The sequence below is a fragment of the Symphalangus syndactylus genome, chromosome 7 (genome assembly GCF_028878055.3).
Source record: "Symphalangus syndactylus isolate Jambi chromosome 7, NHGRI_mSymSyn1-v2.1_pri, whole genome shotgun sequence".
Taxonomy (NCBI): Eukaryota; Metazoa; Chordata; class Mammalia; order Primates; family Hylobatidae; genus Symphalangus; species Symphalangus syndactylus.
The window spans coordinates 47,590,400-47,734,578 of NC_072429.2; the positions used below are offsets into that span (position 1 = coordinate 47,590,400).

Consider the following 144,179-nt stretch of genomic DNA (forward strand, 5'->3'; position numbering starts at 1 on the left):
ACTGGGATGCTCAACCTGTCATAAACAGTAATTTTTCACTTTATGCTTTCAGTATTCATTTGAAAATTTTTGTACAGCGGGGTCCAAAATTTAGGATCAATTTTGTTAGGAAAGCAAGCATTGAAGTGTAGGCCGATGCGGGAGGATCACTTGGGGTCAGGAATTCAAGATCAGTGTGGGAAACATACCAAGACCCCATCTATACAAAAAACATTTTTAATCAGCTGGGCCTGGTGGTGTTCACCTGTAGACAAAGCTGAGACAGGAGGATTACTTGAACCATGATTGCAAGACTGCACTCCAGCCTGGGTGATAGAGCAAGATCCCATCTCTCAAAAAAAGAGTGACAGGGATGAATGTAAAAAGTACACACTACTTACAAAAAAAAAGAAAAAAGGTATGCAAATGTCTAAAGTGTATATATTTTTTCCCTCTCCGATCCTATCATAGAGGTAATTCATCAATGTTAACAGCTTAATATGTATCCTTTCATAATTCTTTGTTTATATAAACATGCATAAAACATTTCTGTATTTTAACAGAATTATATTAAATATATTACAGAAAATCCTCCCTAGTCAACAGGTATTGGTATACTTCATTTAATGGATACACCACCACTTATTCAACCACCCCCCCCTTCTGATGTACATTTATGTTTCCACTTTTTGCCATTACACACAATCTTGCTATGATCACTCTTTTTTTTTTTTTTAGTAGAGACAAGGTAGTAGTGCTTCCTATAGGATATATTCCTTTAAGTGGGAATAACTGTGTCAAGGGCCATGTGCATTTTAACTGTAAGAGATGACAGATTATTTATAAAAATGTGGCAATATGCATTCCTATTATACTGTTTGGGTGCATCCATTTTGCTGCATCTTCAACAATCCCAGATATTATATATGTATTGTATTTTATTTTTGCAATCAGACGAGCTAAAAATGACATATGTTTTCCTTTACAGGTTCTGGGAAGTCTTTTCCCACATTGAGATTATATTTCCTGTATTTTCTCTCAATATTTTTATAGTTTCAAGTTTTTATATTTAAATCTTTACTTCATGTGAACATTTGAGTGTGTGAAGGATCTATATTTTTCCATATAAATTACGTCATCCCCCACTAATGAAAGCTTATTCCTCATGTTTATCATAATTGAATTCCCATTTGTCTGAATCTATTCTGAGATTCTTTATTCTGTAATTGTGTATTTCTATACCAATATCAAAAACTGAAAGAGGACAAGGAACACAAACTTTTCATCTAGATTCAAACAGTCTTTTGCTTGTTTTCTCTCTTTTTTTTTTGCTTAACCATTTGATAAGTTGCAGGTATGATCTTTCAACCTCAACTATTTCAATTTTTTAATTTTTTTTTTTTTTTGAGACAGAGTCTCACTCTGTCACCCAGGCTGGAGTGCAGAGGCACAATCTCGGCTCACTGCAACTTCCACCTCCCGAGTTTAAGTGCTTCTCCTGTCTCAGCCTCCCGAGTAGCTGGGACTACAGGCGCATGCCACCATGACACACTAATTTTTGCATTTTTAGTAGACATGGGTTTTTTTTTTTTTTTTTTTTGAGACGGAGTCTTGCTCTGTCCCCCAGGCTGGAGTGCAGTGGAGCAGTCTCGGCTCACTGCAAGCTCTGCCTGCCAGGTTCACGCCATTCTCCTGCCTCAGCCTCTCTGAGTAGCTGGGACTACAGGCGCCCGCCACCACGCCCGGCTAATTTTTTTGTATTTTTAGTAGAGACGGGGTTTCACCGTGGTCTCGATCTCCTGACCTCGTGATCCGCCCGCCTCGGCCTCCCAAAGTGCTGTGATTACAAGAGTGAGCCACCGTGCCCAGCCAGACATGGGGTTTCGTCATGTTGGCCAGGCTGGTCTCGAACTCCTGACCTCATGATCCGCCCACCTCGGCCTCCCAAAGTGCTGGGATTACAGGCATGAGCCACCGTGCCTGGCCTGTGATTTCTATTTCTAAAGTATAAGAATGATGTATATATATTACACTCATCTTTTTTACTTAATCTGTTCAATTCTGAAAGTGGTTTATCCAAGTCCTCTACTATAGTAGATAGAATATGTGACCCAGTCTGAGAATTTTTGTCTCATAAGGAATTAACCTTTTTTTTTTTTTTTTAGACAGTATTGCTTTGCTGCCCAGGCTGGAGTGCAGTGGTGCGATCTCAGCTCACTGCAATTTCTGCCTCCTGGGTTCAAGCAATTCTCCTGCCTCAGCCTCCAGAGTAGCTGGGATTACAGGCGCCTGCCACCACACCTGGCTAACTTTTCTTATTTTTATTATTATTTTTTGAGACGGAGTCTCACTCTGTCGCCAGGCTGGAGTGTAGTGGCACAATCTCAGATCACTGCAACCTCTGCCTCCCGCGTTCAAGTGATTCTCCTGCCTCAGCCTCCCGAGTAGCTGGGATCACAGGTGCACGCCACCAGGTCCAGCTAACTTTTCCATTTTTAGTAGAAACAGGGTTTCACCATGTTGGCCAGGATGGTCTCAATCTCTTGACTTTGTGATCCGCCTGTCTCAGCTTCCCAAAGTGCTAGGATTACAGGCGTGAGCGACTGTGCCTGGCCTTTTCCGCCTGCCTCAGCCTCCCAAAGTGCTGGAATTACAGGCGTGAGACACTGTGCCCAGCCAGGAATTAACATTTTTGATAACTGATGTTTCGTTTTATGTCTTTCATAATAATTTCATGTTTACTTTTCTTATGCTTTTTCAAATGTTCTATTAACTATTTCTTTCCTATAGCGTTTATTTTCCTACACTTAATAACTTTAACTATTTTCCTATCAATTAAAAATGTACTCCAAGGGCAGGAGGCAGTGGCTCATGCCTGTAATCCCAGCACTTTGGGAGGCTGAGGTGGGTGGATCACAGGGTCAGGAAATCAAGACCATCCTGGCCAACACGGTGAAACCCGGTCTCTACTAAAAATACAAAAATTAGCCAGGCGTGGTGGTGTGAGCTTGTAGTCCTAGCTACTCAGGAGGCTGAGGCAGGAGAATTGCTTGAACCTGGGAGGCAGAGGTTGCAGTGAGCTAAGATCACACCACTGTACTCTACCCTGGGCGACAGAGCGAGACTCCATCTCAGAGAAAAAAAACAAACAAACAACAACAAAAAACAACTCTATACACCCATTTAGAATGCCTTTCCTTCTCCAATATACCCAACCCAATGCCTGCTCTGAGTCAAGGCAAACCCTTTAAAATTATTTTACTTCCACACTTCTTCCCTCCCCAGTCTTCAGTTTTGTGGAAGTTAGCACTGGTAGATGCCTACTATTAGGTTTTCTCTTACTATGTTTTAAAATAATTTTTGAGTTGAATACTTGACAATTCACATTATCATCCATTTATATTTTACTAAATTCATCACTCAGGCCAGGCACGGTGGCTCACGCTTGTAATCCCAGCACTTTGGGAGGCCGAGGCAGGCAGACCACCTGAGGTCAGGAGTTCAAGACCAACCTGGCCAACATGGCAAAACCCTGTCTCTACTAAAAATACAAAATTAGCTGGGTGTGGTAGCGGTCACCTGTAATCCCAGCTACTGGGGAGGCTGGGGCAGGAGAATTGCTTGAACCTGGGAGGCGGAGGTTGCAGTGAGCCAAGATTGTGCCCTGCACTTCAGCCTAAGCAGTAAGAGTGAAACTCCGACTCAAAAAAAAAAAAAAAAGATACAAAGATTAGCCAGGTGTGGCCAGGCGCAGTGGCTCACGCCTGTAATCCCAGCACTTCGGGAGGCTGAGGTGGGCGGATCATGGGGTCAGGAGATCTAGACCATCTTGGCTAACACAGTGAAACCCCATCTCTACTAAAAAATACAAAAAAAAATTAGCCAAGCATGGTGGCAGGCACCTGTAGTCCCAGCTATTGGGGAGGCTGAGGCAGGAAATTGGCGTGAATCCGGGAGGCGGAGCTTGCAGTCAGCTGAGACCACACCACTGCACTCCAACTTGGGCGACAGAGCAAGACTCCGTCTCAAAAAAAAAAAAAAAAAAATTAGCCAGGCTTGGTGGTGCTCCCCTGTAGTCCCAGCAAATCAGAAGGCTGAGGCAGGAGAATTGCTTGAGCCTGGGAGGCAGAGTCCGCAGTGAGCCAAGATCACGCCACTGCACTCCAGCCTGGGTGACACAGCAAGACCCAGTCTCAAAAAATAAAAATAAATAAATAAATAAATTCACTCTTAGTTTTTTTTTTTTTTTCACATGGAGTCTCACTCTGTTGCCCAGGCTAAAGTGTAGCTGCACGATCTCAGGTCACTGCAACCTCTGCCTCCTGAGTAGCTGGAATTACAAGTGTGCAACACCATGCCTGTGCCTGGCTAATTTCTGTATTTTTAGTAGAGATGGCGTTTCACTGTGTTGGCCAGGCTCGTCTCGAACTCCTGAAGTCAGGTGATCCGGCCACCTCAGCCTCCCGAAGTGCTGGGATTACAGATATGAGCCACCACACCGGCCACTCATAATTGTTTCTTATATTCATCATCTTCCCCTAACTTCCTATCTTTGTAAAATAGTTCAAAAGGCTACCTGAGGATTTATCATTCTAAGCCAGTGTCCAAAATATCTTTTGCCTTCAAGTTTGAATAAAAATGTTGTATGGCCTGGCGTGGTGTCTCAGGTCTGTAATCCCACCACTTTGGGAGGCCGAGGTGGGTGGATCATTTGAGGTGAGGAGTTCTAGAAAAGGCTGGCCAATATGGTGAAACCTTGCCTCTACTAAAAATACAAAAATTAGCCAGGCATGGTGGTGGGCAACTGTAGTGTCAGCTACTCAGGAGGTTGAGGCAGGAGAATCGCTTGAACCCGGGAGGTGGAGGTAGCAGTAAGCCAAGATCGCGCCACTGCACTCCAGCCTGGGCAACAGAGCGAAACTGTGTCTCGAAAAAAAAAAAAAAGTTGTAACATCAGTATTTCCATGTAAATGTGCTACAAAAAATTAGTTGTAACAGAATTGAGATGTCTGTGCTTCCTGTTGATAATCTATTGTCAATAATTCCAACTTACAATGTTGTAGAAAATCAATTTTCTTTCCTTTTAAAAATCCTGTTCTAGGCTGGGTGCAGTGGCTCACGCCTATAATCCTAGCACTTTGGGAGGCCAAGGGAGGTGGATCACTTGAGGTGAGGAGTTTGAGACCGGCCCTGGCCAACATGGTGAAACCCCATCTCTACTAATACAAAAAATAAGCCAGGCAGGGTGGCGCACAGCTGTAGTCCCAGCTACTAGGGAGGCTGAGGCAGGAGCACTGCTTGAACCTGGGAGGCAGAGGTTGCAGTGAGCTGAGATGGTGCATTCCAGCCTGAGCAACAGAGTGAGACTGCATCTCAAAAAATAAAAATAGGCCGGGCGCAGCGGCTCACACCTGTAATCCCAGCACTTTGGGAGGCCGAAGGGGGTGGATCACGAGTTCAAGAGATTGAGACCATCCTGGCCAACTCGGGTGAAACCCCGTCTCTAAAAATACAAAACTTAGCTGGACATGGTGGTGCACGCTTGTAGTCCCAGCTACTCGGGAGGCTGAGGCAGGAGAATTGCTTGAACCTGGGAGGCAGAGGTTGCAGTGAGCTGAGATGGTGCCACTGCATTCCAACCTGAGCAACAGAGACTGCATCTCAAAAAATAAAAATAGGCCAGGTGCAGTGGCTCATGCCTGTAATCCCAACACTTTGGGAGGCCGAGGGGGTGGATCATGAGGTCAAGAGATTGAGACCATCCTGGCCAAAATGGTGAAACCCCATCTCTAAAAATACAAAAATTAGCTGGGCGTGGTGGCGCATGCTTGTAGTCCCAGCTACTGGGGAGGCTGAGGCAGGAGAATCACTGGAACCTGGGAGGCGGAGGTTACAGTGAGCCGAGATTGCGCCACCGCACTCCAGCCTGGCGACGGCGAATCTCCGTCTCAAAAAAATAAATAAAAATTTAAAAATCCTGTTCTAGACGACAGCTTAAGATGTTTTAACAAATTCATATATTTCACCAGATTTTGATTAGGTAAGAGCAATTTTTTCCCAGTACTACTGCCTGGAAGTCAGCAAACCCTTTCAATTTATCAACTTAGGGCTTTATTGTGTCTTCAGCTGTTTTTTCCCTCCTGAAATGCCTCTTAGACATATTGGTTTCCAGCAGTGTCCTTTTATATTGTCTATGGAATTTTAAAATACAGAAATCTTTTAGGTTTTACAATCTTTCCCCACTAGTTTCACCTTTTAAGAATTCTCATTAAAGCTGGGCGCGGTGGCTCACGCTTGTAATCTCAGCACTTTGGGAGGCCGAGGCGGGCGGATCACGAGGTCAGGAGATCGAGACCACGGTGAAACCCCGTCTCTACTAAAAATACAAAAAAATTAGCCAGGCGTGGTGGCGGGCGCCTGTAGTCCCAGCTACTAGGGAGGCTGAGGCAGGAGAATGGCGTGAACCCGGGAGGCGGAGCTAGCAGTGAGCCGAGATTGCGCCACTGCACTCCAGCCTGGGCGACAGAGCAAGACTCCGTCTCAAAAAAAAAAAAAAAAAAAGAATTCTCATTAAAATTCAAATATAGGCCTGGCGTGGTGGCTCACGCCTGTAATCCCAACACTTTGGGAGGCCGAGGTGGGCGATCACAAGGTCAGGAGATTGAGACCATCCTGGCCAACACGGTGAAACCCTGTCTCTCCTAAAAATACAAAAAATTAGCCGGGCGTGGTGGTAGGCGCCTGTAGTCCCAGCTACTCGGGAGGCCAAGGCAGGAGAATAGCATGAACCCGGGAGGCAGAGCTTGCAGTGAGCCGAGATCGCGCCACTGCACTCAGGCCTGGGCAACAGAGCAAAACTACGTCTCAAAAAAAAAAACAACAAAAACAACAAAATTCAAGTATAGTTCTCTTCTGTTTCTTTCATTAATCTACCTCCATAGGCACCATCTTTTCTCATTCCCTTGACTCTGTTTTGAACTACTGTGATCCTTACCTTATTTGCATATTTTTTAAATCGTATTTTATGCATATATACGTTTAAGCATACTTCCTTTGGCAGTTAAAGAGGATCGCAACATTTTTCAATTGGTCTGTTTTCCACTCTGAAGTCTGTGAAAAGCACCGAATTTTTTGTTTTACTATTTGGTGCAATAAGGTAACGATTAAAAAACATGGGCTCTGGGCTGGGCATGGTGGCTCACGCCTGTAATCCCAGCACTTTGGGAGGCCAAGGCCGTTGGATCACGAGGTCTGCAGGAAATTGAGACCCATCCTGGCTAACACGGTGAAACCCCGTCTCTACTAAAAATACAAAAACAAAATTAGCCAGGCGTGGTGGCGGGCACAGCTACTTGGGAGGCTGGGGCAGAAGAATGGCGTGAACCCTCGAGGCGGAGTGTGCAGTGAGCTGAGATCGCGCCACTGCACTCCAGCCTGGGCAACAGAGCAAGACTCCGTCTCAAAAACAACAACAACAACAACAACAAAAAAAACCATGGGCTCTGGAACCAGGCTGCTTTACTGTGTGACCATGGCAAGTTATTTAACCTGAGTTTCGGTTTCCTCATCTGTTACATGGAAATTAAAAATAGTACCTAGTTAGAGAACCTGGCATATAACAATTGGCATTAACTATCTCGGTGATTAAATATTTAGGGCAGTTAAAGGTCTCTAGACCAAGGGACAAGGTAAAAATTAGAGATCTTAAACCTACAGAGGTGAAACAATGTCACAGGAAAATCCCAAAGTCTACCCTAACCTCAACTGTAGTGTAACAAGGGTAATTAGGTGAGAGCAAGAATGGGTCATCCTTACTGATAAAAGCTCAAGCACATTAGAAATGCCAGCCAAATTTATACAAACTGATATAAGCAGCAGAGGCTATTCAAATCCTCCAAACGTGTGCCCATTCAATATGGCGGCCATCGGCTACATATATCTATTTAATTAAAATTTAGTTCTTCATTTACACTAGCCACATCTCAAGTGCTCATAACCACACACAGTACCTACATCATTGGACAGCACCACTCTAAACAATGACAAAATTTAGAAAAAAGGGAGTTTTGTGGAACTGAACCTTAGCCTATATCGAATGCAAACTATTCATGCACCTGTGCAACAGGTGGTCTAGATCACAAAGGCAATGACTTGGACAACTTTAATCCCAGACCACGCTCAGAAGATATAGGTTCAAATCCCAGCTATGCTACATAGCCATCTTAAAGTACCCTAGACCTGTCACTAAATCACACAGCACCACATAATGGTTAAGAGCATAGAATCTCTGGATTATCTGGATTTGAATTCCGACTATCACTAGCTATGTGACATTGGGCAAGTTACTTCACATCTCATTTGTTATCTTCATTTTATAGTAGGGCCTACCTTCTAGCTATGTTGTGGATCAAATTAGTTAATATTTGTAAAGGCAATGAGAACAATGCCTGGCATTATTGTTATATAAATATTTGCTAAATAAAAATAATCTTTCAGGCTTCTGTTTCCTTAATTCCCAGGGGGCAAGATAAAATTTGCTCTGTTGGGAGGCCGAGGGGGGCGGATCACAAAGTCAGGAGATCAAGACCATCCTGGCTAACACGGTGAAACCCCGTCTCTACTAAAAATACAAAATTAGCCAGGCGTGGTGGCAAGCGCCTGTAGTCCCAGCTACTAGGGAGGCAGAGGCAGGAGAATCGCTTGAACCCGGGGAGGTGGAGGTTGCAGTGAACCGATTGTGCCACTGCACTCCAGCACTCTAGCCTGGCGACAGAGTGAGACTCCATCTCAAAAAAAAAAAAAAAAAAAAAAAAAAAGAACTTGCTCTGCCCATTTCACATGTTTCATGATAATGAATGACAATAGGATGTAAATTACAAGAAAATGTTTTAAAAGCACAAAAGGTTACTAGATTACAAGGGGGCAGAGGTCTTGCCTGCCACATTCTTTAATCTCCCACAGTATCAAATTGCTGTGCTAAGTGTTAAATTTTTCACTAAAACTGGAGCATCACACTCGAGTCATAAAGTGATAAACCTGAATAAGGTGCAGAGTGCTTATTTAAGGAAAAGCCTGCTATAAACTCATTCTGACCCAAAGAGGGTGAAATTAACTACCTCAATTTGAGTTCCTAAGGAGCAACATGCACAGCCTTGAATCATTAGAGGAAATCTCCATTCCCTAACCTCCATCCCTTAAAGAAACACAAGTGGGCTCCATAGTTCTTGTCAAGTTACCTAACCTGTGATTTTTTTTTTTTTTTTTTTTTTTTGTGAAAAAGTTTTCAAGTTCACAACTGACAAGCAGTATAAACAGACTAATTTTCCCCAAATATCCTGTCTTTCACTAAGTGGAAACAGAATCACAAAAGCAAACAGTGGAGTCTCATTAAAAATTATTGTAGAGAACTTTTACTTATTGCAAACATAACCTACGTCAGAAGAAATTTCAAAAGCGACTTAATGAAAATATAAACCAACACCTGATCTAACTGCTCTAATGAAATCTGTGAAAAAACAATGCCACCACGTTCCAACATTAGCCAGCTCACTCAACATGAGCATCTGCTTTCCGTTGAAATAAACGTCAAAGGCTGTCAGCTGCTACACCTTCCAAGGCAAATTGGAAGCCAAATTCTTTCTAGAGTTTGGGGTTTTTATAAGTTGATACGGGTGCCAAGTCAGAGAAAAGAGAAACAAAAGGAAGCAGGTAAGACCCCTTTCAGGAGTCACTAAAAAATATCACTGCTGGCTGCTGCAACAAATGTTTTGAAGACCTAAGTTCATCACAAGCCTTACTTATTTTGGTGGCGGAGGTGCGGAAGGAGAGTAAGCACAGAAAATTATTAAAAGGTAAGAGGACCTTAAAGTTCATCTAACTCAATGCCCTCCTAGGATAAGGGTTCCCAGTACCCCAAAGGTTTTTTCCGGGGCATGAGCTACAATACAACCAAAAATAAGGGGTAGCGATGGCGAAGAAACGGGAGAAAGACGATCTTCTGATCAGGCCCGTCGACGGTTGCAGCGTTCCCCCAGGACGCCAAGAGCCCGCCAGTCCCTCCGCCCCTCTCTCCCCAAACCCCAGCCTCGGCTGAGGCGCGCAAGCGCAGCAAGTAGGGGCTGCGCGTGGCGACGCGCAGGCGTAAAGTCGGTAGAAACAATGAGCTTTGTTGCCGAGGCGGTGGTGGGGGGCAGGGCAAAGGGTACCCGGCGGAGGGAGAAAGGACCGGGAGAATGGGGTACAGGAGAAAGTGCTATCCCGGCAACCCTCGCGCCACTGAGGACCCGGATAGAGAGCTGCGAGATCCAAACCATTAATAATGACAATGGAAAAAAAAAAAAGCGACGGCCATGTCTCGGAGAAGACAGAGACGAAGTCGGCCCAAGCTCATCCCTCAGACTTGGTGAAAAGAGGCAATGAACAACGGAGGCCGCAAGGGACTCGGTGGCCAACCACCCAGGGAGCCCTTTAGGCCCCTCTGCCGTCGCCGACGTGCTGTCCCTCGACCTCCGCACCCCTGTCGCCACTCTGCCCGAGGGGACCCCTCACCCAATGCACAGCAGCGGGGACGGCAGCCAACGAATCCTGTCGGCCTCCGCGGATCTCCACAGGCAGCGCCGCTCCCCCGCTCGACGTGCGCTTCGCCCGCCGCCTCCCTTCTCCAGTCCAAACAAACACCCCAGCCCGGAAGTGACTTCACTTCCGTCGCCGCCAGCCCCGCCCTCTTGTTCTGTCAGCTCTGCCCTCCGAAGCCACTAGAGAGCGCGCGCGAGAACGCGCGACCCCGAAGGCTGTCTCCAAGGCTGCACACGTGTGCACGCGCAACAGCCTTTCCAGCGCGCCCCTGCGGCGGGCTGCGGGGTGTACCAGGAACGCTGTCGCACGTTTTCTCTGGGAGGCAGGAATGGGGGCGTACCACTGTTCCGACACCCGCCCATCTTCCGAGAATGATGATATGCAATGAGTGAGGCAGCTGGGGACTGAAGAGCACCCTGACAAGATACACAGGCGTGGACTTTTACAGACATCACACACACACACACCCCCCAAAAGTAATATTTAGATAATGACATAGCACACACACACACCCATACACACCCCAAGAATGATACACAATGTCACACAAACAGCGACATGCACCGAGTCACGTCAAGATCCCGACAGAAAAATAATAAACTAAGGGAAATTACAGAGGCGTACTAAATGATATGCAAACACCTGCACTCAGACACGTGCAGGCACAAAAACACACCTTTTGAAGCTAGATGCAAACGCAAAATATAAATACATGTGCAACTTCTCTGTGGCTAAAGGAGGAAATGCCCTGTCCACACAGGATAGAAGAGTGTGACCTCCGGGTTCAAGAATTTCCTAGTCCGTGATCCTGGGTGCACTGGCCCCATAGTTATTCTTACCCATGCTTCCTTCCTGTCATCGTTCACAAGACCAAAGATATATTTCTAGTGACACTAAGCAATGTAAAGAAGAGAGTATGTTTTTGTTTTTTTGTTTTGTTTTTTGAGATGGAGTCTGGCTCTCTTGCCCAGGCTGGAGTGAGAGTGGCACCATCTCGGCTCACTGCAACCTCCGCCTCCGGAGTTCAAGCGATTCTCCTGCCACAGCCTCCCAAGTAGCTAGGACTACAGGCGCACGCCACCACACCCGGCCAATTTTTGTACTTTTAGTAGAGATAGGGGTTTCACCATGTTGGCCAGGATGGTCTCGATCTCCTGACCTCGTGATCCACCCACCTCCGCCTCTCAAAGTGCTAGGATTACAGGTGTGAGCCACCGCACCCGGCCGAGAGTATGTGTTTTACAAATCTAGATGTTCAAATGTGTAGATACTATCTTTGAAAGAGGGACACAAACTAATTTCTTCCCTTTGGAGAGGGAAAATGAGCGACTAGGAAATGGGTGCAAATAACTATCTTTTTCTCCTGAAAAATTTGAATCTTTTAAAAACTATATGCTTGTAGTATTTACTAAGACAAAAAATTCCCTCCATGGGAAGACTTGAATTTAGAAACAGGTTGTTCCTCTTCAGAGCTGTTTCATTCACTGAATATTGTTCTGAGCCAGTCCAAAGCCCCAAAGAAATGAATGCAGATGGTTCTGCCCTAGCTCCTGGGTCAACCACCTTGGCAACACTTACAGATCTATATTCTAAACTGCAAAGATAAGCTATCAATCTGAGGCTGGAGGAAGTCTGAACAGAACAAAATAGGTATTTATATAGTCTGAGATGACTCAGACGCTCTTTTTAAAACACAGTCTTCCATCACCTAGGCTGGAGTGCAGTGGCATGATCACGGCTCACTAAAGCCTCAACCTCCCTGGCTCAAGCAATCCTCACACTTCAGCTTGTGAAGTAGCTGAGACCACAGGTGTGTACCACCATGCCTGGCTAATTTTTGAATTTTTTGTAGAAATGAGGTTTTGCCACATTGCCCAGGCTGGTCTTGAACTCCTGGGCTCAAATGATCTGCCCACTTCAGCCTCCCAAGGTGCTGGGATTACAGCCGTGAGCCACAGGGCCTGGCCTAACCCAGACTTTCTTAAAAGGTAAACATGAGGCCGGGCACAGTGGCTCACACCTGTAATCTCAGCACTTTGGGAGGCTGAGGCGGGCAGATCATGAGGTCAGGAGTTTGAGACCAGCCTGGCCAACATGGTGAAACCCTGTCTCTAATAAAAATACAAAAATTAGCCGGGTGTGGTGGCACACACCTGTAGTCTCAGCTACCCGAGAGGCTGAGGCAGGAGAATCGCTTGAACCCGGGAGGAGGAGGTTGCGGTGAGCTGAGACCATGCCATTGCATTCCAGCCTGGGTAACAGAGTGAGACTCTGTCTTAAAACAAACAAATAAACAAAAAGGTAAACATGAGATAACTGAATTTGTTATTTAGTAACACAAGCCACTTAACTGGTTATAATGGTAATAAAAAATATTTGATAAATCATGTGAAACGCTCAAAGGCCAATGCTGTTTTTCCCACACAAAGGGGTTAAGATCTCAATTTCCAGATTGCACTGAGAGTTCACCACAGTGGCTAAGCATCAGGGGCCCAGTATTTCCTTGGCATTCTCTAGACATAAGGACACTCTGCTCACATGCAAAATAAATTTCAATGTAGCAATATTATACTTGGATAGTGATGGTGATGATCTATAAATGGAAAACAAAATAATGAAGGCTAACAAGTTTGCTAATGGTAAGGAGAGACACTGCAATGGGACCAACAGAGAGATCCAGTTTTAAAACACTGCAAAAATTTACCTATCTGGTTCACATAGTAACCATCTTAAGATGGATGTTGAGGCCGGGCGCGGTGGCTCACGCTTGTAATCCCAGCACTTTGGGAGGCCGAGGCGGGCGGATCACGAGGTCAGGAGATCGAGACCACGGTGAAACCCCGTCTCTACTAAAAAAATACAAAAAAATTAGCCGGGCGTGGTGGCGGGCGCCTGTAGTCCCAGCTACTCGGAGAGGCTGAGGCAGGAGAATGGCGTGAACCCGGGAGGCGGAGCTTGCAGTGAGCTGAGATTGCGCCACTGCACTCCAGCCTGGGCGAGAGAGCAAGACTCCGTCTCAAAAACAAAACAAAGCAAAACAAAACAAGACAAAACAAGATGGAGGTTGAAGCAGAAATCAGAAGGCCCAGGATGGCTATGAGTAGGCCCCCACTGTAAATTACCACCTTCTTACAGACCCCTCATTTCTCATCAATAATGTAAAAAGTTTGTACCTTCTTACCCAAACATTCCAAATATAGGAATCTACCCAAATGGACAGATGTAAAGAGAGACGTGTAAGAATATTTATAACCTGGTTATAAAACCCAAAAGATCAAAATGCCTATCAACAGGAAATTGGTTAAATGAATAATGATGCATTAAAATAGTTATTTAAAATATGTATATTCATTGACATAGAATATATCAATGCTTTTTAAAAGAGCAGGTTGCAAAACAGCATGTTTGTAAAATCTTTCAAAATTTTATATGTAAACAGGCACGAGTAGGTATAAATGCCAAGTATCCAATAGAACGGTCATCAAAATGTTAATAGCGGTATTTCCAGGTGGTCAAATTTCGTGTTTTTTTTTTTTTTTTTTTTTTGAGACGGAGTCTTGCTCTGTAGCCCAGGCCGGGGTGCAGTGGCACGATCTCGGCTCACTGCAACCTCTGCTTCCTGGGTCTCGGTTCAAGTGATTCTCCTGCCTCAGCTTCCTAAGTAGCTGAGATTACAGGTGCGTGCCACCAGGCCCAGCCAATTTTTGTATTTTTAGTAGAGACGGGGTTTCACCACGTTGGCAAGGCTTGAACTCCTGAACTTGTGATCCGCCCACCTTGGCCTCCCGAAGTGCTGGGATTACATGTGTGAGCCACCGCGCCCGGCCTTCCAGGTGGTCAGATTTCAAAGGAGTCAATATTTTCTGAATTTTAAAAATATTGTCTAAATTATCCAGGAAACCTTGAATTGCATATTGCCATTTATAAACAGGAAAACACACACCCCCAAAATGAACTCTAACATAGGTTCCTATAGTGCTTCGGTAATGGTCTTGGCCCTATGCTCCTTTGTATCAAGGTAGGCAGAGAATGTAGCTAGCTAGGGTAGGTAGGGTGGAGTAAGGGCCTAACACTGCAGGGTAAGCAAAGGTCCCTGCTCTGAATGAGAAGGTGAGGGGATCAAGTATTCAACTTTTAAAATGCCTACTTATGCCTGCACTGACCTAGGCACTAAGGATACACAGACAGTAAGTGGTAGGTTTTCCTAAAAAAGTTGTTTAGTGCAGTTTAAAACTCACCTGGCCTACAAGAGCCAAACTTGGCCGGGCGCGGTGGCTCACGCTTGTAATACCAGCACTTTGGGAGGCCGAGGCAGGCAGATCACGAGGTCAAGAAATCGAGACCATCCTGGCTAATATGGTGAAACCCTGTCTCTACTAAAAATACAAAAAATTAGCCGAGTGTGGTGGCATGCACCTGTTGCCTCAGCTACTCAGGAGGCTGAGGCAGGAGAATCGCTTGAACCTAGGAGGCAGAGGTTGCAGTGAGCTGAGATTTCGCCACTGCACTCCAGCCTGGGTGACAGAGCGAGACTCAGTCTCGAAAAAAAAAAAAAATTAAATATTCTTCGGCCGGGCGCGGTGACTCACGCCTCTAATCCCAGCATTTTGGGAGGCCAAGGGGGGTAGATCACGAGGTCAGGAGATCGAGACCATCCTGGCTAACATGGTGAAACCCCGTCTCTACTAAAAAATACAAAAAATTAGCCAGACATGGTGGCGGGCGCCTGTAGTCCCAGCTACTAGGGAGGCTGAGGCAGGAGAATGGCGTGAACCTGGGAGGTGGAGCTTGCAGTGAGCCGAGATCGTGCCACTGCACTCCAGCCTGGGCGACAGAGCAAGACTCCGTCTCAAAAAAAAAAAAAGAGCCAAACTTGTGTAGGTTGAATAGGCAGCATGAGCAGGATTTGGAAAATGTGTAGGTGTAGAATAGGTAAACGTTTTTGCAGAATCATCATGTGTGCCTACAGATGTGCTGAATAACTGGAAAGGCAGAAGCAATTCCTTTTTTCCAGCTGGGAAAACCCTTCTCTGCTGACTTTGTGCAGCTCAGCTTTTTTTTTTTTTTTTTGAGACGGAGTCTGGCTCTGTCACCCAGGCTGGAGTGCAGTGGCACGATCTCAGCTCACTGCAAACTCCGCCTCCTGGGTTCACACCATTCTCCTGCCTCAGCCTCCCGAGTAGTTGGGACTACAGGCGCCCACCACTACGCCCGGCTAATTTTTTTGTGTTTTTAGTAGAGACGGGGTTTCACCATGTTAGCCAGGAGCAGCTCAGCTTTTTGTTGTTGTTGTTTCCATGTTCTCCCCATGTTCAGCTCTAGAAGCTTGCCTTTTAAAATAAGATGGGCCAGAGATACACTTGGAGTTTCAGCAGAAGCAGCCAAAATCAGGAAAATGAACTAGGAGTTATCATGAAAGTCTCACTATCCTTTACACCAATCATCACTTAAACTGCAATCCCTTTCCACAGGCTCTCACACCATAAAGCAGGTTTCCCTATTCAAACAGGGCATAGGCTGGGTTCTGTGGCTCACATCTATAATCCCAGCACTTTGGAAGGCCGAGGCAGAAGGAATGCTTGAGGCCAGGAGTTCAAAAGTAGCCTGGAAAACTTACCAAAACCCTGTGTTCAGAAAAAATGTAAAAAAATAGCTAAGTGTGGTGGCACATTCCTGTAAGTCTCAGTTACTCGTAGGCTGAGGCAAGAGGCTTGCTTGAGCCCAGGAGTTCGAGGCTGCCGTGAGCTACTACTGTGCCACTGCACCCCAACCTGGTAAGGCAGTGAGGCTGTCTCTAAAAAAGAAGGTGGGGGTGGGCCAGGTACAGTGGCTCATGCCTGTAATCCTAGCACTTTGGGAGGCCGAGGTGGGCAAATCACTTGAGGTCAGAGTTTGAGACCAGCCTGGCCAACATGATGAGACCCGTCTCTTCTAATAGTACAAAAACAAAAATTAGCCAGATGTGGTTGCACACCTGTAGGCACAGCTACTGGGGAGGCTGAGGCAGGAGAGTCACTCAAAACTGGGAGGCAGACGTGGCAGTGGGCTATCACGGCATTGCACCCCAGCCTGGGTGTCAGAGCGAGAACCCCTCTCAAAAAAAAAAAAAAAAAAAAACCAACAATAAACTAGGGTTTATGCAAGTGTAGGAAAAAAAGTAAAAGGTGCCAGGCATGGTGACTTATGCCTATAATCCCAGCACATTGGGAGGCCAAGGTAGGGAGGATCTCTTGAGCCCATGGATTTGAGACCAGCCTGAGCAACATAGCAAGACCGCATCTTCTACACACACACACACACACCCTACAAAAATTAGCTGGGCATGGCAGTGCATGGCTCTAGCCCTAGCTACTTGAGAGGTGGAGGCAGGTGGATCACTTGAGTCCAGGAGTTCGAGGCTGCGGTGAACTATGATTGTGTCATTCATTGCCTGGATGAGAGAGACAGACCCCGTCTCAAAAAAAAAAAAAAAAAAAAAAAAAGGGCAGGAAGTCAATGTAAGTAGAGTTGGTAGTTGTTAAGAAAGTAGCTGGGATCTAATTGCTCTGTGATGTTTCGAATTTTCCTATTATGTAGGAAAACAAACTCTTCCATTTAAATCTCAAAAGCCAAATGGCCAATGAGAAGCCACTACTTCTGATTTAACAACCCTGTCAAAGTTGAGCCAACTGAAATTGGTCCTGTTTTTGACAGGCAGGGGCAAGGAGTGAAACTTGAAAAGCATTTCGTCCTAATCAAAGATAGGACTCCTGTGCTCTTTGTGTATACCCTTTTGGATCAGGTCCTTAGAAGAAACTCCTCATAGGCTGGGCGTGGTGGCTCACGCCTGTAATCCCAGCACTTTGGTAGGCCGAGGGGGGTGGATCACGAGGTCAGGAGATCGAGACCATCCTGGCTAACAGGGTGAAATCCTGTCTCTACTAAAAATACAAAAAATTAGCCGGGTGAGGTGGCACGCGCCTGTAGTCCCAGCTACTCGGGAGGCTGAGGCAGGAGAATGGTGTGAACCCGGGAGGCGGAGTTTGCAATGAGCCAAGATCACGCCACTGCACTCCAGCCTGGGCGACAGAGCAAGACTCCGTCTCAAGAAAAAAAAAAAAAAAAAAAAGAAACTTTTCATAAATATTACCATGTATGAAGCATGATATCATTGTTCAAAGAAAGGTCTTTAATCCTGTACCTAATACCAGGTACTTTCAACCCAAGTATACAAATCCTGCTGAAGTGAGATGTTTATTGACTTTTGTCTACTACATTCAATAGACTACCTCCTCCCTTAAAAGCGTCTACTCTTTTCACCACTTTTCATATCTCCAATCATATATTTGACTTTACAGAGTTCTTAAAATTGTATGGAAATTTCAATTTTTTTTTTTGAGCTGGAGTCTCAGTCTGTTGCCCAGGATGGAGTGCAATGGCGCTATCTCCACTCACTACAACCTCTGCCTCTGGGGTTCAAGCGATTCTCCTGCCTCAGCCTCCTAAGTAGCTGGGATTATAGTCCCCTGAGACCACGCCCGACTAATTTTTGTATTTTTAGTAAAGACGGGGTTTCGCCATGTTGGCCAGGCTGGTCTCAAACTCCTGACCTCGGTGATCCGCCCGCCTCAGCCTCCCAAAAGTGCTGGGATTACAGGGCTGAGCCACTGTGCTGGGTGTGAAATTACAACTTTCTAAGGCTAGAATTCAGAGGCCAGGAGTGGTGGCTCACACCTGTTATCCCAACACTTTGGGAAACCAAGGTGGCTGGATTACTTGAGTCCAGGAGTTTGAAAGACTAGCCTGGGCAATATGGCAAAACCCCTCTACAAAAAATACAAAAATTAGCTGGGCGTGGTGGCATGCACTTGTAGCCCCAGCTACTGTGGAGGCTGAGATGTGGCAATCACCTGAGCCTGGGGAGGTGGAGGCTGCAGTGAGCCATGATCGCACCACAGCACTGCAACCTGGGTGACAGACTGAGACGCTGTCTCAACAACAAAAAACAAGAAAACTTCAAAGGCAGGACACAACCAAACACTCTGACAAATCCTTTAAAATTAACATAATTGTGCTGGGCACAGTAGCTCACATCTGTAATCCCAGCACTTTGGGAGGCTGAGGTGGATGGATCGCCTGAGGTCAGGAGTTCAAGACCAGCCTGGCCAACAGTGAAGCCCTGTCTCTACCTGTAATCCCAGCTACTCGGGAGGCTGAGAATAGCTTGAACCCGGGAGACAGAGGTTGTAGTGAGCGGAGATGGCACCATTAAGCATTCCAGCCTGGGCGACAACAGCAAAACCATGTCTCAAAAAAATAAAAAATATAATTGATTCTCTTCAAAATTAATCATGTTACTTCTCGACTGTTCTCATCAAGAATTTTTTCAACTAACCTCCATAGGGACTTATTTTGACAAAAATTCTCTCAAGTTTCAGACTGTTATTACCCAATTACTAGTGCTTTAACTGAGATCCATCAGCAAGTTAGATCTGCCAGTGACAGAGAATTAACCATTTCCATTTTTCCATTCACATTAAATTTCAACAAACTAGCTGTTACCAAGCATCATCATTAGTTCCTATGTAGCGCTTGAGGGGTGCAAAATTAAGGAAAAACAAAGATAAAAACCACTTGGCCAGGCAAAATGGCAAATTCCTGTTGTAGTTATATTCCACTAACATTCCTTGCAACTTCGTAACACATCCCCAACAAAATTACAAAACTTTATGTTTGGCAAAAAAAAATAAAGGATAACAGTATCTACAGCTCTGAAAGAGGTTGTCTCCCATAAATGATTTTTAAAACAAAAGGTGACTTTAATTTTTCCTTTAGTTTTAGCTTTGAAAGGGTAGCAAAATCAGTACCTCAGGCAATAGTAACCAAGCCAGGTAGGATCTGGTTACAAACACCTACCACCAACACATCTTCAATTATAGGTAAAGTTCTCAAAGCTTGATCTCACTAACATTCAATCACCTGGGAACTTGTTAAAAATGCAAATCAGGCCGGGTGCGGTGGCTTACCTGGGAGCCGAGTGGGAGGCCAAAGAGGGAGGATTGAGGTCAGGAGTTCGAGACCAGCCTGGCCAACGTGGTGAAATCCTCTCTACTAAAAATACAAAAATTGATTTGGCTGATCTGGCTGGCTAGACGGGTGTCCCCTTACTCCCTCAATGCTCCAAGTGTGTCCGTCCCGACCCTCCTGAAGCTGCGCAGTGTGTCGAAGAGGACAACCATCAACGATAGAGGACCAGTCTTCCTTTAACGGTATATGTGTAGCTGGTTTTCCATTAAAACCTCCAAACAATCTCTCAAAAATGCAAATTATCAGTACTCATCCCAAACTTAGGAAATTAGAAAACCTGGCAAGGAGCCAGCAATGCTTTAACCTGTAGGTAATTTTGATGCATGCAAACATTTGAAAACAATTTTGTTTTTCTGAGTGTCTCACTCTGTCACCCAGGCTGGAGTGCAGTGGCACCATCTAGGCTCACTGCAAGCTCCACCTCCTGGGTTCATACCATTCTCCTGCCTCAGCCTCCTGAGTAGCTGGGACTACAGGCACCCGCCACCATGCCGGTCTAATTTTTTGTATTTTTATTAGAGACGGGGTTTCACCGTGTTAGCTAGGATGGTCTCGATCTCCTGACCTCGTGATCTGCCCGCCTCGGCCTCCCAAAGTGCTGGGATTACAGGCGTGAGCCACCGCGCCCGGCTGAAAACAATTCATTTTAAAGGAAAATAATTCCTGTAACTGTTTGTGTACCAGTGTTGATTTTCAGAATCTTGACCTTATTATCTAATGGCCAAAGTGGGAGAGTAATTCAAACCGAGCTAGCTCAACAATGAGGTTGGTGTTGTCAGGGTATAAAACAACCTCAAACTCATTAAACACTGAATATCCAGGCTTTCAGCTACACTAAACTTTAGCTATGATGGAAGGCAACCAACAGACTATACTCAGAGCTGCTTCTGTCCTAGTGCAAGTTATCTTAAAACAGCCCATATGCTGCTCTGCAGTGTCCCAGTAGATTTCTATTACATACCATGAGCTGCTTTTGTCACAATCTTTAGGCTGAAAAAAAATCCACTGTGGACAAAGCTAAAGTAAAAAATTTAAGTACTCTCTTCTCCCTGTATAACCTTACTACATGCCACAACATTCAATAGTTTTACTATTTACTTTTCCAGTCCCCAATTGCCTTAAAAAAAAAGGTGGCAGGGGAACCTGTCCTTAGGGAATTCAAATAATGGCTATTCCTAAAAAGCTCCTAAGGATGTTACCACTTAAAATCACTGGAGGGTCTGGGTGCAGTGGCTCACGCCTGTAATCCCAGCACTTTGGGAGGCCAGGCAGATCACTTGAGGTCAGGAGTTTGAGATCAGCCTGGTCAACATGGTGAAACCCCGCCTCTACTAAGAAAAACAGAAAAATTAGCTGGGCATGGCAGTTATGCATCTGTAGTCCCAGCTACCAGGGAGGCTGAGGCAGGAGAATTCAGCCAAGATCATCCCATTGCACTCCAGCCTGGGCAAGACAGTCTCAAAAAATAAATAAATAAATAAATAAATAAAAATAAATCTCTAGAGGTACTGATGTACACACATTATGGTTGGAAATTCATATTCTTGAATAACAACATTTCAAATGAACTTATTTTTGGAATACTCAAGGCAATACTACAGCTATCCAGTTAGTCTCTTTTTTTTTTTTTTTTTGAGACAGAGTCTTGCTCTGTCGCCCAGGCTGGAGTGCAGTGGCGCGATCTTGGCTCACTGCAAGCTCCGTCTCCCGGGTTCACGCCATTCTCCTGCCTCAGCCTCTCCGAGTAGCTGGGACTACAGGCGCCCGCCACCATGCCCGGCTAATTTTTTTGGTATTTTTTTAGTAGAGACGGGGTTTCACCGTGGTCTCGATCTCCTGACCTCATGATCTGCCTGCCTCGGCCTCCCAAAGTGCTGGGATTACAAGCGTGAGCCATCGCGCTCGGCCCCAATTAAAGTCTTAAAGGACACTCTCAGATCCCAAATTTACTAGCAAAGGGTCAATAAAAAAGAACTGTAAAACTCAAGGTACTTCTAAAAGTTCCATTCACTTTTGTAGGATAAGATTAAACTAGGGGCTGACATAGCTGTAGGAAAAATGTTCTTAAACTTTACAGCAAACTTGAGTGGAAACATTCCTATTAAAAAGAGGTTTTCTCGTAATCTAAGGGCTGTTACAGCTTTATCACTAACAGCTTATTATAATTTCTGATTTCTAAATGCTCTCAAATGTAGATATTAAAGTAAACAAAGCATTCTTTCCTTCAACTTGCTAAATCCAACAAAGTAGAAGCCATGAAAAAGCCATCACTGACAGGAAACACCGAAGAACTCCATTGTGCACATAATGCTTTATGTACCTGCTGTTAGTTAAAAATTGGAATTAAACAGAAGTGGGTAATTAGTAAAGGCTAAAATTAAATTGCAGAAGTAAACTGGCAAGGATTTTTTGTGCATGTCACATTAAAATCATCACCTACTTTTCAACGGGAGAGATCATAAAATTTATCCAACTATTTGAAGTATCCTTTAATACATTTGGGTCTGAACATTTGAAAGACAATGCCTATCCTGTTCTTGTAGATTTTTTTGAAATTAAAACTTTGTTTCTTGGCCAAGGATGGTGGCTCATGCCTACAGTCCCAGCACTTTGGGAGGCTGAAGCAAGCAGATCACTTGGGCCCAGGAATTCAAGACCAGCCTGGGCAACATGGCAAAGCCCCATCTATACAAAAAAACCCAAAAACTAGCCAGGTATAGTGGCACGAGTCTATAGTCCCAGCTACTCAGGAGACTGAGGTAGGAGGGTCATTTGAGCCCGGAGTCTGAGGTTGCAGAGAGCTGTGACTGTGCCACTGCACTCCAGTCGGGGTGACAGAGCGAGACCCTGTGTTAGGGAAGAAAAAAAAATTTGTTTACAACAGATAATCCAATATACCAAGAGTCTCTACATAATTATTTTGAAAAGCTGGCAGAACTAATTCTTGCTCATCCATATTACTTCCAATTGTACTGTCAAGTCATCAATATGTCTAAACACAAGCTTCTGCTGTTTGTTCACCTGTAGCATTTTTAATTCATAAGGTTTTTAAAAACCACAAATGGCCTCGCTTTTAGTTATGTAACAGGAACAAGAAATCCACCAGCAACAAAATTTTTAAAACTCAGATCTTTAGCGGCAGTCTTTAGAATTCACTCTAGATTTAAAAGTAATAAATTGTTAAAGCATGCACAAAGTTTAAGAGCGAATAAAAACTACAACTGACAAATACGTTGGTTATCATTCCAAACATGTATAACCAATTAACATGGCCTAGGGTTTTCTTTTTATTGGTATTCACTTCAGTAACTTGAATCCACAGATATAAGCAGTATATAACCAGAAAGTTACAAGTAAACACAAATTATACATGCAAATTTCTGTTCACAAAGGTCACATGTGCAGGTACATGAATTAGAAGCGTGCATCTAGGATTATGGCCAAACTGTTTTAAAAATGCAGAAATGTAAAATTACATCTTGAAAATGTGAAGAGATGGTCTACACACTTCAAAAATCAAATGTTGCTTATACCAGAGATGTATGACAATTACGGGATTCAAGTGACAAGCAGTAAGATCTCAAAAATTAATACTGGTCAAAGAGAACGGGAATATTTTTACATTTCACTGAAAATACATTGACTACTAGAATACGAAATCTAGCAGGAACTCAGGGAAAAAATTACAAAATCTAAAGCCAATTACTTAATATTTCTTATTACCTAAACAACAGCATGATATTAACAGAAAACTGCACCTGCATTTCAATTGCCAATCTCACGTTAATGAAGTTCTCCAAAAATGAAATGCAACCAAAACGGGTTCAAACTCCAAATGAAAGTCTGCAAGGCTCAGATTAAAACATGGAATGTTTCAGATGAAAGTAATAAAAATACTATTGGTTTTGTTCTTTATTGAATGGAATAAAATGTTGACATTTCTTTGAAACTTGGAACTACTAAATTTCATTTTTCCAAATGGTTCTACATTTTTTTCTTAGTGGTGCAAGTTGTCTTAAGTAGCTTAGGAAGTCAATCTCTACAAAGTACTTCTGTCCGTTGCCATTCTGATAAAACAAAAACTATTCATTAACTTAACCATATGTGTATTTTTTTTTTGCTATAACACTTAACACATGAACAGACATCTATTATTTCTCCACTAAAACAAAAGAGTACAATAGTTTTCTTCTAACTATCAGTATTGTATTTAAAAAAGGTTAACATTAAAAACAAAGAACCATTATTTTCTTCGAAATCATTAAATCTCCTTGCACATCTTAAGTTTCCTTCTTCTGTCTGCGTTCTTCTGCCAATTTATTCAGAAATTTCTATAAAGAAAGAGAATTACAGCCATTAAGTCAACTAAGAGAAACACAGCAAAATGGATTAATTCCAAAATCAAACAACCTATATCCAAGTTTAGGGACTTAAACTATAATTTTGTCAATATTTTCAACAATTAGTTAATCCTTATTAGCACACAAAAACTTTCAGGACATTACAATAAGGCATGGGGAAAAAATGGTAAAAGGTAAAAAATGGGATTTCAAATGTTATAATTAACCCTAATTTTTAGAGATGAGAAAACAAAGACCAGTCACACTGAACTGACACTACTCCAAGAACTATGGGTCTAAATAACATGCATTTTTATTTTTTTTTTTTTTTGAGGGAGAGTTTTGCTCTGTTGCTCAGGCTGGAGTGCAGTGGTGTGATCTCGGCTTACTGCAACCTCCACCTCCCAGGTTCAAGTGATTCTCCTGCCTCAGCCTCCCAAGTAGCTGGGATTACAGGCACCTGGCCACCAAGCCCAGCTAATTTTTTTGTACTTTTGGTAGAGACGGGGTTTTCACCGTGTTGGCCAGGCTGGTCTCAAACTCCTGATCTCAGGTGATCTGCCCGTCCCCGCCTCCCAAAGTGCTGGGATTACAGGCATGAGCTATCACATCTGGCCTCAATGCGCTATTCATTAAATCACCTCAACAAACGTTCTCTTGCAAGCCCAGCAGTAAATATTTTAGACTCATTGAGCCATTCGGTCTTTGTTACAACTACTCAATCCTGCACTGAATTATAAACTAAAACAACCATAGATGACACTTAAGTGATTATGGCTGTGGGTTCTAATAAAACCTTACAAAAACAGATGACTGAGCCACAAGTGTAGCTTGCTGACCCCCGCTATTAAACCTGTGACTGCTAGAGTCTCTAGACACCAGAGCTCCATTAAGACACTAATGGAAGTACAAAATACATATTCAAAAATCTAATCTAAAATGTCCAAAGTTTCTTTCCATCTCATTGGAATTTCAACTTTATATAGTTAATGCAAAATAGTAAGAATTAAAAGCCATTATATCCTTTAAAGAAAAACAACAACAACAAAAATCACCCCACAAACATCCAGTTAGGAAAGTATCAATTTACCATTAGCAAGTTACTGTATTGCTTAATAGTTTCTTGATGAAGGTGACAAAGCTTTTTTTAAAATAAAAGGAAATAATAGGCCGGGCATGATGGCTCACGCCTGTAATCCCAGCACTTTGGGAGGCTGAGGCAGGCGGATCACCTGAGGTCAGGAGTTCAAGACCAGACTGGCTAACATGGTGAAACCCCGTTTCTACTAAAAATACAAAAAATTAGCTGGGCGAAGTGGCATGCGCCTGTAATCCCAGCTACTCCAGAGCCTGAGGCAGGAGAATCGCTTAAACCCGGGAGGCGGAGGTTGCAGTGAGCTGAGATTGTGCCATTGCACTTCCAGCTTGGGCAACAAGAGTGAAACTGTCTCAAATAAAAAAATAAATAAATAAATAAAATATGAGGAAATAATAAAAAGAGCCACAGGAAGCACCTAGCAATCTTTTATATTATTTCCATATTCTTCTCGACAATACATGTAGTTTTTGACCCCAAACAGCTTAAAATCAAAGCTGATAAAAGTATTTGTACCAGGGCGGGCACTATGGCTCAGGCCTGTAATCCCAGCACTTTGGGAGGGTGAGGTGGGAGGATCATCTGAAGCCGGGAGTTCAAGACCAGCCTGACCAACATGGAAAAACCCCATTTCTACTAAAAATACAAAATTAGCTGGGCATGGTGGCGCATGCCTGTAATCCCAGATACTCAGGAGGCTGAGGCAAGAGAATGGCTTGAACCTGGGAGGCGGGGGTTGGGGTGAGCCAAAATCGCGCCATTGCACTCCAGCCCTGGGCAACAAGAGCAAAACTGTCTCAAAAAAATAAAATAAAATAAAATAAAATAATTTGTACTACATTGCTGCTACCATTGCAAATAGCCACGATTCTTTCTTCATATACAGGATGGTAAAAGACATATAGGTGGCAAAGAGCAGTTACATTAAAAAAAACAACAAAAACAGAAGTGATACACAGCCAAGAACTTGAATTATTTCCAAAATTAAAGATTACATTCATCCATTTAGTCAACAGAGAACATATCTAATGATTGAATAACTATAGTTAACTTATTATAAAGCAGTGTGAAAAACCAAGGTATCTATAATTGAGTTGTTTAGCAACTACTTTTAAGTTTCAGTCACTACTTTCAATAGGTAGTCCAAAGAGGCTGATAATTACAAAAACAAATTTCAATATATCTCAACAGGAATTATTCTTTAGTGATGTTGTGATTTATGTATTTATGCTTTTGATCTTCATATACTTTTGGTCATAAAAATAACTGAATTGTCAATAATGTCAATATTAAAAATTATTTTAATATGAATGGTCATGCCACTTTTAGTATTCAGACTCCCAGCATCTTCCAAATTAGAGAAAGTACAGCCCAACAACAATTTGAGAATACTTGAATAAGTTTAATTCTATCACAGAATTTATAATATGGTTAGAAAACACTAAATTGTTACGTAACAAGGGTAAACTATTACAAGAGGTTCAATAGATGTTTTGGTAATCCATCAATAAAGAAAGAAAAGGCCAGGCGTGGTGGCTCATGCCTGTAATCCCAGCACTTTGGGAGGCTGAGGTGGGCGGATCACCTGAGGTCAGGAATTCAAGACCAGCCAGTCTAGCCAACATGGTGAAACCCCATTTCTACTAAAAACACAAAAATCAGCTGGGTGTGGTGGTGCATGCCTGTAATCTCAGCTACTTGGGAGGCTGAGCCAGGAGAATTGCTTGAACGCAGGAGGTAGAGGTTGCAGTGAGCCAAGATTGCACCATTGCAATCCAACCTGGGCAGCAAGAGTGAAACTGTCCTTAAAAAAAAAAAAAAAAAAAAAAAAAAAAAAAAAAGCCGGGCACGGTGGCTCACGCTTGTAATCCCAGCACTTTGGGAGGCCGAGGTGGGCGGATCACGAGGTCAGGAGATCGAGACCACAGTGAAACCCCGTCTCTACTAAAAATACAAAAAATTAGCTAGGGGTGGTGGCGGGCGCCTGTAGTCCCAGCTACTCGGAGAGGCCGAGGCAGGAGAATGGCGTGAACCTGGCAGGCAGAGCTTGCAGTGAGCCGAGACTGCGCCACTGCACTCCAGCCTGGGGGACAGAGCAAGACTCCGTCTCAAAAAAAAAAAAAAAAAAAAAAAAAAAAAAAAAAAAAAAAAAAAAAAAAAAAAAAAGTAAATAAAAAGTTATCTTCAGGAGAAAGCACTGCACTGAGTCTAGAGAGAACACTATACACATTTTACTTATATATCCCACTTATTTCCATAACTTAAGTTTTCACAAAAGAACTCTCCTGTTTTACATTCAACCTTACCTTTAATTTCTGATAATGAGGAAGGCTGCTGCAATGAGTATTCTTTGCAACTTCTTCATTTGTATAAAAGAGTGAACACAGCTTACAGTAAAACCCTGTTTTAGGTATCACATAGTCTATACCTAGAAACACAAACATACATTCTTACAAATTAAACTGAAGATTTTATTTAGTATTCACAATTTTACCTGTCAACATAATTTAAATGAAACAACATGTTTTTGAGAAGTCCAATACAGCCTAAGATGAAAAACAAAAACCGAACCATATTTTGCTTTTACCTAATTGATATTTGAGGTCTCACCTAACTGTATTCTTAAAAAAAGAAATATAATACAGAAAAACAACACAGAAAAGCAAAACAAAAGCATGTGTAATTTGCAAGAAATTTTATGAAAAAAGGGAACACACTGTGGAATGACAACAGAAAATAATACAAAATCAGAGACATGCATAAGAGCAAAATACATCAATTAAGATTTATAAATTGTTCCCCATAGAAACAAAACAAATTTAAAATGCTATCACAGCTTATATAAGACCAACTTTAAAATCTTATTTTAAAACCTAAGAGTTTGTTTTGAGGAGAGTGAGGAAGGTGAAGAACAAAGACTTAAATCTCACCAACAGGAACATTGGGCTGATATGGTCCAATTCTATACTCATCTGGGATTGTATAGTCCTCCTTGTTCTCATCACTTTGACCATCTGCGTTTTCACTTGTATCTTTGTTGGGATCATCAGCGTTCTCAGCAGATTCAGCACCTGGTTCTGTGTTTTCCTCATTTTTAATTCCATTTTCCAACGCTGCTTCGTTTTCTTGATCAAGTTCCTCGATCTTGTCCACCTTAATTTCAACCAAACCATCATCATTTTTGTCACCAGATTTAAATGCCATGCCCGATTTACGAAGTTTCTGAAGTTCCGAATCTTCCTCATCACCAACCTCATCTAGAGTGACAAAACCTTCCATACTCCCTGGGAAACGACGCTGTTAAGAAAGACAAATTTACTCTGCAACAATTATCCTGCAGCATCCCTTCCATCTGCTTTACTTGAAGGGAAACGGAGAGCGTCTTTGCCTTTTTGTTTTTGTTTGTTTGTTTGTTTTGAGACGGAGTCTTGGTCTGTTGCCCAGGCTGAAGTGCAGCGGCGCGATCTCGGCTCACTGCAACCTCCGCCTTGCTGGTTCAACGCCATTCTCCTGCCTCAGCCTCCCCAGTAGCTGGGACTACAGGCGCCCGCCACCACGCCCGGCTAATTTTTTTTGTAATTTTAGTAGAGACGGGGTTTCACAGTGTTAGCCAAGATGGTCTCAATCTCCTGACCTCGTGATCCACCTGCCTCGGCCTCCCGAAGTGCTGGGATTACAGGCGTGAGCCACCATGCCCGGCCACATCTTTGTCTTTATTCATTGGCTCAAAATAGTAACTTCTTCCTTTCTCCCAAAAAATTACTGATAATTTGAAAAATAATTTAGCTTATTTTAAAACTAAAAAATGGAAGGTCTGCCTCATACAAAGAGCAGAAGTTAAATGAGATAAGAATATTCATATTTTATCTTTTCTGAGACTACAATGCTGCTAGGGAATGTGTAAAAAACTTGATTTGGTAAAAGTTGAGCAATGTCCTTTGTAAGGCAGTATATTGCAAATACCTACTCTTAGAGCAAACGCTCAAATAGTGTAATGGCTAAAAAAACCAAGCTCTGGGCCAGGCATGGTGGCTCACACCTGTAATTCCAGCACTTTGGGAGGCTGAGGTGGGCGGATCACCCTGAGATCTCAGGAGTTCAAGACCAGCCAGGCCAACATGGCAAAACCCCGTCTCTACTAAAAATACAAAAATTAGCCTGGTGTGGTGGTGGGTACCTGTAATCCCAGCTACTTGGGAGGCTGAGGCAGCAGAACTTGAACCTGGGAGGTGGAGGTTGCAGTGAGCCGAGATCACAGCACTGCACTCCAGTCTGGGCGACAGAGTGAGACTCCGTCTCCAAAAAAAAAAAAAAAATCATGCTCTGAAGAATGACTGCCTAGGTTTAAATTTTGGCTCTGTGTCTTATAAGCAGTATGGTTATTTAACTTCTCCATACTTCAATTTTCCTCATTTATGGATTGGAGATCACAGTATGAGATGCATATGGTTATAGTGAGGATCAAATTAATAAATTTAAACTTAGAAAAATGTATGGCATTAAATGCCATAAACATCAGTAATTATTAGCATTTACAAATGTAAACATAATGATTAGCTCTAGTTACAAAAATAAATGAAGTTATTTGACCAAGCCATCAAATAAAAACCGAGGTAAATATTGGTTTTGAGTTGAATGTTGCATAAAAGGAACCAATGGAATATGGAATAGGATGGCAAAAATCTCATTTCACTCTACTTCTTTTTTTTTCCTTGAGACAGAGTCTCGCTCTTGTCACCCAGGCTAGAGTACAGTGATGGGATCTTGGCTAACTGCAACTTCTGCCTCCCAGATTCAAGCAATTCTCCTGCCTCAGCCTTCCAAGTAGCTGCTACAGGTTATGTGCCACCATGCCCGACTAATTTTTGTATTTTTAGTAGAGACGGGGTTTCACCATGTTGGTCTTGAACTCCTGGCCTCAAGTGATCTGCCGGGCCTCCCAAAGTGCTGGGATTACAGGCGTGAGCCACTGGGCCCAACCGACTCCGACATTTTATGAGCCATTTAACATAAAAAGTTTGCCTCAAAGGCATTTTAATGCCCTACCCCTTAAGCTAGGCAGTCAGCACAATGTGGGTGTTTTGTTTTACTCTTCTTTATAGCATGTGTGTATTTTTATATTTATATTCACTTTATATGTGGCTTCTAAATGACTTACATGTTCAAATAAAATTGTTTTAAAAGATACTAAAGTATCTGACCAGGCCAATATTTCTCAAATAGGAAAAATTATTCAATAATTTTTGAATGAGTGGCAAAAGGTTTTAACTATCTTGGGTCAGTTAACTTACTGCAAACTCATGTCCTGTATTTTTTTTCAAAGCTACATTATAAGGCTGCCTACCTACATGCTACCACAACTATTTTTTCTTAAAGCTACACTATAAGGCTGCCTACCTATATGCTACCACTACAATACAGAAGCATATATATGAGTCTTTCTCCCTCATTTTTACTAAAAAGTTTCCTCTTTTGAGCTGATGTTTTTTGCCAACTATAACAACATGTCTTATTTAATTATTTATTGCAGAGTTTAGATTTAAATGTTTATATTCTGGTTCATATCCGATTTATTTTCTGATTTAAATCATGTAATTCTCTATCTGATCCTGCTTAGGTAAATAACTTGAAATACTGATCTGATCTAATGTTCTATTAAAACAAATCAATGTATCTTTCTTTACCTTTTTAAGCTTTTTCTTTGCTGCTGCTGAAGCACTTGCATCTTTTTTCACAGCTTTATCTGAAGGTTCCTTTTTCCCATCAGAAGCCACATCACCTAAATTAGCAAGATCAGTCTCGTCTCCCACTGAACTGCCACTTTCTAGCAGTGCTGCTGCTTCTTCTTCATCTACAAGTAGCTCATCTTCAGATTCAAGAAGCATATTAGGTTCCTGCTCTGTCTGGTCATCCTTTGTGTCTTTCTCACCATCTTCACCGGACTTCTCTTCTTGTTCTTTACCTTCGGTTGAACTTTCAGTCTTCTGGGAACCATCAGTTTTGGATTTCTTATCACTTGGAGATTCTTTGCCATCTGGAGAGTAAGATCTTTTTCTGAAATCAAAAGAAAACACCACAATTAATTTGTTGTCTGAAAAAGTAAAGCTGAATATACTCACACATATGAAAAACAAAATGAAATTACCGGGATTTATCTTTTTTCAGTAAATCAATGCCTCTGTTTGGAATCTAAAAGACAAAAGTTTTGCAGAAGTTAACATTTGCAGAATACACAATTATCCAGTGAATTAATAATTGGAGACAATCCCTATAATCAACTCAGCTTATTCAATTCCCGTAACCTTATTTGAGAACCTAAGCTGCCTACAGTCATTCATTCATCATGACCATACCAACGGAGAAGTGGAAAATAAAACATTCTGGTAGCAGAACGCTATTAAAAACAAACAGATAAGAGCAATGAAGGTGTCCTTTAGGGAAGACTAGTTTAAAAACTTCTGCCATTAAAGACCAGAAAAAAAGGTTGTTTTTTTTTCAATAACTTATTTCAATAGGTTTCCCTCTTTCAATAAACTTACATTTCAATAATCCTGTATTTTTAGCATACAAAAATGTTTAAAAGAATGTTGTGGCTTTAAATATGTAAAAACAGGCTGTTAAATGATGACAAATCAAATACTACATACCCTCAGAACCAGTTTTTTATATTTCTCAGACAGGTCAACCTTCACACATCTTCCCTGAAACCAAAGGGCTTTTTTCAAACAATGGTCAACCATTGCCATTGCATCTTCTCTTGTCTCCATCTCAATAAAAGCCTTAAAAAGAAAGAAAAGAAACCACAAAGCACATTATATTTTACAAAATTGTATAAAACCTTATTATGTATTCTACCTACTGGTTAGAAAATTTTCATTACTTTTCTTTTTTGACACAGGGTCTCACTGTGTCACCCAGGCTGGAATGCAGTGGCACAATTTTGGCTTGCTGAAGCCTTGATATACTGGGCCCAAGTGATCCTCCCACCTTAGCCCCCCAGTAGCTAGGTCTACAGGCATGCACCACCATGCCTGGCTAATCTTTGTATTTTTTGTAGAGATGCAGTTTCGCCATGTTGCCTAGACTGGTCTCGAGCTCCTGGACTCAGGTGATCCTCCTGCTTTGGCCTCACGAATTGCTGGGATTACAGGTGAAAGCAATCACATCCGGCTAAAAATTTTAATTTTTAGCACAGAGTTAAAAAAAGTCACTGAATATCAGGGCTGGGCGCAGTGGCTCACACCTGTAATCCCAACACTTTGGAAGGCCAAGGTGGGTGGCTTACCTGAGGTCAGGAATTCCAAGAACAGCCTGACCAGTATGGTGAAACCCCATCTTTACTACAAATGCAAAAATTAGCTGGGCCTGGTGGAGTGTGCCTACTGTAGTCCCAGCTACTTGGAAGGCTGACACAGGAGAATTGCTTGAACCCAGGAGGCGGACGGAGTTTATAGTGAGCCAAGACGGCATCACTGCACTCTAGACTGGGAGACAGAGCAAGACTCCGTCTCAGAAAAAAACCAAAACCAAAAAACCAACCTGTCAGATTTACAAAATCCCCAACAATCACTGTAGTGCCAAATACTAAACCATCTATATACACTCTTTCTGCAAAAAAGTAATAAACTTAAGATATTAAAATAGTGTTAAGAAAAATAAAAGTCTGGAAAGACACAAACTTGCGATGTTGAATTACAGAATTGTTTAAAACAAAAAAAGAAAAATAAAAAAAATGTTCTCCTCATCCTTATTTCCTTTTTGAGACAGGGTCTCACTCCACTGCCTATGCTGAAGTACAGTAGCACAATCATAGCTCACTACAACCTTGGACTCTTGGGTTAAGTGTTCTACCTGACCTCAGACTCCCGGAGTAGCTAAAATTGTATGAACATGCCACTTTGCCTGGTTAAAAAAATTTTTTCTGTACAGATGTGGCCTCAATATGTTGTCAGGGTGGTCTCAAACTCCTGGGCAACTCCGGCCTCAGCCTCCCAACGTCTAGGGATTTACAGGCATTAGCCAATGCACCTGGCATAACTCTAAATTTTGTTTTTTTGTGATGAAGTCTTGCTCTGTCACCCAAGATGGAGTGCAGTGGCGCGATCTCGAGTCATTGCAAGCTCTGCCCCCCGGGTTCATGCCATTCTCCTGCCTCAGCCTCCCCAGCAGCTGGGACAACAGGCGCACGCCGCCACGCCCAGCTAATTTTTTTGTATTTTTAGTAGAGACAGGGTTTCACTGTGTTAGCCAGGATGATCTCGATCTCCTGACCTCGTGATCTGCCTGCCTCCGCCTCCCAAAGTGCTGGGATTACAGACGTGAGCCACTGCGACTGGCTAACTCTAAATTTTTTAAATATAAGAAAAAAAGTATGAAACATTAATTTTTTGAGACCCTGTCTCAAAAAAAAAAAAAAAAAAAAACAAAAAACAAACTAGTCCTCCAGATTTCATCACTAAAAATAGAGATATACTAAAAAAAAAAAAAGAAAAAAAATTTTTTTTTTTTTTTTTCCTTGAATTGGGAGTCAGTCTCGCTCTGCTGCCCAGGCTGGAGTGCAGTGGTACAATCTCAGCTCACTGCAACCTCCGCCCCCCCCATGGTTAAGCAATTCTCCTGCCTCAGCCTCCCAAGTAGCTGGGATTACAGGCACATGCCATCACGCCCAGATAATTTTTGTATTTTTAGTAGAGACAGGTTTTCACCATGCTGGCCAGGCTGGTCTCGAACTCCTGACCTCAGGTGATTTGCCCTCCTTGACCTCCGAAAGTGCTGGGATTACAGGTGTGAGGAACCACGCCCGGCCCCATATTGAAAAATCTTAAAGGATTTTAATAAATTATCTTCTCTAAAACTTCCTTATGTATATTACCTGACTTTTCATCCTCATCAATATGTAATTCTTTATTTTCCCGTAAGGCTCAGCAAGCTTGAGAACAGCACTATCCGAATAGCCAGAATGGGGCAAATTGCTGAGATGTATCACACGTCCAAGCTCTTGCTTTTGATCAAACTTCTGATCTGGCTTTCCTTCAGGTTTCTTTAATAAATAACAACAACAAAAGGACAAATGTGCAATAATTATTAGTTAACAGTTAAAAACATCCTAGTCTTTACCAATTATTTTATTTTTATGGAGACGAGGTCTTGCTATGTTGCCTAGGCTTGCCTCGAACTCCTGGGCCTCACATAATCCTTCTGACCTTGGCCTCCCAAGGTGCTGGGATTACAGGCGTGAGCCACCACGCCTGACCTTAGCAATAATTTTAAATAACCGAAGTTAAATATTAAAATGATTTGTTAAACTGATATACAGCTTGAAAAAATAAACATTACCTTTATTCTTTTATACTTCTGGGATAAATGAACTCTCACTGGCTTGCCAAATACTAACGCTGGTGTGGTTGTGTAATAATCCACTGCAGCCTGAGCATCCTCTGTGGTTGCCATTTCAATAAATGCCTGAAATTATACAAAAAGTTATTTCTCTGTTTTTTCCAATCAGCTTTCTCACAGTGAACTAAAGATTTTTTTTCCTAAAAAATAACAATGCTCCACATCTTTCCAGATACATTTAATCATTAAGTAGAAAATACTTTCAAGAATTAAAATACAAAACAAAAAACAGGCTGGGCCCAGTAGCTCACGCCTGTAATCCCAACATTTCGGGAGGCTGAGGCAGGCGGATCACGAGGTTGAAAGATCGAGACCATCCTGGCCAACCAACATGGTGAAACCCCGTCTCTACTAAAAATACAAAAATTAGCTGGGTGTAATGGTGGATGCCTGTAGTCCCAGCTACTTGGGAGGAGGCTGAGGCAAGAGAATGGCTTGAACCTGGGAGATGGAGGCTGCAGTGATCCTCACTGCACTCCAGCCCAGGTGACAGAGTGACACTCAAAAACAAAACAAAACAAAAACAAACAAAAAATGTTGGCTGGGTGTAATAGCCGACGCCTGTAATCCCAGCACTTTGGGAGGCCAAGGTGGGTAGATCACCTGAGGTCAGGAGTTCGAGACCAGCCTGGCCAACGTGGTGAAACCCCATCTCTATTAAAAATACAAAAATTAGCCGAGCATGATAGTGGGCGGCTGTAATCCCAGCTACTTGGGAGGCTGAGGTAGGAGAATCGCTTGAACACAGGAGGCGGAGGTTGCAGTGAGGCGAGATCGCGCCACTGCACTCCAGCCTGGGTGACAGAGTGAGACTCCATCTCCCAAAACAAAGAAACAAAAAAACCCCCCAAAAAAATGGTGCCAATTTGCTATTTTATTACAAAGGCCACCTCAAATTAATTCATTCTACTGCATTACTTTATCATTTACGATGCCTATTGGACTAAAAATAATGACTTGAAACCATCATTGTGGTATAGATCTGAAATGGCTTTCCACAGAATTTTCCTTTTACAACTTTTATAGTACTATAGTGACAAATAACTACCTAAGGATCATAATCTATAGTTACTAATAATCCATTAGTACTCTATTATACTCATCAACTACTGGCCTTTTCCTCTACTACATTCTGCATTTGATAAACTTAAGATTACCTTGAGTTTTATTTTTCTAATACAAAATCATTTAATTCTTACAGAACATATATTAGTGGCATGAATAAATGAATAATACCATTACTTCAATTCATACCTCATTAATTTTATTTAGAATCAGATGATTTGAAATGACTCCAAATGGTTCTACCAGCTGTAATAGCTGGTATCTCAAGTTTTTCCCTCGTTGAAAATCCATGATGTGAACAACTCTGCTAGTTTCCTATCCATTAGGGGAAAAAAACCAAGCAATTAAGTCTCTTCAAAGCAATATGAAACCAATTATGCATTAGGACTTTTTATAATCTATAATTAACCAGTAGAGTGTAAGTAAAACAACTCATAACATTCTAGAGAATTTTAAAACTACACATCAAACGTCACTGGGTAAGTTCTGACCATAACCAAATGGTTAAACTACTTCAAAGTGTCAAAACATACTCTCTGTAGTGATTTTTAAATTAAATATTGTACATATAACTGGACAGCAAAGTTTCCAAGATGCTGAATCAAGGTGAGCTCACTGGACTATGGGCATATAAAATTTAAAGTTTTAACTATTATCAAAGCCATATAAAAACGTGATTGTTTTCAAATTATAGCAATGTTCCCATAAGGACCAGGATACATATTCAACTAGTAAAGATTTAGGTCAAATCATATTCCCGAAAATCGTAAATACAGTAAAAGCAAAAGCTTCATTACTGACCACTCTGCCTTTTTGCATATGTCTAGGTCCTTGTAGGTTTCCATTTCCAGCACCTTTACGGGAAGAGAAAGTTTTCAGTCTTGTAATCAATATACTTGCTTAAAAAAGCAATTTTACTGAAAAATGCGCATCTTCCAAACACAAATGAAAAGCTCTTACAACCATCACTTTTCATGCAATGTTTTTTTCCGTGTAATATTTGAATGAACCTTCTTTCACCTATAATCATTGCCTTTAATTTTCAGAATGGGGCCGGGTGTGGTGACTCACGCCTGTAATCCCAGCACTTTGGGAGGCTGAGGTGAGCAGATCATTTGAGGCCAGGTGTTTGAGACCAGCCTGGGCAACACGGCGAAACCCCTGCCTCTACCAAAAATACAAAAATTAGCCGGGTGTGGTGGCACATGCTTGTAATTGCAGTTACTCAGGAGAGGCTGAAGCATGAGAGTCGCTTTAACCTGCGAGGCAGAGGTTGCAGTGAGCAGAGATTGCATCATTACACTATAGCCTGAGTGACGGAGTGAGACTCTGTCTAAAATAAATAAGTAAAATTTGCGGCCTGGCACAGTGGCTCGCGCCTGCAATCCTAGCACTTTGGAGGCTGAGGTGGGTAGATCACCTGAGGCCAAGAGTTCCAGACTAGTCTAGCCAACGTGGTGAAACCCCATCTCTACTAAAAATACGAAAATTAGCTGGGCATGGTGGTGGGCACCTGTAATCCCAGCTGCTCGGTAGGCTGAGGCAGGAGAATTGCTTGCACCCAGGAGGCGGAGGTTGCAGTGAGCCAAGATCGCGCCATTGCACTCCAGCCTGGGCAATAAGAGCGAAACTCTGTCTCAAATAAATAAATAAAAATAAAAATTTTCAGTAAGGGCTCTGTAGGGAAAAGTAACATGAATTTTATATAATTACCCAGATTTCCTCTTGGTCCAACTGCTGGTCCCCCAAGATGAAACGAGGGAGGCGGAGGTCCCAGAATTCCTGGTGCTGGATTTGTAGACTGCTGCAACATGAATGGATCACCCCTGGTAGAGTGAAGACATAAAATATAAATCATAATAAAGAGGTCCATTGGAAAGAATTAAGATTTAATGTTAAAGCACCCCAATATATGACCACAACCACTTCAATCTTTCAGGGTATCTGTGAAGTAACTAGGTCAAAGTCTACATTAACAATGAATACAAATTACTACATAATATATATTCTAAAAATTGTTAACCAAAGTGAGTTTTATCAAAGTCTCATTTTCAGTAAAGAAATTCTGAAAATACTTTGTTTATGAAATGTTGAAAGTTAAACCTGAATTCCTTACATTGATCTCCTTTACAAATGGTAGCTTAAAAAATTTAACTTACATTGTGTGTCCTGTATCATTGTCAGGATTCCATTCTGGGTAGCTTTAAAAAGACCAGAAAATTAACTTTAAAATAAAACTGTCCTTTTCACAAAACAGCCTTGTTTGGCCTCTAAAATAGAGATCATTTATTAGTAAAGTTATCTGAGAGTCTAAGTGTTAGAGACATAGTTTTAAAGCATTTCCTATAGATATTTCAAAAGAAAAATTTCAGAACTTCAAAATAATCCACGAGAATAAACTGTTTTGTATTGCTTGCAAATGCAGATAATGTTGAAATTAAGTTTTTCCTCTATTTGTTAAATTGTAAGGAGGAAGTGCTGCACAAAGAATTAGAAATGTGGGTTACATAGAAACAAGAACAGAGCACAGATTTTCCTTCTCCAATATTAATACCAAGAGCACAGTTGAGTTGTGACATTAGAAAGAAAGAATAGCCCCAACAGAGTTAGGCATATGTGAAAATTCCAACTCCAGTGAACAATGGGCACTGTGTGCTGCTTAAGCAAGGAGTTTCTTTAGGAATTCCATTTCATGGTAGCAGCCTGAACTCAAAACCAAAGATCTCAAAAGCAAAATAAAAATACATCACCAAGGATCTTGCTGGACAACGAATTAAGAGTATTTTAATAACCTACCCTCTTTTCTGTATCTTTTACATTTTTAGAGCATGTATTATTAAAAATGCTACTGTTTAATCCACTCTACATATCAAATACTATCTTTCACTATGTCTAGTAAAAATCATCAATTTGTATAATGACCAATGTGTATCCTAGAAATGATGTTAAATAACAAAATATCATTATTATTGCATCTAATATTCAATATGAAATTTCCAGATCTAAACATTTTACTTCTAAATAGTATTGCCCATACAGTAACACTATGTGATATTAACACTGTGGATATTACAAGTAAATGATGAACTCCCAAAAACCAATAATGGCTGATTCTGATTCACGATAAGGATGTTTTAAAGGTATTTCAAACTCCTACATTTCAAGAAGAAGCTGGCATCGACGACTGTGACTTGCTCCATTGATATGTTGACTCCACTCCTGCAGCAAAGTAAATTAGTAGAATTAACAAAAATAAAGCTAAAATATTTTCATCTGAACCATTCAAACTCTATATTAATGTCTATGCAGTATCACAGGCTGTACAAACACTTGCCCATTCACTAAATCACATTGATTTAATTTAAAACCATTTCTCTGAATCCTTGAGGCTTGATCCTGCCCTCAAATACGCTATGCACATTCTTGGAAAAACTGGATTAACTTGTCAACATACTTAAGAGATCTGACAGGGAAAAGATATAGAGTTAATAAAGATCAAGAGGAGTAACTAACCTTGAGATCAGCAAGGCTTATTAATTTTTACTGTGGACCAAACTGAAGTATTCATTGTATGCTATAGCACTCTGAATAAAACATCCATGTTTGTATCTACTTTTCTAGAAACTATATACTATAAATGTGAACAATTAGTTAAAATAGAATCTTTTAGGCCGAGCACGGTGGCTCATGCCTATAATCCCAACACTTTGGGAGGCTGAGGTGGGTGGATCACTTGAGACCAGGAGTTTGAAACCAGCCTAGCCAACATGGTGAAACCCCATTTCTACAAAAAATACAAAATTTGGCCGGGCGTGGTGGCACACGCCTGTAGTCCCAGCTACTTGGAAGGCTGAGGCAGCAGAATCTCTTGAACCCAGCAGGCAGAGATTCCAGTGAGCTGAGACTGCGCCACCACACTCCAGCCTGAGTGACAAAGACTCTGTCTCAAAAAAACAAAACAAAACAAACAAAAACTTTAATCACATCCAGCTTTTGAGGATGTTCCAGGTTTACTACCTACTAAATACACAGTGAATGAAAAATGCACCATGATTAGCATTACCATAAAATGCTAACATGATTCAACAGGAACTGCTTTTCTAGAAAACGAATCCCATTTATCAAAATACTAAGCTCCCTTTTTATTTCCCCAAAATAAGCAAATTTAAGGAATGCCTCTTTCCAGATTTAGGGAGGGAAACATGACATTTTATCACTATAACTTTTTAGGCAATGTAAGAAAGAGGAGTTACGAAAAGTGGGCTCTGCTATTAGACTGCCTAGGTTCATTCCCAAATTACAAAGATTCATTCCCAAATGAATCTTTGGTCTGTGTTATTTAAATTCACTGGGACAATAGTCTCATAGGGTTGTTGTGAAAAGCAAATGAGTCAATAAAGGTAAAATGCTTATCAGACCCTTGCCAGGCACATGGAACGTGCTAAAAAAAAAAAAAAGAAAAGAAAAAAAGAAAAGAACTATTATTACACTGATTATAAAGCAGTCTTGTTTTACAATTCCTGCTTTACAACTATTATTGATGTTTCACAAACTCCCACAAATTGAGGTAATTTCTGTAACACCCACACTATCCAATACAATTATATTTGGAATATAAAACGTGGTCAGGCAATGTGTTTTTAAAGGGAGATGTCTCACTGAGAGCTGAACTAAATTAGAGTAAGGTACCAAATTACAAGATACATGCTTTCAAAAAGCTGCGGATTGGTATTTTAATAAATGGGATCCTTAAAAAAACAAACAAACAAAAAAAAACTGGTTTATATTTACCTGACAACAGTTTAGGTACATTCCTATGCTCTAGTAAAATTATCTAAAATCCTGTGAAAGGCCAGGTGCGGTGGCTCAGGCCTGTAGTACCAGCACTTTGGGAGGCCAAGGTGGGAGGATCAACTGAGGTCAGGAGTTCAAGACCAGACTGGCCAACATGGTGAAACCCTGTCTTTATTAAAAATACAAAAATTAGCCGGGCATGGTGGCAGGTGCCTGTAATTCCAGCTACTTGGAAGGCTAAGGCAGAACAGCTTGAACCTGGAAGGCAGAGGTTGCAGTAAGCCAAGATCACGCCATTGCACTCCAGTCTGGGTGAGAGTGAAACTGTCTCAAAAAATAAATAAATAAAAATAAAATCCTGTGAACTAAAATGGAACTCATCCAAATAGTATGGTACCTTCCTTAAAATGTTGGAAGCTACAAACTACTATTTCCAGGTCTCTCAAAGCTAGATTATCTTTTTAAAATAATGGCTAATAGCAGGGCGCAGTGGCTTACGCCTGTAATCCCAGCACTTTGGGAGGCTGAGACAGGCAGATCACAAGGTCAGGAGATCGAAACCATCCTGGCTAACATGATGAAACCCTGTCTCTACTAAAAATACAAAAAAATTAGCCGGGTGTGGTGGTGGGCACCTGTAATCCCAGCTACTTGGGAGGCTGAGGCAAGAGAATGGCGTGAACCTGGGAGGCGGAGCTTGCAGTGAGTGGAGATCGTGCCACCGCACTCCAGCCTGGGCGACAGAACGAGACTCCGTCTCAAAAATAAATAAATAAAAATAAAATAATGGCTAATAGCTAAAACTCAAGATCTCTCCAGCTGGCTCTATAATCATCAGCTATTTGGGATATCTAAAGTTTCAACTGGAAAGTAATGGACCACTGCCTTCTTGGAGATCAGTTTTAAAATGGCTTGTAAGGGCCAGGCGCAGTGGCTCACACATACGATCCCAGCACTCTGGGAGGCCAAAGCAGGCAGATTACTTGAGCCCAGGAGTTTGAGACCAGCCTGGGCAACATAGTGAAACCTGATCTCTATCAAGAAAAAAATGCCAGATGTGGTGGTACACGCCTTACTTGAGCCTGGGTGGTGGAGAGTGCAATGAGCTGCAATCACGTAAGTGCACTTCAGCGTGGGCTACAAAGCGAGAGACCCTTTCTCAAAAATATAAAACAAAATAAAATGAAATAAAAATGGCTGTAAGCCAGAGGAGCCACAGGTAAGTTCACAAAATTTAGAAGCCTTGGCTGGGCGTGGTGGCTCATACCTGGAATCCCAGCACTTTGGGAGGCCGGGGCAGGCGGATTACCTGAGGTCAGGAGTTACAGACCAGCCTGGCTAACATGGTGAAACCTGTCTCTACTAAAAATACAAAAAAATTAGCTGGGCACGGTGATGTACGCCTGTAATCCCAGCTACCTGGGAGGCCGAGGCAGGAAAATTGCTTGAACCCGAAAGGCGGAGGATGCAGTGAGCCAAGATCACGCCACTGTACTCCAGCCTGGGACACAGAGCGAGACATCTTCTCAAAAAAAAAAAAAAAAAAAAAAAAAGAAGGATTAATTAAACAAATACCAATTAACGACTTAGAATTCTCTGAACTAAAAATATTCAGATTTTCCTTAAAATATCCTTAAGTTGTGGGAGAGGAATAAATGTTATCCTACTACATATGCTTCTATTTCATAGGAGCTAGAAAGGGTACATAGCTGAACAGAAATTATATCCAATCCTCCACGTTCTTTAAAGGTTCAAACTTAGGGGAAAAGTGTGTCTGGTCTTTCAAAGTGATATAAAAGGAAGGCCAAGATCAAAAAATCAATCACATACCTCCCAAACTCACCCATGACTAATCTGTACTACTGATCTATTACTGGTTAGTTTACGGTGAGGACTAAGTGAAAGAGTTTTATAAAAATCTATATCCTTGGACTCTACACTGAGGTAACTCCTGCAAAATCAGATTAATAAAGGATTCGTGCACTTTTTAAATTCAGACATTTCTGTAGGAAAACTACATTCACCTTGATGTATCTGAGATACCTTAAATTATAGAAAGAAAAAAAGAATTGGGGAAGCACTTACAGAACGGCAGAAAGAAGTTTAACTTAATATAAACTCAAATGACAAGACAGCCAAAGTGCTGGAGTGGGTAATTTTCTTTAAGTGAAAGGAAGCTGAGAAAGCTTGAGATTGCACAGAAAGGCAATCTGATGACTGGGCGTGATGGCTCACGCCTGTAATCCCAGGACTTTGGGAGGCTAAGGCGGTGAATTACCTGAGGTCAGGAGTTCAAGACCAGCCTGACCAACATGGAGAAACCCTGTCTCTAAAAATACAAAATTAGCCGGGCATGGTGGCGCATGCCTGTAATCCCAGCTACTCGGAAGGCTGAGGCAGGAGAATTGCTTGAACCTGGGAGGCGGAGGTTGCGGTGAGCCGAGATCGTGCCATTGCACTCATTCCAGCCCGGGCAACAAAAGTGAAACTCCATCTCAAAAAAAAAAAAAAAGAAAGAAAACAAAAGCAATTTGATGATCTAAAATGACCTATAAAGAAATAAAAGCATCACCATCACTTTAAGTCACCTAAAAATAATGACACTCCATGACAAATTATTTTCAACTTAAGTTTCTTACTTCACAATAAGAATTTTTGATCATGTAGACTATTTAACAATACCACTAAGTAAAAAGAACAGATTTTCCAAGTTATGCAGCAATACCAGAGAGCAGGATTAAATGTTTAAAAATTTTTCATTATCTACTTCCATCACAGAAATTTTCTCTAAGGTCATTTCTATAGCGGTTATAGAGGGTCCACTGCTAAAGTGAATATTTAAATATTTTTTCAATATAATGCACATACGTAAAAAACATAGTAAAGCAACTAGAAAACTAGAAATTCAGATAATCCGTCTGTTTAAACTTCTTAAAGTTGGTCCAATTTACACATTTAAACCACAGAATTAAAAAAAGGGCCTCTAAAATAGTTCTCAAATGTACTCAGTATTTTGACAGAATACCAAAACTAGCTAAGATCTTAGCATTTTTACAGGCTAAAAGTACCTCTTGCACTAGGGTAGTGTTATCTTACTCTTGAATCCATAGCTTCATCAAAATATGTAAAAACTGCTCTTTGTTAATTTAGATCCATTTAAGTTATTAGCCTTCTTCAGGAACTAGAAAGTAGCAAAATTTGGAGAAAAAAGCATAATCACACATAAAAACAGAAACTTTTCTCTAAGTCCTCTCATGGTTCCGTTGTGTTCCTTTATGATGTCCCAACAGCTTAATGACTCCAGTAGCAAAGACTTTTTAAGTCCCTTCACATCACTCTCATTTGAGACACTGTAACTATCTATTTTCCTCAGAATTTAGAGACCCTTTCTGAGAATATTGGTCATACTGACATTTCTGCTATTATTTCCTTATAAACAGGCAAGAAATAACATAGAAAAAATTGGAGTCACCAATGTTTAATAGACCTTCTCATTCTATGAATTCACACGGGACCTAAAATTTAAAGTTTAGTGCTTATCAGAAACTAAAATGAATTCCATGATATATTTAGTACAGCCAACAAATTTAGGAAAAGGTAACACCCAAAACATATACCAATTAAAATTTGCTGGCTTTTGTGAGTTTGGGGTTGTATTTCTTAATGAAAATACATCTTCTTAAATGTTTAAATAAACCTAAATTTAGCATTTATGTTAATTTACTTTGGTACAGGTTAAAGATTAAAAGACAAAAATACTGAGATCCAAACACAAGGAAAGGGAGTGATTGGTAATACTCTTTAACAGAATATTAAAAACAATGGTATGATTTAGTCTACTAAAAAAAAATCCATACTCACTAAAAAATGCTTATCAAAGGATTAGCTATGAAAAGAAAATGACCCTTCCAGATGTTACTGTAAAGAAAAACCCTGTTAACAGTAACCATCAAATCAATTTCATGGCAGCAACTTGTTCCAGTTAAGTAGAGCACATCAGGAAAAAATGGATGGTCACAGATTATAGATCAAGCTAGTGGGGTGCTATAACGATGACTTTAAGTCAACTGCACCATATATTGGGGGAAAAAAAGTCAGAATGAGTAACACTGAAAAAGTTGAAAGAGAAAGGACAACATATTTAAAAGGGCATTTTGAAAAAGTTCCCATTTTGCCAGATGTGATAATTAAAGCAAAGGAGAATTAGATTTTCTTTTCAAATGACTATTTCAGAAGTCTAAGCCTAACTCAGAAAAAGAATTTGTTTATGAGGAACACAGAGCAGGATACTGTAGTAGTTGATTTGTCCAAGTCTCTAAAGGGATAGATGTAATATGGGATAATAAAAAGTGAGTTTTGAAGTATGTTTAAGAAAGTTGTGGAAAAGGAGAAAAAAAATGATGAAAAATTTCAGTCGTAGTATGAGAGTTTGTGTTAAAGGGAAATTAAAAAAGGAAGAATGAACTAATCTAAAATATGAAACATACTGAAACAAACACCAGGGCTCTACATTAACTCTTTCCCTGTAGCCACAGATAAGGAAAAAAAGAGAATTGTTCAAGAATACATCTTTACTACATACAAATCAGCAATCAAGACAGATGGAGAGCTGAAATCTAGCATCCTGAATGGCAGAGCACATTGACTGCAAAAAAAATACTTAAAACAATTCAACAAAGCAGACAAAAAAAACCTGCTTAAATATATGATTAAGAAGAACATATTGATGCCAAAAACCAACAAGATAATCTCAGTGGATGACAGCTTTGTGGCCAGAAGTAATCTAGGCAGAATATATTAATGTAAAGCCCTGGTTTAAAATGCTCAAAACAATTACCTTCCAAATAAAGTAAGTGTTCTCAAAAGTTTAAAAATGCTTGATCAACTCAATGTCATCAGACTACAGAATTAGAGTCAAAGATATAGGTAAATAGGCACTACAATGTAAAAGAAATTAGAAGCATCTGTTGCGTTAACTCACCTTATTAGAATGAACTGGCAAATCACATATAGAGCACAGATGGGGATAACCCTTCGGTAAGAGTCCATGGAAGTCTTCAATATTGCTACTTGGAGGAGCGCCTCTCTTTTTCTCAAAGAGAGATCTCTCTTGTAAGGGGCCAGGACCACGTCCCATTCTCTCATACTCACTGTCAAATTTATGATAGTTATGCGAGGTCTCACCAAAAAAAGAATCATCCCTACACCTTTCTCCATCTCTTAATCTGTCATCTTCATAATCCATTCTGTCATAATAACCAGATTCTTGAGAACGACTTCCATGGTCATAATCAAGCACTGGGTTGAGACTAGGACCACGATCATCAAAACTATCTCTTCTAAAGTGCCTTTTTTCTTCCCAATCATCCCTAGGTACTCTGTATGGTGGCTCCCGTGTAGCAGATCTGCCATCTCTACCATAACTCAAGGTAGGGCCTTCTTCAGTTCTCCTCCTTTTAAGCTGTAGAAGGATTTGGGGCAAATTCTCAGGAGTAATCTTGTCCTCTGGATAACGACTCAGTTCATCTAAGTCTCTAGCAGACAGACCAAAGCTGGCCAAAATGTTACTGGCCTGGTCTGCATCTCCACGGTGTTGAGAAGATAAAGGGAGTGGACCTCTACTTCCAATGTTAAATATAGACTGCAAATTATGGGAAGAAGTACTAGCAGAAGACAGTGCACTATGAGCTCCTTGTTGATTCAATGAAGAACTCATTCCAAGATTCATTAAACTAGCAAGGCGTGCAGTACCCTGGTTCATCCTTCCAAGAGATGCTGGCATACTTAAAGACTGGGTAGCAGCAGCAAGAAGGCCTATTCCTGCCGCAGACAGGTCACGCCCATGACCCTGTGAGTCCCTACTGAGAGATGACTGCTGGAATGACTTGGACATTGTAGAACTAGCTCTTGTCTATTTTACAGATTAAAAAAAATTTTTTTTAAAGATGGCCAAAAAGAAAGCTCAAACTAGAAAGCTAGGTTAACTTTGCTTCAAAAAATGGTAACGCCAAGAAAAAGGATCAATAAGGACTGCAGAATCTTCTTCAAGCTGAGAACCAGCAGACAACTCTGTAGAAAAATAAGCAATTTTAGTCATAAATCCCTTTAAGCAGATGCCGTTTTTTTAAGAAAAAAAAACTTATGCATCATGTTGATTAAAAAAAAAACATTTAAGATCTCAAACTTACAAGGAATTTATTACATATCTTAAACAGATTTCTGATGTATGCAGAGCCTGCATATAGATATTTAAAAAGTAGTATTTCATGCTAAAGCTTAACTATTAAAGGGACTTTCATACTGAATTTAAAAACATGTAAATTGAAAGGTTAGATGTCTGAGTACATCAAAATTTCAGTAAAAATATAGATGGGTTTCTTCTTTTAGAAGAATAAAAACACACCCTATAGTATGATGCTTAAGTTCCAGGAGAAGACTAAAAACAAAAAAAATCAAGGTCAGCAAGTCAAAGATGAATCAGTTGTACTGTGCTTTGGAAAATGAGACCTATTATCACTATCAGAAAGAACCAAGTAAAATCACAAGTAAATGAAGCTTAGGTTTCAAGTACCTAATATAAGATACAAGACCAAACATAATAGCTGAGACCTTTATACAGCAAAATCAATTTGAGGTGAAGATAGATGTGAATAAGAAAAATAAGTCATTTCCTATAGTTTTAAGGATTGCTGCCCAAATTTAAGTTATACAACTAACTGCCTTTTTACTGACCATCCTACATCAGGCAGTGTTTACTTCATATCTAGTCTTTTAAAGTAAGGAGAACTAACTCTGGTCAGTATAGGAATAGGAGCCCTCCCAAGAAAAAACCTAGGTACAGGAAATACAGGTGATTTAAAGAAGGGAACTCCCCAAATTAGCATCCGTCAGTACTTATTTAATGCTCAGGGCTACAGCACATCTAGAGCGCAAAACAGGTAAAAATGAAAATAAGATCTTGGTTACACAGTTTCCTGTAAACTTTTCATAAGAATAGCCCAAATCACCTGGTAAATTTATGTTCTGATTATGATCCCCCAAGACGTGTTTCTAGATGAAATTGTTTTCTTCCTTAAATCATTATTGTTGTACCTCAGAAACTGTCACATAAGAATTTCCAAATCATTTATATCATGATTGTCATGAAATATTAGTTGAAAGATATACATAACGTCTTCAGTGAAACAATTTTATAATCACAACTACATACAGACGTAAATCTGAAGTTGTTTGGTACAGAATTCTATGAGGCACTGCTTAAATTTTCTATTTTTTGATCACCAATACACTCAGCACTGGTAGCTTAATATGTTAAACTTTAACAGTAAAACCAGACAATATCCAGTAGTTACAAGTCTATTACAGGACCAATTTCACCAATGATAGAGTAAAGCAAGGATACAATGGACAAATACAGTGGCAAAGGAAGTATAAAAAAAGTTGCAGGCAAGAAAGATTTAGACTAGATTTTTAAAAATAGATATAATCAAGTTTTAAAAGACAGAAATGCTATAAGTGGTTGGAGTTACAGGAAGATGTTTTTGCACACCAAGAAAGATGAATTTGAGAAAATACACCAAAGAAACTATTAATAGTTCTAGACAAGATCCACTATGTAAACTACTTAAGCTTTAAGATTAATAAAGATGAGATTAAGTGGACTTCTTTGGATGAAAGTTTCTTTGATATGTCTTATAAATGGCACACAGAATGGCGGCTGAGATGCTATGTAAATGGTGGTGGACCCTCTAAATTTTCACACATATTTTTAAAAATCAAATCCTTTAGAGGGTTTTTCAAAATAAAAATGTTGAAGTATCAGGGTTATTAATTGCAGCTTTGACCTTCATGTTGTAGCCAAAGCTTTGTATTACTGAAAAGTCGGTCTTTTGAATTATTTTTTTCCCTAAGAGAAATTATATAATGGTATTACAATTATGTTTAAAATTTTTAAAACGGCCATATTTTAAGGAAATGTGATTGTTAAGACTACAGAGCTCTGAATTACATTTTTTGGTAGCTCATAGGAAAACAGTGGATCTACAAAAGGAAAAAGTTAAGAGAAGCAAAGGTAAAGGATAACCTTAAGACAAACAGAAAATGGATGTCAGAAAAACTCAGAAAAGAGTCAAGACAAACAATGTAAATCCCATGACAACGTGTAATTCCATAACAACCACCTTAGTAGTTTTAAGATACTCAGTTTCAACGTAAAATGCAGCTCCATCAAGGATATTAGGGTAAAATTAGTGAAAAGCAATTTAAGTTAGATTTTGGATTAAACCACAAATAAACCAAATTCTTAAAAATGGTTTTATTAGAACAAAGTTGGGAGAAACCAGATGTGGCAGCATTGTTGAAAAAACATTTATGAAAAGTTTCTCTATCATGTCAATGCTGAACATAAGACGTACAAGCCACTTTTAAAGGCTCATTCACATGGGACCCACTGCCTATTAGCAAAAGCAGCATAATATGGAGACATTTACTAAAGATTTACAAAAGATTAGCTCCTTTTACTATGTTTTTTCCTGTAATTATAAAATTGCCTTTCTATAGGAAACTGCACTAGGGGTTAAAACAATTTTGAATATAGTAGCTTTGGGAGAACGTTTATTATCAAAATCCAATTTACCTATTTAAAATCTCTATATAATAGTGTAAATGCCCATCAATGCAGAACCCTTCACTTCCAAAAAAAGAAAGCACCTGCATCCCCCTAAAAACTATCAACATTACCCACAATTTCACTTCACAAATGCCATTTACTACAATCTTGATAACCAAATTGTTTTTTTTTTTTTCCCAGATGGAGTTTCACTCTTGATGCCCAGGCTTGAATGCAATGGCACGATCTCAGCTCACTGCAACCTCTGCCTCCTAGGTTCAAGTGATTCTCCTGCCTCAGCCTCCCAAGTAGCTGAAATTACAGGCACACACCACCACACCCAGCTAATTTTGTATTTTTAGTAGAGACGGGGTTTCTCCATGTTGGTCAGGCTGGTCTCGACCTCAGGTGATCCCCCTGCCTCGTCCTCTCAAAGTGCTGGGATTATAGGCATGAGCCACCACCCCTGGCCTGATAACCAAATTCTTAACAAATTAGCTTTAAAAATTCATTTTTATAGGCAACTCAAAACAAACTGTAACTTAAAACTATTTTATGATACAATTTTAAGCTGTTTAAAAATGCTAGCTTCACATTCAACATCTAAACAAATCTGAATATCATCCCTATGGTTAGGAAACGTGTCAGTTAATATTCTACCTCCCATTACATGATAATCTGATTTCTGTTATTGGCTTTTTCTTCTCCAATTAAAAGAACTAGAGTACTAAAATACTTCTGAAAAATTTCACATACCCTGAAAATTCATGGAGCACAGAAGCAAACAGCTGTTCCAGATCTAAATTTCCTTAAAGATTACCAGTAAGTCCTTAGTCATTCTTTCAGAGGGTTATCTAGCAGAATTACTAAAATGAGCGCAAGCCAACTTTAGTTTCTTAGAAGGTATTAGAAAAAAATGAAAAGATCTTTAGCTGTTAAAAAAAAAAAAAAAGACAGTGTCTGACTCCTTCATCGCCTAGGCTGGAGTGGAATGGCATCACACCTGGAGTGCATTGCCCAGGCTCACTGTAACCTCTGCCTCCCAGGCTCAAACCATCCTCCCACCTCAGCCCAAGTAGCCGGGACTACAGACACATGCCACCATGCTTGGCTCGTTTTCATTGTTTTGGTAGAGAGGGGGTTTTCACCATGTTGGCCAGGCTAGTCTCGAACTCCTGGGCTCAAGCAATCCTCCCGCCTTGGCCTCCCCAAATCCTAAGAGGTATCTCCTACTCCACATGGATCTTCAGCTATGCTCTCAACTGTGTGAGATAATCACTCCTTTAAATAATTTTTCTCTGGCAGGGCACAGTGGCTCGCGCCTGTAATCCCTGCTCTTTGGGAAGCTGAGGTGGGTTGATCACGAGGTCAAGAGATCAAGACCATCCTGACAGACATGGTGAAACCCCATCTCTACTAAAAATATAAAAATTAGCTGGGCAGGGTGGCGCGCACCTGTAGTCCCACCTACACGGGAGGCTGAGGCCGGAGAATGGCTTGAACCTGGGAGACGGAGGCTGCACTGAGCCGAGATTGGGGCACTGCACTCTAGCCTGGGCCACAGAGCAAACATCCGTCTCAAAAAACAAAACAAATAAAAAAATAATTTTTCTCAGTCTTTGTAGTCAGAATTAAAAAAAAAAACTAATTTCAGATGGTTTACACATAAAACTATAAAAGATTATTCATGGTTTAACCATAAAAGTAGATATATTCACGGAAAAAAATACCTTCATAATGACATTATTTTAACTTCACATTGAAACTTACAAGCAACAGGTAGAAAACTACAGTTTCTTATATTTTCCTCTTCTGAATTGCAAGAAATGTTCAGATTTTCCAAATGTTCCATCAAGGCCAATCACCTTGATCATTTATTAGCTTATTCATGTGAAAATATACCAATATGTTTTAGGTAGTAATCAACAATACCAATTTAGTAAAAATGTCTTAACCCATGTCACTGATAGATGGCAGACATAGTTGACTATCAGTAATTTCAAAGCAGCATCATTTGGAAAGGTAACTGCTTGATTTTTGTCATAAACACACAAAAATATTGAGTCCTGTGGTCAGGACTTTCAAACCAAGCACCCAACTTATTTTCAATTCAAGAACAGGTTTCAGTTACTCTTTAAACTTTTCTTCATTTATTAAATTTTATAATGGTTTTATAAAGAATTTACCATAGTTTCCATTATAAAAGTACTAGAAGTTTTCATTTTAATGTTGGTGTATATATTTCCTAATATATTTTGTAACAATTATTTCATTTAAGGGTTTGTTTTTTGAAGTGTGCTGAAGAACTACTCCATTTTTTTTCCTAGAGTTTCAGCCACTTTCAAATCTTATGCTCTCTAATCTGTGTTTTTGAGTGTCACAATCTCATCTCAGTATGGCATGTACCTTGAGTGGCTTATTTAAAATAGGCCAGGCGTAGTGGCTCACACCTGTAATCCAGCACTTTGGGAGGCTGAGGCCGGCAGATTACCTGAGGTCAGGAGTTTGAGACCAGCCTGGCCAACATGGTGAAACTCCGTCTCTACTAAAAATACAAAAATTAGCCGGGTGTGGTAAAGTAGCATGTGTCATTATACAATAGAAAAGATAAAAAAGTGTAGTGCCAGGAAGGCTGACATACAAGCATGAATATTTTCAAGTGCTTTAAGACCATTGTTCTTAATCCATCTAACAGACCTGAAGTCAATTTTTAGTCCACTTCTTGATCCTTAGGCTAATGAATGACAAGAATGTTGCAGAGTGGCATCAGCTGCTGAGAAGGCAGAAAACTACTTGTTAACCAGTGTAAGAAATTCCCACTCAGACCTGGAATATTGTCGTCTTCTTAGGTTTAAAATTTTTTCCCAAGTGAGGAGTGCCTCTGCCCGGCCGCCCCGTCTGGGAAGTGAGGAGTGCCTCTGCGCAGCCGCCCCTTCTGGGAAGTGAGGAGCGCCTCTGCCCGGCTGCCCCGTCTGGGAGGTCTACCACAGAGGCCAGAAGCAATGTGGGGGCTGGACGTGGTGGCTCACGACTGCAGTCCCCGTACTCTGGGAGGCCGAGGTGGGTTGATCACTTGAAGCTAGGAGTTAGAGACCAGCCTAGCCAACATGGCGAAACATATGAAAAATACAACTGACAAACCAACCAACCAACCAAGCGACAACAAAACAGGTCTACCCTGGAGTCATACTCTGATTTTTTCTATTTTCCTCCCTTTCTAATCCTTTATCCCACTTTCTTTTTCTTCCTCTTCCTTCTCCTTCTTCTTTGTCAAATAGAGGATTGAGTTATTATCATTGATCCATAAAGGTCCCTCTCTCATTTATTTTCTTTAATTCCCACCCCCCATTTCTATTCCCCGTCTTCCCATGTGCAACCTTCCTAATATGTTTGATATGCATCTTTGTTTGTATGTACTTTTAGAAAATGTTTATTGTTTTGTGTGCAAAAAAAAGACTGTCTTTTCTCTATAAAAAAATAAATAAAAATAAAATAAAATTTTTTCCCAGTGACCTTCCATCAGGCAAGAAATAGTTTCAGATTAAAACTACACAGAATTGATGAAGTAAACCCATATTACAAGATAGGAAGTTACCCCATTTACCTGATAATGTTCATTGTCTATTTGATCTACGACATAAACTTGGCTCTTTACTTTCTTCTCTGCTTAAACAAAATCAGTGATTTCTTTCAAGGCTCCATTCTGGGCTGGGCGCAGTGGCTTATACCTGTAATCCCAGCCCTTTGGGAGGCTGAGGCGAGAGGATCACTTAAGGTCAGGAGTTCGAGACCAGCCTGGCCAATATGACAAACCCCATCTCTACTAAAAATACAAAAATTAGCCGGGTGTGGTGGCACACACCTGTAGTCCCAGCTACTTGGGAGGGTGAGGCAGGAGAATCGCTTGAACCCGGGAGGTGGAGGCTGCAGTGAGCCAAGATCGTGCCACTGTACTCCAGCCTGGGTGACAGAGTGAGACTGTCTCAAATAAAGAAAAAAGGCTCCATTCTGTATCCCTAAGAGCCCTATTCTCTCGACTTCCACAAACATTTCTACAACTCTTTTATTTCATACATAGTGAATTTTGGGGGCCCAAAAGCCTTCGTGTGAATCCTGGTTCTATTACAAACAGCTGTGTGACCTTGAGCCAAAAAGGGTGGTGGGAAATAAAAATAATACCTACTTCATAAGGCTGTAAAGACTTGATAAATTAGGCCAGGCACGGTGGCTCATGGCTGCAATCCTAGCACTTCGGGAAGCTGAGGTGGGAGAATCACTTAAGGCCAGAAGTTCGAGACCAGCCTGGCCAACATGGGGAAACCCTGTCTCTACCAAAAATACAAAAGAGCCAGGTGTGGTGGCAGGCGCCTGTAATCCCAGCTACTCGGGAGGCTGAGGCAGGAGAATCACTTGAACCCAGAAGACGGAGGTTGCAGTGAGCTGAGATCATGCCACTGCACTCCAGCCTGGGCAACAAGAGCAAAACTGTCTCAAAAAAACAAAACAACAAAAACACCAAAAATTAGCCAGGCTTGGTGGCATGTGCCTGTAATTCCGGCTACTGGGGAGGCTGAGGCAGAAGAATCACTTGAACCCTGGAGGCAGAGGTTGCAGTGAGCCACTGCAGCCTGGGCGACAGAGTGAGACTGACTCAAAAAGAAGACTTAATAAATTAGTCTACATAAAATATCTAAAATAGTGTCTGGCATACAGCACCCATAGTAACCATCTCATTTGGTATAATCTGATCCTCATAAAACTAAGAAGGTGAAATCTATCTTTCTTTATTTTTAGATGAGAAAAACTTTTAGAGGTAAAAGGACTGAGATCCAAAGACAAATGAATAAAGAGCTTATAAACTTTTTATCTGCACCGTAGTCTCTTTCATGTGTCAACTTTAATGTCATACTGGTCACCAGGAATCAGCTTTCAAAAACAGATTTAAAGACTGGTAGTAACTTTTGTTTTTGAGACAGAGTCTCGCACAGTTGCCACGGCTGGAGTGCAATGGCGTGATCTTGGCTCACTGCAACCTCCGCCTCCCGGGTTCCCGCGATTCTCCTGCCTCAGCCTCTGGAGTTGCTGGGGTTACAGGCGCGCACCACCACATCTGGCAAATTTTCTGTATTTTTTTTTAGTAGAGACAGGGTTTCCCCTTGTTGGCCAGACTGGTCTCGAACTCCTGACCTTGTGATTCACCCACCTTGGCCTCCCAAAGTGCTGGTATTACAGGTGTGAGCCAACTGGTAGTAACTTTCAACAGACAAGATAAAGAACAATACACTATCTATATTGCAGTAATTCTAGTAAAAGTGGACAAATTAAACATGTTCCTTCTTCATTCTGTATTGCCAACCTGTGTTTAAATCACCCTTCACCCTGCAGCCCTTAACCTGTCTCCCATCCAAGCACTAACCAGGCCCAACACTGCTTAGCTTCCAAGATCAGACGAAATCAGGTGCGTTTAGGGTGGTATGGCCATAGATCTTACCCTTTCTATTCTCTCTGCCATAATCTTAGTCCTCCTGCTTTTTAGCTAGCCTCCTGGCATCAAAGCTCACACCTCATCATCTTTCAACATAAACAACCTGAAACATGACTCATTTCACACTCTCCTGGCTCAAAAACCTACTACTCCCTACCACTTACCACATGAAATCCACACTATGATTTCCTTTTTCAAGACAGGGTCTTGTTGCCCACTGCAGTGGCACAATTTTGGCTCATTGCAGACTCAATCTCTCGCGCTAAAGTGATCCTCCTTGGTCTCAGCAGGGACCACAGGCATGCTTTTGTTGTTTTGTCTGACTTGCTTTTAAAAACTGATTTATCCACAATTATAAGTGAGTTAAACCTACATTTTCACTGCAATATAGGTATCATTACGTATGCACATGTACTTATCTATTCTGCAGATGATGAACATTTAGGTTGTTTTCAATTTCTTACCATTACCAAGAACAACGCTAATGTTTCTTGGTGTCCCTTGGTGCATAACTGCAAAACTTCCTCCTCCATGGTGCTCTTCCAACCATGGCCCACACAAAGACAGACACAAGCATTAAAACTGATAGGCTTTTCCAATCTTTTCAGTCACATGTCTAAAAATCTCTCAATTCATAGGCTTTTCTCTCTGCTCTAGTTTTAATTATCCATTAAATTTTTCTACACACAAAGAATATTTGGAGTTCAAATATTTGTATTTCTTTTCTTTTTGAGACAGTCTTGCTCTGTCACCAGCCTGGAGTGCAGTGACACGATCTCGGCTCACTGCAACCTCCACCTCCCAGGTTCAAGCAATTCTGCTTCAGGGTCTTGAACAGCTGGAATTACAGGAACGCGCCATCACGCCCGGCTAATTTTTGCATTTTTAGTAGAGACGGGGTTTTCAGTATGTTGCCCAGGTTGGTCTCGAACCCCTGGCCTGAAGTGATCTGCCCACCTCAGCCTCCCAAAGTGCTGGGATTACAGGTGTGAACCACCGCACCCAGCCACATGTTTGTATTTCTTTGACATTATTCTTTCCCCAACTACTGCTTAAGTTGGGCGCTCCAATAATTGACTTTTAATTTTCACATATGGTATAGGTTCCTGTGTGTTACTATACCAAAGGGGGATGCTTAATATCCTAATAATCCTCACAAAGGAGGAAAAAAAACTAAACACATCATCCTAAAAGATCTGAAAGTTATGCATCTTCATGAAGTAAATGCAGATAATACTGCTCCCTAATATTAATTGATTACTTTCCGTACTTGCTGCATTTACTGCTGGCCCACTAAGACATTTACCATAAGCACTCTGTTGCTTTTACTTTTCTTATCCATCTGCGTAGTTGAGAACTACTCTCTCCTGCTCCACAGGCACACTCTCCTCGTTTTCCTACTAACCTGTTTCTGCCTGAACCACACGTTAGTTGGATTCTAGATTAAAGAGAATGTTTTTAAAGATGTTTTTAAGGTTTGGGGAGGGGGAGCAAACATACTTTAAATTTTGGAATAGCTTTAAAATTTTTTCAAACCTAAGCTTTCATTACTACTTCACTTTTTTTTTTCCCACTTCCAAAGAGCCTTGAGCTTTATCTATACAGAGAACATTAGGGCTTGATGTACAACTGGAAAATTATATATCACATCAAAGGCAGTCAGATAACTGACTTACACTCAATTTTTAATTTAAAACTTACACTCAATTTTTAATTTAAAAAACTTAAATGTAATTTAACATATAAAACCCCTTTAAAGGTACATATCTAAAACTCAACCCACAGGCTTGCTTTCTGTTTTACTTTTAATTATCCATTAGATTTTCTACACATAAACTTTTATCAAGAACTTCAGAGCCCTTAATCCTAATGATCCAAAGAGAAAGGTTTGCTACATAGCTAATAATTATAAATTACAACACTTTATTTCCTGGACAGTGTTGTGCCTTAGAATAACCAACCACATATACAGAAAATGGCAAAACTACACTCCCAGCCTATAACCCTTCCAATCCATCCCAACAAACCTAGCACTGTCCATCTCAAATGTTAAGTCAATCACCCACCTTACTTTTTTTTTTTTTTTTGAGACGGAGCCCCGCTCTGTTGCCCAGGCTGGAATGCAGCGGCACCATCTCGGCTAACTGCTACCTCCGCCTCCTGGGTTCCAGTGATTTTTCCTCCCTCACCCTCCCAAGTAGCTGGGATTACATTACAGGTGCCTGCCACCACGCCCGACTAATTTTTGTAATTTTTAGTAGAAATGGGGTTTCGCCATGTTGGGCAAGCTGGTCTCAGAACTCTTTACCTCAGATGATCCGTCCGCCTTGGCCTCCTAATGTGCTGGGATTACGGGCCACCGGCCGCAATCATCCACTTTTAGAACCTGTTGCCAGAAGTGTGGGATAGCTGTACTGTAATTCTAACTAAAGGAGGTATATAAAATCAAGTATCCCTAACTAAAAGATGTTCTAAGAACACCTAACCATTATTCAATTCTTTGGCTGTAATTCATATTGTAAGCTAAATTAGTACTATTTCCAATAATAATGATTTTAACATTTTTGCCTAAGAATATTCTGATTCCTGTGTTTGCTTATACCCAATATCCAAAATGTTAAACAAGCACTACTTTGTCACTTCTGAGTACATTTCACTTCAGACTTGAAGCAGCTAGTTTATGTCTATGCTAATTTCGCTTAAAAATACAGAAGACTCTAATATTTTAAACAGTTACAGCATTTACAAAATATGTTTTTCATTTTTTTCTCTCGTTACAAAAGCAGGTTATTTCTCGTGGTAAATGCCAACAACTGAGCAAACATTTTGGGGTATATCTCTATTTTCATGTTTTACATTGTCCTTTAAAAAACAATCAAACGACATTAGCAGTTTTACAACATTTTCCTTTCCAGCTAAAACTATATACCATTACCATTTTCCCATCATACTCTTCATCTACGATACTGTTTTAAGTAGCTGTATAGATTTCCACTTCCACAACAGAATTAGTAGATTCCCAAAACTTGAATATTTAAAAAAAAATTCTTAATAACTGATATTAAATTTATACACGCAAATCTGACACACTACTCCCTTAGGATAAATTCCTGTACACAGTCTTTCCATTTTAAGCCTATTATACTATGAAGGAGTCTGAATCAAGATCTAAAAGCTCCGAGAGTTCGACACCAACCTGGGCCACATAGTGAGAACACGTCTCTACAGACGATCAAAAAATTAGCTTGGTGTGGTGGCGCGCGCCTGTGATCTCAGCTACCCAGGGGGCTGAGGTGGGAGGATTACCTAAGCCTGGGAGGTCGAGGCTGCTGTGAGCCGTGAGCCACTGATCACACCACTGCACTCCAGTCTGGGCAACAGAGCGATCCTGTTTCAGAGAAAAAAAAAGATCCAAGTCCTCTGTAGACCACACTGACAGCACTGCTACTATTTGCAACTGGTCACGACCTATCTGGGCTTTAACCTTCTCTTCTATAAAATTAGGGACTTGAACTACGTGATGCTCCTAAAATGTGACACCATCGTTGCACTCCTCAGTAAAATCCATTAACTGACTTGTAATATTAGCGTTTACAAACTCTAAAAGCATTAGTAAGAAAATTAGTATGTTTAAAGACTAAAACAAATGCACAGATCAAGGGTAGTTAAATCCTTCCAAGTTAGTTCAAAATGTCATATAAAAGCTGTACATGGCTGAAAAATATATAAAGATGATAAAGCGAAACTTCTCTGGGTAAAGTACAAAGTAATGTTCTAAGTATATACTGTTAAGTGCAAAGGAAGAAATACAAATTTAAAGCACTTCAACACACACATCTGGCTAAATGATCTTTTCCAAATCTTACATAACCAAGAAACTTCATGTAGTATTTTAATGTTGTTTAATTTCGAGTTTGCAAAAACGTTCTATTTAAGTGGAAAAGGCATCATCCAGAGCGTTTTTGCAACGAAAATGTCAAGCTTTTCTTGATTTTTAAAACAATACTGTGAAAAACAACGTCGATAGACTGCGTAGATGACTGAGCCATTAGTAAAGAAATGTTTTTAAAGGGAAATTTTAAGCATTTATTAAAATAGCCTGAAACATCATTTTTGTCCGCATAGTCAATTGTTTAGATTTCCCTGGGAGAAAAATGTATTTTACCAACTATTCAGAAATCTTAAGCCAAGGTTTAAAACACAAAACGCAGTATCAATACAAAATCTCGTGACCCCCACCTACGAAATCAACGATTCTTCACATTATTCCAGCGCACCCGAAAGACTAGCCATTTCAGAACCACCATAACCGTTCTAGAAATGTCTGGCTGAAAAATTGTAACTGATCCAATAGGAATATTCCACAGAATAGGGCCACAGAGCAGGATGAACACCTAGCGGATATTCATCCACGGTAAATGCAGAACACAGAACATGGCACAGAGCTCGAAATGCAAAGAACGATGCGGCGACTACACCACGGTACTCCAAAACCCTTTGTCTGGAAACCGGAAGGTCCCACACCACACGATCCTCTCTGGAGGAACCTGAACTAATACTATTTTGATAAAGAGAAAAAGGATGTGAGGTGACTGACTAAACAAGCGCAAATCACCCGCCTCGCACCGTACTGCAGGTGGCTTGTTCCACGACGCAGTACGAAAAACAAGCGTTAACGTTTCATTTTTCGGCCATTTTTACGCGATGGGGGGCGGGGAGGAATCGTTTCTGATGTCCAGCTAAAGCCGCGCGCGCGCGGGCCGTGAGTCTTAGGGGGCGCTCTGAAGCGATGGGCGAGGAGCGGCGTGAAGGCCGAGACACCGGGAAAAGAAAGAAACGCTGCTCAAACAGCAGGCTCTTCGCAGTCTGCAAAATCCTCCATTTTGGGGAACATTTTCAGAGAAAAAAAGGCGAACGGGTTATTTGGGACTGGCGCTACCCAAGGACTTAGCTATCTTAACCATCCTCCCCAAACGGCAGGCCCCCAATAGACAGTCTGTCCCTCAGGCCTCGAGCGAGCTCCTCCCTCCCCCTCAGCGCCGCGGCCCGCGTGTAACGGGCTAGTCGTCCCGCCCCCGCCCACAACGAGCCCAGGACGCGCAGGAAGCTCGGCCGGTCAGCGCACCTCTTCAACCAAAATCTCCCGCCGCACCCTGGGCCCTTGGCCGGCCGCGTGTTTCCCTCCCAGACCGCTCACCTCCGACGCCTGAGAAGGCTGGTTGCGCCGCCACTGCGCTCCCAACATGGCGGCCGCCGATCAGGCGGCTCACATACGCAACGCGGAGGGAGGCAGAGCGGGAGCGAGCAAGAAAGGCGCGCCGCCGGCTCCCCGCAGCCCCTGTAGCCGTCGTTGTCCCCTCCCGGCGGACACGGAGAGCCCCAAGCCACCCCACCCCGACTCTTACCCGCTTCACGCCTACCTTAGGGAAAGGGAGAGGGAAAAGGAGAGGTACCTCTCTCCCAGCGAGCGGGACGCGAAGACTCCCACAATCCCCCGCAGCAACAGCGCTGGCGAGAGGTGGCGGCAGCGGCTGCAGCACAAGAACAAACCCACTCTCGCGAGAGAGCTCGCCCCCACCCCCTCGATCCAGTTCGGCGCGCGCCAGGCCCCTCCCCCTACTCGGCGCGCGCACCTTGCTCGCGCCCTCGCCTGCGGTCGTTGTTCTTTAATCCCGGAGATCCTTCTCCGTCATCCAGCTGAGGCGGGAAATGGAGGAACAGCCGTGGCTTACGAGTTCGAGTCCCATTCCCGAAAAGGCTGTTTGTCAACCTCCTGAATAGCATAATACAAAGTTTAAATAGGGTAGCGTTAGAAGCGATTCGCGAGAGTCCCTGGCTTAGACCCGACTTTTATGCTCTCTGGTTTTTCTGTTTGCCAAGGAATGGTGGAAAGCACCAGATACTGGGGCCGCAAAGGGAAGACGATACCATTTTGGCTGGTTTTTATTTAGGTATGTTTATTTATTTATAAACTGTGTCGCCCAGGTTGGAGTGCGCTGGCGTTATCACGGATCATTGCAGCCTCGAACTCCTATCCTCAAGGGATCCTCCCACCTCAGCCTTCCCAGTAGCTGGGACTACAGGCTCGCACCACCACGCCCAGCTAATTTTTTTATTTTTATTTTTTCCGTAGAGACGGTGTCTCGTTATTTTGCCTAGGCTGGTCTGGAACTCTTTGGCTCAAGCAGTGCTCCCGCCTCCGCCTCTCAGCATTGGATTAAGGGCGTGAGCCTCCACGCCCAGCCAACTGTTTTTTGTTTGTTTGTTTCTTTGTTTTTTTGAGACGGAGTCTCGCTCTGTCACCCAGGCTGAAGTGCAGTGGCGCGATCTCGACTCACTGCAAACTCCGCCTCCCGGGTTCACGCCATTCTCCTGCCTCAGCCTCCCGAGTAGCTGGGACTACAGGCGCCCGCCACCACGCCTGGCTAATTTCTTTTTGTATTTTTAATAGAGGCGGGGTTTCACCATGTTAGCCAGGATGGTCTCGATCTCCTGACCTCGTGATCCGCCCGCCTCGGCCTCCCAAAGTGGCCAGCTGGTTTTTAAAATCAGGAATTCTGTGCAGGAGGGTCGTTGAGGCGGAGGACTGCGAGCCTTTTCCTTCGGAAAGACTACCGCCGCCTTTTGGTGAATTTGACTGAATGCAGTACACTCTTGGGACTGAGGTACTGGTTAGGTACCCGGGTTGGCGGGATTTGAGCTCGGCCTTCAGAGGCTTAAGTAAATTGTTTAGAGACCTAATCTGGCTGCAACTCTGTCCCCAACCATCCTTGCAGAACTCCGCATCTGGAGAGTTGGGAATTTTCCAGCACAGTTAATGATTATAATATGGAGTGCTTTCTATAGGGTGGGCAATGCAATAAGCAGTTTACACATAACCCTACAATAACCTTGAGAGGCGGCTACTGTGGGATACCATTTGGTAGATCACAAAACTGAGACGTTAAAAGGTTATGTAATTTGAGGCACAGTAGATCTCGCCTGTAATCCCAGCACTTTTGGAGGCCTTGGCGGGTGGATCACTTGAGTTCAAGAGTTCCAGACCAGGGCCGGGCGCGGTGGCTCACGCTTGTAATCCTAGCACTTTGGGAGGCCGAGGCGGGCGGATCACGAGGTCAGGAGATCGAGACCACGGTGAAACCCCGTCTCTACTAAAAATACAAAAAATTAGCCGGGCGTGGTGGCGGGCGCCTGTAGTCCCAGCTACTCGGAGAGGCTGAGGCAGGAGAATGGCGTGAACCCGGGAGGCGGAGCTTGCAGTGAGCCGAGATCGCGCCACTGCACTCCAGCCTGGGTGACAGAGCGAGACTCCGTCTCAAAAAAATAAAAAAAATAAAAAAGAGTTCCAGACCAGCCTGGGCATCGTGGCGAAACCCCGTCTCTACTAAAATAATAATAATAATAATAATAATACAAAGTTAGCTGGGCGTGGTGGTGTACGCCTGTGGTCCCAGCTACTCACCTGGTACGGAGGATGGGGCTGAGGATCGTTTGAGCCAGAGGTGGAGGTTGCCGTGAGCCTAGTGCATCACTGCACACTCCAGCCTGGGCTACAGAGTCAGACACTGTCTCAAAAAAAAAAAAAAAAGGTTATGTAATTCAATAAAGTGAAAAAGCTAGTCAGTGGAGTCTTGATGCCTCAACGAGGCACTACCTGAAATGGCATAGCCATAAAAATGAAGTTACTTGGCTAGGCACGGTAACTCATGCCTGTAATCCCAGCACTTTGGAAACCCGAGGCAGGCGGATCACCTGAGGTCGAGAGTCCGAGACTAGCCTGACCAACATGGAGAAACCCCGTCTCTACTCAAAATACAAAAATTAACCGGGCATGGTGGTGCATGCCAGTAATCCCAGCTACTTGGGAGGCTGAGGCCAGAGAATCGCTTGAACCTGGGAGGCGGAGGTTGCGGTGAGCCAAGATCGCGCCATTGCACGCCAGCCTGGGCAACAAGAGCAAAACTCCGTTTCAAAAAAAAAATGAAGTTACCATCTCAGGACAGGGTAAATTGCTTTATCTACAAAATAAGTAGTAAGCCACTGATTCACAATATTACTTTATCTGAATCTAATTTAGTCAGTGATACAAGAAATATTTCTTGAGTACCTACTGCATCAATATACTAGGCCTCAGCCAAAGAGCAGGAAAGGAGACAAAGGCACTGCCCTCATAGAGCTTACACTTTATGCAGACATTGAACCAATAAATATGTATTTGAGATGAGTGAATAATTTGAGGGGATGGGAAGCTTTCCTGAGAAACTGAGGTTTGAGCTAATATCTGACGAGTACGCAATTAACTAGGTGAAGGGAATAAAGCATCCCCAGGCAGAGGGATCAGAATGTGTGACAACTCTGAGGTAGACTTTGGGAAACTGCAGATTTTTTTGGTGTGTTGTTTATTTTTGGAGATAGGGTCTTGCTCTGTTGCTCAGGCTGGAGTGCAGTGGTGTGACCATGGCTCACTGCAACCTCTGCCTCCTGGGTTCAAGCAATCCTCCCGCCTCAGCCTCCTGTGCATAGACATTAAAAAGGGCTGGAGATGTAGGAAAGGGCCATTTCCCTGGGGTTACAAATTCAAATGCAGAATCTAAGATAAACTGGGTAATACAAGTCCTATTTAATACCATCCAACGCAAGTTCAGTTGGGGACACATGAATTTTAAGGTAAGGAGTGGTATATATGGGTCTTGAGCCCAGGGAAAGATTGTGGGTTAGTGACAAATTTACAAGTTAATGCTGTAAATGAAGTAACAGGAGTTGAAAAATAAACTTAAAGCCAGGCGCAGTGGTTCACACCTGTAATCCCAGCACTTTGGAAGGCTAAAGTGGGCCGATTGCTTGAGGCCAGAAAGTTCAAGACCATCATAGGCAACATGGTGAAACCATGTCTCTACAAAAAATACAAAAATTAGCCGGGCATGGTGGCATACGCACCTGTAGTCCCAGCTACCCAGCTACTCCGGGGCAGAGGTAGACAGGGTCAGGGGTGGCTGATGTGGAAGGATCGCTTGAGCCTGGGAGGGGGTGGCACTGCACTCCAGCTAGGCAACAGAGCAGGACACTGTTAAAAAAAAAAAAAAAAAAGCGGCCAGGCACGGTGGCTCACGCCTGTAATCGCAGAATTTTGGGAGGCGGATCATTTGAGGTCAGGAGTTCAAGACCAGTCTGGCCAACATGGTGAAACCCCGTCTCTACCAAAAATATGAAAAATTAGCTGGGTGTGGTGGCGCTCGCCTGTAATCCCAGCTACTTGGGAGGCTGAGGTTGCAGTGAGCCATGATCACACCATTGCACTCCAGCCTGATCAACAGAGCAAGACTCTGTCTCAAAAAAAAAAAAAAAAGAAAAGAAGCTTAAGTGGATGCAGTGAAAAAAGAGGCCTGATCACCAATCCTTGAGGAACTTTAATCAAGTATAGCAAAGGAAACTTAGTGGACAGAGGTAGGGGGAGAAAAGCAAATATATGTATATGTGAGGGGAAGGCAGAGGAAGGAAAGCACAGAAATTGTGTTGCCTTGAAAACAACAACAAAAAAATACTTCAAGGACAAAGTGATCAACAGGGTCAAATGCTACCAAGAGGTCAAGATGAAGACCAATGACATCTACAAGATTTAGCAACATGGATATCAGTGGTAACATTGAGAGTTGCTTCCACTAAAGCGTGAAATAGACTGGAAGGGCTGAATATGGGAAGAAGGAAGACAAAAACTACTCAATGCAGAAAATTTTGGCTATGAAGAGACTAGAGGAGAGAAAGCAGGATTAAGGGTTTTTTGTTTTACTACGTGAAGGACTTGAGCACAACTAACTGGCAGTAAGGATATCTTAGTGAAGGAATTGTTGGAAAGACAAGGAGATGGCATAATCCATAACAGAGATTCCTGAAAGGATAGGGAAGCAAGATAATTTCCTTTACAGTAACAGGAGGTATGGAGCAGACAGTGCTGAAATTTCATTAGATTGGTAGAAGGAAGACATGGGCATTATAGTCAGGTAACATTAACTTTCTCTGTGAGAAATTCTTCTGTTGAGAGCTGGAGCTGCAAGAAGGAAATTTATATATTTATGTATTTTTTATCATATATATATAAATTTAGAGACAGGGCATATATTTAGAGATGGGGTCTTGCTCTGTCACCCAGGATGGAGTGCAGTAGCTTGATTGTGGCTCACTGTAGCCTGTAATTCCTGGGCTATATAAGCTATCCTCCTTCCTCAGCCTCCCAAGTACTGGGACTTACAGGTGTGTGCCACAACGCCCAGGCAAGGAAAATGTTTAAATAGCCATTGTGAAAGTGGAACTGCAATCTTACGTATGTATGTTATGTTCTGTTTTTCAAAGGTTTGAGCAAAGCTTACAAAATGTGATTCACATCTTTGAGGCCAATCATTTGACAGGCTTGGAAAAGGAATTTGGTAGGATTCATCAAGGGCTGGGGCTTCCCTCATGATGTTGGCCGGGTGTGGTGGCTCATGCCTGTAATCCCAGCACTTTGGGAGGCCGAGGCAGGCAAATCACAAGGTCAGGAGTTCAAGACCAACCTGGCCAACATGGTGAAACCATGTCTCTACTAAAAATACAAAAAATTAGCTGGGTGTGGCCGGGCGCGGTGGCTCATGCCTGTAATCCCAGCACTTTGGGAGGCCGTGGCGGGTGGATCACAAGGTCAGGAGATCGAGACCATCCTGTCTGACATGGTGAAACCCCGTCTCTACTAAAAATACAAAAAAAATTAGCTGGGTGTGGTGGCAGGCACCTGTAGTCCCAGCTACTCGGGAGGTTGAGGCAGGAGAATGGCGTGAACCCAGGAGGCGGAGCTTGCAGTGAGCTGAGATTGCGCCATTGCACTCCAGCCTGGGCAGCAGAGACTAACAAAACAAACAAAAACAAGAGATGATGTTTAAACCCACCATGTAGCTAGCTTTGGAAAGACAAAATTTGTTTGGAGGGAATCCTACTTTTCAGTGACTCTTTAGTCTTCCACTCAAAAGCTGATCTGCTTTCTACTCTGCAAGTCTGATTCCAACTGATCTTGTTCTCAACTCTTAGATGAAACAACAGCCTCTGGTCCTTTGGCAGACAGAAACATGACTGCCTATCAAATCTCAGTTCAGATACACACCTACCCGTGTTTGCATAAGGTTCTAATGCCATCTGGTGATTGTGCAGAGAAAGTCAAACTTTTTCAACGGAGTAATTATTTATTGAGGAACTTAGTGATGATGTGGGAGATTAAAAAGAAATATAACAGGTGCTTAGGGGCTTATCAGCAAAAAGACACAAAGGAAACAAGTTTGGTTTTTGTTGAATGTTATGCTGTCTGCAGCAGAGTTGACACCTCAGAAATCTACTGGGACAGTTTTAATGCCCTGGAACCAGGTCATTTTTTAAGGCTATTTAAAAACAGAAAACTTAACCAGTAGCTGCTCTTCTAGCAGTGGCAAGAGGATGGGGTCAGGTCTTACAAAGGAGTTTTCGAAGAGGTTATACATATATGAATTTCAAAACTCTGTCTTTTGAGTGTTTAATTATAATGTGTCCTGGTCAAGATATCTTTAATATATTTGGGGTTCTTGGATCTGGATATTCATTTGACTCTCTAGATTGGGGAAGTTTCCTTTAAGTAAACTTTCTGCCCTTTATTCTGCTCTTTCTGAAATACCCAAAGTGCATATATGGGTTCACCTGATGGTGTCCCACAGGCTTTCTTCACTTTTTCATTTTTTTGTTCCTCTGACTAATTTCAAGTGACCTGTCTCAAGTTCATTGATTATTTTTTTGTCTGTTGTTGAAACGTCTGTGGAATTTTCCAATTTAGTCATTGTGTTCTCTAGCTCCAGAATTTGGTTCTTTTTAATGATTTCTCTTTGTTGAACTTCATATTGTTCATGTCTTGTTTTCCTGATCTCATTTAATTCTCTTTTCTTTTGAGACGGAGTTTCGTTCTTATTGCCCAGGCTGAAGTGCAATGGCGCAATCTTGGCTCATTGCAACCTCCACCTCCCAGGTTCAAGCAATTCTCCTGTCTCAGCCTCCCAAGTAACTCGGATTACAGGCCTGTGCCACCAGCAGAGCAAGATTCTGTCTCAAATAAAAATTTTAAAAATGTCTTGAAATTCTTATTCTGGCCCATAGTTTCTTCAAGACACAACAGGGCAAGCATTGAGGAATTTTAATAAAAAGTGATAAATCATATCATGGGGCAAGGGATTAGAATGTGACATTCATTAAGGCTTTCCAGAGGAATATTTTTAAAAAATCTAAAAGACTATGTTTTGTTCTGTTAGGACAAACAGAACCCACTGCACAGTACAGCAAGAGCAGCCAAGATGTTGACCGTCTGAAACAGGTATTTGGCATTTGAAATAGTTGTAAGAATCTGTAAGTAAGGCATTTGAGTAGTTCCTTCAAGATGTTAGATTGAACGAGGTTGATGATTAAAGAAGCAGAAATTTACAAGACTTGAGGGCACTATACATGAAAGCTCCTAAACCAAACACTACTTTTGGAGCCAGATTCATTCAACACCACACAAGTTCTTGTGTGACTGTGACTTTGGGCAAGTAACATGTACCTTGTAGGGCTGTTGAAAAAAGAGATGTGTTAAATGTATTTAACATGGTCAACATGTAGTAAACAGTATTGATATTCTATGGCTCCACATGTCCCAAAGTGTACCCTAATGACAAAAATCATAGATTCAAAGATTTTATTTTTTATAGAACCCTAGAATAATAACATATTATAATTACACACTTCAATCTGGTTATAAGTTATATCCTGGCAGCTACTTACCAATATGCCTGCTTGTAAGAGAGGTTCTGCAAGTTATAATTTACACACAAAGATGTTTCACAAATTTTCTCAAATATAAAGATATTTACAGATTACTGAAATAAGTAACAAAAGCCTACACATGTGTTTTAGTTAACAGATGTCTGAAATCTAAATAGCAAGTCTCTGCAAATCCATTATTTTCTTTTTTTTTTCTTTGAGACAGTTTCGGTCTGTCACCCAGGCTGGAGTGCAGTGGCACGATCTCAGCTCACTGCAACCTCTGCCTTCCAAGTTCAAGCGATTCTCGTGCCTCAGCCACCCAAATAGTTGGGATTACAGGCATGCACCACCACACCCAGCTAATTTTTGTATATTTTTCTTTTGTAGAGATGGGGTTTCACCATGTCGGCCATGCTGGTCCTGTCCTGGCCTCAAGTGATCCACCCACCTCAGCCTCTCAGTGTTGGGATTATAGGCAACCACGCCTGGCGAAATCCATTATCATCACTTAATGTTTAAAGGTTACATTTAGTTTCCTATAGGTTATATTGTTAGAGTCTACTAGCAAATGATTTGGTAACCTGACACCTTTGTATTCATGTCCAAAAAAATTCTTTTACAAGAACAAAAATGGTACTCTTAGCCTCACTCACTGGAGTATTACTGAAAAGCATGATATTCTTACTCTATTTTGGGTACATTATGACAGAGAGGTTATTATTACCAACTGTCAGTAGAACTGAGGCTTCTTGAGTAAAGGGGATTGAAGTAAACCTTTGGAAGCTGGTAAATACATTTCAAGACATAACATGGCACCTGTTTCTAGCTCTATGGTACAACATGGTACTATGACACATAATGGGTTGCCAGACAGGGAAGGCAGCTTCTCTACAACTGAGCTGAGATCTCAAAATAGACAATGTCAAGATGGAACCAGAAGGGAAAAACAGCATGTGTAGACAGGTAGTGACAAAAGGCTAATTAAGGACTGAAAGAAACCAGCGTGGCCAACAAGGGAATCTACGGGTGATAAAGATAAGAGGGTGAGAGAGATAAGGCTAGATTGTATAAGGCTTGATAGACCATAGCAAGATAAGCAAGAACTGTGTCCTGTTAACCATTTATCCCTAACATCTAGCATAGAGTTCAGTTAATAAAAGCCATAAACCCTTTGAGTCTTCTGGCAAGATAAGTAATTAGCACAGATTATTGTCACTCACTGCAACTCAGCCTTGGAGGGAGTACACAAATCAGAAGGAGGTCAAGTGTCTGGAAGAACAGATCATGGTTGGGGTAAGAAATGGAAGCCCAGTGTAGACAGGGATAGAATGCCATGGGGTTAGAGGTAGCAGAGGCTGGGACAGAACTTGTCTGTTCTGCCCCCTTTCACCCCTCCTGTTCTTTGCCTATGTCCAACCCATCACTTGCTGGGGTAGTCAGCCTATTTGAACAGGTTTAGACAACCCTAGAGTTCTCTCCAGGAGAATTAATACTGAGAAGGAGAAGTTCTACCATTGTCACTCTGGTGAAGCACAGATTCTAACTCAGAGGCTCTTTTCCTTGAGGAGCATCTTCCCTCTCCTTCAACTCATCAGAACCCTTAGTTCTGGGCTTGGCTTCTCCCTTTTAGCAGCTGATAACAAAATCCCCATCCTCTACTATAAGCTTGTGGGGTGAAAATCAGCCATATAAGGAATACAGCATCCACTCTCAAAGACAACAGGCTCAACCACTATTCTCTACATGACAGAATAAACTAAGACCACAGAATAAAAATAGAATGTTTTAAGAATTTAGGAGGCGGCCAGGCGCGGTGGCTCGTGCCTGTAATCCCAGCTACTGGGGAGGCTGAGGCAGGAGAATCACTTGAACCCGGGAGGCAGAGGTTGCAGTGAGCTGAGATTGAGCCATTGCACTCCAGTCTGGACGACAGAGCGAGACTCCGTCTCAAATAAAAACAAACAAACAAAAAAACAAAACAAAACTGTCAAGGTCATTAAAAACAAGTCTAAGAAGCTGTCATGGCCAACAGGAGCCTAAGTGTAATGTGGTATCTTCAATAGGATCCTGGAACAGACAAAAGACATTACATAAAAACTAATGAAATCTGAACAAAGTATGGACTTTAGTTAATACTAATGTGTCAATATTAGCCCATTTAATTGTGACAACCATAATATACCAATGTAAGATGTTGTTAGGGGAAACTGGGTATAGTATATATGGGAACTCTTTGTACCATCTTCCCAACTTTTCTATAAATCTAAAAGTATTGTAAAATAAAATAAATTTTAAAGTCCTTTTTACTGTACTTTCCCAATGAGTGTATTACCCTTAAGAAGCAGCACAAGCAGCCGGACGCGGTGGCTCACGCCTGTAATCCCAGCACTTTGGGAGGCTGAGGCGGGCGGATCACAAGGTCAGGAGATCAAGACCATCCTGGCTAACATGGTGAAACCCCGTCTCTACTAAAAATATAAAAAATTAGCTGGGCGTAGTGGCGGGCGCCTGTAGTCCCAGCTACTCAGGAGGCTGAGGCAGGAGAATGGCGTGAACCCGGGAGGTGGAGCTTGCAGTGAGCCGAGATCGCACCCCTGTACTCCAGCCTGGGCGACAGAGCAAGACTCCGTCTCAAAAAAAAAAAAAAGGCACAGAACATTCTTACACCCTAAAGGGCCTTTACTGGATTTACTGGAGGGCAAGGAAGGCCAAACAAGTAAGAGGGACTCCTAAACTGACAAATTTATGACTACTAAACTGACAAATTTATGACTCATCAAGTTGGCTCATTACAAGTGTTCCTAAATAGCATTAAGGAGAAAGATGTTGCTAAGCAGAGATTTTAAGTTATTACAGTTAATTTGTTAATTCAGTGAAATTGTTTTTCAAGAGTATATTGACAGGTCCATTAACTGGAGCTATGTTCATAAAGCCCTAATTAAGCAACAACATTCACAGAAGTCATTGTCACTCTTTTTAAGTTCTTAATTAGTTGCTCTTAGCATGGTGTTTTCCTTTGTGTGAATTCCTAGGCACTTAGCCACCTCTTTGTGTCCCTTTGGGACTTGCAGAATTTATCCCTCTGGGTTTGCTTTTCTGGTTGAAATTTGAGTGAGACATGATCCAAAATTTCAACATAAAATCCCACTGACACTAGTTTGTTTCAACCCAGCAAGTGAAATCATGGACAGGTGCCAGGAATAGTGTTTATTAATTGTGGTTCCCTCATTTTTTAAAAAATTCAAGGTTGGTGGGGGTGTTTGGAAACCCTCCTTATTTTTAGTTTTTCCTCTTAATATGGGACAAGCCTAAGACCTAAAACTTGGCCTAAGCAATGAAAAGAGGCATTTGTGTTTACTGCTACCTATGGCAGCTGGCAGCCTGGGTATTTACAGACCAGTAATCCTGCCAGTCTCATTCAAGTTTCCATTGCAGCATGGGAAAAGATTAACAGAAAAAAACTACTTCGGCTAGGCATGGTAGCTCACACCTGTAATCCCAGCACTTTGGGAGGCTGAGGCGGGTGGATCACCTGAGGTAAGGAGTTTGAGAACAGCCTGGCCGAAATGGCATGGCAAAACCCCATCTCTACTAAAAATACAAAAAAACATTTAGCCGGGTGTGGTGGCGTGTGACTATAGTCCCAGCTACTTGGGTGGCTGAGGCAGGAGAACTGCTTAAACCCAGGAGGCGGAGGTTGCAGTGAGCTGAGATCTTGCCACTGCACTCCAGCCTGGGCGACAGAGCAAGACATCATCTCAAAAAAAAAAAAAAAAAAAAAAAAAACTACTTCGAGGCCAGGCACAGTGACACCTGTAATCCTAGCTACTCAGGAGGCTGAGTCAGGAGGACTACGTGAGCCCAGAAAGTTGAGACTGCAGTGAGCTGTGACCACACCACTGCATACCAGCCTGAGTGAGACCCTGTCTCTAAAAAAAACGAATAACTACTTTGAAGCCAGGCATGGTAGGTAGCACATGCCTATAGTCCCAGCTACTTGGGAGGCTGAGGCAGGAGGTTTGCTTGGCCCAGGAGGTCAAGGGTGCAGTGAGCTGTGATTGTGCCACTGCACCCCAGGCTGGGTGACACAGTTGAGACCCTGTATCAAAAAAGATTTTAAAAACTAATCTTCTTAGACTCACCAGGAAATACATTTCTTTGCTTAAAAAAAAAAAAAAATCAACAGGGATAAGTAGGTGAGTAATTAACTTTATTTATCAAGTAGGAAATCCCATCAAATTATTTCAATGCACATGATTACACCATTGATGCCTTCTGGGATATTGAATACAGGAACAGAAATACCAATGAATTATCTCTTTTCAAGTAGCAATATAGGAACCTCTCTGCACATGGATAGCCCTACTGTAGTCAGGAAGACAACCTGTATGCTTACAACTTGAGGCCTCAGGTTTAAAATACTGTGACTATTCATGACACAAAATTTTCCTCTTTCCTTAGGAGCCATTTCGGTTTTACCAACTCAGACTGAGATTGTGGCTGAGTTTGATAAGTGCAGACTGCTATTCTTTCTTAAGACCTCTCCCTTTGGAGCACATTAAAAGTGGGGAGAACTGCTATAAGTAACCCTTGCAAAAAAATACATAAACAAATCCCAAACACACAAAAAACAGACTATTTTTACTACTGGTTAATTTCTTGCAGTCACCTTAGTGCCCTAAAAGATGAAGAGTATGACACTCTAAGGCAAAGCTATTGATAACATTAAACTTTTCAGAAAAACACGTTGCTATTGGCTCTGAACCTGTCACAAATGAGCTGTTCAACTTTCAAGGCCTAAATTTCATTCTCCAGGACAGAGGTTGGCAAACCATAGCCTACAGGCCGATTCCAGCCTGCTGTTTTTGTATGGCTCTCAAAATAAGAATGGTCTTTAAATTTGTAAATCATTGAAAAAAATTTTGACACTGAAAATTTTATGAAATTCTAATTCAATGTCCATAAATAATGTTCTATTAGAACTACAGACTTGCTCATGTGTTGATATTGTCTAAGGCTGTGTTTGCACTAGAGCTGCAAAAATAGTTGCAAAAACCACATGGCTGAACAAGCATATTACCTGGCTCTTTACAGCAAGTTTGCTGATCCCTGCTCTAGAACGCAGTGCATAATAAACTTTCTGAATTGGTGGAAATGTTCTCTAATACTGGAGTTGTCCAATAGGGTAGTCAGCGGCCAAACAGATTCTGAGATTAAGAAATTGATTAATTTTTATCAACTTACACAGCCACATGTAGCATATAGCTATGCACAGCAGAGCTCTAGAAAATTGAGGGATGGACTTTAGATTCTAAGAATTCTCTAAAATTCTGATACTTGGCTGAGCGCGGTGGCTTATGCCTGTACTCCCAGCACTTTAGGAGGCCAAGGCAGGTGGATCACGAGGTCAGGAGTTTGAGACCAGCCTGACCAACATGTTGAAACCTCATCTCTACTAAAAATACAAAAATTAGCTGGGCGTGGTGGTGCGCGCCTATAATCCCAGCTACTCAGGAGGCCGAGGCAGGAGAATCACTTGAACCCGGGAGGTAGAGGTTGTAGCGAGCCAAGATCGCGCCATTGCACTCCAGCCTGGGCGACAGTGAGACTCCGTCTCAAAAAACAAACAAAAAACCCTGTAATCCCAGGATTTTGGGAGGCCGAGGCAGGCAAATCACAAGGTCAGGAGTTTCAGACCAGCCTGGCCGATATGGTGAAACCTCATCTCTACTTAAAATAAAAAAATTAGCCTGGCATGGTGGCAGGTGCCTGTAGTCCCAGCTACTTGGGAGGCTGAGGCAGGAGAATCGCTTGAACCTGGGAGGCAGAGGTTGCGGTGAGCTGAGATCGAGCCATTGCATGCACTCCAGCCTGGGCAACAGAGCAAGACTCTGTCCCAAAAAAAAAAAAAAAAGAAAGTCTGATACTCTACATAATTTTTCAAATCATAATTTTAAGTCCCCTACCCCCATCTGAGCTATAGTAATTTAATTGGGACCTACATGACAAGAAGACTACATACATTACTTATCTTGGTGTCACACAGGGCTGTCAGACATCTGGAGTCCTGATGGAGGTAGATGTCATTCAGGTGAAGGCATCTAGGATTCAAAGAGGTAAAGAATGACAGGCTGTCCCTAAGACAGGGTCCTTTTTCTAACAGAAAAAAATTGTTTGCACCCAGACTAGGATCAACTCCACAGGAGGAGTCATTCCACTCTCAGAGATGCAAAACACTGCCCAAAGGTACTCAGCTACAACACCAAAACAGTGCTTGGAGCCAAACCTCAATAAAGACAGTGTTTGCTCTTCCAACAGTGTAACACCATCAGAGGCACCACATGAGCCTGGATAGCTGACAACCGCTGGATAATTCCTGAAACAGCTTTCTCATTATTTGTTTCAGATACCTAGGCACTCCAGGTAGAAGACATATCAGCTGAATGTTGGCTGCAAAACAGGCATGGAAGCACTGATTGCAGACCCTGTTGTCAAACCCTTTAACAGGAATCCCCTTCCGTGTTTTCAGTTATTTTATCCAACATTCAGGGAGTTCCTGCCATGTGCCAAGCACTGTAATTGGGATCTAGCAGTGAATAAAACAAGATATATTGTCCTTTCCTTCATGGATCTTACAAATACAGGTTAATTTACCTCCCAATTGTTTCCTGATAGATACCAACTAGCCAACAGGCCTGGCACAGAGGAGGTAGTCAATGTTGGAATGAATAGGGATATTTACCTGAAAACTGCACATGCAGACTGTCACCTGCCACTATTTCCTCCCTTCAGATGGGTGAAGGATGCCCTACTTTCAAGTCATCCTAAAAAGGAAGACAAGCAAACTTAGTGATCTAGTACACAGAATATAATAAATAGCAATGCATCGTGTGTGTGTGTGTGTATATATATATATTTTGAGATAGGGTCTCTGTCTAGACTGAGTGCAGTGGCATGACCATGGTTCACTGTAGTCTCAATCTCCTGGGTCAAGTGATCCTCCCAGCTTAGCCTCCCAAGCAGCTGGGACTACAGGTGCATGCCAACACACCCACCTAATTTCTTTTTTGTTTTTTATAGAGATGAGATCTCTTTCTGTTGCCCAGGCTTGTCTCAAACTCCTGGGTTCAAATGATCCTCCCACCTCAGCCTCCCAAAGTGCTGGGAATACAGGTGTGAGCCACCGTGCCAGGCCTGTATATTTCAAAATTGCTAAAAGGTACTAAATGTTTTCACCGCAACAAAATATAAGTATGTGAGGTGCTAGGTGTGTTAAGTAGCATGTTTTACTCATTCCACAATATAAACATGTATGAAAACCTCACATTGTACCCCATATAACATATACAATTACTGTCAATTAAAAAAAAAAAGACGAGCAGACATGGTATACTCCCCATGAATTTGAATGTTTGGCACCCCGGTCTAAAATAGCTCCTAAGGACCCTTATCTGGAGAGATGGAAATAGAATGCTGCTTGCCATTTATGATTTACCCTCATTTCTCTAGCCTCAGGAATTATTTTATTTACCATTATTTGCCTTTTCCCTGCCTGTAGTACTATAAAGCTAACCAACCCCCAAGCCCTACAGATATCACTAGCCTTAAGACCCCATATGTAAAAGGCTATTCACAGTTGAGGCATTCACACAAAGCACTCACATTTAGTTGAGAGAATCCTATTAAGGGAATGCCAACTGATCTAACAAAACAAGCTTTGATAAAAAACTCCCCTGCCCCCCCCAACATCCTCCCCATTTCCTCCTGTGGAAACTAGTATGTCACTTTTCACAGCAACCGAGGGTCATCTTTTCTCAAAAGATTAGCATTCCAGGCCAGGCACAGTGCAGTGGCTCATGCCTGTAACCCCAGCACTTTGAGAGGCAGGAGGATCACTTGAGCCCAGGAGTTCGAGACCAGCCTGGACAACATGGTGAAACCTCGTCTCTACTAAAGGCTGGGCAACACAATGAGACTTTGTCTCTACAAATTAAAAAAAAAAAAAAAAATTAGTTGGTTGTGGTGGCACACACCTATCATCCCAACTACTTGGGAAAAAGCATTCCAAAACAAAATTATTACAAAGGGAACTCAGCATCTACCACTTTAATGGGGCAACAACTGTTCATTTCTGAAAATCAATAAGCAACTAAAGTGAATATACTGTCAGCCCAAAGGAGAAATTAGTGTGGTTGTAGTTGTTCAGTTCCCTGAGCCCCCTCAATCAATATTTTAATATTTTATTAAACAGCTAGAGAATGCCCATAATTTTAAAGTGAATTACCATCAATGTTTCCCTAATAGGGAATCCATCCCTCTACAAAGGGTATCATGACTAGCTTTTACGGTGGGTAGTGGGAGCCATGCACTTTAATTTCAGTGAAATTAGCAAAAATCCCATTGTATCTGGCCCCCTTTGAGCACTTGGTAGGCACTAAAAATAAAGGTGTGACTTTTCCGCCTATTTTTACCAACCCCCTCTTCCCATTAGCTTTGTTCTGTTTCCAAGGTATGATTCAAGTAACTTCACGCTACCCAAACCTGTTGGACCAGAACTATTCAGGAAGGTCTGGACTTATTCTCTGCAAAAAGTCATGCTCTCACAGATTAAACCTTAATGCAAGCTTTTCCAACCCGCAGACCAACACAAATTGGTAAACTTTCTTAACACATCATGAGGGTTTTTTTTGGCAATTTTTTTTAAATTTAGCTATCAGTTACCGTTAGTGTTACTATATTTTATGTGTGGCCCAAGACAATTCTTATCCTTCCAATGTGGCCCAGGGAAGCCAAAAAACACCCCTGCCTTAGTGGATAAGCAACTATGCTGGCATCCTGGGGTAGTCAACACAGAGTTGGCATGAACCAGGGCCAGAATGCCAACCAGCTATTGGCTGCTGTTCTCCCAGCAGTGTAACACTTGCCTAGGTACAAGACAACCTAGGCAGCTGCCTACAGCTGGAGCCAAGAGAGCTGAAGGGGTTGCACTCACCTGAAGTTGCATCTGCCACAGCCGGCCTCTCTGCAATGAAACAACTCCAGGTTAGTCAGCCAACAGTGAATATGTGTGCAGCTCAGAGTCCCTGCCCTCGAAACACGGTAACTTAGGCCTGAGCCACGGTAACTTAGGCCTGAGCCACAGAAACAACAGCAGACAATAAAACCAACAGCTTATCCTTGTTTAGCTTTGTTTTCACCTCTTGTTACTTATACACCACAGCAGTTCAACAGTAGCAAAAGAGTCGATTAAACAAATATCAGGGAGCCTGGCTCTATCCCCTAACCAGTGTCTAGCCAAATGACACTGCGCAAGTAACCTCTCTATACCTCAGTCTCCTCATTTGTAGAATGGAGATATTATATTACAGGGTCTTTCTCTGCCACCCAGGCTGGAGTGCAGTGGCACAATCATGGCTCACTGCGGCCTCCACTTCTTGGGCTCAAGTGATTCTCCCACCTCAGCCTCCTAAGTATCTGGGACTACAGGCGTGAGCGAGTACACCAAGCCAAATGGGGATGTTACTAATAGCACTCTGTAAATAGGGTGGTTGGGAGGCTTAAGTGAAATATAAGCTAACCCTCAGGATAATGTCTGGTATAGTGTGGGCACTCAGTAAACACCTGAGGAGCTACATTCCAAAAAAGGCTTAGATGGTGAATATGAGTGAGTAAAAAGGGAAAAGTTATCCAGTGAGAGAAACGGGCAGTGAACAGTGGGAAAACTAGATAGGAAGGCCTCCAATACTTCCTGAGGGACAATAAAAACAGCACTTGGAAAAATAACTGCAGTATTGGATGTGAGGGGAATTGGAGGCAGTAGTCGTGCCAAGACCTCAACTACTGATTAAAAGCAATAACGAAAATGTTAGGCCGGGCGCGGTGGCCCACGCCTGTAATCCCAGCACTTTGGGAGGCTGAGGCTGGCGGATCACGAGTTCAGGAGATCGCGACTATCCTGGCTAACACGGTGAAACCCGGTCTCTACTAAAAATACAAAAAAAAAAAAAAAAAAAAAATTAGCCGGGCGTGGTGGCGGGCACCTGTAGTCCCAGCTACTCTGGAGCTGAGGCAGCAGAATGGCGTGAACCCAGGAGGCGGAGGTTGCAGTGAGCCGAGATCGCGACACTGCACTCCAGCCTGGGCAACAGAGCAAGACACCACGCCCAGCTAAGTTTTGTATTTTTAGTAGAGACGGGGTTTCACCATGTTGGCCAGGATGGTCTTCTCTTGACCTCGTGATCCGCCCGCCTCGGCCTCCCAAAGTGCTGAGATTACAGGCGTGAGCCACGCGCCCGGCCTCACAGTCACCATTATAATTTATGTAAGGCTAAGATCATACCTTTTTCAGCCATCCCCAAATTTCACTCCTAACTTCCTCCAAATAATTTAGAGGAACAGGAAAATGAGTAGAGAGGGTTCATTGTTCGCTGGGTCTAAAAACAGATCTAAAAATAGCCTGCCCCTTTCAAGGCTCGGGTTAAAGGGGCTGACTCAGTTCCACCGCACATTTGTTCCTCACAAACCTTCCAAAGTCCCTGCCCCTGGCACCGGGAGATCGAGGCTCTCGGAGTCAGGCTCTAGGGGACTCCCTAGGGAGAAGAGGGAAAAGGGATGGTAGAAAAACAGGGGACGACTCCGGGGCCCAGGTCTCTTTCAGATGCCCTCCAAGCTCGGGGTCACGAGGGGACGAACCCCAATTTCGTCACGTGCCCCGGCAGAAGCCACCCTGCACTGCTTCTTTCCCCAGACTGGGAAACCTCCAAGGACTCTCCCCTCTGGGTCCTTACTCACGCGCACGTGTTCGGAGCTCCGCAGGGCGCAGCAGCAAGGGAAGAGGCCGGAGGGGAAAGGGCAGCCGGGAGCCGAGGGGAGCCCCGCCCCGGGGCGGCTACTGGGCGTGGCTTCGGTGGGCGGGGCCCTTGACCCCGCCTAGGAAAGGCCGGGCTTTAAAAAAAAAAAATGCGAGTGCTGTGGTAGAGGTGAACCTGCTTCTTAGAGGAGAGAAGTGCTGGGGTCTGAGCAATGGCTGCGTTTGTTGGACTCCCATCCCATCTCTTAAGGGTAGAAGGGGCGCATAGTTCGCAGCTGCTCAGGAGAGAATCTGTGTGTCCTAGTGGAGCCAGGCTTCCTGCCTGCCCACACTGAGCGTCCCCGGAAAGCTGGTTCCCCTCACGAGCGTGGCGCCTTTCCGTTGCTGCAGGCCCAGCCCACGCTTTTGCGCTTCCCACGCATATCCTTTTTCTGGCTTTCTGCGGCAGCGCTGTCATTCGGCTAATGGATCGCCCACCCACGCAGGTCACCTTGGTCCACGGTCTTCGGGATCTTTCCAGGAGGTTTTCGAATAGATTAACCCAGTCACTCCTACTGCTTACCTCTGCAGGACCGGCATCCCTAGTGCCCTGCAGTGGGATTCTTCGCTGAGCTGCAGTAACTGAAGAACACTGGCTTTCTCTGCTAGACTTGCCCTGCACTATGGCACAGTCAGGCAGAGTCCTTGTTCAGGACAGACTGCCTGCAAGGCTACCAGGATTTCTTTGGAACACTAAAACTTCCCTCTCCCAGTGGCTAAGGTCCATATGATTCTGCTGGGGTCCAGAGTGGAAAGGCCTACAAGCAGTAATTCCTAACTCCATTATCTAATTCCCCCAAATTCCTTTACCACACCCGTCCCCCAACAACAACAACTAATCCTGTGAGTTTTGCTGATCTCTTGCACCTGGCACTATTGCCAGGTGATCCCCTGGGAACCAAGCCACTGCCCTTGGCATCTGCCAACATGTTTCATTGTCTATTTCCTCAGCTCTTTCATAATGGAAAAGGTATGCTTCTTGTGCACCCCAACTCTTGCAGACCTCTCCTAAGAAAGCTCAGAGCCCCAGTTTGATTCCAGCAAAAGACCCTAGGCTATAGGGCCAAAGAGCCACTGGAGGGGAAGTGGCAGGCTCAAATCCTCCCCAGTTTTGATGGAGTTGGACACAGGCTCTGGTTGGGAAAAGGCTTACATAAATACAGTAATTTAAAAAGTCACATGATCAGTGCTGGGCTGGTAGGCAGGAACTCTGCTTTGCAGTTAAATAAATGTGGCTGAAGACTGCTGCCATAATCAATGCCCACATCCGGCTGTCACAGCGTGTTCGTAAAGGAAGGTTATGAGAGCTATAAAACCAGGCAGATTGGGTGGGTAATTGTCCTACTGAGCTCTGCTAAAGGAGAAATTGCATTGGCATCTCATATATTTCGCTTTCTTTCCTTCCAAACACACAAAGTGGAGAGGGCAGAGCTACCCTGAAGACTCATGAAAAGGAAAGATAGGGTGTGTGTGTGTGTGTGTATGTGCGTGTGTGAATGTGCATGTGTGCTTTCAGAGAAGAGACAAAAAGTAACTGAGGACAGGGAGCTATGCAGACCTTCCGGGAGAGAGGGACCAATAACCTGGTGATGACTGGATTCAGATTAGTCCAGGTAGAAGGCAGGATTTGTGTGGAAGGCCAGCCATTATAAATAAGGCTGTGAGGTGAGCCATGTTTTCATGTCCTGTTGAACAAGTGGTCAACTTTTTGGGCTATAGGTCTTTCAGTGACCTTTGGAGAAAAACCTAGATGATGATTTCTTTTGTTTCCAACTTAAAAATCCTTCATAGTCAACCTTTTTGACTTCCATCCTTTTAAATTCTGAATCAATTTTGATGGGTTGATTTATGTTTTCTTTTACCTGTAATATCAACTATTTTTCTACTTTTTTGTTTCTTCTTCTTGCAAAGACAAAATTATTGAGAATAATAACAAAAAATAAAAGGGAACATTTCTAGAAAAATGAATGCAGCTAGACGGAAAGCAAAGGACTAGGAGAAGTCCATTAGCTCTGAGTTTGACCTCATAACTTAAAGCTGACCTCAAGTGACACCAGGTCCCCAAGCTTCTTGCCTGCCTTTCCCTTTCTCCTCCATCTCTCCTCTGATTCCTACTTCCCTCCTTGATGCCTTCTGCCTCTAAGACTGCTCTTTTTCTCTCTCCCTGGACAAGGAGAAAAACCACCAGTAGAGAAATATCTAGTCATTTGTTCAGTTAGTCAGTCACTCAGTCAATCAACATTTACAAAACATCTATCATGTGCCAGACTCTGTTCAGATGCTGCAGATAAAAGTCAGAACGATAGAGATTCCTGCCTGCCTAAAGCTTACAGTCTAGTGGAGAAGAATGACAAGTACTATGTGTATACTTGGTCACATGTCTGGGGGCAGCTAACATAGCCTAGGGGGTCAGGAAGAGTACTAGAGATAGCTATATTCTCTCTGGCTGATCCTAAGGGCTTAGAGGAGGGACTCCTCCTCCATCCCTACACTCCTCTTGCTGCTATGTACTAGCTACCCAATTAGAGTGGGGCTCTTCAGTTGTCCTTGTTATTTCTCAAAAGCATAGTTGGATTGGCAAGGATGTGGAGAAATTGGAACCCTCATACACTGCTGGTGGGAATGTAAAATGGTGCAGTTGCTTTGGAAGACTGTCTGGCAGTTCCTCAAATGATTAAACATAGAGTTACTTTATGACTCAGCAATTCCAGTCCTAGGTATGCACCCAAGAGAAATTAAAGCCTGTCACACAAAAGCCTATACAGAAATGTTTATAGCAGCATTATTCATAATAGCCCCCCAAAACAAAATGTTCATTACTTGATGAATGGATAAACAAAATGTGGCATATCCACACAATGGACTATTACTTGGCCATAAAAGAGAATGAATCCTGTAATCTCTGCACTTTGAAGAGACTAAGGCAAGAGGATTGCTTGAGCCCAGGAGTTCAAGACCAGCCTGGGCAACATAGAGATGGGACCCCATCTCTGCAAAAAATAAAAAAATTAGGTGGGCATGGTGATACACAACTGTAGTCCCAGCTACTTTAGGGGGCTAAGGTGAAAGGATTGCTTAAGCCTGGGAGGTTGAGGCTGCAGTGAGCTGTGATCATGCCATTGCACTCCAGCCTGAGTGACAGTGAAACTCTGTCTGAAAAAAAAAAAAAAAAAAAAAAAAAAAAAACGGCCAGGCGTGATGGCTTACACCTGTAATCCCAGCACTTTGGGAGGCTGAGGCAGGCGGATCACTTGAGGTCAGGAGTTTGAGACCAGCCTGGCCAACATGGTGAAACCCCGTCTCTACTAAAAATACAAAAAATTAGCTGGGTGTGGTGGCTTGTGCCTGTAGTCCCAGCTACTTGGGAGGCTGAGGCAGGAGAACAGCTTGAACCCGGGAGGCGGAGGTTGTAGCGAGCAGAGATGGAGCCCCTGCACTTCAGCCTGGCAACAGAGCAAGACTCTGTCTCAAAAGAAAAAAAGAAAAAAAAGAATCATGTACTGATTCATGCTACAACATAGATGAACCTTGAAAACATTAAGATAGGTGGGGCACGGTGGCTCACGCCTGTAATCCCAGCACTTTGGGAGGCCGAGGCAGGCGGATCACAAGGTCAGGAGATCGAGACCATCCTGACTAACACAGTGAAACCCCGTCTCTACTAAAAAATAGAAAAAATTAGCCAGGCGTGGTGGCAGGCGCCTGTGGTCCCAGCTACTCAGAAGGCTGAGGCAGGAGAATGGCATGAACCGGGGAGGCGGAGCTTGCAGTGAGCCGAGATTGCGCCACTGCACTCCAGCCTGGGCGACAGAGCGAGACTCCGTCACAAAAAAAAAAAAAAAAAAAGAAAGAAAAGAAAACATTAAGATAAAGAAGCTAGTCACGAAATGTCACATATTGTTTGATCTGGTTCATATGAAAGTCCAGAATAGGAAAATCTGTAGAGACAGGAAGTAGATTAGGAGTGGCTTAGGGTTGAGTGAGGGACAAGGTGATAGCTAAGGGGCTTGGAGTTTCTTTTTGATGTGATGAAAATGTTCTGAAATTGTGACAATGGTTGCACGTAACTGTGACTATAATAAAAACCATTGAATTGCACTCCTTAAATGTGTAGGTTTTAGGGTGTGTGAATTATATCTCAATAAAACTGTTTAAATAACAACAATGAAAAGCATATGGGGCCGGGTATGGTGGCTCACTCCTGTAATCCCAGCATTTTGGGAGGCTGAGGTGGGAGGATCACTTGAGCCCAGGAGTACAAGACCAGCCTGGACAACATAGCAAGACTCTGTCTCTATATATTAAAAAATACATAAATAAAATAAAACAAAATACGGCCGGGTGCGGTGGCTCATGCCTGCAATCCCAGTACTTTGGGAGGTGGAGGTGAGCAGATCACGAGGTCAGGAGATTGACACCATCCTGGCTAACACAGTGAAACCCTATCTCTACTAAAAATACAAAAAATTAGCCAGGTGTGGTGGCAGGTGCCTGTAGTCCCAGTTACTCTGGAGGCTGAGGCAGGAGAATGGTGTGAACCCGGGAGGTGGAGCTTGCAGTGAGCCAATATCGTGCCACTGCACTCCAGCCTGGGCAACAGAGTGAGACTCCGTCTCAAAATAAAATAAAATAAAATAAAACACACACACACACACACACACACACACACTTATAAAAGAAAGCAGCATACTTGAGAGCCTGAAAAAAATCTATAATTCTGCTTGTAATTGTGGGCTGCATGGTCACTGTCAATTTTTTTTTTTTGAAGTGAAGTTTCACTCACTCTGTCACCCAGGCTGGAGTGCAGTGGCATGATCACTGCAACCTCTGCCTCCTGGGTTCAGGCGATTCTCTTGCCTCAGCCTCCCGAGTAGCCGGGATTACTGGTGTGCACCACCATGCTCAGCTAATTTTTGTATTTTTTGTAGATACCAGTTTACACCATGTTGTCCAGGCTGGTCTCAAACTCCTGGGCTCAAGTGATCTACCCACCTCAGCCTCCCAAAGTGCTGGGATTAAGACGTGAGCCACCATGCCCGGCCTGTCATTGTCGGTTTTAAGGACTAAAATAAAAAGGACTTTGTATTCTGGGTCCTGTGGCCTCTCAGAGCTCCGTCCTCTATCTATGGAAAAACTGAAGACATTTGGCCAGCAGCACAGATGCAAAGGGGTGGACTGGGCATTCCCATGCTTTTCTTCCATAACTCAACCCCCTCACTGTGACTCAGTTTAACATGTATGGCATACCTGCTATGTAGAAGGCATGTGGGACCTGAAAGAGCCACAGTCTCTTTATTCCCTCTGATGTTTGAAATTGTTATTAACATATTGCCTTCTGTTTAAACAAACAAAGCTCTTTAGACAATAGGCAATGTGGTACAAAGCATTGCAAGGCAGCCTGGGACTGTGGGCTCCCTCTACAGCATGTAGGGAAACATCATGGTGACACCAGCTAGAGGAAGATCAATTCCCAGTCCTTCTTGGAGTTGAACAAGTTCCAGGACTTGGTTCCTTCCTCACATGCCTTCAATCACCTCTTCATTTGGTTTCTAGCTCAATTTGTTAGTCTATTTCCATACCCCTCATTTTCTCACCAGCCCCACCCCCACAATGTCCAAATTGGCCCTCCAGTACTGAAACCATTTGCCGGAAATTCATTAAACTGAACACATGGGAAATTACAGAGGAGATTTCACTTGTCACTTAAGCTCGAATATAGAAAGTAATTTTAAAAGGACAGTGGTGGCGAGAGGCTATTTTTATCTTGCTTGTTTGTGCTGAGTTTTCTTATCTTGCTGTCACTCGTTCTTTTCCTGGCTACCTCTCTTCTTCTTTGCTTCTTCTTTAAGCTAAACATTGGCCCTTTTAAATCTTTGTCAGGTTGGTTCTCTTACCTTGTTTTTAGAGTCTTTGTCTAACTTCATCATTCATTCATTGAACCAATATTGAGTATCTGCCATGTGGCAGGCCCTGTGCTAGACTCTATGAGGGATACAATGATAAATAAAACAGACATAGTCCTTACCATTATGGAGATTACAATAGACATCAGGTAGAGTGAGTTCAGATTTGGTCACAGGAAAGCCTCCAGATAGGTCTGCCCTGGCCCAGCTCAAACAGATACTTTAAGAAAAGGAGATTCTGCTGCTCTCTCAGGCATCCACTTGATGGAGTTACTTGCACCTTTGTGGTGCTAAGTTTACCAAATAGTAAATGGGCATGTAAAATAGCCAGAACCTCAGCATGTTTATTGGACAGTAAACCAAATATCTCACAGCAATGTAAGGAAACTAAAGACCTAGGTGTCTGTATGATATATACAAGCTCCCTGGGTAAAGAGAACATGAACCTAGGAGTCAGATGTGGATTTGATTCTGACTCCACCACTTACATGTTAGCTGTTTGACTTTTAGATACATGACCTCTGGCCTCAGTTCCATCACCTATAAAATGGGAATAGTAATCTCTATATTTTAGAGCTGTTGTGAGGATTAAATGAGATGTCATATATAAGAGATCAGGCAGGTACTCAATGCATGTTGCTTCCTTTCCATTACTTCCCTATCCCACACTTGAATCCCACAATTTAAAATAAATAAATAACCAACCTGGGCAACACAGTGAGACCTCGTCTCTATTTATTTAAATAAATAAATAAAGATAAAGCCTAGTCTCCCAATTGACTGGAAATGAGGAGTCTCAAGTGATATTCACCAATTATATGACCAGAGAAATTGGTTGTTTCTATATTGTTTACTATACATTGCACTATGCATGCAACTTATGACAGATCACTGTCTTATTCTGGGATAAGAGAAAGGCAAAAAAAAATGAAATTATAGGAAAAAGACTGAAATGAGATATAACAAAGGACTTCCTCACCATGAGGGTTAGAAATATAAGTGGATGCCTGAGAGAGCTGCAAAATCTCCTTTTCTAAGAGCGTCTGTTTTGGCTGGTCCAGGACAGGCCTACCTGGAGGTCAAGAATAAACCTGATGGCCTCTTCATGTCCCATTTAGCCTAAGGAATCCTTTCAGGAGGAATTGCTGGTCCTCTTCCTTTTCCAAGCCAGGCGTGCTGCCAAGGCTTATTGCTCAGAAGGAAAGGAAAAAAAATGGCAGCTGCCATTTCAGGCACTTAATAAGTACACTAAATTAAGAAATTGCTGATTTGGGGGCCGGGCGCGGTGGCTGACGCGTGTAATCCCAGCACTTTGGGAGGCCAAGGCGGGCGGATCACGAGGTCAGGAGATCGGGACCATCCTGGCTAACACGGTGAAACCCCATCTCTACTAAAAATACAAAAAACTAGCCGGGCGAGGTGGCGCACGCCTGTAGTCCCAGCTACTCGGAGAGGCTGAGGCAGGAGAATGGCGTGAACCAGGGAGGCGGAGCTTGCAGTGAGCAGAGATTACGCCATTGCACTCCAGCCTGGGCGACAGACTGAGACTCCGTCTCAAAAAAAAAAAAAAAAAAGAAAAAGAAATTGCTGATTTGTTTTACCTGATTCCTCCTCTCTGATAAGGAAGAAATATCGATTTTATTTGTTTATTTATTTTTTTGAGGGAATAAAACAACCAAGTGCAAAAAAAAAAAAAAAAAGAAGAAGAAATATCTTCAATCAGAGATTCCCTGAAGTTGAAAAGGAAGCCTGAGCTCCAGCTGCAGAAATTGGCAGAGGTCACACTTAAAGGAATAAGCAGGGCTCGGCAGGCAGTGCTAGGATTCCAGGATTCTCTCTCCCACCCCATCCATAGGAGATCTCAGGCTGCCTGCTTGCTTGCTTTCTTTCTTTCTTTCTTTCTTTCTTTCTTTCTTTCTTTCTTTCTTTCTTTCTTTCTTCTTTCTTTCTTTCTCTTTCTTTCTTTCTTTCTCTTTCTTTCTTTCTCTTTCTTTCTTTCTTTCTCTTTCTTTCTTTCTTTCTTTCTTTCTCTTTCTCTCTCTCTCTCTTTCTTTTTTTTTTTTTTTTGAGATGGAGTTTCGCATTTGTTGTCCAGGCTGGAGGGCAATGCTGTGATCTCAGCTCATGGCAACCTCTGCCTCCCAGGTTTAAGCAATTCTCCTGCCTCAGCCTCTTGAGTAGCTGGGATTACAGGCATGCGCCACCACACCCGGCTAATTTTGTATTTTTAGTAGAGACAGGGTTTCTCCATGATGGTCAGGCTGGTCTCGAACTCCCAACCTCAGGTGATCTGCCCACTTCGGCCTCTCAAAGCGCTGGGATTACAGGCGTGAGCCACTGTGCCAGGCCTGCCTTTTTTCTACAGTTATTTGCAGAGGGGATTAGTTTAGTTGTCCTTTTCTCCCTTCACCACCATTTTTGTTTCTTCTTCTTATTTTTCTTGCTCTTCTTTTCCTTCATTCCTCTCTTGTGCCACTTCCTTTTCTATTTTCTCCTCCTCCTTCTTCCCTCCTCCAATCTCCATTTCAGCTGCTGGATCGCATTGCCCAACCCACTGGAATTTCTGTTCCAAGAACTTTAGCATTCCTTCTTGATCTAAAGTAACAATAGGCTGAGCATGATGGTTCATGCCTGTAATCCCAGCACTTTGGGAGACTGAGGTGGGCAGATCACCTGAGGTCAGGAGTTTGAGACCAGCCTGGCCAACGTGGTGAAAAAGTGTCTCTGTCTTTACTAAAAATACAAAAATTAGCTGGGCGTGGTCGCGGGCTCCTGTAATCCCAGCTAATCGGGAGGCTGAGGCATGAGAATCTCTTGAACTTGGGAGGCGGAGGTTGCAGTGAGCCAAGATTGTGCCACTACACTCCAGCCTGGGTGACAGCAAAAAACTTTGTCTCAAAAAAAAAAAAAATAAATAAATAAATAAATAAATAATAAACTAACAGCACTATTCTGATAATAAAGATAATGCTCTGTATTTGTATAGAGCACGTTTTCCTGATGTATAGTCAGGTGCACTGGGAGTAGATATTTAAGTGCAGGATTTTCAGAGCCTGTCATGTGCTAATGTGAGCTGCGAATGTCCAGCAGGAGTTAGAATATGGGAACTCACATTTTGCAAACCTCTTTGACCTTTCTTTTTCTTCACACCCTGGGATAACTGGTCTTTGGAACACATTTCAGAAACACTTACATCATGTGTTAGACTCTTTAAAAATGCTGTAACATTCATCATCTCATTTGATCCCTACAACTACTCTGTGATAAGACAAGGAAGTTATATTAGTCTTGCTTTACAGACGAGTAAAACAGACCCAGAGAGGTTACGTGCCTGGCTCATGGTCACATAGCTGGCCAACAAGCAACAAGGCCGGGTCTCCTTTTTTTTTTTTTTGGAGATATGGGCTGGTTCTGTCCCCCAAGCTGGAGTGCAGTGGTGTGATCTTAGCTCACTGCAACCTCCACCTCCTGGGTTCAAGCTATTCTCCTGCCTCAGCCTCCCTAGTAGCTGGTATTTAGGCACCCACCACCATGCCCAGCTAATTTTTGTATTTTTAGTAGAGATGGGGTTTCACCATGTTGGCCAGGCTGGTCTCGAACTCCTGACCTCAAGTGATCTGCCTACCTCGGCCTCCCAAAGTGCTGGGATTACAGGTGTGAGCCACCATGCCTGGCTGGATCTTCTTATTTATGGCCCTTGTATCTGCACTGCCTTGCACTGCATTTAAATATAACATATATGTCAACTATCATACTATGGCATATGATATATAATATGGAATCTAGCAGATATAAATGGCAAATTATGACATTCATTTTTTTTCCCATTCAACTAAATATATTGCATATCTCCCATATGCTTGTCACTATTCCAGATGCTAAGAATAGAACATTAACTAAAATAGACAAAAACACAAATTCTTGGCCGGGCGCGGCAGCTCACGCTTGTAATCCCAGCACTTTGGGAGGCCGAGGCGGGCGGATCACGAGGTCAGGAGATCGATACCACGGTGAAACCCCATCTCTACTAAAAATACAAAAAAAATTAGCCGGGCGTGGTGGCAGGTGCCTGTAGTCCCAGCTACTCGGAGAGGCTGAGGCAGGAGAATGGCGTGAACCCGGGAGGCAGAGCTTGCAGTGAGCCGAGATCGCGCCACTGCACTCCAGCCTGGGCGACAGAGTGAGACTCCGTCTCAAAAAAAAAAAAAAAAAAAAAAAAAAAAAAAACACAAATTCTTGCCTTCATGGAGCTTACATTCTAGTGGAGGAAGACAGAAATTACAAGATAAATATGTAAAAGATATTTTATTACATGTTATATAACTATAAGAGCTAAGAATACAGTAGCGAACAAAAAGGAAGATGTAGGAGTTACTATACAAGGAGTGAAGAGTGTCAAGACAGGCTATACTGGGGAGGTGACATTTGAATGAAGACTTGAAGGAGATAAAGAAGTTACCATGCAGAGATTTTGGGGTTGGTTGAGTGGGAGGGAGTTCCATCAGAGAGAAAAGCAAATTCAACAGGTCTGTGGCAGACTGAGCCAAAGGTGAGACTAAGCTGGGGGGAGGCAGAGTGGTAAGAGATGAGGTTAGAGAGATTAAGGGGGTACAGTCCAGACACCAGACTTTATAAGGAAAAGAAATGATATAATGCAGATGATATACCATGATATAATAATAATACCATATAACAAATTTATTATGTTGCTGCAAAACAAATTATCCCAAAACTTCAAGAACTTAAAGTAACAAATGTTTATTTCATACAGTTTCTGGGGGTCAGGATTGGGGAGCAGCTTAGCTAAGCTGGCTCAGGGTCACTCATGAGGTTGTAGTCAAGCCGTCCACTAGGGCTGCAGCCATCTGAGGCCCTGATGAGGGCCAGAGCATCTGCTGCCAAGGTGGCTCACGTGGCTGTTGATAGAAGGCCTAGTTCCTTACCACATGACCCTCCACAGCACTGTTCACTACATGGCAACTGGCTTGCCCCAGAGTGAGTGATCAGATGACAGAGTGACCAAGAAAGAAGCCACAGTGTCTTTTATAACCTAATCTTGTATATTACATATGATTACTTCTGTCATATTCTATTGGTCACACAGACAAACCCTGGTACCACATGGGAGAGGGGATTTACAAGTGCATGAATATCAGTACATGGACAGCATTGGGGGTCGATCATCCTGGAGGCTGGCTGCCACACTGGCTTGTAGAAAATTTCCTCAGAATAACCATTTCTTCAAGAAATACCAACAAATATGTGGCCCCTAAAATACTAGGTTCCCAACCCTATCTGGATTGGAGCCTGAATGAGGACAGCCCAAAAAGCAGGGGCTTCAAAAACTGCTGAGAGTCTGAAGATTTTATTTCAATTCTGCATGAGCATGCTTTTTTCTTCAAAGCCCCACTTCCTCTAGGCCTGGCCTCATTATTTCATTCAGCCAATTAACTCAACTTGTAATAATCTTAGTTAAACCTGCAAATTAACAAACAAACAAACAAAAGCAAAAAGAAAAGAAAAAAATAAACCCTTTGAGGAAATCTATAGAACTTCAAAGGCAGCCTGGACCTCTCTCGGTAATTTAACCTTGAGATAACACTGAACTTTACGAAGGGCAGAGCAGACCCACCCATCCCCCTAAAATCCCCAGGTCTCTTCTTGTCGAAGAGAGGCATCTTGTCTAGTCTAAGAAGAATGACTGAGGACAGAGTATTTGCTCTGTCCCTGAAGGCCAGTACTGGATTTATCCAGAAACAAAAAACATGGCTCTCCTGAGACCCAGGGCGGTCCTCTTGCCCACCCCCGACCAGACTCAGCCTTGGCTGTGCAGCCCATCAGCCAGTTTCCTAAGCTGAGCAGCAGATGGCATCCCAGCCTCAGGAGCGAGCAGCTGAGGTTTCTGGCAAGAGCAGCATCACTGTAAGGAACTCAGACTGCGGCTTGGCATCTGGGAGCCCTGCCTCCCCAGCTCCCAGCTCAGGGAAGTTTCTGCTCTGTGCCTGCAGATTAGGATACTGTCAGGCCAGTATCTCAGAGAGTAGGGCCTGAAGCCCCTAGTCAGGAAACAGATGGTGAACACAGGGTCTTTTCTGAGAAAGATGAAAATCAGTGGTTTCTGCAATTATATAAGCACTAAAAAAAATTTTTTTAAACGAAGAAAATCAGTGGCTGCTGTTCTCAGACAGGCTGTTTTTCCTTCACTTGCCCTTTGCTTGAGAAGGTCCACAATGACTATATCTTGGTCTGGGGGCTGGCAGGTCCCTGGCAGGAGCCTCCTGGGATGGCCAGATGGAGCCAAAGACAACTTGAGGGATCAGTGGGCTACTGAAAGCATCTAGGGAATTCCAAGTGTTCAAAATTGAATATTCTTTTCCCCTCGATGAGCCAAATGAAGAGCTATACCCCAGAGCTGCCCGCCAACGACACAGGCAGGGCTCAGTCCTGCAGGCCTTCTTTCTGTGCCTCAATCTTACTCCCTCTCCTTATGCTCCTCCTCCTCTCTGTTCCATTTTTTCTCTCCTTCCTTTTTCCTCTGTCATCTCTATCCTTTTACGTCTCACTGTATGGCTCTATTTCTTTCTTCTGCTCCAGTGTAGGAAAGAAAGCCGATTACCAAACTGCCTCGGCAAAGTGGCCATGGGCATTGAGCCACACACAATTCCCTGTCTTTAGGGACTCAGACCTTGTCTGTACGTGCCTCTCTCTCCCTTCCTGGTTTCTTCCCTCCCTGCTGCTGATACCTGATGGCCAGTCCCAAGGAGACCTGGACAAATAGAGGTCCAGAGGTCACCAAGAAAATCTATTCTCCCCCCACAGAACCTGTACTCCCTGCTTTGTAGCTCCTGACAGGAAATACTCCAGAGGCTTCCCAGTAGGGCTGAGGTCCACTGAGCCTCCTGTTCACTCACTGTTTGCCACTAGAATGTGAGCTTGAGGGCAGGGCCCTATCTACCTTGTTCACTGCTATACCCACCATATCTAGCACACAGTAGACACTCAAGAAATAATTGTTAAAAAATAATAAGTGGGGGATGGAAAGATGAATGTTGAGCACTGTATTAAGTATTAGGGGTACAGGGCTGGGTGCGGTGGCTCACGCCTGTAATCCCAGCACTTTGGGAGGCCGAGGTGGGCAGATCAGAAGGTCAGGAGGTCGAGACCATCCTGGCTAACACAGTGAAACCTCGTCTCTACTAAAAATACAAAAAATTAGCCAGGTGTGGTGGCATGTGCCTGTGGTCTCAGCTACTCGGGAGGCCGAGGCAGGAGAATCACTTGAACCCAGGAGGCGGAGGTTGCAGTGAGCCGAGCCGCGATTGTGCCACTGCACTCCAGCCTGGGCGACAGAGCGAGACTCCGTCTAAAAAAAAAAAAAGTATCAGGAGTATAAACATTAAAGGTGCAATCCCAGTCCATAAAGAGAAGAACACCCAGACAATCAGTCACCTATGATCTGGAACAGTAACTATGAGAATGATGGTAGAAGCTGCAGCAGTGCCTGAGTATGTGCTGTGAAGACAGGGAATGCTTAGTTCACTCGCTAATTCAACAATTATTCATAAAGACCCTAGTAGACTCTGGGCTAAGCAAGGAATAAGGTAGGCCCTTGTCCTCAAGGAGCTCCCAGTTGGATGTGGGAGACATATGAGTAAATAAATAAGCAGTTAACAAACAGGATCACTGCTGTTTTGGGAAAAATACTGGGCAGTAAAAGCAGGAAGCAGAGGCAGCTCAATGAGTCTGGGGAAGGGCATATAGTGAAGTGAGTTCAGGCTAAGACCTACCTGAAGGGTCAGTAGAAGTTAGCTGGGAGAAGAAGAGAGAGTTCCAAGCCAAGGGAACATCATGTAGGGTCAAGAGATGCAAGTTTCAGACCGGGCACGGTAGCTCACGCCTGTAATCCCAGCACTTTGGGAGGCCAAGGTGGGTGGATCATCTGAGGTCTGAAGTTCAAGACCAGCCTGGCCAACATGGTGAAACCTCATCTCTACTAAAAATACAAAAAATTATCCAGGCATGGTGGCGTGCACCTGTAATCCCAGCTACTTGGGAGGCTGAGGCAGAAGAATCACTTGAACCCAGGAGGCGGAGGTTGCAGTGAGCGGAAATCGCACCATTATACTCCAGCCTGGGGAACAAGAGTGAAACTCCATCTCAAAAAAAAAAAAAAAAAAAAAAAAAAAAGAGAGGCAGGTTTCAAGGAGCTGAGAAAATGTGTCAGGAAATCTGGCTGAGGTACCAGTAGGGTAGTAAGTGGGGCCAGAAAACAAGAAGCAAGAGAAGTGTGTGGGAGTGAGGTAGAAGAGCCCAAACTGGGTTAAGGGGTCATGACTTTACCTTTAGGGCAGGGGAAACCATTTAAGAGTTTTAAGGAGAGTGATATAATCAAGTTTGCATTTTAGAAAGTAGACCAGGTGAGGTGGCTCATGCCTGCAATCCCAGCTCTTTGGAAGATTGAGGCAGGAGGATTGCTTGAGGCAAGGAGTTCAAGACCAGCTTTGGCAACAGTGCAAGAGCCCTACTCTACAAAAAATTTTTTTGAAAGAGTGAGGCATGGTGGCGTGCACCTGTAGTCCTAGCTACCCTGGAGGCTGAGGCAGGAGGATCGTTTAATCCCAGGAGTTCAAGGTTTCAGTGAGCTATAATCATGCCACTTCATTCCAGCCTGGGTGACAAAGCCAGACCCTGTCTCTGAAAGGATTACTCTGGGTGCAGTATGAAAAATGGATGGGGTTGGGCCAGAGTGGCAGTCCTAGAGATGAGTTAGGGAGTAGTCCAGGCAAGAAATGGTGATCTGAGTGATGATGATGTTGGTGGGGAGAGAGGTCATATTTGAGTTGAGATTGAGGATAGTTAGGAATTTGCCTGGTCTAAAACGTAGGGGGAATACTGGCATTCCAGACAGAGAAAATATACATACAAAGGTTTCAAGAACTTGGCATGTTCTGGGAAGCACATGTGATTATGTATTTAGAGATGAGGTAGGAAAGAGCCAACCTTTGCTGAAGAATTTGTGAAGCCCAGGGTGAAGCCAAAGCCGTTTTGTTAGAGCTGGGGAAGGAGAGAGAAGGTATGACCATCTTCTGCAGTTACCCAAAATACCCAGAGGGGTTCCAGAGGGTCACGATCCATCCAAGCATTTTCAGAACACACATATCACCCAGGAGTCAGAACACAAGGGCAAACAATGTCCAAGGAAGTGAAGTAGAGCCTGGAAACGAGAGTAAGCAAGTGAACTAAGAAAATAAGTAAGGAGAATGGGGAGAGACCATCTGCCAAGCACAAAGAGGTGGGTAAGACTGAGTGAGATGGACCCCATCAGAACCTGGAAGTCCCTCCTGCAGAGTTGCCCAGCCCCAGGACTCAATCTTTCCTCTTCTGCCTCCAGATCTCAAAGGTGCCTTGATAGATATCTCTAATTTGTGGCCGGGCGCAATGGCTCACGCCTGTAATCCCAGCACTTTGGGAGGTCGAGGCGGGTGGATCATCTGCGGTCAGGAGTTTAAGACCAACCTGGCCAAAATGGCGAAACCCCATCTTTACTAAAAATACAAAAATTAGCCGGGCGTGGTGGTGGGCGCCTGTAATCCCAGCTACTTGAGAGGCTGAGGCAGGAGTATCACTTGAACCCGGGAGGCAGAGGTTGCAGTGAGCCAAGATTGCACCATTGCACTCCAGCCTGGGCGACAGAGTCAGACTCCGTCTCAAAAAAAAAAAAAAAAAAAGAAGAAAGAAAAATATCTAATTTGTTTTCCAAAGAAGAGAGTTAGAAATGGATAGAGAGTATAGACCAAAATTAGTATAATGGTTAAAAAACTGGGCTCTGCTTCTTCCTTGATCTGTGATTTAGGGCAAATAACTTACTGAACCCGTTTCATCACCCATGGGTACTAAAAGCTTGAAATGAGGTAATGTGAACAGAAAGCTGACATAGTGAAGGCTCTCAAGAAATCTTTGGTGTTACTAAGATTTTGGTATGAGCCAGATGAGACAGGCTGTGCAAAGCAGCAAGGACTGAGTGGAAAGGGAGTGAGTTCCAGCATGCTCAAATCCTTCAATGGCTTCCATAGCCTACAAAGCAAAACCCTCCACCAAGGCTGGTTCCTGCCTACCTGTCCTTCCTTGTCACCCACTGTTCACAACCTCACTTTACAGACTGTTTTATCACCTTTTGTGATTCCCAGAACATACTATGCTTTTCAAGCCTTTCCTTTGCATATGCTGTTCTTCTGGAAAGAAAGTGGCTCCTCAAACCTGTCTTCAGCACCAAATATCAAGGAGCCTTCAGAGCCCTAGAGCAGGGGTTAGGAAGGAACTCAGAGTATGTATATTGTGAGAGGAGCACCATGCACTAAGGAGAAGGAGGCGCACAAGAAAGTTAATGTGGCTCAAATAAACATTTGACAGAGTGCTTAGGTGAGACAGAGGGACGGGCAGGCAGGTCTTGGGCAGGCTTGTGGTGGTAGTGAGGCTAAGACTAGAAGAGAAGAAGGAAAGTGGAAAGGTTTAGGGAAGCCCCAGCATAGCCCTGGCCTTCTACCTCCTTCCCTGTTTTCTCCCTCCTTCCTTCCATTAGGGGCCAAGTTCCCTGGGAGGTAACTGCAAGCCTGGGAGTGTAGCCCAAATACCCACTTTTTCCTTTTAGGAGCCTCTACTAAAGCACCAGGATACAAAGGTCCAGTTATCTGGAAAGTGCTTTAGAAAGACATGTGCAAAGGGGCTGGTCACGGTGACTCACGCCTGTAATCCTAGCACTTTGGGAGGCTGAGGCAGGTGGATCACAAGGTCAAGAGATCGAGACCATCCTGGCTGACATAGTGAAACCCCACCTCTACTAAAAATACAAAAAAAAATTAGCTGGGCGTGGTGGCGCATGCCTGTAGTGCTAGCTACTCGGGAGGCTGAGGCAGGAGAATTGCTTGAACCTGGGAGGTGGAGGTTGCAGTGAGCTGAGATCGTGCCACTGCACTCCAGCCTGATGATAGAGCGAGACTCCATCTCAAAAAAAAAAAAAAAAGAAAGAAAGACATGTGCAAAGGACTGTGGAAGCCAGGAAGAAGGTATGGCTAACCCAGCCTAGGGGAGCCTGGAAAGGCTTCACAGAGAAGGGGAGCTTGGTCTTGGAAAAAGAGGAGATTATCAAATGGGAAAGGGTTTCCAGGTGATGAGCACAACATGAATGGAGTCAGGTTGTGCTTGATCCCTGGACGTGGAGGAAAAGGAGGAAAGGAGAGGGAGAGTAGTTTTTCTTTTTTTTTTTTTTTTTGAGACAAAGTCTTGCTCCTTTGCCTAGGCTGGAGTGCAGTGGTGGGATCTTGACTCACTACAACCTCCACATGCCAAGTTCAAGCGACTCTTGTGCCTCAACCTCCCAAGTAGCTGAGATTACAGGCATGTGCCACCACACCTGTCTAATTTTTGTATTTTTAGTAGAGACATGGTTTTGCCTTGTTGGGCAGGCTGGTCTCGAACTCCTGACCTCAAGGGATCTGCACGACTCTGCCTCCCAAAGTATTAGGATTATAGGCGTGAGCCACCGCATCTGGCCTAGATTCTTCACTCCCTCTCCTTTCCTCCATCTCCAGAACTGAGCTCTCCTTGCTTCTCTCTGTCCTGGCTCATCCTTAGAATCACCGATGATGATGATGATGATGATGATGATAATTATTATTTTGAGACAGGGTCTCACTCTGTCATCCAGGCTGGAGTGCAGTGGCACAATCATGGCTCTTGAACTCCTGGGCTCAAGCAATCCTCCCACCTTAGCCTCCCCAGTAGCTGGGGTACAGACGTGTGCCACCATGTCTGGCTAGTTTTTGAAATTTTTAGTAGAGACCGGGTCTCCCTTGTTGCCCAGGCTGGTCTTGAACTCCTGGGCTCAAGCCTTCCACCTCAGCCTCCCAAAGTGCTGGGATTACAGGCATGAACCACTGTGCCCAGCTAGAATCATTGATTATTAGAGCTGAAAGAAATCTTAGTGATTTTGTAGGTCATTCCAATCTTTGAATCTTGCAGTAGCGGAAATGGAGACCCAGGGGGAAGAAGAGGCTTGTTTAAGGTCTCTCAGTGGATGAGGAACTTAGACCCAGAACTCAGAGTTTCAGACTCATCTCTGCTCACATTTCCCAGGGCCACATTGCCTCACCCACATTCGCCCCATCATTTATCCCCCAACCTCAGGGGCTGGGTTTTTTTTCCAGGTGAGGGCAGAAAATGAATTTTTACCTAACATTGTTATCTAATGATAATAAATACAACTATCCTTTATTGAATGTTTACTGTATGTTGGGCACAGTGTAGATGCTGGAGACACAAACAGAACAAAGACTTTACTCTCATGTAGCTCAAACTCTAGTGTGGAGAAAGAAGTTAATAAACAAACTTATCACATATCACGTGGCAAGAGATATTAGGAAAGTTAAGGGCAGAAAGGGGAATTGAGTCCAGCGGTGGTGGTTGATGCCTGCAATTCCAGCACTTTGGGAGGCCGAGGCGGGCAGATGGGTTGAGTCCAGGAATTTGGGACAAGCCTGGGCAACATGGCAAAACCCTGTCTCTACAAAAAATACGAAAATTAGCTGGGCATGGTGGTGTGGGCCTGTAGTCTCAGCTACTCGGGAGGCTGAGGTGGGAGGATCACTAGAGCCTGTGAGGCAGAGATTTCAGTGAGTTGAGATTTTGTGAGACCCTGTCTCAAAAAAATAAAAAAATAAAATAAAATAAACCTTAAAGGCTTAAAACAACAGTGATCATTTATTATCTCAATGATTTCTGAGGGTCAGGAATTCAGCAGGAGTTAGCTGGGTGGTTCTGACTCAAGATCTCTCTTGAGGTTGTAGTTAAAAGATGTCAGTGGCCAGGCACGGTGGCTCACGCCTGTAATCCCAGCACTCTGGGAGGCCGAGGTGGGCGGATCACAAGGTCAGGAGATCGAGGCCATCCTGGCTAACACGGTGAAACCCTGTCTCTGCTAAAAATACAAAAAAAAAATTAGCCAGGCATGGTGGCAGGCGTCTGTAATCCCAGCTACTGAGGAGGCTGAGGCAGGAGAATGGCGTGAACCCAGGAGGCAGAGCATGCAGTGAGCCGAGATCGCGCCACTGCACTCCAACCTGGGTGACAGAGCGAGACTCTGCCTCAAAAAAAAAAAAAAAAAAAAGACGTCAGTGGCCGGGCATGGTGGCTCATGCCTATAATCCTGACACTTTGGGAGGCGAAGGTGGGTGGATCACCTGAGGTCAGGAGTTCGAGACCAGCCTGGCCAACATGGTGAAACCCTGTCTCTACTAAAAATAAAATTTAAAAAGATTAGCCGGGTGTGGTGGCAGGCGCCTGTAATCCCAGCTACTCAGGAGGCTGACGCAGGAGAATTGCTTGAACCTGGGAGGCAGAGGTTGCAGTGAGCCAAGATCACTCCATTGCACTCCAGCCTAGGCAACAAGAGAGAAACTCTGTCTGAAAAAAAAAAAAAAAAAAAGCTGTCAGCTAGGATCACAATTATCTGAAGGCTTAACTAGAGCTGGAGGATCTGCTCCCAAGACAGCTCATTCATATGGCTATTGGCTGGAGGCCTCAGTTGCTCACCATGTGGACCTTCCCACAGGACTGTTTGAGTGTACTTATGACATGGCAGCATATTCTCCAAGAAGGAGGGCAAGGAGGAAGCCACAATGCATTTTCTTTAACTTTTCATTTTGGAGTAAATTCAGATTCACAGACAAGTTGCAAAGATAGTATACAGAGTTTCTATAGTCCCATGTACATTTCACCCAGCTTTCCTCTAATGTTAATATCTTACATAACCATAGTACATTTGCCAAAACTAATAAATTAACACTGGGGGCCGGGCATGGTAGCTCACGCCTGTAATCCCAGTACTTTGGGAGGCAGAGGCTGGCGGATCACGAGGTCAGGAGATTGAGACCATCTTGGCCAACATGGTGAAACCCTGTCTCTACTAAAAATATAAGAATTAGCTAGATGTGGTGGCACATACCTGTAATCCCAGCTACTCGGGAGGCTGAGGCAGGAGAATCACTTGAACCTGGGCAGCAGAGGCTGCAGTGAGCAGAAATTGCGCCACTGCACTCCGGCCTGGGTAACAGAGTGAGACCCTGTCTCAAAAAAAAAAAAAAAAAAAGGTACATTACTGTTAACGAAACTTTTTTCAGATTTTATCAGTTTTTCAATTAATGTTATTTTTATGTTCTAAGATCCCATCTAGGATATTATGTTGAATTTAGTCATCATGTTTCTGTAGTCTCCTTAATCTGTGACAGTTTCCCAGTCCATCTTTTTTGTGACCTTCACAATTTTGAAGAGTATTGATCAGATCTTTTGTAGAACATCCCTCAATTTGGGTTTGTCTGATGCTTTCTCATGAGCAGACCGGGGTAAGCACAATGGCTTTTGTTACTTTGTCTTAGAAGTCACACACCATTACTTCCATTCCATTCTTTAGAAAGGCGTCAGTAAGTACATATAACAGTTAAGGGGAGCGGAGTTAGTTCTACCTCTTGAAGGAAGGAGTATCAAAGAATTTGTGGGCATATTTAATGTGCTTATTTTCGGGGATCACTTTGTAGGCTTTATTTATTTATTTTGGGGGGTCACCTAGGCTGGAGTACAGTGGCATGAACACAGTTCACTGCAGCCTCAACCTCCTGGGCTCAAGTGATTCTCCCATCTCAGCCTCCTGAGTAGTTGGGACTACAGACATGTGCCACCATGCCTGGCTAATTTTTATATATATATATTTTGTAGAGATAGGGTTTTGCTATGTTGCCCAGGCTGGTCTCGAACTCCTGGGCTCAAGCAATCTGCCCACCTTGGTCTCCCAAAGTGCTGGGATTACAGGCATAAGCCACCACTCTTGGCCTTTGTGGGCATATTTTAAAAACACCACAAAAGGGTCAGGGAAGACATCCCTAATGAAGTGACATTTGAACAAAGACTTGAAATAAGGAAAGGAGCAAACTATGGGGGTATCATGGGTAAAGCTTTGTAGACACAGGGGACAGCCAGTGCAAAGGACCTGAGACAGGAGTGTGAGTAGCAACGTTTGAGGAATAGTCAGAAATCCCATGTGGCTTGCCAGAGAGAGCAAGGGGGAAGAGTGTTAGGGCATGAGGTCAAAGTCTGTGGACTGACAGTAAGGAAGTTAATGTGGGGTTTTGTAGGACATGGTAAGGAATTTGGATTTTAGGTAGGGTGAAATGGGGAGCCATTGAAGGGCTCTGAGCAGAGACTTGATTTTATTTAATTAATTAATTTATTTATTTATTTATTTTGAGATGGGGGCCTCACTCTGTCACCCAGACTGGAGTGCAGTGGTGCAATCTCAGCTCACTGCAACCTCCACCTCCTGGATCCAAGCGATTCTCCTGCCTCAGCCTCCCAAGTAGCTGGAATTACAGGCACAAGCCACCACACCTGGCTAATTTTTCCTATTTTTAGTAGAGACGGGGTTTCACCATGTTGGCCAGACTGGTCTCGAACTCCTGACCTCAGGTGATCCACCCACCTTGGCTTCCCAAAGTGCTGGGATTACAAGTGTGAGGCACCACACCCAGTCAAGACATGATTTTAAAAAGATCACTCGGCCAGGCCTAGTGGCTCACGCCTGTAATCCTAGCACTTTGAAAGGCTGAGGCAGGCGGATCACCTGAGGTCTCCAGCCTGGCCAACATGGTGAAACCCTGTCTCTACTAAAAATATAAAAAAATTAGCCAGGCCTGGTGGCGGACAGCTGTAATCCCAGCTACTCAAGAGTCTGAGGCATGAGAATTGCTTGAACCTGGAAGGTGGAGGTTGCAGTGAGCCGAGATCATGCCACTGCACCCCATCCTGGGTGATGGAGCAAGACTCTGTCTCAAAAAAAATAAAAAATAAAAAATAAAAGGATCACTCTGACTGCTGTATGAATAGACTATAGGTGGCAAGAGTGGAAGCTGCATGTAAGATGAGGAAAAACTCAGTGTTCCTTCAGCAGGAGGCTCTTTCCATAGTCCAGGTGAGAGATAATGGTTACTATCTAATTTAATCTCTAACTAAACGGCCATTATGAAGATTAAATAAGACAACACATTTAGGGTGCCTGATGCATAGTGGGCGCTCAGTACAATAGAGCAAGGAGCAGCGTGTCAAGAGGAGGAAATGAGCATCTCTGGGTTTGAACATTATTCTTTTATGCTCAGTATGTGGCTTGGCTCAGGGCTTTTAAGGAAGAGAAAACTCATTTCTTGACTTTGAGGTGCTGAGTTGGGTGGGTTGGACATTCCTGCAAGAAATAATTCCAGCATGGCTAAGTTCTACAGCTGGTTCAGCATAGGGATTCTGAGGGTGCTGGGAGGAATTCCTGATTTGAGCAAAGTACCAAAGAGGAGACTTAGTGTTAGCTAAATGGAGAAGAGAGAAAGGGACTGTTAGGCAGAAAGTATAGCATTCACAAAAGCCCAGAGGTGTTTCTGTGCCCACTTTAACAGCAATCATCCTTCTATGAGGCTCGGAGGAGGTGGCTGAGCCAGGTCAAACTCAGAGCTGTCTGAATTTCAAGACCTACATTTCCATTTACCCCGACACATGGCTGGTCCTATGTGACAAGCCCCTCCTGCACTTAACTCATGGTCTTGCTGGTTATACCCCCAGCAGACCCTGCCATGCAGTGGATTGAGGAGTTCTCAAAACCCTGAGGCCTTTTATCCTCGAACTAGTATTACTGTAAGTAACACTAAATAGCACATACAGAGGGAGAGGAAATCGTTCTGTTGGAGTATGGAGCTCCTGTGGCCAGAGGCTTTGGCAAGCCTCTGGCTACAGGGTAAATGTGAGTGCTGTGGTCCTGAGGCCCCTCTCCCACAGACTCACCAGCACTGATTCAAAAAACCCTGCAAAATACTCCGCCCATTTTACAGATGGAGAAAAGTGCCCTCTGCCGGCAGAAGACTTTGGTGTGAGAATGAACTTCCTCTTGGCCTTGGAAATCACCAATTACAATTCAGCTGGGTGAGCTTTCCCTCCAGAGAGACATGGGAAAGAGAAACAAAGAAGCAGGAAAGCCAAAAGGACAACAGAGAGCTAGAAAAACTAGGACAACACTATTAGAGGATGCAGAATGAATCGTGGCAGGAAGGGGCAGAATGTCTGAGGAAAGTTATTTAAAAAAAAAAGAAAACAGCTGAAGAGTAGTAAGGAAAAAATGCATTTTCTCTGAAATTAATGCCAGCTGATCATTGTCCCCTTTGTTTCTACAGGGCGATATAGCAGCTTCAGCACCTGTGCTCAGTTCACCCTCACTAGCACCCCGCAGGAGAGGCAGGGCGGCGATGGCTCCCCGTGAGATTCTCATCCTTCCATTCCTTCATTCCTTAAACAGATATTTATTAAGAACTGACTTTGGGTCAGAGACTGTTCAAGGTGCTGGGGATATAATTTTTTTTTTTTTTTTGAGACAAGATCTCACTCTGTTGCCCAGGCTGGAGTGCAGTGGTGCAATCTCAGCTCACTGCAACCTCCGCCTCCCGGGTTCAAGCCATTCTCATGCCTTAGCCTCCCAAGTAGCTGGGATTACAGGCATGTGCCACCATCCCTGGCTAATTTTTGTATTTTTAGTAGAGACGAGGTTTCCACTAGGCTGACCAGGCTGGTCTCCAACTCCTGACCTCAAGTGATCCACCTGCCATGACCTCTCAAAGTGCTAGGATTACAGGTGTGAGCCACTGTGCCCGGCCTGGTGCTGCGGATATAATTGTGAGCAGGCAATAAACAGATAAGTGAGTTAATAAGCCCATTTTAGACAGCAGCACATACAATGAAGAAAATGAAACAGTAAAACGATGGGATGTGTCCAAGAGGCTGCCCCCCAACTAAGGTGTTCTCACCTGGGCAATGACAGCAGTTAACAGGACCTTCCTCACCAGGTCGCCGTGAGGATTGTAGGAGTTAATAGATGTAAGCGCTGAGCACAGTGCCTGGCAGACAGCTACTCTCATCATTATTATCCTAGTGCAGGCAGGGTCCATTTCTTAGAGGCTGTTTTATTACCATCGTTGGATTGTGTGCTCTTTGAAGGAAAGAACTATTGTGTATATTGTTTTCTGTTGAATAGACAACCCCATAGCACAATTTCTGGCATATAATCAGTAAATATTTGTTGGATAAGTAAGCAAATTCCACCCCCCTCTTTTTTTTTTTGAAATGCAGTCTTGCTCTGTCACTCAAGCTGCAGCGCAGTAGCACAACCTTGGCTCACTGCAACCTCTGCCTCCGGAGTTCAAGCAATTATCCTACCTCAGCCTCCAAAGTAGCTGGGATTACAGGCATGCGCCAACATGCCTCGCTAATTTTGTTTGTTTGTTTTTCAGTAGAGACGGCATTTCACCATGTTGGCCAGGCTGGTCTCAAACTCCTGACCTCAAGTGATCCACCCACCTCCACCTCCCAAAGTGCTGGGATTACAGGCATGAGCCACCACACCTGACCACAAATTCTCAGTTCACCAATAGAGAAACCAAGGCCCACTGGGCACAGTGGCTCACACCTATAATCCCAACAGTTTGAGAGGCCAAAGCGGGCAGATCTCTTGAGCTGAGGAGTTCAAGACCAGCCTGAGCAACATGGTGGAACCCCCATCTCTACAAAAAATACAAAAAATTAGCCGGGCATGGTGGCACACACCTGTAGTTCCAGCTTCTCAGGAGGCTGAGGTGGGAGGATGGCTTGAGCCTGAGAGGCAGAAGGTTGCAGTGAGCCAGGATTGTGCCACTGCACTCCAGCCTGGGCAACAGAGCTACACCCTGTCTCAAAAAAAAAAAAAAAAAAAAGAAAGAAAAGAAAAGAAAAAAAGTGAGAAACCAAGAATCAAGGCTGAGAGTTTTGAGGATTAAAACCATCCAGCTAAGTTAGTGGCAGAACCTAAGCCTCTGGATGAGAAGGATCCAGACCCAGGGTTTGGTAGAGCTCAGTCCTGATGGCTCTAGAGCCCATGTGCTCTCTGGATAAAGGTTGATGGAGAATGGTGGGATGTGGCTGGAAGAGATCCAGAGAGGCTTTTGATCCCACCTCAAAAGTAGGCTTAAAAGGACCCCTGTGACCTGTGACTCTACTTATTCTCCCAATCTCTCTTGACCAACTATAAAGACAAGAAGAGCTTGGCACCCACCGAAAAGACGTCTGAATCTTGCTCATCCTTGCAGCCAAGGGCTATTCCCCAGCAGCAAGCCACATTTCCTGCAGAATCATCCATTCCTTTCACCACTAGCCCCTTGGCTACTGAGTTTTCCTTTTTTCTTTCTTTTTCTTTTTCTTTTTTTTTTTGAGATGGAGTCTTGCTCTTGTTGTCCAGGCTACAGTAAAATGGCACGATCTTGGCTCACCGCAACCTCCACCTCCCAGGTTCAAGTGATTCTCCTGCCTCAGCCTCCCAAGTAGCTGGGATTACAGGCATGAACCACCACACCCGGCTAATTTTGTATTTTTAGTAGAGATGGGGTTTCACCATGTTGATCAGGCTGGTCTCGAACTCCCGACCTCAGGTGATCTGCCTGTCTCAGCCTCCCAAAGTGCTGGGATTACAGGCGTGAGCCACCACACCCATCCTAGTTTTCCTTTTTCCTGTCCTTTCCTTCTGCCCTCCTTGCCTAAAGCTCTCCCTTTCGGAGCCCTGTCTCTTCCCCTCTCATTCATTCCTCTTGTTCCAGATCTCCGATCTTTATATACCTCCCCTTTTCCTTTCCCTACTTCCCTCCCTCCATAAAGCAATAGCCTTGCTCTTTCTTCCCTAGACTGAAGGGCAGTAGTGTAGTAAAACAAATTGCTGTCAACAAAAGTACATTTCCACAGTATTCATCCCCATGCCTCTGAGAAGATTTATCAGGGTCTCTCACCCTGCACTGCTATGTAAATGTAATCTAATGGAAATATGATATCTAAGGAGTCTGAGGATAAAGTCTCCATAAAAACTATCAATTACTCACTGTGGCTTGGGTTTGGTTAACGCACTCACTGCCTTGCCTGGCTCCTGCCTCTCCCCGTCTTGGGGGACAACTTGACAGGTGGTGACAGCTTATAAAAGATGCTTTCTGCTTCCTTGGGCCCTAGGAGGTCATCTGGAGGATCAAATGTTTGCAAAGTGCTTGAGAAATTATAAAGTGCTACATAATTCAAGGGTATCATTATTTCTATTGTCATGTGGGCTGTCTCTATGCCTCTTTGATTTGACAGATGTCTGCTCTGCCTGCAAGCCTCAGCTAACCCCGTGCTTGGGTATCTATAGCCTCCTTTTGCCTGCCTGCACCTATAAGCATTACTATCTGAATTCCCTCTTTCTAGGTAGTCCCTGGGAACCCTGGAATCATATTGATGTCTGTTTGTCCTAATAGTTGAATAGGAAGATAAGCTGTTGATGGGGCTGAGAATCCTCTGAGTAGCCCTCCACATTTCCACCCCGGAGAATGGGGCAGGTCCACAAAGGGATGGAGAACTAGAAGGGAGGCTAGAGTTGAAACCAGACCCCAGAACAGCTGTGCCAAGGGCCTCAAGATTGCATGTGCTGCCCTAGATTACTCAGGGGGCTGTGCTCAAAGAGGCCTACACTGCCCTCTGTTCCCAAGACAGGAAGAGGAGCCTGGCAGTTAAAAGCCCAGGATGTGGGTCCTGGGTTTAAGTCCCAGCTCTGCTACTTTTCACATTTCCTCTCATTTTTCTTATTTGCCTGATGCCCATGATAATTGTGTCTATATTAGAGTTGTTGTAAGGAATAAATGAGACAGACTTGTGAAGAGCTTAGCATGGAGCAAAACCATTTTGTTGTTTTAAGTGTCAATCAGAATGCTTTCTAGATCATGTGCCTTGCTGGTCAAAGATCTGGCCATGAGGATACAGAACTTGCCTGGTTACCTTTCCTAGGAAAGGGCCCTTAGATGTGGGTTGTGTCCATTCCCCCTTGGGATCAGGCTGCTTCAACCCAGCAGCCCCTGGGGGCTGCAGTTGAGGGGACTGTAGGAGGCATTAGAAAGGCAAGAAGAGATTTGGGGGAGGTGGGTGTCTCTTATGTAGAAATGTCAAGAGTCAGAGCTGAAAGTGAGGGAGGTGGCGGGGGTGGGGGGAGGAAGGAAGAATATAGGATGTCTCTAAGCAGCCAGAATCCAGATGGGGCTGCAACTCTGGGGCCCTGGCACTTCCTGCCACCCCCAGTCTTGGGAATGAGTCACTAGAGGGAGGAGTGCTGGAGCCATCATGCTCGGCCCACAGAGCATCGGGTTCCGTTCCCCAAAAGAGGACTGGTGGGAGGCAGAGGGAGATCCAGAGCTTAGGGGCCGAGGGGAGCTAGTCCAGGGGAGAGGGCAGGAATTCCTAGGGCTCAGTTCACCTATTGCAAGGCCAGGGAGGCAGGCCTTATCTTCCACCTCCTGTGCCAGCTTCATTCCCCATCCTGGCATGAAAAATCGACCTACAATTTCTCTTCTGATTTCTGCCTCTGCCTGTCCTGAGTAAACTCTATCCAGTTTTCTCCAGAGAGGGCTGTTTCATATCCTTCTGGTCACCCACAGTAGGGGAGGGGACAAGGGTCTACTCTGCCCTTTTCCACCTGGCTGACTCTTAAAGTCTCCTCCCCTTTCAAAGCCTTTCTCTCTGCCTCTGAACAACCTGCCCATGACTCTGTTTTGGCCCTTAGCTTATTTATGGGGATTTTTATTCCAGGAATGCCTTATACCTCAGCCTTCCAGCTTCTCAGTCAGGGTCTTCCTTACGTCCTTAGAACCCAGCCAAATGTTAGGCATAAATGTATGGATATAGCATTGGCCCACAAATATTGTTTTTTCTTCCTCCTTTAATTGTTGTCATTCCTTGGCTCTTCTTTATAGTTTTCATTTACTGAGCACCTACTATGTGCCAGATGTCTTTACATATTCATGTATTTAATCCTCAAAATGACCTAATACACATTTTACAGATGAGAAAACTGAGCTCAGTGAGGTTAAGTAACTTGTCCAAGGTCACATAGTCAGCAGGTGGCAGAACTGAGATTTGACAGCAAAGCCCTCACTTTTTTGTTTTATTTTAAAAAGCTGTTGGCTGGGCGCAGTGGCTCATGCCTGTAATCCCCGCACTTTGGGAGGCCGAGGTGGGCGGATCACGAGATCAAGAGATTGAGACCATCCTGGCCAACGTGGTGAAACCCCATCTCTACTAAAAATACAAAAATAGACCAGGCGCGGTGGCTCACGCCTGTAATCCCAGCACTTTGGGAAGCTGAGATGGGTGGATCACAATGTCAGGAGTTCAAGGTCAGCCTGACCAAGATGCTGAAACCCCATCTCTACTAAAAATACAAAAATTAGCCGGTCATGGTGGCATGCGCCTGTAATCTCAGCTACTCGGGAGGCTGAGGCAGGAGAATCACTTGAACCCAGGTGGCAGAGGTTGCAGTGAGCCAAGATGGAGCCAGTGCACTCCAGCCTGGGCGACAGAGTAAGACTCTGTCTCAAAAAACAACAACAACAACAACAAAAAAAAAAACCCCAAAAATTAGCTGGGCATGGTGGCATGCGCCTGTAGTCCCAGCTATTCGGGAGGCTGAAGCAGGAGAATTGCTTGAACCCGGGAGGTGGAGGTTGCAGTGAGCTGAGATCGTGCCACTGCAGTCCAGCCTGGTAACAGAGCGAGACTGTGTCTCAGAAAACAAAACAAAACAAAAAACCAAGAAAACTATTATTATTATTATTTTTTAAATACAACTATTAGACGTCTTAGTGGTAACAATTTCATATAGAATTTTTTGTTACTTTGTGGGTTGCCTATTTCTTTACTGATATTTAATTTATATACTAGACAATTCACCCATTTAAAGCACACAATTAAAGTTTTTAGTATATTTACAGATCTGTGCAGCCATCAACACGACCAATCCTAGAATATTTTCATCACCACAGAAAGAAACCTCATACCCATTTGTAGTCAATCCCAAATTACCCCAACTCTAGGCAGCTACTAATCTATTTTCCATCTCTATAGATATGTCTGACATGGACTTTTTATATAAATGGAATCATGCAGTGTGTGGCTTTTCCTCCCTGGCTTTTCTTTTCTTTTTTTTTTTTGAGACAGAGTCTCTGTCCCCCAGGCTGGAGTGCAGTGGCGCGATCTCGGCTCACTGCAAGCTCTGCCTCCCAGCTTCACACCATTCTCCTGCCTCAGCCTCCCGAGTAGCTGGGACTATAGGCGCCCGCCACCACGCCTGGCTAATTTGTGTATTTGTAGTAGAGAGGGGGTTTCACCATGTTAGCCAGGATGGTCTCGATCTCCTGACCTCGTGATCTGCCTGCCTTGGCCTCTCAAAGTGTCAAAGTGCTGGGATTACAGGCGTGAGCCACCGTGCCCAGCTTTTTTTTTTTTTTTTTTTGTGAGACCCAGTCTCACTCTGTCGCCCAGGCTGGAGTGCAGTGGCACCATCTTGGCTCACTGTAAGCTCCGCTTCCCGGGTTCAAGCAATTTTAGTGCTTTAGCCTCCCGAATAGCTGGGACTACAGGCGAACGCTGCCACACCTGTCTAATTTTTTGTATTTTAGTAGAGACGGGGTTTTACCGTGTTGTCCAGGCTGGTCGTGAACTCCTGAGCTCAGGCAATCCGCCTGTCTCAGCCTCCTAAAGTGCTGGGATTACAGGCATGAGCCACCACACCTGGCCAACTGGCTTCTTTTACTTAGCATAATGTTCACATGATTTGTCTATGTTGCAGCATGTATCAGTATTTCATTTGTTTTTATTGTTGAATAATACTCCATTGTTATACCACATTGTATTTATCCATTCGTCAGTTGATGAGCATTTGGATTGTTTCCACTTTTTGGCTATGATGAATAATGTTGCTGTGAACATTCGTGTACAAATTTTTGTGTGAACACATGTTTTCAATTCCCTTGGGTACATATCTAGGTGTAGAATTGCTGGGCCATATGGTAGCTCTATGTTTAACATTTTGAGGAACTGCCAGATTGTTTTCCAAAGTAGCTGCACCATTTTGTAATACCACTAGCAGTTTACGAAGATTCCAATTTCTTCATATCCTCTCCAACACTTGTTGTTATTTATCTTTTAAATTATAGCCATTCTAGTCATGTGAAGTGGCATCTGATGTTTTGCTTTTCATTTCCTTAATGGCTAATGATGTTGATTATATATATATATATATATTTTTTTTTAAATTTTATTGAGAAAAGGTCTCACTTTTTTTTTTTTTTTAAGACGGAGTTTTGCTCTTTTTGCCCAGGCTGGAGTGCAATGGTGTGATCTCATCTCACTGCAAACTCTGCCTCCTTGGTTCAAGTGATTCTCCTGCCTCAGCCTCCCAATTAGCTGGGATTACAGGTGCACACCACCAGTCCCAGCTAATTTTGTATTTTTAGTAGACAGGGTTTCACCATGTTGGACAGGCTGGTCTTGAACTCCTGACCTCAGGTGATCCACCTGCCTCAGCCTCCCAAAGCACTGGGATTACAGGAGTGAGCCACCACGCCCGGCCAAGTTCTCACTCTTTTGACCAGGCTGTAGTGCAATGCCATAATCATAGCTCACTGCAATCTCAAACTCCTGGGCTGAAGCCTCCCGAGTAGCTGGGACTACAGGCACATGCTACCATATCTGGCTAATTTCTTTATTTTTTATAGAGATGGGGCCTTTCCATGTTGTCCAGGCGGACTTCAAACTCCTGGGCTCAAGCAATCTTTTTGCCTTGGCCTCCCAAAGTGCTGGGATTACAGGTGTGAGCCACTGCACCCGGCCTGATCATCTTTTTATGTGTTTATTGCCCATTTGCAGATCTTTTTTTTATTTTTACTTTTATTTTTGAGATGGAGTCTCCCTCTATCACTCAGGCTGGAGTGCAGTGGCGTGATCTCGGCTCACTGCAACCTCTGCCTCCCAGTTCAAGCGATTCTCCTGCCTCAGCCTCCTGAGTAGCTGGGATCACAGGTGTACGCCACCATGCCTGGCTAATTTTTGTATTTTAGGTATAGACAGGGTTTCACCATGTTGGTCAGGCTGGTCTCAAACTCCTGACCTTGTGATCCCCCTGCCTCGGCCTCCCAAAGTGTTGGAATTCCAGGCATGAGCCACCACGCCCAGCCTTGCAGATCTTCTTTAGTGAAATGTCCATTCAGATCCTTTGCCCATCTTTATCTTTGTTATCTTAAAAATTATTTCTTTTTTTGTAGAGACAAGGTCTTGCTATATTACCCAGGCTGGTCTTGAACTCCGGGGCTCAAGTAATCATCCCACTTCACCTTCCCACATAGCTGGTACTACAGGTGTGTGCTACCCACCGCTTGTCACCTCAAATCTATTCCATTGATCTACAAGTCTGTCTTTAGGCCAGTACTACACTGTCTTGATTATTATAGATTTGTAGTAAGGTTTGAAATAAGAAAGCCTTAATCCTCAAACTTTGTTCTTTTTCAAGATTGTTTTGGTTATTCTGGGTCTCTTGCATTTCCATATAATTTTTAGGATCAGCTTGTCAATTTCTGCAAGGAAACCAGCTGAGATTTTGATAGAGATTCTGTTGAAGCTGTAGATCAATTTGGGGAGAAAGCTCTTGCCTTTAGCCAAGACACCATACCAGCTCTCCATTCCAGTGCAAATGGAGAAGAGAAAAGCATATAAGAGGGGACAAAGAGAAGAGAAGAGGAGGAAGAGGAGAAAGGAAGAATAGGCATCCATATGGAGCAAGCCGAAGTGAATCCAGGGGTGGGGAGGTCCCAGGCCAATCAAGAGGCAGAATCTCAGGAAAAATGAATTCTAACTTAACAGGTACATACTCTATTAACCACAATTTCAGCCCATATGTTGGTAGATGGCCTGGCTTTTTACCTCCCCAAATCATCTCCCTCTTCTCCCCAGGATCTCTTCCAAATACCTGGTGGTTATGAGGATGCCTTACATGCCTTGGTTTATGGGATTTAATGAAAGCTCCTGTTGAAAAGACCGAATAAAACAGCCCCAAGAAAAGTCTCAATAATGGAAATAAATGAATCTCATTCCCACCCCTTTTCTGCAGTGGGAAGTGTTACAACCCTTCTTGGTGAGTATCAAGGGAGTTGGCCTGCCCTGGGACCTCTGTTCTGGAGAGACTGGCATATGGAGGGTGTTCATGGGTCCCTAAGGGTGCTGTGGGGTGTGCAGGGTGGGGAATGGGGTTGACTCTTACAGCCTGATGATGTGGTGAACTCAGCTTGGCCCAAAGTGTTTTGCTACAATCTGTGCCTTCTGTACCTCAACCAGACCATCTTTCCAGCTAAAAACTGGTGAGGGAGTGAGGCTATGAGAGGTGGGGGTACAGGATAGAGGAGAAATGAGCGTAACTCCCTGCTAGTGGATAGAGAAAGGATGATTGAAATTGCTCATTTAGCAAACGATTTAGCCAGCTGTGGAAAATCCTATTAAATAACAATTCTTATCTCAGTCTCTTGCTCTTGGGAAGAGCACCTTTGGGCTTTGTGAAGACCAGGGCACAGTCTCTTCTGAATCTGGTCAAAGAATTTTCACCAATAAAAAGTTAAAACGCAGAGACAGGCAAACTTCACCAGGTCTCCTTTCCTCTTTCTACCCCTTCATCCTACTCCCTCATATCATCTGTTAATTATCTGGTTAGTTGAGCCTTTTCTCTACCCATTGTAATATAAATAGCAAGCATTTTATGGGTCCCTGTTAAGCAATGTGATCAGCATCAATTACCTAATGAGACTCTGGAAAGTAGTGGCGCTATCTCGGCTCACTGCAGGCTCCGCCCCCCGGGGTTCACGCCATTCTCCTGCCTCAGCCTCCCGCGTAGCTGGGACTACAGGCGCCCGCCACCTCGCGCGGCTAATTTTTTGTATTTTTAGTAGAGACGGGGTTTCACCGTGTTAGCCAGGATGGTCTCGATCTCCTGACCTCGTGATCCACCCGCTTCGGCCTCCCAAAGTGCTGGGATTACAGGCGTGAGCCACTGCGCCCGGCCTGGAAATGGGAGGAATTCTTAAATCCATCTCCCTGAGGAATTTGGGGCTAGGGTTTTGTTTCGTTTTGTTTTGTTTTGAGAGGGAGTCTTGCTCTGTCACCCAGGCTAGAGTGCAGTAGCGCAATCTTGGTTCACTGCAAGCTCCGCCTTCCGGGTTCATGCCATTCTCCTGTCTCAGCCTCCCAAGCAGCTGGGACTACAGGCGCCTGCCACCACGCCCGGCTAATTTTTTGTATTTTTAGTAGAGATGGGGTTTCACCGTGTTAGCCAGGATGATCTCAATCTCCTGACCTTGTGATCTGCCCGCCTCGGCCTCCCAGAGTGCTGGGATTACAGCCGTGAGCCACCGTTCCCGGCAGGGGCGAGGATTTTTAACGGTTTTGGAGTGGGCCAAAGTATGGAAATTGTGGATTGGTCGAAGAGTGCAGGGTGAAGTTATGGGACAGGGAGATGAAGAAACTGTTTTGATGCTGATTTGATTCCTCTGTGGGGTCTTTAAACCAGTTAGTATCAGCTGTTCTGCTGGAATTCAGGATCTACTAAAGCAATTTTTTTCTTTTTCTTTTTTTTTTTTTTTTTTTAGACGGAGTCTCGCTCTTTCGCCCAGGCTGGAGTGCAGTGGCGCTATCTTGGCTCACTGCAAGCTCCGCCTCCTTAAGCAATTCTTAAATAGTAGCCTGATGATTCTAATGTGAGACATCCTATCTATAGGAACAACAAGGATGCAGATGGTCAGTATCTAGTGTTACATGACTTTCAGTTATAAGGAAGAAGGTCAGAGTGCAGGCTGATTAATGCTTAAACTGTGTTTCTGTCCAGAATTCTTGTTAACCCTGTGAGGATGGCTTCATCCTCTGAGTGTTGAATGCCCAGGGAGTTGTCTTCTGTCCATGCTCATTTCTAAGTTATGTTCTCCAGCACTAATCTTTAAGTACTATCAATACTGACAACTCTCAATTTATATCTCTAGCTTGAACCCTGTCTTCTGAGCTCCAGACTCAGATATCTAATGCCTACTTGACATCTCCACTTGTATGTCTAATAGGAATCTCAAACTTGATATGTCCAAAAGAGAATTCTTGATTCCTTGTCCACCATCCCCTGGACCTGCTTAGGACCCAATTCTCTCCAAGCAGTATCTCCATTTACCTTTTTGCTCAAGTCAAATACCTAGGGATGACCCCTGACTACTTTTTTTCTCTTAGTCCCCACAGAATCTGTCAGTTCTGTAAGCAGTGTCTTCAAAATATATTCTGTATCTGACCACTTCACACCCACTTTGTCATTACCACTCTGGTCTGAGCCATCATCCTCTTCCACCTTATTTTATAGTCTATTTTCAACTCAGTAGTCAGAGTAGTCTTCTTCCTGTGTGCCATCAAGAATCACACCTACCAGCCAGGTGAGGTGGCTCATGCCTGTAATCCCAGCACTTTGGGAGGCTGAGGCAGGCGGGTCACCTAAGATCAGGAGTTCAAAGCCAGCCGGACCAACATGATGAAACCCCATCTCTACTAAAAATACAAAATTATCTGGGTGTGGTGGTGCACGCCTGTAATCTCAGCTACTCTGGAGGCTAAGGCAGGAGAATCACTTGAACCTGGGAGGTGGGAGGTGGAGGTTGCAGTGAGCCAAGATCGCACCGCTGCACTCCAGCCTGGGCAACAGAGCAAAACTATGTCTCAAAAAAAAAAAAAAAATTAAGTCAAGACCAGGTGCAGTGGCTCATGCCTGTAATCCCAGCACTTAGGGAGGCACAGGAGGGTGGATCACCTGAGGTTAGGAGTTCAAGACCAGCCTGGCCAACATGGCAAAACCTTGTGTCTACTAAAAATACCAAAATTAGCCGGGCACGGTGGTGGGCACCTGTAATCTCAACTACTGGGGAGGCTGAGGCAGGAGAATTGCTTGAACCCAGGAGGTGAAGGTTGAAGTGAGCTGAGATTGTGCCACTGCACTCTAGCCTGGGCAACAGAGTGAGACTTTGTTTCAAAAAAAAAAAAAAGACTATTAAGACAAATCTTATCTGCCTTCTTCTCAAAGTTGTCCAATGAGAAGGTGTTCAAAAAAAAATGCATTCTATTTTATTCAGGAAAAAAAAAGAGAGAAGGTACTCAACATTATTATTCTTTGAGGAAATGTAATCACTCAACAAGTTCTTCCTTCCCACTGCAAAGACAAAACCAGTTCACTGAAACTGTGGTATAGCAGTAAAGAAAGAGTTCCAGCCTGAGCAACACAGGGAGACCCTATCTCTACCAAAATAAATAAATAAATAAATAATAAAAAGCTAGGAAAGTGGTGAGTGCTTGTGGTCCCAGCTACTCAGGAGGCTGAGGTGGGAGGATCACTTGGGCCCAGGAGGTTGAGGCTGCAGTGAGCTGAGATTGTGCCACTGCACTCCAGCCTGGGTGACAGAGCAAGATCCTGTCTCAACAACAAAAAAGTTTAATTGATGCAAGGCCACACAGGAGAACTGAAATCTCTCTAAGAACTCAGAGATGATGGTTTTGATGGACAATTTGGTGGGCAGGGGGCCAGGGAATGGATGCTGCAGATTGGTTGGGCATGAAATCACTGGGGTGTGGAAAAGAGTTCTCCTGTGCTGAGTCTGCCTTTGGGTGGGGTCACAGGACCCATTAAGTCATGAGTCTCAGGATTGGACAGGATCAGTTGTTTGCCAAAATATCTAAAATAATCTCAAAAGACCAATCTTAGATTCTACAATAGTGATGTTATCTATAGGAGCAATTGGGGAAGTCACAAATCCTGTGGCCTCTGGTCACATGACTCCTGAGTAGTATGGGATTATAGAAACTATACCTACATTTTAGCAGAATTGAGCCTCCTCCCATAATCCTAATCTCATGGTCTTTCATTAGTTTTACAAAGCTGGTTTTTGGTCCCTGAGCAAGGAGGTGGTTAGTTTTAGGGAAGGACTATTATCATCCTTGCTTTCAAGTTAAACTATCAACTATAATTCCTCCCATGGTTGGCTTGGCCTATGCTCAAGAATGAGCAAAGATGGTTTACAGGTTAGAAGCAAGATAGTATGAGCCATGTCAGACTTCTTTTACTGTCATAATTTTACACAGGCAGTTTCAGAAATGCAAATTAAATCCACATTGAGATACCATTACATACCAACCAGAATGCTAAAATTCTGACAACACCAAGTGTAGATAAGGATATGGAGCAACTGTAATACTCACCCGCTGCTAGTGGGAATGTAAACTGATACATGCACTTAGGTAACCTGGCAGGTACCTGGCAGTTTCTATTAAGGCTAAACATACACCTTTTCTATTACCTATTAATCTACTCCTAGGTAACTACTGAGGATAAATGAGTGCATACATCTACAAAAACACGTGTTCAAAGAAATCTTCCTCATAATAGCCCCAAGTTGGAAATAACCCAAATACGCACTAAAGAGAGAATGGCTAAATCAATTGTGGTACACAGTCACGACTTACTTGACAATGGAGATACCCTCTGAGAAATGAGTTGTAAGGTGATTTTGTCATTGTGCAAACATCATAGAAACCTAGATGGGGGCTGGGCATGGTGGCTCACGCCTGTAATCCTAGCACTTTGGGAGGCCGAGGTGAGCAGATCACCTGAGGTCAGGAGTTCGAGACCAGCCTGGTCAACATGGCAAAACCCCATCTCTACAAAATACTACAAAAATTAGTCAGGCGCAGTGGCATGTGCCTGTAGTCCCAGCTACTTGGGAGGCTGAGGAAGTAGAATCGCTTGAACCCAGGAGACGGAGGTTGCAGTGAGCTGAGATCGTGCCATTGCACTCCAGCCTTGGCAACAAGAGTGAAACTCCGTCTCAAAAACAAACAGACAAAAAAATACAAAAATCAGTGGGTCATGGTGCAGGCCTGTAGTCACAGCTACTCGGGAGGCTGAGGTAGGAGAATTGCTTTAACCCAGGAGTTGGAGGCTACAGTGAGCCAAGATCACGCCACTGCACTCCAGCCTGGGCCACAGAGCAAGACTTCGTCTTAAAAAAAAAAAACCTAGATGGGATAGCCACCACACAGCTAGGCTTTATGGTATAGCATATTGCTCCAAGGTTACAAACCTGTATGGCATGTCACCATACTGAATATATGACACACTGGTAAGTATCTGTGTATCTAAACATATCTAGGCCAGCTGCAGGCACGGTCGCTCATGCCTATAATCCCAACACTTCAGGAGGCTGAGGCGGGGGGATCGCTTGAGCTCAAGAGTTCCAAACCAGCCTGGGCAACATGGCAAAACTCCGTTGCTACCAAAAAATACAAAAAGTATTGCATATGCATAATGACATGTTGGTCAGGAATGGACCAGATATACAATGGTCATCCCTTAAGATTATAATCCTGTGGCCGGTCGCAGTGGCTCATGCCTGTAATCCCAACACTTTGGGAGGCTGAGGTGGGTGGATCACTTGAGGTCAGGAGTTTGAGACCAGCCTGGCCAACGTGATGAAACCCCGTCCCTACTAAAAATAGAAAAATTAGCCGGGCATGGGGGCAGGCACCTGTAATCCCAGCTACTCCGGAGGCTGAGGCAGGAGAATCGCTTCAACCCGGGAGGCGGAGTTTGCAGTGAGCCAAGATCACGCCATTGCACTCCAGCCTGGGTGACAAAAGTGAAACTCCATCTCAAAAAAAAAAAATTATAATACTGTATTTTTACTGTACCTTTTCTATGTTTGTTTGTTTGTTTGTTTTAATTATTTATCTATTTATTTTGAGACAGTTTCACTCTTGTTGCCCAGGCTGGAGTGCAATGGCGTGATCTGAGCTCACTGCATCCTCTGCCTCCCGGGTTCAAGCAATTCTCTTGCCTTAGCTTCCCAAGTAGCTGGGATTACAGGCATGTGCCAACACGCCCAGCTAATTTTGTATTTTATATTTTGTTTTTGTTTTTCGAGATGGAGTTTTGCTCTTGTTGCCCAGGCTGGAGTGCAATGGCACGATCTTGGCTCACTGCAACCTCTGCCTCCTGGGTTCAAGCAATTCTCCTGCCTCAGCCTCCTGAGTAGCTGGGATTACAGGTGCCTGCCACCACGCCCAGCTAATTTTTTATATTTTTAGTACAGACGGGTTTCATCATGTTGGCCAGGCTGGCCTCGAACTCCTGACCTCAGGTGACACGCCTCGGCCTCCTAAAGTGCTGGGATTGCAGGCGTGAAACACCACACCAGGCCTAATTTTGCATTTTTCAGTAGCAATGGGGTTTCACTATGTTGGTCAGGCTGGTCTCCAACTCCTGACCTCAGGTAATCCACCCACCTTGCCCTCCCAAAGTGCTGGGATTATAGGCATAAGCCATTGCACCTGGCTGAAAACTGTAACTTAAAAGTGGTTAAGATAGTTAATTGTGGCTGGGCGCGGTGGCTCACACCTGTAATCCCAGCACTTTGGGAGGCCGAGACGGACAGATCACGAGGTCAGGAGATCGAGACCATCCTGGCTGACATGGTGAAACCCCGTCTCTACTACAAATATAAAAAAATTAGCCGGGCGTGGTGGCGGGCGCCTGTAGTCCCAGCTACTCAGGAGGCTGAGGCAGGAGAATGGCGTGAACCTGGAAGGCGGAGCTTGTAGTGAGCCGAGATCGCACCACTGCCCTCCAGCCTGGGTGACAGAGTGAGACTCTATCTCAAAAAAAAAAAAAAGATAAATTGTATGTTATGTGTATTTTGCCACAATTAATAAATAAAATAAAGCCCCCACATGATCTGGCCCTTGCCTACAGTTCCTCTTCTCCAGGCTCATTAACCACAAGCACACTAAACATGCCCTAACCTCAAAATCTTTGCATCTGCTGATCCTTCTGCCCGGTCAAGTTTTTCTTGTAATATCTCCTTGGCTCATCTTCTCACTTCACTCAGACTCCGTTCTAGTATCACTTTTGAGAGGCCTTCCTTGACCATTATCTAAGTTAGGCACCATTCCAGCACTTGCTATCCCATACCTGGCTTTATTTTTCTTCAAAGCACTTTTTTTTTTTTTTTTTGAGACAAGAGTCTCCATCTGTCATGTAGGCTGGAATGCAGTGGCACGATCTTGGCTCACTGCAACCTCTGCCTCCTGAGTTCAAGTGATTCTTGTACCTCTGCTTCCTAAGTAGTTGGGATCACAGGCATTTGACACCATGCCCAGTTATTTTTGTATTTTTAGTAGAGACAGGGTTTCACTATGTTGGCCAGACTGGGCTCGAACTCTTGACCTCAACTGATCCATCTGCCTCGGCCTCCCAAAGTGCTGGGATTACAGGCGTGAGCCACTGTGCCTGGCCTTCAAAGCACTTTTTAAAAAATAAACTTGGGCTGGGCACAGTGGCTTACACCTGTAATCCCAAGACTTTTGGAGGCCGAGGCGGGTGGATCACTTGAGGTCAGGAGTTTGAGACCAGCCTGGCCAACATAGTGAAACCCTGTCTCTACTAAAAATACAAAAATTAGTGGGGCGTGGTGGCAAGCGCCTGTAGTCCCAGCTACTTGGGAGGCTGAGACAGAAGAATTGCTTGAACCTGGGAGGTGGAGGTTGCTGTGAGCCAAGATCATGCCACTGCACTCCAGCCTGGGTGACAGAGTGAGACTCCATCTCAAAAAAAAATTATTAATAATAATTAAAAAAACATATTCCATAGCATAAGGGGTGTGAAAAAAATAATAAATAAATTTTGAAAATTAAAAAAATTTAAAAACCTTATTTATTTACTTATGAGACAAGGTCTTGCTCTTTCACCCAGCCTGGAGTGCAGAGACAGACAGGATCATAGCTCACTGCAGCCTTGAACTCTTGGGCTCGAGTGATCCTCCTGAGTAACTGGGACTATAGGCATGCACCACCACTTCCAGCTAATTTTTTTTTTTTTTGAGACAAGTCTCGCTCTGTCGCCCAGACTGGAGTGCAATGGCACGATCTCAGCTCACTGCAAGCTCCATCTCCTGGGATCACGCCATTCTCCTGCCTCAGCCTCCTGACTAGCTGGGACTACAGGCGCCCGCCACCACGCTCGGCTAATTTTTTGTATTTTTAGTAGAGATGGGGTTTCACCATGTTAGCCAGGATGGTCTTGATCTCCTGACCTCGTGATCTGCCTGCCTTGGCCTCCCAAAGTGCTGAGATTACAGGCGTGAGCCAGTGTGCCCTGCCTTTTTTTTTTTTTTTTTTTTTTTTTGAGATGGGTCTCACTGTATTGCCCAGGCTGGTCTCTAACTCCTGGCCTTAAGGGATCCTCCTGAGAGAGGAGAAAGAAAGAAGCTGGTCAGGCAAGCAGTTAGGGTGGGTCCTTGGTTGAATTCTTTCAAACCAAAGAACACCCTGCAGGCACAGATAAGAGAACTTGCACAGAGGGGTTTGTCTAAGACATTCCCACAGCCGCATAGATAAGAAACGCTACACAGGAGACTTGCCCATACATGCCGGCAATGGAAAATTCTGTCCTCTGACACATGCACAGTAAGGGGAAAAAAGCAATATAGAGTAACTCAAGCTAAGGGCCCGCATGTGCACTAGGAGGATGGGGTGGAGCTACCAGAAATTCATACCACATGCAAATGAGATGCCAAGCCCTCACCTGTTTCTTATAAAAGCTTTTGCATTCAACTGTAAATACAGCAACCCTCTTCTGGGTCCCCTCTCCTCTGTTGAGAGCTTTCTTTTCTTTCTTTTTTTTTTTTTTGAGACCGAGTTTCGCTCTTGTTGCCCAGGCTGGAGTGCAATGGCACTATCTCAGCTCACTGCAACCTCCACCTCCCAGGTTCAAGCGATTCTCCTGCCTCAGCCTCCGGAGTAACTGGGATTACAGGTGAGATTACAGGCATGTGCCACCATGCTGGGCTAATTTTATATTTGTAGTAGAGACAGCATTTCTCCATGTTGGTCAGGCTGGTCTTGAACTCCCCACCTCAGGTGATCCGCCCGCCTTGGCCTCCCGAAGTGCTGGGATTACAGGCGTGAGCCACCATGCCCGGCCAAGCCTTCTTTTGCTTGTTAAACTTTCACTTCAACCTCACCCTTTGTGTCTGTTCTCCTTATTTCTCTTGGTTATCAGACAAAGAACTCCAGGTGATACCTCACAACAAGAGACCGCTACATTGTTGTGCATTGGGGAGACTGTAACACTCCCTCATTGGCCTGGCATAGTGAGGAATTATAGGTGTGAGCTGTTGCACCTGGGCAAACTTTTAATTTTATTTTTATTTATTTTATTTATTTATTTTTTTGAGACGGAGTCTCGCTCTTTCACCCAGGCTGGAGTGCAGTGGCGCGTTCTCGGCTCACTGCAGGCTCCGCCCCCCGGGGTTCACGCCATTCTCCTGCCTCAGCCTCCCGAGTAGCTGGGACTACAGGCGCCTGCCACCTCGCCCAGCAAATTTTTTGTATTCTTAGTAGAGATGGGGTTTCACCGTGTTAGCCAGGATGGTCTCGATCTCCTGACCTCGTGATCCGCCCGCCTCGGCCTCCCAAAGTGCTGGGATTACAGGCGTGAGCCACCGCGCCTGGCCCAAACTTTTAATTTTAGAATAGTTTTAGATTTATAGGAAAGTTGGAAAGACAGTATAGAGTTCCTACATACTGAACACCTAGTTTCCCCCTCTATTATCATCTTACATTAATATGGCACTGTTGACCTAAAATAATAAAATGAAGCAAAGTTAATATAGATAATTTATTTGGACCAAGGTTGAAAACCATAGCCCAGAGTCAAAGGTTCAAGTTGCCCTGAATATATGCTCTAATTAGCAGCAATTACAAGAGAGTTTTTAAGAGGTTAAAAAGAAAAAAGAAGTGAGAGGATAGTTCCTAAATTGTTTACCAATAATTTATTGGTTAATTAATAACATAAGCTATCGATTGGCCATAATTGTTCTTTGTATCACAGATTCCAGGAACATGAAAATAATGAGTGAGGATCACATTGTGCAACTTGTGGCAACATTTTAGATAATTTATCAGCTAATCTGAAACTAAAGGGAAGAAGAAAAACAAAATACCTTTAAACAATTTCCACCAGCCGTGGGTCGGGGGATGTAACTGAGTCTCAGGCTTATGTCTCTCTCTGTGCCTGATAAATTTTGCAGACCCCCACATTCCTCACATGCTCTGAGCCACTTTTCTTTTTTTCTTTTTTTTTTTGAGACGAGGTTTCACTCTGTCACCCAGGCTGGAGTGCAATGGTGCAATCATGGCTCACTGAACCTCGACCTCCCGGGCTCAAGTGATCCTCCCACCTCAGCTTCTCAAGTAGCTGGGACTACAGGTGTGCATGATCACACCCGCTAATTTTTGTATTTTTTGTAGAGACAGGACTTCATGTTGTCCAGGCTAGTCTCGAACCCCTGGGCTCAAGCAATCCACTCGCCTTGGCCTCCCAAAGTGCTGGGATTACAGGTGTGAGCCACTGTGCCCGGCAGTCAGACTTTTTCCATTTTTGATGACCTTAACACTTGGGAGGAGTATTGGTCAAATATTTTGTAGAACATGCTTTGACTGGGATTTATCTAAGTTTTTCTCATGATTAGGGTTATGGAGTTTTGGAAGGAAGACCACAGAAGTAAAGTGACATTCTCATCACATCATATCAAGCAACATGACTTATTACTATTGATTTTAAGCTTGATCACCTAAGCTTACGTTTGCCAGGTTTCAACACTATAAAGTTAGTCCTTTATTTCCCTCTTCCCATCCTATACTCTTTGGAATGAAGTTACTATTCACAGCCTTCACTGAAGGAGTGGGGAGTTGTAATCCACGTCCTTGAGGGATAAGTGTCTAGATAAATTATTTGGAATTCTGCAAGAAAGATTTTTCTCTTTGCCTTTTGTTTATTCAGTTAATTCATTTACATCAGTGTATACTTATGGATATTTATTTTGTACTTTGTGTTTTAATCCAATAATGCTTCATTTTGTTGCTCAAATGGTTTCAATTGTTTCTATGGTTCCTATGTCAAATGGTTCCTATGTCTCTTTGACACAAACTCAACATGTATTTTTGTCTGAACCCTTCCTTTCCTTCTGATACTACAAGATTCTCCAGGCTCACATTATATATTTCCTGCCCCAACCTAAAATCAGCCATATTTCCAAGGAGCCCGGTTTATTTTATTACAAAGATATTTCATATCTAAAATTGTTATTTCTGGCCGGGCGCAGTGGCTCACGCCTTTTAATCCCAGCACTTTGGGAGGCCGAAGCGGGTGGATCACCTGAGGTCAGGAGTTCGAGACCAGCGTGGCCAACGTGGTGAAACCCCATCTCTACTAAAAATACAAAAAATTAGCTGGGCATGGTGGCAGACACCTGTAATCCCAGCTACTCAGGCGGCTGAGGCAGGAGAATCCTTGAATCCAGGAGGCGGAGGTTGCAGTGAACCCAGGAGGCGGAGGTTGCAGTGAGCCGAGATAGTGCGATTGCACTTCAGCCTGGGCAACAAGAGCGAAACTCTGTATCTAAAAAAAAAAAAAAATTGTTATTTTTTTGCGTTCTATCTGTATCTCCCACTAGAACATTAGGCCCTTAAAATCAGGACCTTTTCTGCTTGTTCACTGCTGTATCTTCATTACCTAGAATAGTATCTGGCACACAGGAGGATATCAATAAAAGCTTAGTGAATTAATGAATAAATTAGTAAGGCCAAGTATTGTGCCTTTTTACATATGCATTCTTCATGGTGTCATAAGAATTTGATCAAAGTATAGTTGTATTGATAGATGGATAGATGGATGTATGAATGGACAAATGAATGAATTAATACTAACCAGATGGATACATTATTGGGTATATGAATGAATTGAGAAACAGATGGATGGACGTTGCCGCTGCTACTATACTCTCTAGATATTCAGGATAAAAACTAGGTGATGAGGGGCCTCATTCATAATTCCTTCCACTCTTTCACCTCCCACATCCAATCAACCACTAAGTCCTGCCAATTTTGCATCTCAAATATTTCTCAAATCCATTTCCTTTTCTTCATTTCGACTACTATTGCCCTAGTGCAGGCTCTCTTCCTCTCTTGCCTGGATGCTGCTGCAGCCTTGTAACTCATCTGTCGACTTTCTGCCATGTTTCCATCCCCACCACCATCTACATTCCTGCCAGAAGAATTATTGTAAAATATTGTTATGCCTGTGTCACTCCCTTGCTTAAACTTAGGGTAAAGTCTAAGCTCCTTAGCATGATATAAAGTGCCTGTGATGACCTGGACCTTGGCCACTCCTCCACCCTCTCTTTTTGCCATTCGCCACCTTGCATTGATTTGTGTGCCTCAGAAATACCAAATTGCTTGTAGTTTTCATCAGGGATCACGCTGCTTCTCTGCTCTGTCCTTTGCTCGTACTAGTCCCCCTGCCTAGAATGCCCTTTCCTCACATCTGGAGCTCAGAAGTCTTACTGGCTTCAAGTTGTTGAAAGCATGTATTTTTGCAGTTGTGGTTATGCTTATTAGGAGAGCCAGGGCTAGGGCACAAAATTTAAGTAGTTTTGCAAGTGAGAATGAACACATCTTTAAATCTTGTGCCCTGGGTGCTTTACTTATGCTAGTCTTGGCCCAGTCTTGTCTCCTAGGCTGAGAGCTTCCACAGGGCAAGAATTTTGTCTTTTATCCCTGTAATCCCTAGCACAATGACTGGTGTCTAGTAGGTACTCAGTGTAAATGTTTGTGGGAGGGAAAGAGGGAAGATGAATCAGAAGTCCACTGCTTGGGCCTTCAAATCTAGACTATGTCTCTTGCTAGATATGGGAATCTGACCAAGTTATTTCTCTCCTCCTCAGTGTTCTTATCTGTAGAAAAGAAATAATAACATCTCCATTATAGGATTTTTTTTCCATTTTAAGGGAAATTACCCATTTCATCAAAATTTTCAAAACTTATTGCTTTAAAAGATTTTTTTACAGTGTTCTCTTATGACTTTAAATTTTCTGCTATACAGCTATATCTTCTTTTAAATGTTTTTTTTTTTTTTTTTTTTTTTGAGATGGAGTCTCGCTCTGTTGTCCAGGCTGGAATGCAATGGCGTGATGTCAACTCACTGCAACCTCCGCCTCCCGGGTTCAAGCTATCCTCATGTCTCAGCCTCCCAAGTAGCTGGGATTACAGGGGCCAGTCACCACGCCTGGCTAATTTTTGTATTTTTAGCAGAGATGAGGTTTCGTCATGTTGGTCAGGCTGATCTGGAACTCCCAACCTCAGGTAATCTGCCTTCCTCGGCCTCCCAAAGTGCTGGGATTACAGGCATGAGCCACTGCACCCAGCCCTTTTAAATGTTTTGATATTGTTTATCTATGGCTTTTTCTTGATTGAGCTTGTCAAAAAAATTTTGTTGATTCTCTATAGTACCTCTATTTTTTTTTCTTTTTTTTTTTTTCTGCTCTTGTCGCTCAGGCTGGAGTGCAATGGTGCAATCTCGGCTCACTGCAACCTTTGCCTCCTGGGTTCAAGCTATTCTCCTGCCTCAGCCTCCTGAGTAGCTGGGATTACAGGTGCCTGCCACTATGCCCAGCTAATTTTTGTATTTTTATTTATTTATTTATTTATTTATGAAATGGAGTTTCACTGTCGCCCAGTTGGAGTACAATGGCGCAATCTCAGCTCACTGCAACTTCTGCTTCTAGCGATTCTCCTGCCTCAGCCTCCCAAGTAGCTGGGATTACAGGCGCATGCCACCACACCTGGCTAATTTTTGTATTTTTAGTAGAGACAGGGTTTCCTCATGCTAGCCAAGCTGGTCTCGAACTCCTGACCTCAGGTGATCCACCCACCTCAGCCTCCCAAAGTGCTGGGATTACAGTAGTGAGCCACCGCACCCAGCTTGCTTTTCTCATATGAGCATTTAAAGCCATACATTTCCCTTTAAATACCAGTTTGTCTTCTATGGCTATTTTTTATTTCGAAATATCTGCATTTTGATTTATTTTTTATCCCATAATTCTAGAAATGTTTCCAAATGCATGGGGCCCTTATCTTTCTGTCACTGAGTTCTATTTTGTTGTGTTTTTTTTTTTGCTTTTTTTGAAATGGTGTGTCCTTCTGTCACCCAGAAGAGAGTGCCGTGGCATGATCACAGCTCACTGCAGTCTTGACCTCCTGGGCTCAAGCAATCCTCCCACCTCAGCCTCCTGAGTAGCTGGGATCACAGGCATGTGCCACCATACCCAGCTAATTTTTTTATTTTTAATTAATTAATTTTTATTTTTATTTATTTATCTTATCTCCCTAAGCTGATGAAGGATTTTTTATTTTTTGTAGAGATGAGGTCTCACTATGTTGCCCTGGCTGGTCTCAAACTCCTGGGCTCAAGTGATCCCCCACCCCAGCTTCCCAAAGTGCTGGGATTACAGGCATGAGCCACCATGCCTGGCCTTGAATTCTATTTTAATTAGAGAAAGTGGTCAATTTGTTTTTTTTTGTTTTTTTTTTGTTTTTTTTACTTTAAACCCGTATTTTATTTTATTTTATTTTATTTTTTTCACACAAAACAATAAACATTTTCTAAAAATACATACAAACAAAAAGATGCATATCAAACAAATTAGGAAGGTTGCACATGGGAAGTCGGGGAATAGAAATGGGGGGTGGGAACCAAAATAAATGAGAGAGGGACTTTATATGGATCAGTGATAACAGCTCAATCCTCCATTTGACAAAGAAGAAGGAGAAGGAAGAGGAAGAAAAAGAAAGTGGGATAAAGGATCAGAAAGGGAGGCAAATAGAAAAAATTAGAGTATGACTCCAGGGTAGACCTGTTTTGTTGTCACTGGGTTGGTTGGTTGGTTTGTCTGTTGTATTTTTCATATGTTTCGCCATGTTGGCCAGACTGGTCTCGAACTCCCAGCCTCAAGTGATCAACCCGCCTCGGCCCGCCAGAGTGCCGGGACCACAGGCGTGAGCCACCACGTCCAGCCCCCACATTGCTTCTGGCATCTGTGGTAGACCTCCCAGACAGGGCAGTCGGGCAGAGGCGCTCCCCACATCCCAGACGGGGCGGCCGGGCAGAGGCGTTCCCCACTTCCCAGACGGGGCGGCCAGGCAGAGACGCTCCCCACTTCTTCCCAGATGGGGCGGCCGGGCAGAGGTGCTCCTCACTTCTTCCCAGACGGGGCGGCCGGGCAGAGGTTCTCCTCATTTCTTCCCAGACGGGGTGGACGGGCAGAGGCGCTCCTCACTTCCCAGACGGGGCGACCAGATAGACTCGTTGCTCATTTCTTCCCAGACGGGGCGGCCGGGCAGAGACGCTCCTCACTTCTTCCCAGACGGGGCGGACGGGCAGAGGCGCTCCTCACTTCCCAGACGATGGGTGGCCGGGCAGAGGCGCTCCTCACTTCCCAGACGATGGGTGGCCGGGCAGAGGCGCTCCTCGCTTCCCAGACGATGGGTGGCCGGGCAGAGGCGCTCCTCGCTTCCCAGACGATGGGTGGCCGGGCAGAGGCGCTCCTCGCTTCCCAGACGATGGGTGGCTGGGCAGAGGCGCTCCTCGCTTCCCAGACGATGGGTGGCCGGGCAGAGGCGCTCCTCGCTTCCCAGATGGGGCGGCCGGGCAGAGGCGCTCCTCACTTCCCAGACGATGGGTGGCCGGGCAGAGGAGCTCCTCATTTCTTCCTGGACGGGGCGGCCGGGCAGAGGCGCTCCTCACTTCTTCCCGGACGGGGCGGCCGGGCAGAGGCGCTCCTCACTTCCCAGACGAGGCGGCCGGGCAGAGGCGCACCTCACTTCCCAGACAGGGCGGCCGGGCAGAGGCGCTCCTCACTTCTTCCCAGACGGGGCGGCCGGGCAGAGGCGCTCCTCACTTCTTCCCGGACGGGGCGGCCGGGCAGAGGCGCTCCTCACTTCTTCCCGGATGGGGAGGCCGGGCAGAGGCGCTCCTCACTTCCCAGACGGTGGGTGGCCGGGCAGAGGCGCTCCTCACTTCCCAGACGATGGGTGGCCGGGCAGAGGCGCTCCTCACTTCCCAGATGGGGAGGCCGGGCAGAGGGGCGGCCGAGCAGAGACGCTCCCCACCTCCCAGACGGGGCGGCGGCCGGGCAGGGGCTGCAATCCCAGCACCCTGGTAGGCCAAGGCAGGCGGCTGGGAGGCGGAGGCTGCCGCGAGCCAAGACCACGCCACCGCACTCCGGCCCGGGCAACACCGGGCACCGAGTGAGCGTCCGTCTGCAGTCCCAGCACCTCGGGAGGCCGAGGCGGGCAGAGCACTCGGGGTCAGGAGCTGGAGAGCAGTGTGGCCAAGATGGCGAAACCGCGCCTGCAGCCAAACGAGAAAAAGCAGGCAGCGGTGGTGGCGCGCGGCGGCAGTCGCAGGCAGTCCGCGGTGCGGGGCAGCAGCGAGCCGTGTAGACTGCAGCGTGGCCACAGAGGGAAAAGAGAAAAGAAAGAAAAGGAAGGGAGGGAGGGAGGGAGGAAGGAAGGAAGGAAGCAATTTGTTAAAATAGGTAGCTTAGTCAGGCATAAGCAGGGCAGGAGAGGGCTCCTGTCATACAACAGGAATGCCAGGTGACCATCAGGTGATGGTTAGGCAGTTGTTGACTGTCTCTCTAAACTAATAATTGGTCACAGCCAGTGCCAGGGAAAGGCAGTCTCCTAATATATAGAAAACACCTGAAACTGCTATCAGCGGCTTTCTGGTAGGATCTCAGGAGTTGGGCGAGGAGGCCCAAGAATGCACTTTAAGAGGCAAAATGGTGGAGTTTAACTGGTATATGACCTTGCTCTAGAAATGCTAGACTGGTAAGGGAAGAACGCCTCAAGTGAGCATGCTATGACTCCAGTAAGCACACTGCATATGCTCCCTTCCCAAGTGCTAGCAGGCCACTGCTCACGCAGACAGCCCACCCCAAGGCCCCAAGGGAAGAATCAGGGGAGAAGTAACTCAAGACCCTACAAGTATGGCAACATATAAAACCCATGCATGTGATCTCTCCAGTGTACTTTACTTCCTTTGTGGTTTTTTTTTTGAGACAGAGTCTCAAATATTGGCTCACTGCAACCTCTGCCTCCCGGGTTCAAGTGATTCTCGTGCCTCAGCCTCCCAAGTAGCTGGGATTACAGATGCACATCACCATGGCCGGCTAATTTTTATATTTTTAGTAGAGACAGGGTTTCAACACGTTGGCCAGGCTGGTCTCGAACTCCTGACCTCCAGTAATCTGCCCACCTCTGCCTCCCAAAGTGCTGAGATTACAGGTGTGAGCCCCCACACCCGGTGCCAAATGTATTTTACTTAGTTTCATTCCTGCTCTAAAGTTTTGTAATAAACTTCCACTCCAGCTCTAAAACTTGCCTCGGTCTCTCCTTCTGCCTTATGCCCCTTGGTCAAATTATTTCCTCTGAGGAGGCAAGAATCAACACTGCTGCAGACCCATACAGATTCACCACTGGTTATATACTCTGGTGCCACATGACTTGTGACTCAGATATGTTTGGCTGCTAACAAATTGATTTTTTGGTTTCTGATGAGATGTGCTTTCAGGCCTAGCATGTGATCAGTTTTTTCAGATGTTCCATGGATTCTTGAAAGAATAATTATTGGCTCCCTGTCAGGGTTATGGTGAGAATAAATATTAGGTAATACCTATAAAGCACTTAAAAAGTTGCTCACCACTTAGTAAAATCTCAAGAAATGGTGGATCTCATTGTTGATGTTGTTATTATTATTGGTGAATAACAGTCTCAGTCATTGGTCTGTGTGTCCCTAGGTGCCCTGAGAATTGGGCAATTGAGCCTTCTCCCACAAGTCAGTGCTCGACAAACTGTGTGCAGTGCCTACACTAACCATAGGGTCAATTAATCTTTAATACATACAGAAAACACAACTCAGCTTATTAGAGTGGAGAAAGTTCAGAGTTTGAGTGAGACTGCCCTGTATTGGGTCCCGGCTTGCCCCTTGTTAGCTGTGTGACATTTCTGCTCCCCCAAACTCCGTTTTCCTTATGTGTGAGAATGAGTATGATTTTGGACTTGCAGAGTTGTTGGGAAGATTAATGTGAAAGTCTTCAGCATAGGGCTAGACACGAAGTAGACCTTTTTTTTTTTTTTTTTTTTTTTTGAGATGGAGTCTTGCTCTGTTGTCCAGGCTGGAGTGCAGTGGTGCCATCCCAGCTCACTGCAACCTCTTCCTCCCAGGTTCAAGCGATTCTCCTGCCTCAGCCTCCTGAGTATCTGGGATTACAGGCACCTGCCACCATGCCCAGCTAATTTTTGTATTTTTAGTAGAGACAGGGTTTCACCATGTTGGCCAGGCTGGTCGCGAACTCCTGACCTCAAGTGATCCACCACCTAGGCCTCCCAAAGTGCTAGGATTACAGGCATGAGCCACCACACCCAAACATGAAGTAGACCTTTCACAAGTGTTAGTTTATTATTTCTTTTTCCTTCTACTGAGCCTGCAGGGACAGAGAGGAAGTGAAGAGTTCCCCTAACTTCACAATGGTACCACAATTTCCATTCTCTTTTCCTGGACTTCTCTCCCAAGGAAGCCTCTTTCCCAGCTCTGTAAGACTGTACATCTCTGATGCCCCTCCCTGGAGAGCAGCATAAAACCAGCTGTGACTAGGAAGAAGGGAGAGAGAAGAGGATGTTGGAACATGCAAATCAATTCCCAGCTTCCTGCTGAGTTAGTGGGACACCTGCTTGGACAGAATTTTCATTTTATTTCCTATCTGGAGCAGCCCAATTAATTTTCAGGCCGTGAGTTGCCACACATCACAGATGACAGCTCCCCAAACCCTCAGAGCAGCATCCTCCTCCTTGGTGGCCACACAAAGTCAGGATTTGCCGCTACCCTTCCTGGCATTCCCAGATTAGAGCAACATCTCAGGGACACCCCTGACTTGCCTTGGATCTGTTGCTGAGCCTCCTTTTAACATGAACTGTGGCTTCTACTACCTTCTCTCCTTTAAGCCTGAGTCCCAGTATACAAAGAGGATTAGCTGATTTTCTTACCTTTGAGTCCAGGTGGAGGCATGAATCACAGAAGTGTGGGGAACAGAACAAGGGACGCTCCAGACAGTATGTTTCTAAACTGCTCTTGGACAAATAGTCATTTTCCCTCCATTCTCACTACTACCTCCAGTTCCTTTGCCTCTGGTCGTTTTGTCCCTCCTACTCTAATTTCCACAAGTAGATCAGACAAGGTTCATTTTCTCTGTTTCTGCCTCTTACCTCCAGGCTACTAGAGAAAACCACAAAACTATGTTCACTAGCTCCAATGTCTTATTTTCAGTTGTGATCAGGCCTTCAATGCTACTTAGTAATCCTTTCTTAAAAATATACAATGCTTCACAAATTTGCTGTCATCCTTGCTCAGGGACCATGCTAATCTTCTCTGTACCTTTCTAATTTTGTTTGTTTGTTTGTTTGTTTTTTGAGACAGAGTCCCGCTCTGTCACCAGACCAGAGTGCAGTGGTGAGATCTCGGCTCACTGCAACCTTTGCCTCCCAGGCTCAAACGATTCTCCTGCCTCAGCCTCCTGAGTAGCTGGGACTACAGGCGCCCGCCACCACACCCAGCTAATTTTTGTATTTTTAGTAGAGACGGGGTTTCACCATGTTAGCCAGGATGGTCTCGATCTCTTGACCTCGTGATCTGCCTGCCTTGGCCTCCCAAAGTGCTGAGATTACAGGCGTGAGCCAGTGTGCCTGACCTTTTTTTTTTTTTTTTTTTTAAGAGACAGAGTCTTGCTCTGTTGCTCAAACTGGAGTGAAGTGGCACAATCATAGTTCACTGCAGCCTTGAACTCTTGGGCTCAACCAATCCTCTCACCTCAGCCTCCTGAGTAGCTAGGACTACAGTTCTGTGCCACCACACCTGTCTATTTAAAATTTTTTTTGTAGAGACAGGGCTGGTCTCAGGCTCATGGCCTCAAATGATCCTTCTGCCTCAGACTCCCTAACTGCTGGGATTACAGGCACGAGCCATCACATCTGGCTGGTAATCCTTATAATAGATTGTCCCCTGTCTACAATTTATTTTGTCCTCCTGTTACGATCATTTGAGGTTGTGTCCAGTTTTAGCTGTTGTAAATAAAGTTGCTATGGGCTGGACAGGGTGGCTCACACCTGTAATCCCTGCACTTTGAGAGGCTGAAGCGGGAGGATTGCTTGAAGCCAGGTGTTTGAGACCAGCGTGTGCATCAAAGCAAGACTCCTATCTATATTTTTAAAAAGTTGCTATGGACATTCTCATGTATGTCTTTTTGTGGACATATGTTTTTATTTTTCTTGGGTAAAATATCTAAGAGTAGATTTGCCAGTCATAGGACAGGTGTATATTTAGTTTTATAAGAAAGTGAGGCTGGATGCAGTGGCTCACACCTGTAATCCCAGCCCTTTGGGAGGCCGAGGTGGGAGGATCACTTGAGGCCAGGAGTTGGAGACTCAGAGTCTCAATCAGAGTGGACAACAGAGTGAGACCCCCATCTTTACAAAAAAAAGAAAAAGTTTTTTTTCTTAAATTATCTGAGCATGGTTGTGTGTACCTGTAGTCCTAGCTACTCGGGAGGTTAAAGTGGGAGAAGTGCTTAAGCCCAGGAGTTCAAGACAGCAGTAAGCTATGATTGAATCACTACACTCCAGCCCAGGCAACAAAGCAAAATCCTGTCTCAAAAAAAAAAAAAGTGACAATAGGCTGGGCATGGTGGCTCATGCCTGTAATCCCAGCACTTTGGGGCCAAAACAGGTGGATCACCTGAGGTCAGGAGCTGAAGACCAGCCTGGCCAACATGGTGAAATCCCCTCTTTACTAAAAATAAAAAAAAAAATAAAAATAAAAAAAAAAGCTGGGCATGGTGGCAGGTGCCTGTAATCCCAGCTACTTGGGAGGCTGAGGCAGGAGAATCACTTGAACCTGGGAGGCGGAGATAGCGCCATTGCACTCCAGTCTGGGCAGCAAGAGAGAGACTCCATCTAAAAAAAAAAAAACCCAAAAAACAAACAAAGTGCTGGGATTACAGGCGTGATCCACCGTGCCCAGCTCCACATGCTATATTTCTGTGTGTGTCTTTAATTCCTCTAGCGCCACTGGGTTAGGGTGTCCACAACCTAGCTGGTCTTGGCAAGTAAGGAAGAAGAGTGGGAAAATGGCCTTTGAGTCTGTAATCAAGAGTGTCTCTGGCTGGGCATGGTGGCTCACGCCTGTAATCCCAGCACTTCGGGAGGCCGAGGCGGGTGGATCACGAGGTCAGGAGATCGAGACCATCCTGGCTAACATGGTGAAACCCCGTCTCTACTAAAAAATACAAAAAATTAGCCGGGTATGGTGGCGGGCACCTGTAGTCTCAGCTACTGGGGAGGCTGAGGCAGGAGAATGGCGTGAACCCAGGAGGCGGAGCTTGCAGTGAGCCGAGATCGCGCCACTGCACTCCAGCCTGGGTGACAGAGTGAGACTCCGTCTCAAAAAAAAAAAAAGAGTGTCTCACATGAGACCTCATCAAAACTGTTCTTAGAAAGTCACTTTAATTGCTAGATCCAATGACTTCTCTCCAGTTTTCCTCATACTGGACCTCTCTGTGGAGTTTTATATTGCCGGCTCCCTCTTTCTTGAAACTCTTCTCTTGGTTTCTGCTATACTTTCTTTTTTTTTTTTTTTTTTTTGAGACGGAGTCTCGCTGTCGCCCAGGCTGGAGTGCAGTGGTGTGATCTCAGCTCACTGCCGGCTCCGCCCCCCGGAGTTCACGCCATTCTCCTGTCTCAGCCTCCCAAGTAGCTGGGACTACAGGCGCCCTCCAACATGTCCGGCTAATTTTTTGTATTTTTAGTAGAGACGGAGTTTCACCGTGTTAGCTAGGATGGTCTCGATCTCCTGACCTCGTGATCCGCCCGCCTCAGCCTCCCAAAGTACTGGGATTACATGTGTAAGCCACTGCACCCGGTCAAGTTTCTGCTATACTTTCTACCCCGCTCATCATTTCCTCCCCTTGGGCTTCCTTTCACTACCCTTCTTCTCTTTATATGTTGGTATCACCCTGGGTTTTGAACCAGACTCTGTCTGGGCACCTCTGAGCATCTAAACCAGGCAATCCATTCTAACCATGTTTCTTTCTTTTTTTTTTTTTTTTTTTGAGTTGGAGTCTCATTCTGTCGCCCAGGCTGGAGTGCAGTGGCGTGATCTTGGCTCACTGCAACCTCTGCCTCCCTGTAAGGGAGGAGACCACCCTTCATATTGTCCTGTTGTAGAGACGGGGTTTCATCATGTTGGCCAGGCTGGTCTTGAACTCCTGTCCTCAAGAGATCCGCCTGCCTCAGTCTCCCAAAGTGCTGGGATTACAGGCATGAACCACTGCAACCGCCTCAAAGCTGAATTTTCAGTTGAAACAATGTATGTTATGACCCCCCCATGACTGTACAAATTTTCACTGAAAACTTCCGAAGCCATCCAGTATGTGGTGTGACTTGATTTTAGACGGACATCAGTGAAGGGGCCACAGGATTTATGAGGCTGACAGTGTGGACAGTCCCACATCTGAGTCACACCTAGATTATTGCAGCCTTTTACTGGTCTATCTGCCTCTGGCCTTCCACCCCTTCCAACGTTCCCTCCACATGGCTGCACAATGATCTAAGATGTAAACCCAGGCTATTTCCCTGTTTAAATTGTTTAACGGCTCCTTAATTGGTGTTTCTCAAACTTGGAGTTCATGGATCCCTTGGGGACACATTCTCAGGTGTCTTGAGTAAACTTTAAGAAGTTTACTGGCTGGACACAATGGCTCACGCCTGTAATCCCAACACTTTGGGAGGCCAAGGTGGGAGGATCACTTGAGCCCAGGAGTTTGACACCAGCCTGGGCAACATAGTGAGGCCCTGTTTCTATTTTAAAAAGAAAAGAAAAGAAAGAAATACGGAGCTTACTATTTGTTTTAATTTCAGGATTAATCTTTTGTTTTGTTTTGTTTTTGAGACAGGGTCTCGCTCTGTTGCCTAGGCAGGAATGCAGCGGCAGGATCATGGCTCACTGCAGCCTTGACCTCCCCTGCTCAAGTGATCCTCCTGCCTCAGTCTCCAGAGTAGCTGGGACTACAGGCACAGCCACACCTGGCTAATTTTTGTATTTTTTGTAGAGACGTGGTTTTGCCATGTTGCCTAGGCTGGTCTCAAACTTCTGAGCCCAAGTAATCTTCCCACCTCGGCCTCCCAAAGTGCTGGGATTACAGGCTGAGTCACCATGCCTGGCCAGGATTAATCTTAACAAAATAATAATAACGACATAAGCATAGTCTGTAACACCCGGATGACCTTATAACCAAGCACTTTCAGGAGATTTTAGTGCCTTTTTTTTTGCACTTGTATTATGTATTGATTGGGTTGATGCCAAGTGATTTTCTGAAATGACAGCATTTAACTTTTAATGCTGTAACTATTTTCATCTCATTGTTTACAGATATATCTGCAGCACCTAGAACAACAGTGCACATCATAAGTGTTCAATAAAGACATGTTGAATAAATGAATGAATGAAGTTTTTCAAGCTAGGTTCTGACATCCTTGGGGCTCTTCCACAGTTTGAAATCGCCTCAGTATGGCACGTGAGGCTCTTCACAATTAAGCTGGGAATACTCAACCAGTAATTTTCCCAGACAGTCTGGGCAGGATGTGGGGGCGTAGTCCTCTTTAGAAAATAAAAAAAGTGAAAGTATAAAGCATTTATGTACATTTTGACAGGGCAGACGTGATATGCAAATGGATTGCAAATATAATGCAAATGACATGCAACTCCTCATGCAAATGAACATCCTGTCTTTGGAATGGACTGCTGGGTATTCACTGATTTGTCTGCAGTACTGGCAGTAAATCTTTCAAGGGTTTGGGATGCAAGTTGCTTTGATGGCGATGTGTGTGTTCTAGGGAGGAGGGGTGGTGGGATGGGGTCTCTCAAGGAGGGGTCAGTGTGGTGCTAAAGCTTGCAGCTTAGTATGAAGCTTAATATAGTACATAGTTTAATATGAGGTTATTCTCCTGTGATACTCTAAGGACTGACATTTCGGAATTGGTGGCGGGTGGTGGCAATGACATGCAACTTCTTATATTCTTCAACTCTTTGGCTGCCTCACATCTTCTGTCCCACCCATCTCACTCACACCACGGGGGTTCTGGTCCACAGGAGTAGAGGGTAGGGAGTCAGAGATCCCTAGCCCCAGGTCCTCATCATGAGGACTACAGAAGAGCTCTCGTAAATCATATCTGGAGGAGGTTATGAGCATGGTGTGGAGTTCTGCACTTCCTAATCTCATGACAAGCAGAATTTAGCTGAATTTCTAGGCCTGTTAGAAAAAGATGAGTGGTGACAAAAAGCATGGAGACTTTCTGAGAAATATAGCTGCTTAATCTCAATGCCAATAATGTGATATCTGACAAAATTGGGAAGCTTACTTGGAAATCTAAAGGGAAAAAATGTCAACTATGATTTTTTTCATGATAAAAACCTGTTCTTCCCTGTCCTTGGTGTGAAAGGAAATTTTTGGTTACACAGACTCTTCCCCGATGATTATAAAAATATTGGGCAAATGATGCAAAAGAGGCTTTAGCAGGTATATTTTAGCTTAACTCAAGATCTGTTTTTCTCTGACATTTTGCATCAGACCTGGGTTCAAACACTCAATTTTCAGCTATATAAACTTGGGCAACTTATTCAACTTTTCTGAGCTCAGTTTCTGCATCTGTAGGGGAGTAATAGAATAATAGAATCCTTATGAGGCTGTTGTAAAGGTCACATGAGATAATGCACGTACTTAACACAGTGCTGAGCTCATAGTGAGCATTCAATTAATAGAGTGATTTGCGATGGCCATCTGTAGATTTGCTGCCTAGATTCCATTCATCCTCCGTCTGATAACTGTGCCCCATTTCTTCCTGGTGAACCATCATTTTCTTTTCATTCCATGTGGTCCTAATGAAACCGACTCCATCTTCAGCATCAGGAGTAGAACATGTGGCGTAAGCTGGGCGCAGTGGCTCATGCCTGTAATTCTAGCACTTCGGGAAGCTGGGCCAGGTGGATCACTTGAGGCCAGAAGTTTGAGACTAGCCTGGCCAGCATGGCAAAACCCTGTCTCTACTAAATATACAAAAATTAGCTGGGTGTAGTGGCACATGCCTGTAATCCTAGCTACTCAGGTGGCTGAGGCACGAGAATCACTTGAACCTGGGAGGAAGAGGTTGCAGTGAGCTAAGATTGTGCCACTGCACTCCAGCCTGAGCAACAAAGTGAGACCCTGTCTTTAAAAAACAAACAAACAAACAAAAAAGAATCTGTGACTTAGGTTTAAATCATTCATACCATTCTATTCTCAGGCCACAGTGATTGGTTCAAGAATGAGGACCTACATAGAGTTACCGTACAATCCAGCAATTCCACTTCTAGGTAACCTTGTATGATCAACCCTCAGTGTATGCAGAGGATTGGTTCCAGACGCCTGAGTACACCAAAATCCACGCAAACTCAAGTCCTGCTGTTGGCTCTGCAGAACCTGAGTATACAAAAAGTCAGCCCTCCATATACTCAGGTTTCACATCCTGTGAATACTGTATTTTCAATTTGCATTTGGTTAAAAAAATCTGCATATAAGTGGATCCTTGCAATTCAAACTTGTGTTGTTCAAGGGTCAAGTGTATATGAATGCTCATAGCAACATTATTCATAATAGTCAAAAAGTGGAAGCAACTCAACTATCTTACCACTTGGCAGCAGAATGCTGCTATGAACATTCATGTACAACTTTTTTATATTCATACAATGGGCTATTATTTAGCAATAAAAAGGAATAAAGTACTGATTCATGTAACAACATGGATGAACCTTATAAACATTATGCTAAGCGAAAAAGGACAGACACAAAAGGCCATATATTATTTGATTCCATTTATATGAAATATCTAGAATAGGCAAACCTATGGAGACAGAAGATTAGGGTTGCCAAGCACTGGAGGGAGGGGGAATGGGTATTGGCTATTACCGAGTATAGGGTTTCTTTTTTTTTTTGAGGCAGGGTTTGGCTCTGTTGCCCAGGGTAGAGTGCAGTGGCTAACTGCCATTTCTGCCTCCCAGGCTCAAGCACTCCTCCCACCTCAGCTTCTGGAGTAACTGGGACCATACGCACTTGCCACCATGCCCAACTAATTTTTGTATTTTTTATAGAGAATGGGTTTCTTATGTTGTTCAGGCTGGTCTCAAACTCCTGGGCTCAAGTCATCTGCCTGCTTGGCCTCCCAAAATGCTGGGATTACAGGTGTAAGCCACTGTACTTGGCCTAGAGCTTCTCTTTAGGGTGATAGAAATGTTTTGGAATTAGATAGTGGTGATAATCATACATCATTGTGAATATATTAAAAACTACTGAATTGCATAATTTAAAAAGATGAATTTTATGGAATGTGAATTATATCTCAATTTTAAAAACTAAACCAGATAAAATAAAACAGTGGACACATGTCTCAAGTAGACCAATGAGAGCCAGTAAGACCTACTCTAATTCTTTGGAGTCATGAGGGAAGCAAACTAGTTCCTTTCTTTCAGGACTCTAACTTGAGAGAATGTAGGGTTTGGAGCTGCTGTCCTGTCTTGGTATGTTTAGATCCGGAGACTGAATTATCCAACTCAGCTGAAAGCAGAGCCAAGAATTGGAGACACCAAGAGCTGTTTACACATTGGAGCTACAGTAATTAATTGTCCCAGTTTGCCTGGGACTTTCCTGGTTTTAGAACTGAAAGTCTGCATGTCATGTTAAGCTGGACCTCTGAATCCACCTCTGCTTGAAGCTCAGGATGTTACCTGTGGACTTTTCAATTACAGTCATGCACCATGTAATGATGTTTCGGTCAAAAAAGATCAAATATGCGATGGTCATTCCGTAAGATTATACTACCATAGTTTCACTGTACCTTTTCTATGTGTAGATATGTTTAATTTTTTTTTTTTTTTTGAGACGGTGTCTCGCTCTGTCGCCCAGGCTGGAGTGCAGTGGCGCAATCTCGGCTCACTGCAAGCTCCGCCTCCCGGGTTCCCGCCATTCTCCTGCCTCAGCCTCTCCGAGTAGCTGGGACTACAGGCGCCGGCCACCACGCCCGGCTAATTTTTTGTATTTTTAGTAGAGATGGGGTTTCACCGTGGTCTCGATCTCCTGACCTCGTGATCCGCCTGCCTCGGCCTCCCAAAGTGCTGGGATTACAAGCGTGAGCCACCGCGCCTGGCCAGATATGTTTAATTTTAATTTTTTTTTTTTTTTTTTTTTTTGAGGCAGAGTCTCACTCCGTCACCCAGGCTGGAGTGCAGTGGCGCAATCTCGGCTCACTGCAACATCTCCCTCCTGGGTTCAAGCAATTCTTGTGCCTCAGCCTCCTGAGTAGCTGGAATTACAGGTGTGTGCCACCATGCCTGGATAATTTTTGTATTTTTGTTTTTTTTTTTTTTTTGAGATGGAGTCTTGCTCTGTCACCCAGACTGGAGCGAAGTGGCGCAATCTCGGCTCACTGCAACCTCCACCTCCCGGGCTCAGGTGATTTTCCTGTCTCAGCCTCCCGAGTATAACTGGGATTACAGGCATGCGCCACCACACCCGGCTAATTCTGTATTTTTAGTAGAGACAGGGTTTCACCATGTTGGCCAGGCTGGTCTCGAGTTCCTGACCTCAGGTGATCTGCCCTCCTCGGTCTCCCAAAGTGCTGGGATTACAGGTGTGAGCCACCGTGACCGGTCGTCTGTTTAGATATGTTTAGATACACAAATACCATTGTGTTACAATTGCCTACAGTAATCAGTATAGTAACACGCTGTACAGATTTGTAGCCTAGGAGCATAGACTAGACTGTATAGCCTAGGTGTGTAGTAGGCTATACCAGTGGTCTTTTTGGTCTTTTTGGCACCATGGATGGTTTCATGGAAGACAATTTTTCCATGGATGTGGGGAGTAGGGTGGCAGTATGGGGGGTAGCGATGGTTTCAGGGTGAAACCGTTCCCCCTCAGATCATCAGGCATTAGATGCTTATAAGGAGCACACAACCTAGATCCCTCACATGCACAGTTCACAATATGGTTCGTGCTCCTGTGAGAATCTAATGCTGCAGCTGATCTGACAAGAGGCGGAGCTCAGGCAGTAACGTCAGCGATTGGGGAGGGGCTGTAAATACAGATGAAGCTTTTTTTATTTATTTTTTATTTCTTTTTGAGACGGAGTCTTGCTCTGTGGCCCAGGCTGGAGTGCAGTGGCGCAATCTCGGCTCACTGCAAGTTCCGCCTCCCTGGTTCACGCCATTCTCCTGCCTCAGCCTCTCCGAGTAGCTGGGACTACAGGCGCCCGCCACCACGCCGATGAAGCTTTGCTTGCTCACCTGCTGCTTACCTCCTGCTGTGAGGCTCGGTTTCTAACAGGCCATGGACTGGTACCAGTCCATAGTTGAGGACCCCTGGGCTATACCATCTAGATTTGTGTGAATACACTTTATGATGTTTGCACAAGGACAAAATTGCCTAAAGACACATGTGTCAGAACATATCCCAGTCGTTAAGCAATGGATAACTGTGTATGAGTCAATAAATTCTCTTTTTGGCCAGATGAGGTGGCTCACGCCTATAATCCCAGCACTTTGGGAGGCCAAGGCGGGCAGATCACTTGAGGTCAGGAACTTGAGACCAGCTTAGCCAACATGGCAAAACCCTGTCTCTTCTCACTAAAAATACAAAATTAGCTGGGCATGGTGGCGCACGCCTGTAATGCCAGCTACTCAGGAGACTGAGGCAGGAGAATCGCTTGATCCCAGGAGGCAGAGGCTGCAGTAAGCTGAGATCCTGCCACTATGCTCCAGCCTGGGCGACAGAGCAAGATTGTTTAAAAAAAAAAAAAGGCTGGGCTCACGCCTGTAATTCCAGCACTTTGGGACGCCAAGGTGGGCGGATCATGAGTTGGAGACCAGCCTGACCAACATGGTGAAACCCCGTCTGTACTAAAAATACAAAAATAATTAGCTGGGCATGGTGGCGCATGCCTGTAATCCCAGCTACTCGGGAGGCTGAGGCAGGAGAATCGCTTGAATCCGGGAGGCAGAGGTTGCAGTGAGTTGAGATTGCGCCACAACACTCCAGCCTCGCAACAGAGCGAGACTCCGTTTCAAAAAAAAAAAAAATTCTCTTTTTGTTTTTGCCAGCATCACAGGTTGGGTTCTCTGGAGGCAGGCACTGAGACAGTTTAGGGTTCAAGATATTTATTGTGGAACAACACCTGTGATAAGAAGGAGGCAGAAGCAGAATTGGGCAGAGGAAGCAGTCAAATGTGATGCAGGCTCTTGGTCGATTCGGTAGAGAGTTTTGGAGAAAGTATTGCCTTTCAGAAGTTTCCACATTGGGCCAAAATGGCTGAGCCACTATACTTTTCCGTCCTTTTCTTAATCTGAAAACTTCAAGTGATCCTTCAAATCTCAACTGTTAAGTGTTGCTTTCTGGGGGAAGCCTTTCCTGGAGCCCCCAATGACATTAAGTCCCATAGCACCTGGCTTATCTCCTTTATGTGTAGTAATTTGATTAATTAATTATCGTTTATTTTTTGTTTCATGCCTGTCTTAGGTGCAGAATTTTAGCTTCCTGAAGGAAGGGACTGTTCTGGCTAGCTATTGCTAGGTTACAAACTACTCTATACCTTCATGGTTTAAAACAGGCTGATGAAATAGGACCCATTTACTAGATCCAGCCCACAGTCTGTTTTTGTTTTTTGTTTTTGAGATGGAGTCTCATTCTGTTGCCCAGGCTGGAGTGCAATGGTGTGATCTCGGCTCACTGCAAGCTCTGCCTCCTGGGTCCAAGTGATTTTCCTGCCTCAGCCTCTGGAGTAGCTGGAATTACAGGTGAGCGTCACCACACCTGGCTAAGTTTTTGTATTTTTAGTAGAGACGGGGTTTCACCATGTTGACCAGGCTGGTCTTGAACCCCTGATCTCAAGTGATCCAACTGCCTTGGCCTCACAAAGTGTTGGGATTACAGCCGTGAGCCACCGTGCCCAGCCCACAGTTTTTTTTTTTTTTTTTTTTGTATAGCTGGCAAATTATGAATTTTTTAAAAAAACATTTTCAAGGGGTTGTAAAATAAAAATCCGAATGAAACAAAAAACAAGAATAATATGTGACAGAGATGGTATGTGGCTCATGAAAGACTATAGGAAAAGTTTGCCAACCCATGGACTGAAACAACCATTTTGTTATATCTCATAATTTTGTGGGTCAGGAATTCAGAAAGGGCTTGGCTGGGAAGTTCTTCTGTCTTATGTGATACTGACTGGGACCTCTCAGTGGCATACTAGCTATAGGCTGGTATGGTTTGGAAGATCCAAGAGGGCTTCGCTCGCATGTCTGGTGCTTTAGTAGGAGGCTGCAAAGCTGCTCTCGGCCGGGCCCCTCTCCCTTTCCACATTCTGTCAAGGTAGTTGGAGTTATTACAGAGTGGCTAAGGGCTCCAAGGGACTGAAGTGGAAGCTCTTAAAGACTAGGCTCATTTCCGGGCACGGTGGCTCACGCCTGTAATCCCAGCACTTTGGGACGCTGAGGTGGCCGGATCACTTGAGGTCAGGAGTTTGAGACTAGCCTGGCCAACTGGAGAAAACCCATCTCTACTAAAAATACAAAAATTAGCTGGGCATGGTGGTGTGCGCCTCTAATCCCAGCTACTTGGGAGGCTGAGGCAGAAGAATTCCTTGAATCCGAGAGGCGGAGGTTGCAGTGAGCTGAGATCACTCCATTTCACTCCAGCCTGGGCTACAGAGTGAGACTCTCCATCTTAAAAAGAAAAAAAAGACTAGGCTCATGACTGAATAGCATCACCTCTTCTGTACTCTATTGGTCAAAGCAATCACAGGCCAGCCTAGATTCAAAGGGAGACGAAAGATACTTCACCTCCTGATGACAGGAGTGGCAAAGAATTTGAGGCCATCTTTAAGTCTCTTCACTCACAATTGTATTCCCAGTGTGTAGCACAGCACCCAGCACATGAACTCAATAAACTTGTTAACTAATGGACACCCTCTGGCAGGTGGAATCTGACCGATTTGTAATATGAAAGTATTAGATTTGGAGCTAAATCAAGGCTGAGGGCTTCCTGGACCCTTAGGGAGCACTTTGGTCCACACATTCCAATTGCGGCTGCTATGCACCCAGCACTATGCTGCATCTCTCAGCGCATTTGGCTTCAGTTTCCTTTCTGGTTAATGAGGGGCAATAAAACAGGTATCTCACGGGATTCCCGTGAGAATTAAATGGCATAAGGAATGTGAGCAAACTTTATTAACTGTAACTGTAATGTTCTGCTTAACATTAGGTTATTATTGTCATTGTTGCCCAGGGTGAGGTGTGGACAAGGCCGTGGCCCTTAGATCCCCTGCCCTGGAGAAGGGCCCTTCAACCTCACTCCACTCCCCAGCTCTTACCCCTGCCAGTTCCTGAGGAGCAGGTGTTAGGAGAATGAAGCGGGGTTCCTATGGCTATGCAACCCAGTCCTAGCTGAGGAAGATTTACTTCCTGACAGTGGCTCTAATGATCGTTCGATGGGCCTCATAATTCCATAATGATCCTGGAGCTAATGTCTCTCACCCTGGGCATCTCTGCAGAGGCCATGGGGAAATGGGAAGCCGCAATAGCTAAACAAATAAGAATGATTAGTTGCATGTGGCCAACCTCTTGTTGCCTGAGTCAGCCTATTTTGTGCACCGATATGTGGAGTAATAAAGACGCTTCTGAGAAAAGCCACATTCAACTTGTCATCCTCCCCCAGCTCAGAGGATGTAGTATTCCTTTCCCCAGAAAAGCCCCCAAAATTATCTTGTCCAGAAACATTCCCACACTTCTCATTTCCTGTGCGTCTCATTTTTAGCTGGAGGGAGGGTTTGTCTACTTGAGTAGACAAAGATTACCTCTTCTTTCAACCTTTTCACGAAAGCAACCATATAGCCTGGGCATGATGTATAATGTGTGTATAGGTCTGAGAGTGAGGTAATTATTTGGAATGTTAAGTAGGGATATAAAGCAGAATCCCCTGTGTGAGTTTGTAAGTACTCACACATGTATTTGTGTGTGATTTAACTTTGCTCAGTCTCTAGCACAATGTCTGTGTAGCCAACAGGCATGGAAAAGAGTAGTACTAATAATAGCTAAGATTGGCTGGGTGCGGTGGCTCACGCCAGTAGTCCCAGCACTCTGGGAGGCCGAGGCAGGTGGATCACCTGAGGTCAGGAGTTCGAGACCAGCCTGACCAACATGGTGAAACCCTGTCTTTACTAAATACAAAAAATTAGTTGGGCATGGTGGCACATGCCTGTAATCCCAGCTACTTGGGAGGCTGAGGCAGAGGAATTGCTTGAACTTGGGAGGCGGAGGTTTCAGTAAGCCAAGATTGCACCATTGCACCCCTGCCTGGGCAGCAAGAGTGAAACTCCGTCTCAAAAAAAAAAAAATAGCTAAGATATATTCAGAACTTCCTGTGTGCCAGGCACTAGGCTGGATGCTTTACTTGTATCATTATCCCATTTGATCTCCATAATAATGGTTAAGATGAGTACTAATATCATCTTCATTTTACAGATAAGAAAGCTAGTCTCTAAGGTTGGTTAGAGTTGAGCAACTTGCTTAGCTAGTGAGAGGCAGTCAGGACTTGGCCCTGTCTGATTCCAAAGTTGTCTTAACTGCTACAGAATTCCAAATTCATGTTCTCTGATGACAATTATATTGGATTCGATTATCTAATGTTCTGAGACAGGCTGCACAGCAATCTTTATTCTCCACATGCGGTCTCCCAGAGCTCTGGCGTTTGGGAACCTTTATTAGAGACAGTATCAGCAGAGGGAAGAGTTCTCCCATCATTGGCTTGCTCACCGAGGACTGTGCTGGTGTGGTCAATTACCGCACTCACCATGCCCAGGATTTTCTTACAGCAGACGCCATCCCTTCTGCAGCTCCCTGCTCAAGGAAATAGCATTGGCTCTTATATCGGGGTAGGCATAGATTGGACCAGGGATGGGGTCCACATAGGCTTCCCTACAACAGCCCTGCAGTGGCTTGGTTTATAGGACTCTTCCAGGTTGGGCAAGGGCGAGGGGGATGCTGGTGAGGATTACAATGAACTATTCTAGTTGTATTAGGCCCTTCTTGCATTGCTATAAAGAAATACCGGAGATTGGGTAACTTATAAAGAAAAGAGGTTTAATTGGCTCACGGTTCTGCAGGCTGTACAAGCATGGCACTGGCATCTGCTCAGCTTCCGGGGAGGCCTCAGGCAGCTTTCACTCATGGAGGAAGGTGAGGCAGGAACAGGTATGCCACATGGCCAAAGCAGGAGCAAGGCCGGGGGAGGTGCTATACATTAAACACCCAGATCTCATGAGAACTCACTCATTATGGTGAAGACAGCACCAAACCAAGGGAGATCTGCCTCCATGACCCAAACACTGTCACCAGACCCCATCTCCAACACTAGGGATTACATTGCAACATGATATTTGAATGAGGACAAATATCCAAACTATGTCACCAGACAACCTGGCTCGTTCCAAATTTGGAATGTAGAGTGAATTGTTCTTGGCTCATCAGACACCTGGGTGTGATGCAGATGACAAGAGTGAGAGAACAAGCGGCCCATGAGAGGGAGCGTCGTCTCCTTTACATCTGATGTCTGTCTTTACATCAACCCTTTATTATGGGTCAAAGCAAATCTGAACTGCTCTGTATGAGAAAAGGGTGAAGAATTTGGAAGCTTGAGGGAGAATGTGACGAAGAGGGAGATGTGAACTGGCTGAATGGGTGTGGTGCAAGGGAAAGAGAAGGTAAAAAGTGATCCATGGAGGTGATATGGGGCGGGAGAGGGACTTGTGGGGCAGGGACTGTTCCTGTAGGCTTTCAAGTTGTTTCCTTGGGGGGAGTGATATTAACTTCCTCTTCCATCACCCCATGATATCTTTGGTAAATTCTGCATTTCACGCTCATACTTTTGTAGGTATTAGTTCTTGGTAGGGAAACAGAGGAGGGAGAGGGGACAGCTGACATCTAGGTTATACTCCATCTTCTCCTGCCGGATTTCTTTTCTTTTCCTTTTTTTTTTTTGAGACAGAGTTTCACTCTTGTTGTCCAGGCTGGAGTGCAATGGCACGATCTTGGCTCACTGCAACCTCTGCCTCCCAGGTTCAAGCAATTCTCCTGCCTCAGCCTCCCAAGTAGCTGGGATTACAGGCATGCGCCACCACATCTGGCTAATTTTGTATTTTTAGTAGAGA

The 144,179-nt window shown here is 43.8% G+C and overlaps 2 protein-coding genes, 1 long non-coding RNA gene and 2 other non-coding genes across 28 annotated transcripts in view; 1 reads left to right on the forward strand and 4 right to left on the reverse strand.

The window, feature by feature from the left end:
- Positions 1 to 10,698, reverse strand: part of PAIP2 (poly(A) binding protein interacting protein 2) — a 29,656-nt gene extending 18,958 nt beyond the window's left edge. The window contains exon 1 of the mRNA XM_055286064.2: positions 10,528 to 10,698. The gene's annotated coding sequence lies outside the window, so the exon portion shown is untranslated. The remainder of the gene's footprint in view (positions 1 to 10,527) is intronic.
- A 12,155-nt stretch (positions 10,699 to 22,853) lies between these two features.
- MATR3 (matrin 3) lies at positions 22,854 to 78,049 on the reverse strand. Of its 24 annotated transcripts, XM_063642745.1 has the most exons (18): positions 77,979 to 78,049; positions 76,180 to 76,209; positions 73,210 to 73,288; positions 57,711 to 57,792; positions 45,293 to 46,380; positions 38,675 to 38,736; positions 37,677 to 37,718; positions 37,231 to 37,343; positions 36,319 to 36,371; positions 35,707 to 35,832; positions 34,393 to 34,518; positions 33,929 to 34,096; positions 31,704 to 31,835; positions 31,202 to 31,245; positions 30,741 to 31,110; positions 27,987 to 28,353; positions 27,363 to 27,484; positions 22,854 to 23,951 (listed from the first exon to the last, which is right to left on the reverse strand). In XM_063642745.1, the coding sequence occupies exons 5-18, from the start codon at positions 46,202 to 46,204 to the stop codon at positions 23,901 to 23,903; spliced, it is 2,688 nt and encodes an 895-aa protein (XP_063498815.1). In that variant the 5' UTR covers positions 46,205 to 46,380; positions 57,711 to 57,792; positions 73,210 to 73,288; positions 76,180 to 76,209; positions 77,979 to 78,049; the 3' UTR covers positions 22,854 to 23,900. The 24 variants fall into 24 exon arrangements, with proteins under 24 accessions (XP_063498815.1, XP_063498826.1, XP_063498824.1 ...); XM_063642756.1 differs by lacking the exons at positions 73,210 to 73,288; positions 76,180 to 76,209; positions 77,979 to 78,049 and adding an exon at positions 59,825 to 59,964 and having other exon boundaries at positions 27,987 to 28,209; positions 57,601 to 57,792; XM_063642754.1 differs by lacking the exons at positions 73,210 to 73,288; positions 76,180 to 76,209; positions 77,979 to 78,049 and adding an exon at positions 59,858 to 59,945 and having other exon boundaries at positions 27,987 to 28,209.
- On the forward strand, positions 60,171 to 109,677 carry LOC129486331 (uncharacterized). Its single transcript, XR_008658928.2, has 3 exons — positions 60,171 to 60,355; positions 66,698 to 66,759; positions 109,446 to 109,677. It is a non-coding gene; the product is annotated as an uncharacterized lncRNA (long non-coding RNA).
- Positions 73,357 to 73,557, reverse strand: LOC129487064 (small nucleolar RNA SNORA74). Its single transcript, XR_008659191.1, has one exon. It is a non-coding gene; the product is annotated as a small nucleolar RNA SNORA74 (small nucleolar RNA).
- A 19,531-nt stretch (positions 109,678 to 129,208) lies between the features above and the next one.
- LOC129487036 (U6 spliceosomal RNA) lies at positions 129,209 to 129,317 on the reverse strand. The gene has a single exon (XR_008659173.1). It is a non-coding gene; the product is annotated as a U6 spliceosomal RNA (small nuclear RNA).
- Between the last annotated feature and the right edge of the window lie 14,862 nt (positions 129,318 to 144,179).

Bases quoted from the DNA above. Each gene is read 5' to 3' on its own strand.
- MATR3 (XM_063642745.1), bottom strand. From the start codon at position 46,204: ATGTCCAAGTCATTCCAGCAGTCATCTCTCAGTAGGGACTCACAGGGT. The intron at 31,836-33,928 runs GTAATATACATA...TTTCTTTTTAAG, and splicing joins TGATGAGGATGAAAAGTCAG to GCTTTTATTGAGATGGAGAC. The intron at 28,354-30,740 runs GTAAAGAAAGAT...CTTTCTTAACAG, and splicing joins CAAAGAAAAAGCTTAAAAAG to CGTCGTTTCCCAGGGAGTAT.